Below are 126,139 nucleotides of genomic sequence, written 5' to 3'. Positions count from 1 at the left end.
AGAAAATCCATGCAAGGAAGGTCGTAAACTCAACGCTGAACTTTTCAAATGTAGAAAACACATTCATAATTTTTTATGGAATTTCTTCACCCTAATTTTAGTTGTTTTTTCTTCTTGATACACTATCAAGCACACTGGTAAAGAGATTGAATGTTAATATTCACAAAGATGCAAGATCTTTAAATAGATGAAATCATTGTGATGTTTATTACTCTAATGCTGAAACACCAAATCAGTGGTGTAGGCTTGCACTGAACAGCACCGATTTTTAATGAAAAGTATAGGTGGTGCAGCGGTAGAGTTGCTGCCTGACAGCACCAGACTTTGGTTCGATCCTGACTATGGGTGCTGTCTGTACGGAGATTTTGTACGTTCGCCCCGTGACCGCGTGAGTTTTCACCGGGTGCTCCCACACTTCAAAGACGTACAGGTTTGTAGGCTAATTGGTTTAGTAAATTGTCCCTAGTGTGTGTAGGATAGTGTTAGACCAAAGACCGGGCAATCGGATGTTTTCAAATACAACATCATCCCAACAAGTAAAGACTGTTATAGGTATTCACTGTGCCTAAAGACAATTCGCGAATGGAATCATCTCCACCATGACATTCGCACTGCACCCGACATTAAGACCTTCAAGACCAAGTTGGAAACAATCGATATTAAGAAGTTGACCTTTAAGGCCCACTTTAATATTTAATTGCGACTTGACACATGACTCTCCTAACGTATGCTGCAACCAGTGATGGTGATTATACGTCAAGATACAGATACAGATAGTGTGTGGGGATCGCTGGTCGGCACAGACTCAGTGGGCCAAAGAGCCTGTTTTCCTGCTGTATTTCTAAACAAAACTAGAGCTTTTATTGAATTATGAACTCCGAAACAACGTCAAGACATTAACTGTTTACTGTCATCTGCACAATCTCAATGAGGCACAGGTCCAATGAAAAATGTTGCTGCACCACAGCATCACAGCCAGACTCAGACAACACAAAAGCAAATTATACATAAACTACACACAGGTGCTGCAAGACAGTGAACTGCAATAGACAGTGCAGAAGAAACCCAAGACATTAATGCAAAACACAATTAGAAACCAAATCTGTGCAAGAGGTGGTCCAGTGGTCCATCGCTGAGGTAGGAATGAAATTGTGCTGGTTGGTGGTTGTAGGAAAGTAGTTGTTCGTGAACCTGATGGTGTGGGACTTTAGGCTTCTGTACCTCCTGCACAGCGAGAAGAGGGCACGGCCCGGATGTGGGGGATCTTTGATGATAGATGTTGGTCGCCTGCTTGAAACCCTACCTCATGTAGATGCTGTCAATGGTAGGGATGGCTGTGCCCGTGACCAAACCGGGCTGTCCACCGCTCTCTGCAGCCTCTTGCATTCCTCTGTTGTAATTGCCATACCAGGGCATGACACAACCTGACAGGATACTTTCTGCGGTGAATCTGTGGAGTTTGTTTGCGTATTCAGGTCCATGTTTAATCTCTTTAAACCTCTCAGAAAGTCGATGCACCTTTTTCATGGTCACATCCCTGTGTTGGGCCAAGGACAGGTCATCCGAGATGTGAACACCCAGCATTTTGAAGCTAACTCTCTATAGTTGGCAGGTCTGATAATGGTCACTGACCATTACCTTATCACCGACTGATCTCATAGAGGTGTACAAAATCATGAGAGGAATAGATTAGGTAAACGCCGAGTCTCTTACCCAGAGTAGGGGAAATCAAATCCTAGAGGATATTGGTTTAAGGTGAAAGGGGGAGGGGAAAACAAGAGATTTAATAGGAACCTGAGGGTAACTTTTTTTTAACACAAAGAATGGTGGGTGCGTGGAGAAGGTAGTTGAAGCAGATACTATCATAATGTTTAAGCGACATTTAGACAGGTACATGCACAAGTGCGGAAGTGGCGGCGCCTAACGGCAGCGGCTCGCTAGCAGTCTGTTCGTCTTTTTTCCTTTTTTTTTTTGTTGTGTGTCGGTGTTGGGCTGGTTTTTGTATTTTTTTTTGGTTGTGTATGTGTGGGAGGGGGTGGTGGTGTGGGGGGGGGGACTTTTCTCTTCCTCACGGCGCGGGGTGCGGCTCGGCTGCGGGGCCTAACATCGCCCGGTGCGGCTTGGCCGCTGGACTTTACATCGCCCGGTGCGGCTTGGCCGCTGGACTTAACAGTGCCCGGTGCGGCTCGGCCGCGGGACTTTACATCGCCCGGTGCGGCTCGGCCGCGGGACTTTACATCGCTGGTGCGGCTCGGCCGCTGGACTTAACAGTGCCCGGTGCAGCTCGGCTGCGGGGCCTAACATCGCCCGGTGCGGCTCGGCCGCGGGGCTTTGCATCGCTGGTGCGGCTCGACCACGGGACTTTGCATCGCCCGGTGCGGCTCGGCCGCGGGACTTAGCTGCGCACGGCTCGGCCGCGGGGCCTTTCATCGCCCGGCTCGGCCGCGAGACGTTTCAGCGCCCGGTGCGATTCGGCCGCGGGGACTTCCATCCCCTTGCGGGGACTGTGCGGGGCGGTCGGGGACGAGCTGTCTGTCCGTGGGCGTGGGGAAGAGAGTGGAAGTTTTGTTGCCTCCATCACAGTGAGGGGGTGTTTGGAGTCACTGTGATGGACGTTTGTGTTGGGGTCATGTGTCTTGTGTTCTTTTTTTTTCTATGACTCCTGTGTAGTTTCGTTCGGTACTTCGGTACCGACCGACAAATAAAGCTCTGTTATAGGATATGGGCTAATCCCAGGTAGGTGGGACTAGTGTAGATAGGATATGTTGGGCTGAAGGGCCTGTTTCCACACTGTGTGACTATGGCCCACCAATGAAAACAGGCATGTCACTTTTCCGAAGTTGATCAGATCCTTGGTTATGCTGACAATGAGTGAGCAGTTGTTTTAGCACCGCTCAACAAAGGTGGCGTCTATGGCAAATTTACAGATGGTTTCGGAGTTGTACTTAACATGGCCATGGGTGTAAAAAAAGTAGAGTTGAGGACGAATCAGGCAGCCTTAAACTATACCAATGTTGATGGTCGATGAGGAGATGCTGTAACTGATTGTACTGGTTGAGTTGTGCCATGTGGAACTGAGGATCCAGTTGCAAAGGGAGGTGCAGAGACTTGGGCCTTGGAGTTTGGTGGGATGATTGTGTTGATGAATCACAGGCTCATCAGCGACTATGGATGGGTCGTGTGTGTGTGTCATTGTCCTCCATTTTAAAGCTTGCATAAAAGCACTGAGCTCATCCAGAAGCAATGCATCGTTGCCTCTGAAACCACTCAGTTTCACCAAGCCCTGCCACAGCACTCTAGTGTTTGCCTGTAACTCCAGCTTAGTCCAGAATTGTCTTTGCGTTCGCAATAGCCTTTGGAGGTTATCAAATATAGAAAGGTACGGCACAAGAACATGCCCGTCAGCCCGTGTCTGTGCCAAACATGATGCCAAGACCATCTACATGCACATAATCCATATACCTCCATTTGCATATTCACATGCCTATCCAAATGTGTTATGAATGGCAATAATGTATCTGCCTCCTCCACTGTGCCTGGCAGTGCATTTCAGCCCCCTCCCCCTGTAAAAAACAACTTGCCCTGCATATTTCCTTTAATCTGCGCCCTTCTCACCTAAGCTATGCGCCCTAGTATTTCATTTTTCCATTCTGGGACAAAGATTCTGTCTACCCCATTTTTAGTTCTTATAATTTTATATACTTCTGTCAGGTCTCCCCACCACCTCCAGCCTTCCAGAGAAAATCATATATTAATGATTTGGATGATGGAATTATATATTAATGATTTGGATGATGGAATTAGAAGTAACACTAGCAAGTTTGCAGATGACACAAAGCTGGGTGGCAGTGTGAACTGCAAAGAGGATGTTAGGAGGAGGTTGCAGGGTGACTTGGGCAGGTTGAGTGAGTGGGCAGATGCGTGGCAGATGCAGTATAATGTAGATAAATGTGAGGTTTTCCACTTTGGCAGAAAAAACAAGGAGGCAGATTATTATCTCAATGGTGTCAGGTTAGGTAAGGGGGAAGTGCAGCGAGACCTGGGTGTCCTTGTACACCAGTCACTGAAAGTAAGCATGCAGGTTACTTTCACGTTTACAGGCAGTGAAGAAAGCTAATGGCACGTTGGCCTTCATAACGAGAGGAGTTGAGTATAGGGGCAAGGTCCTTCTGCAGTTGTAGAGGGCCCTGGTGAGACCACATCTAGAGTATTGTGTGCAGTTTTGTCAAATTTGTGGAATTCTCTGCCTCAGAAGGCAGTGGAGGCCAATTTTAAAGAGTTAGATAGAGCTCAAGTGGCTAGTGGAATCAAGGGATATGGGGAGAAGGCAGGCGCAGGTTACTGGTTGTGGATGATCAGCCGTGATCACAATGTATGGCGGTGCTGGCTCGAAGGGCCAAATGGCCTCCTCCTGCACCTATTTTCTGTTCTATGAAATCTGTCCAGCCTCTCCCAGTAGCTAATATGCCCTAAAGCAGGTTGTACCTGGATAGCTGTGAAATTCTAGATCGCAAGCCCTAAACACTACACATCTAGCCTTCTGCAATCAATTTCTAAAGCAACAAGAAATATTTTTTCAGAATTTAAAATGGAGCTTGGTTCCTCTCACTGCTACCATCTGTTTTCATTTCAGCCAATGAAAGTAGACCCAACAAATGAACAGTTAATATGTAGGTCAGTATCATTTTTAATAAAAAAGGATAATTACCAAATTCTAAACTTTACAAAGTAATTTATCATTTAAACTCCCAGAATTAATTAAAAGACACATTTTCATTTTGCACTAAAAATAAAGCAAGTTTGAATAAATGTTTGCACTAAAATAAAGCAACGTTCCGCTAGGCAGTGCCTGTAATTGATGTACAAATGATTGTCCACTTTCTGCTCCTCAAATTTAGCTAATCAACAGGATGGCATTCTGGGATAAACACAAAGATCATCCTTTTGTCATCCATAGGTCATCCTTTTGTCAAACTCAACATCAATATAATTTTAAATTTTGACATGCTCTAAGATTTATGCTTTTTTAAATTCCATTACACCAGATAATGACAGTGATGTGAGTGAACAGAATGCATCTCACAGAATAACAGAACAAATTCAATGCTTTGCCTGAGAGCACTCAGATAATGAAAGGGAGATTTCTTGCAATGACTATTATCTTAATGGATCACGCTGGTTGAAACAAGTCTTTCCCCAACCACTACTTTCAACAATTCTTAACCACTTAATGCACATTTCTCAGCATAAATACGAGGAAGGCTATCAGGTAAAACTAATAGAATATTCAGAAAACTGTTGGCATTTCTGAGGGTTTAGAGTGAAGAGAGGGGTTGCCCATCAAGCATTCTGTTTATACTGGGTGGTGCAGAGCTTGCTTGCATTTCAGTGGAGCAGCTGTGCACCACAATTATGATCTGTACCTCACAGTGCTGCATTTGTGATCCCCCGAGTTTCCCACCCTTTGCAGGCTTGGACTGTGGAATGCAGAATTGAAGCTATTTCACAGCCATTAAACTGGGGAAAAGACTGGAGTAACTCAGCAGGTCAAGCAGCGTCTCTGGAGAACAATTTTTTCAGTTCAGTTTAATTTATTGTCACGTATACCGAGGTACAGTGAAAAGCTTTCGCTGCGTGCTACCCAGTCAGTGGATAGACACGATTACAGTCGAGCCATTTTATGGGAATATCTTAGCTAGAGTGAAAAATGTAACTGTAAGAATAAAGATTTAAGAGTGTGGAGCGAGTGTAATATGTGATTGTAGACCAGCTTCTGTGACTAGCATGCTTATAGTCGGCTGGGTTGGGTGCCATCTTGGTGACATTTCACGTCAGGACCCTTCTTCAGATTCAAGAAGAGTTTGTACATTCTCCCTGTGACCTGGATATTCTCCAGGTGCTCCGGTTTCTTCACACATTCCGAAGAGATGCAAGTTTGTGGGTTAATTGACTTCTGTAAATTGTCCCTAGTTTGTAGGAGAGAACAGATGCATGTGTGATTGCTGGTCAGTGTAGACTCCGTGGGCCAAAGGGCCTGATACCACACTGTATCTCTAAACTAAAGTAACCTAAAAACATCTACCTTGAATCAATGTCACTTGCAGCAGACTCATTTCTGGGTTAAAGCATCACAGCAATTTGAACTGCAGTGCATTACAGAGTGTGCCTGAAGTGTCATGTGGAGAGAGGTGGAACGCTAGCCATGATCTGTACTCTGGAAAATGAAACAGATAACAGTAGAGTCATAGTCCATCAGCATGGACATGGAAACTGACCCTCTGGACCAACTCATCCATATCAACCGAGATGCCCCACCTAAGCTAGTCCCATTAGCCCACGATCCCTCGACCTTTGATTCATGTACCTGTCCAAATGTCTTTTAGATGCAGTTATTGTACCTGCCTCTACCACTTCCTCTGGCAGCTCCATCAACAGACTCATCACACTATTAAACACCTGCTCCTTTTGTTCTCTAAATTATTCCACTCTCACCTTACATCTGTGATCTCTAGTTCCCAACTCCCCTACCCTGGGAAGAAGACTGACCATCTACCTTATCCATGCCCACCATGATTTGACATAACTCTGCCTCAGGACTCCAGGAAAAAAAACACAGCCCATCTAGTCTCTCTCCATACCTCTCCAGTCCAGGTAACAACCTCACAAATCTTTACTGCAGCCTTCCGAAAGCTAGGTAACCAGAACTGCACACAAAACCCCATGTGTGGTCTCACTCACATCTTGCACAGCTGTCTTGACATGAAATGTCACCTACCCATGTTCTCCAAAGATGTTACACCCACACCCTGAAAATTCTATACCCTGGCACAATGCGAAGCTAATGTCCTTCTTTCAACCATGTTGCTGTAACATTACCAATATTATATTCCCATACATTGATCAATACCGCGGTCATCGGCTTTACTTGTCCAACTCAATGTATTGGATGCAACTTAGCCCACCGGAAATTGGAGGAACAGCACCTCATATTTCCCCTGGGCAGCTTGCAGCCCAGCGGTATGAACATTGACTTCTCCAACTTTAGATAGTTCCTCTGTCCCTCTCTTCCCGTCCCCCTTCCCAGATCTCCCACTGTCTTCCTGTCTCCACCTATATCCTTCCTTTGTCCCGCCCCCCTAACATCAGTCTGAAGAAGGGTCTCGACCCGAAACGTCACCCATTCCTTCTCTCCTGAGATGCTGCCTGACCTGCTGAGTTACTCCAGCATTTTGTGAATAAATTCCTTCCATGTTGCTCATCCTTCTTTATAATGTATATGGGACTAAGTTTTCCTTTTACACTTGACTGCATCTACCCCTCACCCTGATATATTTGTGGGCGGCACAGTGGCGCAGCAGTAGAGTTGCTGCCTTACAGCGAATGCAGCACCGGAGACCTGGGTTCGATCCCGACTGCAAGTGCTGTCTGTATGGAGTTTGTACGTTCTCCCCGTGACCTGCGTGGGTTTTCTCCGAGATCTTCGGTTTCCTCCCACACTCCAAAGGCATACAGGTTTGTAGGTTAATTGGCTTGGTAAATGTAAAAATTGTCCCTAGTGTGTGTAGGATAGCGTTAATGTGCAGGAATCGCAGGGCGGTGCGGACCTGATGGGCCGAAAGGGCCTGTTTCCGCGCTGTATCTCTAATCTAATCTAAAATATGTTCTCATATTGATCCAATCAGGTCTACTAGCATTCATGTCTATATTAAAACATGAGTAGTCAGCCCCAAAGATTTTGAAAACATATATTACATTCAAAGATAACACTTCCTAATCCACCTGCATGGTACAAGGCATGGAACTTCTGCAAAATATAATAGAGGAAAAAACCCATTATCAGTGTTGCATTCAGACTTCTAGATAGTGCGCCTTTTATGAATGGGAGCAATTCATTTGAGAAATTGAACACGCACTAAGATGCTTTGCAATCAGAGCAAAGACAGTGATCACAAATAACTTTAATTTTAAAAGTATTACGGTAAAGGAGGCACAGGGAAAATAATAAGTCTTCCACTAAATTAATCATCCTTTATTCTAGCACCAGAAGCAATACAAGGGTGTAGTCAGATCAAACTTCAAGGAGCTGATGTAGAGGCAGTATTAGGATAGTTGTGTACATCTTTTCAGCGATCCAACTCAAAAGACAAATCTCAAACCAAGTTATTAATCCGCTGAACTTGTACTCAGAGACCATTCACAGTCAAACCCAAAAAATATCAGCAGGAGTTTCTCAGATTCTGGACTTTTACAAAATGTATCCATCTTCTGAAATGGTTGGTCAGAGCATGCTAAAGTTTATGTGGGTACACTTTGCAGGCACATGACCTGATACAACTAGGTGCACCCAGCTGCCGTGAGATCAGGAAAATATTACCACAGTTCTGTAAATTATACCTATAAGTTTGTCAGTTAAAAGTGAAATGTGAGAATTAAATACTCATCTTTACATATACACAAGTTATGCTGTGAAAGCATATTTGTTTACAAACATATAAAAATACTTGTTAACTAGTTTGATAAGAAAATAATGTATAAAAGTATATAGCAAAACATTTAATCATCTTCATCAGTGGAAGAATCAATTCCATCTCTTTATATTACATGAGGAAAAACAACTACACTTTAGCACTTTGAATCCCTTATCCCGAAATACAATCACATCAAAGGAAGACAAATAGAAGACTTGGAACTCAACAATGATGCGAAATTAGTCTTTAAAAAATCTCAAATGTTTATTCCCAGTGAGATCTCAGGTGTTTGGCCTCATTGATTCCCAAAAAAGTCTCCAGACTGTTTAAAATAAATACAGTAGACTGACTGGATTTGGCCACTGGAACAAACTGCAGCATTACACGAAACTCGGACTCTCACCAATAAAGTGTTATTTAAGGCTTATTTCTCTGTATTTTATCCAGGGCAAAGAAATGACCAGTTCAACCCTTCCTTGTTGCCCTTCACTTATAATCATTTGATACTTGTTTTTCTTGGAAATCAAGGATCCTTATGTACAATATGTGGTTAGCGCATAATCATAGCATTAAAAGTTAAATGGCACTGTGGACAAGACATGTAAGCATGGGTTTAAACATCTCAAGGCAAATTAGCTCAAATCAATTGTCTACATTCTGAATTTTCTTTCCTAACAAATAATAGAAATCTCATTCCTGAAACAAGTGGAACTCTGACGTTTAAGTAGCAGCCTTAGTGTTTATATTCTTTCAACTTTACCACCCGTCTTGGGACAAGAGAGGTGACAAATACTTCTCCCTCACCCCCTCCCCAATCAAGTGGGCATCACAGCCAGCATTTTATTAGACTAAGGCAAACTGCGACCAAATAGTAAGCATGCAGTAAAGAGGCAATATTGATTGACACAAATGTTTCTGAAGGCATGAATGGGGGCAGGTGGCTTGGCAGCTGTTGAGTGGACAAGCCAGCATCTTAAATTATAACACAGTGGCAGCCACTACCGTCTTTTTCATTCCGCGATGGCTCAGGAGAAGGAGGGCATTCCTGCTCTTGAAATCTTCTGCATAAGAAGAAAAATAAACAAGTTATTTTCCATTTAAGTGCTGAAATGCTAATGAAGAGCTGCTCAGAATAGGTGGATTGCATCGTGCCTGAGCCAGGATCTTTAAAAACCATCCAATTTGTTCTTGCTGCTGCCATATACCCTTGCAAACACCAACAAGACACATCAAATTTATGATTCAATCAGCAGCACTATTTCAGGATGTACAGTCCAGATTGCAGCTTAATGCGTAGAAATGTACTCACTTCCTTTCTAATACATCTGACAACTACCTTGAAACTGCATCACCGGCTTATCAATCTTTCTACCAGTGGAAACGCATTATTCTTACTTCATCAAAGCTTTTCCTGACATCAAAGATGCCTGTTAAATCTCCTCATCATCTTTCTTGTTTCCCTTAAATCTCACTGTGCTAGCCTCAGTTTCACCAAATAAAATGAGTAAAACTCCATTCAGTAGTGCCATTCTGGTAAACCTCCAATTGAACGTCTTCAAGAACAATATCCTTTTCAATCTGCGGGGTTGAAAAGTATTTTAACTTGATTTTGTAGATTATATCTTTTTTATCGATGATACGCAGGATCATGCATTACAGCATTACCAACTTGGCCTGCAATCTTCAAAGATTTGTGCACAACTGTATCTATAAATAGCTTCATTGTGCTTATATTATAATTCTTAACTCCAAAACTCACCTTCACTTGTTCATGGGGTGTATAACAGATGGTCATTATATTGTGGACTAATGCAACAGGCTATTTTAGATCTGGTATCATGCAATTGAAAAGGGACAACCGATATCACAGTTAAAGGACGTTAAACAAAGAAGGAATACGATATGACGGAATTTTTTTAAATTTAAATCAAAACCAGAATCTTATATCTGAACAGTTCTCGCTCAAATTTGTGGAAGGATTCCAATTTTAATTGGCATTTATTCCAGCAAGTTTCCTTGCTTCTCGACTCTCCCTACTAAGGCACGGCAGTCACCCCACATAATATGTCAATTGATTCCTACCTTATAACTCGAACTAGCTCATGAAAAGCCTGTTCTACATTCAAGCGGATTTTAGCTGAAGCCTCCATGTATGTTACTTTCAGCTGCCTCGCAAGCTGTAGCCCTTCCTCAGTTGTTAGCTGCAGGGAAGGAGAAAAAAACATTAAATACACAAATACAAATCTGACTTACCATAACATGTACCTTTACAACATAGCACAGATAAATGGTTGATTGTGGGGTGCATTGGGGAACAAAGGTAGATATTAAAAGATTGGAAACGGACTCGTAGAATCGGTGGTCAGATAAAAGATTATGCTTGTGCTTAACATCAATAGTTCCTGACATTGGTGGGCACACCAGGCACAAGCTTGAAATGACTGCCCATCCCAAAGTGGCCAGAGCTGATGATGGTCGTCAGTACCTACACCCTTCTGTTGAATAATGTGTTCCAGGAACTAGACCCAGGAATATTCCCAAGTCAGAGGGTAAGGATGGAAGGATACTTGTAAGTGGAGGTGTTCGCATGCACCTGGTGCTCTTCTAGCAGGCAGTGGAGGTCACAGGTTAGGAGATGCTTCCAATGTTATGGGTTTGGAAGTTTCAAGACAAGCAGATACCATTCCATTACTGCTCACTATTTTCACGAGAAGGCTGAGATGCGACTCCATCCACCAGAACATTTACCCATTGACATTTTACCAGGAATGCACATGCCACACTTCATACAGGGAAACAAAAAATCAAAGCAGCTGCACATCTGACATCAGAAATTCAGCTCTCTCATCTGCATTAGATGCAAGGCTGTAATGGAGGTCCACTGCCAAATAATGCTGTTAGAATCCAAACTAAAAATCAGTGAGCAAGGACAATTTCATCACACCTTCCATCTCTTTAATGATGATAATGATTGTCATCTTGTAGCCCTCAATATATTATGTGACCGCACTCAATTTAAATGAAAATACAGGAATAAAAAGTAGTTTGTATACACTCAGTATTTATTTTGATCATAAACTGTCAAATGCTTATACTTTAAATAAGCAGCAGTTCCACTAACAAATTGCAAGCACATGTCTTTATTCTTAAAATAGGATGTGATGTGGGCTGTGGCTGTGGGCTGATCAGGACACATGCCACATCAAACACCTGTCCCATGGACAAAAGGGAGCAGCTGTGTGGACTTCCAGAGGAAAACTTAGAGGATGTCTCTACGTTTAATGAACAGCACTGGATGAAATAAAGTTGTATTCCATCTATTGGCCTTGGAAATTTAAATAATTTCAGATCTCTAAATTGAGCCACAAGGTTAGAAATAGAGTCACTTATACAGCACAGAAACAGACTCTTTAGTCGAAATTATCCATGCCGTTTATCCAAATGTCATTTGAGCTGTATTTGGCTCGAATCCCTCTAAAGCTTTTCGATCCATGTATCTGCCTAACTGTCTTTCAAATGTTGTGATTGTACCCACCTCCACAGCTTCCTCTATCAGCACGTTCCATGTACCCAGCACCCTCTATATTGAAACGTTGCCCTCTACTGCATTTTAAATCTTTCCCCCAACCTTACAACCATGCCCTCTAGTTTTAGGTGCTACTACGTTTGGGAAAAAGTCTGACCATCCGCCTTCTGTAGTCTCCTCATAACTTTACATATCCAAACTCCATATCAATGAACGCAAATAACATTATACCCACCCAGTGACAGCCCAACCAAATGACAACAAGAATGTCTATTTATACAACATCTTCATAGTAAAATACTGCAAGATGTTTCACATAAGCATCGTTAATATAGCCAAGTAGCCTCCAGTAATTTATAAAGACTACAGAGTATCCAGGGATATGCAGTGCAACTTTGGATTCCCTAAACTTCCAAGGCCCCTTGTCTTGTAGGGAGAACAGTCACCCAAAGGACAACCTTGCTTTAAAAAATATATATCATCAATGCCATGACAAAAATAAAGTCCAATCATAATGTTTAAATCAATGGTGGCATTTGGCCCACTGTAGACACCTGCTAATTTATACGATGAAATCAAATCACATTACATTATCTCTCTTCAGTCATCATTGTTAAATGCATGTGGGGAACTTCGGCTGGTTATATTTACATCCTCATTCCCTGCTCCACTGAAGTCAAGGGCTATGCTTCCAAACCCCTGCATTCATCCAAAAGATGCTAAAGTCAAAAAGGAACAGTCCTTCCTCCCTCCTCTTCATCCACGTGTCACCCATTGGAATTGAAATATACATGGTCAATTGCCACAAGTGACCAACTAATCCCCATGCCCTCAATTGCCTCTGTCATCAGATGTCCAGCACAAGACTTTATTTCTTCCCGCGAGATTCATTATTTTCAGGATATTACATAAATGATGGATAGCACACAAAACACTTCATTCAGTGCATCTAGGTGCAAATGTCATTAAAAAACCTATCCCAATAATTATTTGCTATTTAACAAGATTTCTGCAACCACTGCACCCACAATGTTGAGAGCAGGAACTTCTAACACTCTGTGCTCTCACAAGTCACAGGGGGCAGCACTAAATCTCATTGAAACATAGAAAAAATATGTGGAGTAGACCATTCGGCCCTTTGAGCCAGCACCGCCATTCAATATGATCAGGACTGATCATCTAAAATCAGCATCCCATTCCTGCTTTTCCCCCCATATCCCTTGATTCCTTTAGCCCTAAGAGCTCAATCTAACTCTCTCTTGAAAGCATGCAGTGAATTGGCCTCCAATGCCTTCTATGGCAGAGAATTTCTCTCTGGGTGAAGACGTTTTTCCTTATCTCAGTCCTAAATGGCCTAACCCTTATTCTTAAACTGTGACCCCTGGTTCAGGACTCCCCCAACATCAGGAACATTTTTCCTGCATCAAGCCTGTCCAATCCTTTAAGAATTTTATATGTTTTTATAAGATCCCCTGTCATCTTTCTAAAATCTCACCTGGCCTTCATTCGCAGGATCAGTGTCATTCTTTACATCTTTTTGATAACTCTGGTGGTGGCACAAAGGTGGTACTTGTGAGAAGATATTGCAGGGACAGTAAATAAGAAGGGAACATGGCTGATGGAATCACTGCTGAGATCACTGGTGGGCGACAAGACTTCCTGCATCGCAATAGGTGGGCAAGTAAAATAATTGAATGGCACCAATAGCTCACTGTCAGTTTCAGGAATCGACAAAGTTCCAGTGGGGTGGCACAGTGGTAGAGTTGGCGCCTCACAGCGCCAGACACCCGGGTTCAATCTTGACTATGGCGCAGTCTGTAAGGAGTTTGTACATTCTCCGTGACCACGTGGATTTCCTCCGGGTGCTCCGGTTCCATCCCACATTCCAAATGCGCGCAGGTTTCTATGTTAATTGGCCTCTGTAAGTTGCCCCATGTGTGTAGGATAGAACTAGTGTACAGGTGATCATTGGTCAGCATGGACATGGTGGGGCTCTAAGCCCGTTTCCACACTGTATCTCAAAACCAAAAAAACTCTAAACTGTGCAAATGTATGGGGAATATCCTCAATATTTAAAATAATTTGGGTGATCGATGGCCAAAATTTTCATGTACCTGCAACTCATTGAAACAATACAATGAATCACAATCTATGTGCATTTGGATATTTGGACCTTCCTTTTAATTCTGCCATTAAACTAGATTAAAGCAACAAGCACTCTTCTTTTACAAGATGCCTTCTGTTTGAGAACATAGCTTGCAGGACAAGTGATTGTACAAAGTTACATCAGACTGCAGCAGCTTAGATCGGAAATCCATGAAGTAATCATGCTCAGAGCTAATCAGCTGACTTGCAGTTTTCTGTTCACCCTGATTACAGTCAACAGGAATGCCGCCAGTCCCAGCATTTCTAATAATGCTTGTCACAAAAGGGACAAGCCGTATAATGATTCAACATGACAGCTTACCCATGAGAACAAATTGCATTAAAGCACACACACGAGTATTTCTGCTGTTCAGCAAACTTGCATCACATCAAAAAAAGTCCCTGACAAATGAGCTAAGGCACTATTAATATTCAAAAGCACAAATTTCTCTGTGTCGATTTTTTGCCTTGACAGCATAATAACAAGGTTTACTCGGTGTCCTGAGAACACTCCGGCGTGGAGCACAAGATGCAAAGCTTGTAAAAAGGACGCATAATTCACCCATTCACAGTAATCTCCAGCAACAAAACTTAAAAAACCTAAATAACAGACCAAAGTTTATAAAATTAGTTAAAAATTAACATAATGCTAAACAACGTGACCAGATGTATACAAACTCTAATGAAACTATTGAAGTCTTGCCACCGTTCTCCATACAAGAATTCCCAGTATTGTTCATGATTTCAATGAAGGTACAAGAGCTTCATTGCTTTTTTGGTAAGTGTTTACGTTAATCTTTTCGTATACCCAACTTGTCTTGTTCAACCACAACCTATTGCACAAACCTTTTCAGTAAAAACCAAAACATTATCCTTCTGCAAATTAGACTTTTAATAAAACTAAAATATTTGAGCTACTGAGCTTTGGATTCGTAAAGCAATACAGCACAGAAACAGGCCCCCCAGCCCAACTCACCCATGCCAACCAAGATGCTCCATCTAAGCTAGTCCCATTTGTCCACGTTTGGCCCGTATCCCTCAAAACCTTCCTGTCCAGCTTCATTTAATTATAGTTAACAGCCACAATTTAAGATTTTTCTTTCAGCACTATACAGAACATCAGGGAGGCACCGTACCAAAGCATCAGCTAAACAGAGCCCCATAAACACATGCAATTACAACGCAAAAACTCATCCGTGGCAAATCATTCTATGAACACATCATCCATGATACTTGTATCGTTTGAGAATGTTGTCAAGGTTAGAAAGCAATGTTTATGTTAAAATGTGTTTTGTGTCTTGTTTCTTTTTATTGGTTATGACTGTATGGCAAATCAAATTCCTCGTATGCTGCAAAACATACTTGGCTAATAAAGTATGATTATGAAAGGAATATAACATCTTAATTATTTTAATCTGTGTTAAATACGTGTTAAAACCAACTGGTTTTCCAGGGTCTGGGTACAGCCCTGTCGAGGGAAGTGCCCTGTGAGAAAAATGCGAGTCTTTGGCAGCAAGTCTTCGAGGAGGCTGAGGTGAGGAGGATACGCTTCTTTTTGAACTTGATTTATTATTTTTGACACTGAAGTAATGGCAGACAAGTTGGTGTAGTGTGTTTCCTGGAGATGTGGGAAGGTAGGGATACCGCTGGAGCTTCTGGGAGCTACACCTGCAAGAATTGTGTCCAGGTGCAACTCCTGAATGGACGTGTTGTGGAGTTGGAGAAGCAGCTGGATGACCTCAGGGCCATCCGGGAATACGAGGGTTTCCTGGACAGGACCTACTGTGAGGCTGTCACGCCAAGGATCCAGGTCGAGCGAAGGTGGGGTTCCCGTGACAAAGGGGGGTAAACATGGACTAAAGGAGACCCCGGTGGCTGTGCCTAATGCAAACAGGTACACCCACTTGGGAGCCGTCAGGGCAGAAGACGCTTCCAGTCCGAGCGGCGGACAGGTCAGTGGCTCCAATCCTGGCAAGGAGACTTGACCGGGGAGACCGGATCACTAGTGCTTCTAGTGGCCAGAGATCCTAGGGTGACGGAGGAACTGAAGGAAATTCACATTAGGCAGGAAATGGTGTTGGGTAGACTGATGGGACTGAAAGCTGATAAATCCCCAGGGCCTGATGGTCTGCATCCCAGGGTACTTAAGGAGGTGGCTCTAGAAATCGTGGATGCATTGGTGATCATTTTCCAATGTTCTACAGATTCAGGATCAGTTCCTGTGGATTGACGGGTAGCTAATGTTATCCCACTTTTTAAGAAAGGAGGGAGAGAGAAAACAGCAAATTATAGACCAGTTAGCCTGACATCAGTGGTGGGGAAGATGCTGGAGTCAATTATAAAAGACGAAATTGCAGAGCATTTGGATAGCAGTAACAGAATCGTTCCGAGTCAGCATGGATTTACGCAGGGGAAATCATGCTTGACTAATCTTCTGGAATTTTTGAGGATGTAACTAGGAAAATGGACAGGGAGAGCCGGTGGATGTAGTGTACCTTGACTTTCAGAAAGCCTTCGACAAGGTCGCACATAGATTAGTAGGCAAAATAAGAGCACATCGTATTGGGGGTAGGGTACTGACATGGATAGAAAATTGGTTGGCAGACAGAAAGCAAAGAGTGGGGATAAATGGGTCCCTTTCAGAATGGCAGGCAGTGACTAGTGGGGTACCGCAAGGGTCGGTGCTGGGACCGCAGCTATTTACAATATACATTAATGACTTGGATGAAGGGATTAAAAGTAATATTAGCAATTTTGCAGATGACACAAAGCAAGGTGGCAGTGTGAACTGTGAGGAAGATGCTATGAGGTTGCAGCGTGACTTGGACAGGTTGTGTGAGTGGGCAGATGCATGCATGGCGGATGCAATTTAATGTGGATAAATGTGGGGTTAGGAAAAGGGGACGTACAACGAGATCTGGGTGTCCTAGTGCATCAGTCACTGAAAGGAATCATGCAGGTACAGCAGGCAGTGAAGAAAGCCAATGGAATGTTGGCCTTCATAACAAGAGAACTTGAGTAGAGGAGCAAAGAGGTCCTTCTGCAGTTGTACAGGGCCCTAGTGAGACCGCACCTGGAGTACTGTGTGCAGTTTTGGTCTCCAAATTTGAGGAAGGATATTATTGCTATTGAGGGCGTGCAGCGTAGGTTCACTAGGTTAATTCCCGGAATGGCGGGACTGTCGTATGTTGAAAGACTGGAGCGACTCGGCTTGTGTACACTGGAATTTAGAAGGATGAGAGGGGATCTTATTGAAACATACAAGATTATTAAGGGATTGGACACGTTAGAAGTAGGAAACATGTTCCCAATGGGGAGTCCAGAACAAGGGGCCACAGTTTAAGAATAAGGGCTAGGCCATTTAGAACAGAGATGAGGAAAAACTTTTTCAGTCAGAGAGTTGTAAATCTGTGGAATTCTCTGCCTCAGAAGGCAGTGGAGGCCAATTCTCTGGATGCTTTCAAGAGAGAGCTAGATAGAGCTCTTAAAGATAGCGGAGTCAGGGGGGTATGGGAAGAAGGCAGGAATGGGGTACTGATTGTGAATGATCAGCCATGATCACATTGAATGGCCTCCTCCTGCACCTATTGTCTATTGTCACAATGGCAGATTACCAGTCCTAAAAAGAAATGAGTGAACCTGATGAGTTTTTACAATGACTGAACGGTTTAATTATTTAAAAAGTTGATGTCAACCAGTCATTGTCAACGCTAAATATCTACATCTGTACTCAAAACTAAAATAGGAAAAATGTCAATTTTAGAAAAGCTAGTGTCATTGACAACTGTCATTGACATAGTTTGTTAATTAGTTAAATTTGTTTCCCCTTTGTAAATATTTTAATGATCAGCTTTACATCAAATAGCTTTTTGAATTTTCAGAATTGATATCACAATATTTCTATCAGCAAATTGGTGCAGGTTAACTCAATGTTTTGGGGACTTTGGAACCAAATTAAGTTAGTGGTGTAAAATAAGACGAGGAAAGCAAAACTTAATCTGACAAAAACAAACTGCTAATATTGAATAAATTTCATATAGGAAAGCATTTCGCATTTTAACCAGAGTAGGTTTCAATCCTCCTGACATTTCTGTATCTATCAGGAAGCTGCACATCAGTCAAAACTCAAAAATCAATAACCCCGGGAGTGATCTTTTATTTTTGTTGTCTTTGCTGAACAGCAAGGTCAGTTCCTGGTGCTCACCTGCCTTTGATGTTCCAAGTCAGCTTTGTTACCCACAAGGATCATAGGGAATTCATCACGATCCTTCACTCGAAGGATCTGTCTTTGGAACTTGTAAATTTCTTCAAAACTGTAAAGATAAAAGTGGCACATCTTTAACACAATTGACAAGAGTCGTTCATCAAACAGCACTATTTTCTTCAGAAAAAAGAACTTCAGAAAAATTAATTTGGTTCACACCAGCCCCACTTTCAACCTGACCTCAGAAAATTATCAAAGGGTTTTCAAAAGCTTTTGCCGGATTTGTACCACGTTTCATCTTGTATAGTTCACATTTGACCTTCTTCCATCATTTGTTCGAACACAAAAAATTTTAATGTTTACTTCCTATATTATAGTCTCCATTTTGTCTAACTCCAATTGATAACACCAGCAAGACCCGAAGGCAAATAGCCTTCAAAACATATTTAAAAAACCATTGATTGTTGATTGTTAACTTCCGGAAAGTAATGGAATACTATTCCAGATTTCATATTATCTAAAAAACAAATTTAATTGAGAATTAACCCAAACAAGGAAAATTGAAGAAATGCAAGAATAAATCATTTCTCAGACTTGTTAATACCCAGTTTGAAAAGAAACTGGAATAAAGGAACTGGAAACTCAGATTATCCATAGGTCTGTACAGGCAGTACATCTGTTAGGATTTGACACTTTCAATGAGTGGATCCTTAATGGAAACCTTTCACCGTCCGGCGTGGCCTGAAATAGGCCGCGGGATTTTCTCCGCCCGGCGGGGGCTTCAATGTCAGGAGCCGCGACCGCCCCGACGTGGCAACTCCAACAGCCTGACCACGGGAGAAGAGGGACTGGAGGAGACTCACTGTGATGGATGTTTCTTTTGTTTGGTGTTAGTGTATGATTGTATGTGTTATTGCATTTTTATTGATTATTCTTATTGGTCTTATTGTTGAACTGCGGGTAATGTTTCATTTCACTACACATTTATGTGTATGTGACAAATAAACGACTATTGACTATTGACTAAATGTGTGGGCAGGAGCATCAGTTAGATTGAGGTAAATTTATGAAATTGTGGGAGGATTCATTGCACACTTTGAAACAAATAATTAGAATCTTCTTAACAATGCTCATTTTTGTTCATTTAATTTAATTGCAGCTTCATGTGATTACATCAATAAGAAGCTACTGGATTTGTCCACATTCAAGCATAAGTGAAAAAGAAATCTCAGGACTCAAGGCAACAGACTACCACAGGCACTAGCTCAACACCTCTCATCCTGGGTCTCAAGGTCTCCACAGCTGGTTCAAGGGAGGCACATTGGGGGCGAGAAATTGTTGGGTGCAAGGTCAGGGGAAGAGTGCTAAATGGTAGCCATTTTCAATTCATAGTCAATGTAAAAAGCAATCAATCAAAAATGCAAACCCAAGTTATCTAACCAGTTCCAAGTACAGAGCTCATCAAATATCAAAGTAGAGAGTTCCCTGGTTAATGCATTCAGCTCCACATGCCAACTATAATCAGGAAAGGAACAAGTAGAACAAGTAGAACAAGTCTCCAACGGACCCCCTCCACTTTTACCCCCCAGTATGGCCTACTACCCCCACTAGAACTTTTTATTTCAAACTGCCGGCGTGACATCGGCCGCCTCAAATTTTCCACTCCCCTGACTAACTCCAACCTCTCCCCTCCTGAACGTGTAGCCCTCAACTCACTCCGCAACAACCCGGACTTAATAATTAAACCCGCTGAAAGGGAGGGGCTGTGGTAGTCTGGCGTGCTGACCTCTACCGCACCGAGGCCAGACGACAACTATCAGACACCTCTTCCTACCTATCCCTGGACCATGACCCCACCGATAAACACCAGACCTTCATCAGCAGCACCATCACCGACCTCACCAACTCCGGCGAACTACCCCTCAGTGCCTCCAATCTCATAGTTCCCCAGCCCCGCACGGCCCGATTCTACCTCCTACCCAAAATCCACAAACACAACTGTCCCGGCAGACCCATTGTCTCTGCCTGCTCATGCCCCACCGAACTTATCTCTACCTACCTCGACTCCATCCTATCCCCCCTGGTCAAATCCCTCCCCACCTAAGTCCAAGACACCTCACACGCTCTCCACCTCCTGGATAACTTCCGGTTCCCAGGCCCCCACTCCCTCATTTTCACCATGGATGTCCAATCACTCTACACTTCCATCCCCCACAAGGATGGTCTCGAAGCCCTCCGTTTCTTCCTCGACCGTAGAACCAGCCAATCCCCATCGACCAACACTCTCCTCCGCCTAGCAGAGCTGGTTCTTACCCTCAACAACTTCTCCTTTGACTCCTCCCACTTCCTCCAAACCAGAGGCGTAGCTATGGGCACTCGCATGGGCCCTAGCTACGCCTGCCTCTTTGTCGGGTACGTCGAACAATCCCTGTTCCAGACGTACACTGGCCCCATCCCCGAACTCTACCTCCGCTACATCGACGACTGCATTGGTGCTACCTCTTGCACCCATGCAGAACTCACTGACTTTATACACTTCACCTCCAATTTCCATCCTGCCCTTAAATATACCTGGACTATCTCTGACATCTCCCTCCCGTTTCTGGACCTCACCATCTCCATCACAGGAGAAAAACTAGTGACGGACATTTATTACAAGCCCACCGACTCGCACAGCTATCTGGACTACACTTCTTCCCACCCGGTCCCCTGCAAAAAGTCTATCCCCTACTCCCAATTCCTCCGTCTACGCCGCATCTGCGCCCGGGATGAGGTGTTTCAGACTAGGGCTTCCGAGATGTCCTCGTTTTTCAGAAAACGAGGCTTCCCCTCCTCCATTATAGATGAGGCTCTCACTAGGGTCTCTTCTACATCCCGCAGCTCCGCTCTTGCTCCCCATCCCTCCACTCGCAACAAGGACAGGATCCCCCTCGTTCTCACCTTCCACCCCACCAGCCAGCGGATCCAACATATCATCCACCAACATTTCCGTCACCTACAACAGGACCCCACCACTGACCATATCTTCCCATCCCCTCCCCTCTCTGCATTCCGCAGAGACCGTTCCCTCCGCAACTCCCTGGTCCACTCGTCCCTTCCTACCCAAACCACCCTAACCCCGGGCACTTTCCCTTGCAACCGCACGAGATGCAACACCTGTCCCTTTACCTCCCCCCTCAACTCCATCAAAGGACCCAAACATTCTTTCCAGGTGAGACAGAGGTTCACCTGCACCTCCTCCAACCTCATCTATTGCATCCGCTGCTCTAGATGTCAACTTATCTATATCGGCGAAACCAAGCGCAGGCTCGGCGATCGCTTCGCTGAACACCTGCGCTCGGTCCGCATTAACGCAACTGATCTCCCGGTGGCCCAGCACTTTAACTCCCCCTCCCATTCCCAGTCTGACCTCTCTGTCATGGGCCTCCTCCAGTGCCATAGTGAGGCCCGCCAGAAATTGGAGGAGCAGCACCTCATATTTCGCCTGGGCAGTTTGCGGCCCGGTGGTATGAACGTCGACTTCTCCAACTTCAGATAGCTCCTCTGTCCCTCCCTTCCCCTCCTCCTTCCCAGATCTCCCTCTATCTTCCTGTCTCCACCTATATCCTTCCTTTGTCCCACCCCCGACATCAGTCTGAAGAAGGGTCTCGACCCAAAACGTCACCCATTCCTTCTCTCCCGAGATGCTGCCTGACCTGCTGAGTTACTCCAGCATTTTGTGAATAAGTAGAACACACCAAGCTTACTTGATCATATTTAAATTAAGATAAAAATTAATTTGCCAAATTCATCTCACATTTCCATTATGCCCTGTTTCATACATTGTAAAGGTGACCTCTAAGATCCAGGTAGTAGCTCGCTCAGTCAGCACACATCTTTTGCCAAACAGAAGAAAAGTCTGAACTTCTCACATCTATGCAGGGTCATTCACTCGACCTATTTTTCCAGGAACTGGGATAAAATGTACTCCTGAAACTGCAACAGTTCATTTGAAATCACAGAATCTACAGATAGTTACCAGGAGGCCATTTTAAAATTACAAACACCCTTTTGAAAATGACACTCAAGTTACAAGCAATCAAATGCCTTAATAAAGTATGTTTTTTTAAAAGCTTAAAACAGCTGACAAGCAGGTGATAGGCGATAATGACCATTGTTTCACTGGGAATGCAAGGGCAGAGAATTCCTTGAGTTTCCAGGGCTGAATGCTAGCTGATATTTACAATCAGATTAAATAGAAAATGTTTCTCTGTTGCTTTAAGCCTGGATTGAAAGATTTCACCACAAAAAGTCAGGGACCTGGAGAAGCTCTTGTCAAAGGAAAGGCTGACTATTACTTGGAAGTGGAAGAAGAGAGAGAGTTTGAAGATATAATGGGTTTTTTTTGCCTTTTTTCTCAAATATCCTGAAAGGTTGGTAATTTCTCTTTCCACAGACACAGCTTGATCTGGTGTGTATTCCCAGCATTTTTTTTATTTATTTTGTGTTTAAAGCATCTACAGTTTATGATTTTCATCATTTGGAATTAATTGGCTTTACAATAACTTTCAGAACACCGCAGCATGAATGGACCCACACACACATTGACCATAGATTTGTGATTTCAACAATTTCACCCATTTTCTCTCCAACATCAATCAGCAAGAGATAGTAATTTGAGATTTAAATTTGAGTACCTTCACCATGCTGCAAGTGAGCATCACTAGTTAGCAGGGCAAAGATCGTCTGTTCATTCTACTATCTGAAGCATCAAGTAAAACAAACAATAACTTGAAGCAACTTTAATTTGGCACAATATCACCATAGAATATAACATAGGACCCTCTTAAACTATTGAAAAATTTGACAGTGGCCCAATAAATATACCTACAACAAAATACTGAATTTTAGTCCAAGGAAATTAAGTGATTTTTCTCCCATGCTATGTTTTTAAACATACCTTCCTCTATCTGTAACAGAGAAGACCAGCAGAAAACCCTCCCCTGTCCTCATGTATTGCTCTCGCATGGCTCCAAACTCTTCTTGTCCTGCAGTATCCAAAACTAGATGACACAAGGAAAATTCACAAGAGTGATTAAAAAGGAAACTTCACAAGAGTGATTAAAAAGCATGCAGCAGACAAAATGCACGAGTTGCAATGATGGATCATTGGCTTGATAAATGATTCCACATCATCACTCCACAGATGCCGATTAACTCACTGAATATTTCCAACATTGGTTTCTTTCCTAATTTCCAGAATCTGCAGCTTTTTACTTTTTGAATGAACTGTAATTATCATTAGTTACCGCATTTCAACTGTCAAGACAAGGTTTCCTGTCAAGACAGGTTTCCTTAATCTTGACCTTAATCAGAAATTGTATGCATTGGGAATGTCTAAGAAAGCAAGTTCTATTATTTTTTTCTAAATGGTAGAAATTTATGCTATTTTTCATGAATGTCAAATTAGTAAAAGGAATTGAGCCAAGATGAATTAAAAGTAGCTAATTCTTTGGTACAATAAACACTGGAAGTTAAAGGCATGAATCAAATTCCTAATCATAAAATTGGCATCAGTAAACTGTATGGTTAAGTTTGATTTCAACCAGGTGTAGACAAGTGAAACTGCAGATGCTGGAATCTTGAGCAAAACTGTTGCTGGAGGACAGTGCTGGAGGAACTCAGTGGTCAGGTCTGTCCATTCCCTCCACAGATGCTGTCTGTCCCACTGAATTCCTCCAGCACTGTGTTGATTGCAGCCTCGGTCATCTCAGTTACCGGGCCAGATCATTCTGGACACAGCCCAATTTTTGCCAAAGGTAGGGGATTGATTAAGCTTCACCACCACAACTAGTAGGTGCTCAAGGGGGCTCTGAGGTATGATAGGCAGTGGGGCAACAGACTCAGAGTTCAACCCTGACTATGGGTGCTGTTTGTACGGAGTTTGTACGTTCTCCAAGTAACCTGCATGGGTTTTCTTCGGGTTCTCTGGTTTCCTCTCACACTCCAAAGACATACAGGTTTGTAGGTTAATTGGCTTGGTGTAATTGTAACTTGTCCCTGGTGTGTGTAGAATAGCGTTAGTGTGCGGGGATCGCCGGTGGGCCGAAGGGTTTGTTTCCATGCTGTATCTCTAAACTAAACTTTCGTTGCCTTTCAGCTCTGGCACCTTAATTTCATCTCGATCTCCAAAGGAATTTGAAAGTTCCCCCCAAATGCTTTGGTTTCTTCTCTGATCAGTAGGGCAATAATAACTGCAAATATTCCAAAGCTTGTAGAATCTGGGGAAAATTGATGAGAATATGGGGAGAATTTGTTGTTGGGGAAATTAGAGGCAAAAACACATTTCTCTGTGAGTTGGTGTTGAGTCAATGGGCCATAATAGCCTTCTCCTTTGACATAAAAATATTTTTCTAAAGTTCATAGACATTGTAATAAAGGAATTTAATATCACATCAGTCAATGGCTTTTAATTCCAGATAAATATCTCAGTTGGTCAGAAATTTAAATTTTATTCAAATAAACAACAAAAAACTTGAAAAATTAAATATACATAGATGAACAAATAATTGAAACATTATGTACAGCATTATTTCCCCAACTATTTATGTCCCGTTCTGGTTATTCCATAAAGAGCAATCCAGCTAATTCCGGCCCACCAACCACTCCCCATGACCTTGAAAAATCTTTAGTATATTCACCAGCTCTTCCCTGATTGTTCCTACATCAGCCCTCAGCATAAACATTGTGAAGACCCTCTTCAATAAGTCAATGCACCACAGCTTCTCAATCTCTTACCTTGCCAGATCGTATCTCTGGTCGCTCTGCAGCCTAACATCATGGAGCTGGCGGCCTTGCTCGAGACTGACTTTGAGCCCCACCGTGGGGCTGTGGACTTACCATCAGAGCCTGCGATCCCATGCCTGGCATCAATGCTCCAACTGCAGCCTGCAGATTCCAACATCGAGGAGCTTGCAGTCTCGGGTAGAGACTGATGTCAGGAAGCTCCAAAGTCGCAGACGGTTCGACTAGCCCCGACACGGGGTCCAATCGCCCGGCATGAGGGAGCTGAGATCCCCTCGATGTGGGAGCTTGATCGCCCCGACACGGAAGGCCCGACCGCCGGCTATGGGAGCCAAGATCGTCCCATCAATGGAAGGCTCGAGACCCCCGACCGCGGGAGAACAAAGGGAAGAGATTGAACTTTTTTTTTTTCGCCTTCCATCACAGTGAGGAATGTGGAGGGGTCACTGTGGTGGATGTTTATGTTAAAATGTATTGGTATGACAAATTAAATTCCTTGTATGTTGCAAAACATACTTGGCTAATAAAGTATGATGATTATGATTATGAACTGACCTCAATGTCCTGAGGCAAAACAGAAATGTCCTTCAGCATATCTTAAATTAATTCAAGGTGTATTCAACTGTTGTTGACAGAGGCATAGGAAACTGCCTGCTACCAGTCAGCACAGTTTGGCCTACTGATATTTACATTGTATTCCATTGCAAAAGCTTTGCAGAGATCATCAAACAGTGTGAAACTGCTAATTGCAATATTCAAAGAGAAGAACAGGTTAATATCCAAAAGATGTTACAAGGTCATGGGGAGAGGTTGGTGGAATGGAACGAGCTGGATTGCTCCCATATGGAGCTTGTAACCAGACTGTCAATTTAGAGACAACCACAGTCCTATACGTCTATTTAAATGCAAGAAATGGAGGGATATGGACCACATTCAGGCTGATGAGATTAATTTAACCTGGCATCATGTTTGGCGCAGACACTGTGGGCCGAAGGGCCTGTTCCTGTGCTGCACTGTTCTATGTTTGTGTAAATTAGAGCCTGGATGCACTGAAGGACAGCAACTCCAGGTCATTCCAATTAAAGTGATATGAATGATCAACCAAGGCAGGTCTTAAAAGTGATAACTTGAGGATGCTCTTTACATCAACTGCCCAAAGGATTAAACTCTGATAATAGGATACTTACTATCCAATCTTGCTGCCCTGTCATCAATAACGCACTGCTTGGTGTAGGAATCTTCAATGGTTGGATCATAATCCGTAACAAAGTAAGACTGTGAAAGAAGAATTTAGAAAGTGTGTTTATTTTCATCATTCAGAATTCCAACAACCACCATCCTTCACCCCACTCCACACGTCCGTTTTACTTTTTGTACATTTTAATTTATATGATAGAGGTTTGAAGTTTTTGCATCACTCTCAACTATGGCATGAGACTGCATATTTGGTTGATCATGCCTTTTATTTTCATTCTCCACAGTCATGTAATATTGACAACACAGTCATCAATGACTATTTTCCAACTATCCTCAAACATCACGTTGCTTATTCCAAGCATCCACGTGCTTCATCCTCCTATCAATGTGATGTGGTCCCTGAAGTTTTTGATGTCTTTTCAAATTTGGTACACTTAAAATGACAACATATTCTGACCACTACATTGTGGTACAGTTTACAAAGCATCTTGATTAATGTGCCATACATCCCTAATCAAAGTACAAAGTTCCAAAGCCATTTTTTAAAATAGCTCGATCCAGTCATATCTATACTTAACTTGGGTGATTACACTTTCACTTCCTTTCCTGCAGGAACAAGTCCAAGCCCTCAGTTATAATCCCCAACACTTACTCCTTCAGATTGCTGGAAGCCAAACTGATAACTACATATTACTTTTCCTTTTAAGCAATATATCTGCACAATCTGGGAGAAATTTAGTCAGCGTGATTGAAAATTAATGGATGTTTTCATTAATTTAGTACAATTAATTCAATGAATTTGCAAGTAAGATGTTTATCATTTTAGCCTGAATGCATTTTCGAAAAGCCAAAATGCCACAGGATTTTTGCAATGTACCATCTGAATGGTATTCAATTTCTTCCCTCAAACTGACTGCAATAAATTTACAGGTCGATTCAAAGAGCTCTCACAAACCTTGTCTCGATCACATTCCTATGATGAGAAAAACTGTACATTTTTGTTTACTTTTTTAGTCGAGTTTTCAACGTTTTTCCCAATACTGCAGTCAAGTTAAAGACAACCAATATTCCACAGCAAAATGGATGGCAACTGTCTCCTGAATTCCAACCGAGTAACAACTCACAACAAATGAATCACAGGAAGGAAACCACACCTTCAGCAATGCCAGCATCACAAATTGTTATGAAGTCATTAAGTTAAACGCTAGTTTTCAACTTAAATCTTTCATGAGATAGATAAGGTCTTTGGGAAAGTGACAAATGAACTACATTATTGATCAGAGTGCAGAAGATTTATTTTATACTTTGACCTAAACAGCCTTACTCTGACCTATATATTCCCAATCTCAAGTAGCTGAAAGGCAACAACCTGTTGCAAAAGCTGCCTTTAAAAGCTGCATCATAACGATGAGGAAAGCACAGCGACAATTTTGCCAAACATGTCCCACCATCGAAGAAAGGATATAAAGCTTACTTTGACTAATTATGTTAATTCAGTTAATGCAGCCCACCAGACAGTCCTCTCCCCTTTCAAACAGCAATGGTTAGATCAAATGAGAAAGAAAAATAATAAAAATGTTTACAATCTGAAATGCCTTAATATCTCTACACATACTGCTTAACCACCCAAGTATTTCCAACATTGTTTTTATTTAGCTTAATTATACAGGGAGTTCAATATATTCACAATGTCTCTTCAAAATTGTGAAGCAAATTTCAAATTCTATCAATTTCAGTTGTAGTATCAAGCTATGTGAGATGAACATTGAAGTAAAATAAATCTCACGTTCAATGCTCGCAGTCAAGCTCTCAATGCAGCACCACACGTATTAAACACAGAAAATGTCCCTGAAACTGTGACTGTACATCCATTGAACATTGGCATGAACAATGAATTCTCCAATTTCCCTTCTCATCACGCAGTTTCCCCACTTCCTTGCCATTCCCCCCAGTCAGTCAGTTCCTTTCTCCTCCTCCTCCATGTACTCATCTTCCAGCCTTCCCTGCTCAGAGACCTTATTCTTCTTCCTTAGTCATCCCTCCTCACCTAAATCCACCTATCACTTGCCATTTCTTGTCCCACTGTTCCCCCCACCTCTCCACAACTTCCAGTTATCTCCCTCTACTCCATTAGTCTGTGGAAAGTCCTGGCCTGAAACATCATGTCCTTTCCCCTCCACAGATGCTGTCTGACCAGCTAGGTTCCTCCAGAAATACAAACAGCACATTCTATCCAATTTAATTTCTCAAAAGCTGAAAACAAAGTCCAGCCAAGAACTCAAACAAACAAATGCTGATTATTTTCAGCAATTCTTTTCTCCCAACCTGGTAATATCATACATCAATCTCGTACCTCGACGGAGATGCAATTTTTTTCCGTATCATATCTCCGTCATAACTCAAACTTAACTCAAACATATTAAGAAGAATTTTTCGTTTCTTCCTGTAACAGACCACTGTTTCATAACCCTAAGTACTTGGCTAAATATTGGAATTTCTGCAATGTGATTGCAAATTGGAAGTGTAACTGCAAATGCTTTAGAACAACCTCATGCCACCAAAGGCATGTTATTAAACTAACCACATCCTGGTACAGTGCTTGCAATGCATCGACTGCACAAACAAAATGGAGAAATATCCAAACTGAAGAGAAAAAAGTTTATGAAAACTCTCAGAAACAGCTAATAAACAAAACATTTGTCACTTTCCTCTTTACTGAAACTTCCAAAATAATTTTGCCTCACAAAAGAAAAGCAAAATGAAAACATCTGTGCAATTTTTTAAGCAAATCTAAACCACAATGTGATCAGAGAGTGAATGCAGCTATGCATCTATCTTCAACAGAAGCACAAATACACAAAGAAATGGAAAGGAATCACTCAAATCTCATTTTCAGATTCCTGTTCATGGAAAACAATTTTCTGCAGTTAGACATATAAAATGGCCACTCTTGGTTCACATTTCAACATTTAAAGAACATCCAAATCAGGGCATTATGCCTTCCAAAGTAGTGAATATTTTTAAGATAGCACTGTGTCAGCGGAAGACAGGGATTAATTGATCTCTACAAATCCACCATAAACTGAAACCATAATTTCTTTTTGGCAACTCGGCCAACATGGAACCAGGTGGTGGTGGTTAGGGGTGCGAAGGGGCTTAGTGGGACAGGGTGGGGATGCAGGGGCAATTAGAATGGATATCCCTCTCAATGTCCATATTTTATTCAGGCACTTACTTTCAAGCAACAAAACATGTAAAACTGACATGGAGACAAGACGCTGGAATCATGAGCAAAAAGCGAATTACTATGATTCTTTGTCAGTCTAAAGGGTCCCGACTCAAACATCTCCATAGATACATTTGACCCGCTGAGTTTCACCTGTACTTTGTGTTTTGCTTTATAACTGACATATTTGTGTAGAGCAAAGCCGATTGAAAAATGCATCAAACAGGATCAAGAAAAGTTAGTTTTGCCCAAGAATCACTTCTGTGGATTGTAGCCATGCATCTTAGCACTGCACTGGGAGAAAAGGCAACCACCAAGGAGTGAAACTGCAGGGATGCTGACTGTACAGAATAAAATGCCAAATTTAGAGTTTTGCAGCCAACATTGGCAAATATGGAAATTTCATATACCAACTTGATTGAAACCAATTTCATATACCAACTTGATTAGGGTTTTCGTCATGGCAATCAACCACACAATTAATCATGGAGCAAAATTTGTGGCCCCTGGCATCAGGTCACACTGTAACAAAAGCTGCTCCAGGTTGCAACCTTCATTGAGTCTGTACTCTGCTTTGCAAACTATTCAGTTGAATATCCACCAAGGCATTAAGAATTATTTGTCAGTGCTGCAAAGCAACCAAGGTAATGGAGAAAAGTAGGCATCTTGGAAACGTTCACCTAATCAAAGTCATAACAAAGTGTAAAATTTCTCAAATACTTAAAAATATTGAGGAGGAGAATATTGACCAATATATTAAAACAGTACCATTTCAAAGGTTTTTCTATGGGTTCTTAGATTACACAAAAATGTAGAAAAACAAAAACAAAATTCAGAATAGAAGATAGGGGGATGAACAAAGTACATAAGGAAATTAACTATGTTTCCTTTGGCTAAATAGCAGAGTGCAAACATTTCAATGGAAAATCCAGGGCAAGAACGCAGAAGGATAAAGGAGAGAAGCAGAAATGGGTATTAATTGTAGGAATGTGACAGCATATTTGCACAAATTTCTTTTCAGTGCCAGGAGATTGATTAATTAAGACTTAACATACCACGACAAAACCAAAATCACCTGCACTCACATGGACACACTCAAACATTTTCTGGCAAATTAAGTGAGAACTCACTTTCAGCTTAAGTTAATCAAATTGGTTTTTTTTTAACCTTTTGGTACCAATAAATGACTTATATATCAGTAATTTCTTACAAGCAATTTCAATAGGGATGCATTGCATGCTTTCCCATGTAAACCCAAAAGGACATGCAATCACGAACAACAAAACATGCACTTTTAGTTTAAAAAATAAATTATTGACAAGATTCCCATTCACACATTTGCTGTGCCAAGTTACAAAAAAATCCTCACAATAGATCAATTCACAGCTTAAAGAACGGCATCTACCACTACGCTATAATGTCGTAGCTGTTTTATATCAAAAAACAAGATCACAAGAGAATGATCCAAACATAACAAACTCACATCCAAATACATGGCTAAATACTGTAGCAAATGTCCATTTCAGCTGGTTAAATAACCCCTGCACAGAGCAGATGCAACCGTTTAAGTAGTTTATAAACTGGAAGCACTAAAATGAGCATTAAATGCATATTTCTTTACATTGATACCAGAATGTCACAATAATGATCGATAAGGAAACAAGACTGGAAGGGGGAAGTGGGCAAATTAGAATTAAGTAGAGTGAAAAATTAGTTTAAACCGTTTATCCACTTCCACAAGTGTGAGCAACTATTCATACCCTTTATCACTCAAATGAGCTGACTTTAGTAGTTGTCTTAAACTTGTAATGTCTCTAAGTTCATGTGATCGAATGTTTGTGCATTGTACCACATCAAGTCTGTTAATAATGTTGTCTTCATAAAAGATCTCGAAAATGGTTGTGAAATTAAGGTCTTTTAAGGGGTTGGTGCTGAAGCCGCAACTCTTCACATCGTATATTAATTATTTGGATGCGGGGATTGAAGGCTTTGTGACCATGTTTGCAGATGATAGGCAGATAGGTGGAGGGGCAGGTAATGTGGAGAAAGCAGGGACTCTGCAAAAGGACTTGGACAGGTTGGGAGAGTGGGCTGAGAAGTGGTAGATGGAGCACTGCGTAGCAAAGTGTGGAGTCATGCATTTTGGTAATAGGAGTAAAGCCGTAGACTATTTTCTAAATGGGGAGAGAATCCAGAAATTGGAAATACAAAGGGACTTGGGAGGATTCCCAAAAAGTTCATTTGCAAGTTGAATCAGTAGTAAGGGAGGCAAATGCAATTTATTTTGAGAGTAGAACAAAAAGATGGATGTAATGCTAAAGCTTTATAAAGCACATTTGGAGTATTGTGAGTGATTTTGGGCCCCATATCTGAGGAAGGATGTGCTGGTGCTGGGGAGGGTCCAAAGGAGTTTTACGAGAATGATCCCCAGAATGAGCGGGTTAACATATGATGAGCGTTTGATGGCACTGGGCCTCTAATCCCTGGAGTTTAAAATGATGAGGGTGGAACCTCATTGAAGCTTACTGAATAGCAAAAGGCTTGGATAGAGTGGATATGGAGAGGATGTTTCCACTAGTGGGAGAGTTCAGGACCAGAAGTCAGCCTCAGAATTAAAGGATGTTCCTTTAGGAAGGAGATAAGGAGGAATTTCTTTAGTCAGATGGTGATGAATGTGTGGAATTAATTGCCACAGAAGGCTGTGGAGGCCAAGTCAATGGATATTTTTAGATAGATTCTTGATTAGTATGGGTGTCAGGGGGTATGGTGAGAATGTCGTTATGGGGAAGAACAGTTCAACCATGATTGAATGAGTAGACTTGATGAGCCAAATGTCCTAATTCTGCTCCGATCACTTATGAACATGAACTTTTATATCATTCCTTATTTGGTTAATTTGTCCCATCTTTTCGCTCACCAATTCAACTCACCAATAGAGAGGGGTGCTGTTGCCCTCTCCCTACAAATTTCTCTTTTACTCCACAACTCATTTTAGTGCCCATCTCCTTTCCTCCAACAGTTTTATTTTCCCGACTGTTTATAATCCATCTCCAATTGCCTTTGAGCAGTGTTTTCCCTGACCATTTGGGAGGGAAATGAATAAATGCTAGCGAGAAGAGATTCAGCAGGATGTTGTCTGAAATGGAGGTGTAGTTGAAAGAAGAGATTAGGTAGGCAGAGTTTGTTTTCCCTGGAGCCAAAGAAGCTGAGGAGTAACCTGACGGAGGTATATAAAATTAACAGGCATAGATGGGGAAGATGGCCATATAATCTTTTTCTCCCCCCAAGAAAGTATCAAAAGCAAAAATGCAGAGGTTTAATACGAGAGAAAGGAGAATTAAGAGATCTGAGGTGTATGTTTATTGCAAGGAGAGTGGTTATATCTGGAGCTCACTCCGAGGAAGTGGGAGCGAGATACAAGTACGACATTTAAGAGGCATTTAGGAAGGCACTTAAATAGGCAATGCATAAAAGACTACATTCTTCATGCAGGTAAATAGAATAATTGTAGTGGGCAAACGTTTGACATTACACGATGGGTCAAAGGCCCCACTTCTGCGCAATGCACCTCAATGATTCTATTAATTACTGTTTTTTAAATCAAAACGGTGGGCTCAAATAAGGCTGCCAGCAAGATCTTGCAAGAGAATGTCATTGGCACAATTAAAAAATCGATATAGGGCAGGAAATTTCATTTTAATAAGATTGGCAGCAATAAAAAAATAGTCCAGGTAGAATGCATTCAGTTACCGAGGAAAATATAGATGGAAATATTTTTTGCTGTAATCTTTCAATCTGTTTCAGATAGGTGCTTTGTGCTGAGAACTGCAAGCCTGAGTGGTTTTTTTCCCCCACATGATCTGGAACATAATTGACTGAAATTTAGGACAAAAAGGTTAATAAATGACTAAATTCAGATCTTGTCTGACATGCTTGAGTGCATTACGTACATAGCTTAGGTGAGGGCTAATATCAAATGTGTACAGCCAAAAAAAAATCACTTAACGTACCATACAATAGACTTGTTAGAAAAATTTATGTCCACATAATTAGTCAGTGACACCGCAGATCAAATGACCAATGAGCAAAGGCAGAGCTAAGGTGAAATGATCCATTTTAAGATTGTGAGTCAGTGCACAGAAGTATCCTGTGCCAAGGCATTATAAACACTCACTTGCTCTTATCCACATTAATGACCAAATTTGAACAGAAAAGTAAATAATTTTCAATGTCTGCCAAGAACATTTAAAAAAAAGATCTAACCAGTTGCGACTGCACAGATTTTAGAAGAATGCATAAAAATGGTGAAATGGGTGACATGGCAGAAGGAATTTAAATGCAGAGAAGCATGAATAATCGAATAGCTACACAGGATATCGCCAATGATCCAAGCACCAAAGAGAATGGCCTAATTAGGGACGGTCAGCATGGCTTGTTGCGTGATAAGCTAAACCGTCTTTCTTTTTTCCTCCTTGTGCTTCTGTGACCTATTCATAAAGACGATTCAATTAAATACTCTTGCTATCCACATTCCGATCCTACCTTCCCATCTGGGCAAGTAGAGGTGTTCCAAATTTCTTATACTTGTTAGTGACTGGGTATAATTGATACATCATGTTCCAGTCCTCAACTTTAAGAGAAAGACACCAAAGTCTGTTGACTCCCTTTGGGGTGCAACTCTGGAGTTCAAATAGGCCTCGGTAAGATGGCAGTGTCTTAATCTGGCCGTAAACATCTTCTTCCAGAAAATCTTTAGATTCTTATTCCCTGCCTCCCAACTCCCCCGTGTGTAACCTTGTTGTTTTCAAATAAATGTACACCTCACACTTAGCCATGTGAAAATTAATTTTCTAATTGCATCCATTAAGCAGGTTTAATATTTTCTTTCTGCTAACAACCCAAATAACCCATCCCCACCATCTGTAAATTCAGTAGCTATGTGTCAGGTTTGAATTCTACAATAAATTGCAGACAGTGGAGCTACTCAACAGAAACCATAAAGCTCCATCAAAGCAACTGGATTATGGACTTTAGAAACGGAGGCAGAATACACGAGCAAGAGAAATATGCAGAACATTTATAAATCAGTTATGCTTCAGCAACAGTGATCAATCCTGGGAACGAAACCTTAAAAAGAGCTACAAAATTGCAGAGCAGATTTATGAGAAAGATATCAAGATTGGTAGGTAAACCAGGCAGACTATTATTCTTCAAGGAAGAAAGTGTAAGCAAAGATTTTATTACGATGTTTGAAATGTAGGTATTTTGACACGTGGGGAACAAGAACAAGATTAAATTGGAGGAACAGCACCTCATATTTGGGTAGCTTACACCCCAGTGGTATGAATATTGACTTCTCTAATTTCAAGTAACCCTTGCTTTCCCTCTCTCCATCCCTCCCCCATCCTAGTTCTACGACCAAACTGACTTTAAACACCATGATTAACTTTTATCACTAAGCTTCATTATCACCTTCTCCTAGCCAACAATGATCTATTCTACAATTTCCTTGAACTGCATCTCCTTTGAGGTCTCATTTTCACCTTTTCTTATCTCTGTGTCTCCCTCTCCCCTGACTCGGTCTGTAGAAGGATCTCGACTTGAAACTTCACCCATTCCTTCTATCCAGAGATGCTATGTGTCCCGCTTAGTTACTCCAACAGTTTGTGTCTATCTTTGGTGTACCAGCATCTGCTGTTCCTTCCTACACACGTGGTCTGAGCAAGAAGGACACTGACCAGGTGGTGCTGATTTGTGTTCATTGGAAAGGGGAAACAGGCACCATGAGGCTTGGAAACAATCATGTCACGAGTTATGATGATCTGAAATAAAGTTAACAAAGCCGGTAGAAGCAGATAGACCAATTTACAAATGGAAAATGGACATGTACTCACAAAATAATAATTTTGTAGATCCACAGGACAAAATGGGATTAACAGAGTGGTTTTATGCTAAAATCATACAACATCCAACAAGGAAAACAAATAATCTCTCTTGTCATGGAAGATGTCAGCTTTATTAGAAAGGACAAATGTGTTCTTTATGGTGCAGCAGCAATAGTTCACTTCCACTTCAAATTTAGTATGTTGTACTTGGTGCTCACAATGTGGTCTCCTTTCTATTAAAAGCACAGATGAGGTGACATCCCTGCAGATTTCATTGTTGCCTGTCAGATGGACAAAATGTTGACATATTCACTATGAAGTACACTACCATTACTTATTTCACAATCTGTAACATGCACCTTGCTAAAATATGTACAAAATTATCTTCCCAGAAGTTACAATAATGTTTGTTTGGTTTCACTTTCCAGCTTCTTTCCCATCAATGCAATTTTATGAACTATTAAATACTAAAATAACATTTACTTTTTTGATGTGCTACTTCATATTCCAAACACACAAAAAGTTGGAGTAACTCAGCGGGACAGGCAGCATCTCTAAAGAAGAATGGGTGACTTTTCGGGTCGAGACCCTTCTTCCCAAACAGTTGTTTTTGGGAGGCAGGGGACAAGGAGAATAAAAAGTAGTATATTAAGAGCAACATTTCACCAGTTGGATGGATGCATTTGTCTTCCCTTACTACATGACTGAAAGAGGTCTAGAGAGTTTGAAGAAGGTGACAACCCATAACATCGCCTGTTCAGTCCCTCGAGAGATGCTGCCTGACCCACTGACTTCCACTAGCAATCTGTTTTGTGTAGAGAATGGAGGTAATGCAACAGAAGACATACTTTTCAAACGGTGCAAAAGAGGCCGTTGGGTCAGAAATATGGCCTCTATTCAAGTTTGAAGCTGTGACACAAAACTATGGCCATGGAATGAAATTTAATTACAGAAGAAATTGGGTTTGTGACAGAGGTTGAAGGAATCTCCTGTTTTTCATGAGGAAGGAAATTTTGGAATACTTCAGGATTGCTAGACAATGGAGATGGAGAAACAGCAAGGTGGTAATGGATATTAACAGTGTTTATATGGTTTCTTGTGTCTTTTGATGTGGGTATGTGGAATCTGGAATGGGCAAAGGAGAGATGTTTGGTGGGCTTCACAGGTAATGGTGCAGGATAGTTCGTGAGTATGAATCTTGGAGATTACATCATGGTCCCAAGTACAACAGATGATGGGGAGAGTTCCTTCCCAGCTGGCAGAACAGTTGCAATAAAGTTTGCTGCTGCTCTGTTTGGCAATGCAATATATTGCCAGCAAATCTATCTGCTTTTTTAATGAAGAATTCAGTTGTTTCAACATCAGCTGCACATTTTCTAACCTGAATTGTTACGTTTCCTACCCTGTACTTTTGGGGTAGATGTTTTATTGTTTCTTACAAAAAGGAGTGCATTCAAAAGCACGTAGTATAGGTTTTGGACACATGGTGATGTTTATTCCTTTTGACACTTCAATCCTTGATCAATAGCATATGGCTTTCAGTGTGTTTTGTGGTTTTAACAAAGCTGGGCACATTTTACAAATCCACTTGTTTTGTTTAAATTGTGGTATCCTGCACTTGCTGGTGCAGAGACAAACACCGGGGTTCAATTAATTGTGGCAAGTTGCAAAATGGCCTTGTGTTTACAGAATGCTGGATGTTGCTAACTAGTCTTGTACTTCAATAGAGTGAGATTTTTTAAAGCTATTGTTCCTGTTTGTAATAATCTGATTTTGTGTTTTTATAACATGGAACTGTAGTAGTTTTGCTGTTGTGATACCGAACTTGATAAGAATGTATTGAAGTTCCTTATTTTGTAGCGGCTTCATCTTTAAGTATGCAGACACAAGGAACTGCAGATGCTGGAATCTTGAGCAAAAAATGTCTGGAGAAACTCAGCTCGCCAGGTAGCATCTATGGAGGGAAATGGACATACAACATTTCAGGCCAGGATCATGTATCAGTCCAAAAAAGGGTCCTGACCCAAAATGTCATCTGGCTGATCCAGAGTTCCTGGCAATTCACTCTAGAGTAAACATGTTCATTTTTCAAAAATGATTTGTGATAAAACTTGTGTTCAACTGCAGCCAATTGGGTTAAAATGTAGTGGTAGTAATGAATTGAAATCAATTAATATTTTTATAAATAATCATCCAAATTAACATTGTTCAATTAATAAGCATAAAGCCAGTAAAAATTGAGTGCATATCTGCAAATTATCTCCAACATTAAAAGACTATTGCATTATTACATAAAGAAATCAAATCACTTCAACTCCAAATATAAATAAATAACTTTATCCAATTTGTAATTTATTTGCTAAGCTTCTCAAAATACTTCAATTTGGAAAAATTGAACTAATCTCAGAAGAAAATCAAGCACAACCATCTGGCACTCTTGAAGAGCTTCACCCACAGATTGCACCAAATATACAGTACAATGACATGAGCAGAGACTGCCATCAGGGGAAGTACCTTCTTTTGCAGGTTGCATGGCCTATTCAAGATCAGGCTTGCAAGAGGGAAATGTTGTAATCAAAAATGGAAAACCATTTCAAAGTCAACGATAACATAATTAAATAAGATGCTCCCTAAAAATTGTGGTATTTTTAAACAAGGCTGGATAAATGGAGTTGAGATACAAATTATGTTCATATTGAACAGAAACATCTCTTCCACCAATTAGTTTTGGATGAGAAACTCTGAATTTTAAATGTACATCAAGATATTTCAACAGCAACCATTTCCGACAACTAGGAAGGGCTCCCATGTCTAATATTCCAACTATTGCACAAACAAGTGTTTCCAAAATGTTGTTAGGTTGCCACCAATTTTATATTTTCAAGTATGGAACTTCCTTGAGTCTCTCTTGCTCCATCAATGCAATTTGAGGGGTTCAATGGAAATTCAATTTCTGCCAAGAAACCAATTTTCCAAAGTTACAACTACTGCACAGACATTGGCACGATGAGCGTTTGGCAGCACTGGGCCTGTACTCGCTGAAGTTTAGAAGAATGAGGGGGGACCTCATTGAATAGTGAAAGGCTCAGATAGAGTGGATGGGAGAGGATTTTTCCACTAGTGAGAGAGTCTAGGACTAGAGGTCATAGCCATAGAATTAAAGGATGTTTCTTTAGGAAGGAAACGAGGGGGAATTTCTTTAATCAGAGGGTGGTGAACCTGGAATTCTTTGCCACAGAAGGCTGTGGAGGCCAAGTCAATGGATATTTCTAAGGCAGAGATAGATAGATAGATTCTTGATTAGTACGGGTGTCAGGGGTTATGGGGAGAAGGCAGGAGAATGGCATAGGGAGGGGAAAATAGATCAGCCATGATTGAATGGCAGAGTAGACTTGATGGGCCGAATGGCCTAATTCTTCTCCTATCACATGACCTTATGACATTCTTAAGAAATTTCTACACTAGTAGAATTCATCTACCACTCATCTTCATAAAAATATTACACTGAATTATAACTAAGTTATAGTCTTGGTTAAAAGAAAGCCAACTCGTAGAATCACTTTCAGTGTTAAGCCTCCTTCCTGGTAGACCGCCATTGAACTTGCATCAACTTAAATAATTTCAAGTAAATTACCAGCATGAGTGGAAAAGTCCACCAACTCCTTGAAAGCAGATTTAAGGGCAACATTTATCTATAGTGTGTAACAAAGTGGCAGAGCATGTTCCTCTTAGAGTGAGCAGATTCCAAACCATGAATTAAAGTCATCACATAGCTTGCAGAATTAGTGAGCAAACAATTTAGCTATAAACCAATTGATATTTTGATATTCTTGCACTTGGGAGTACCAAAAGTGATGGATCAGACTGAATTTTAAACAACACAAACTAACACAAAGAACATTCTGGAATTGAACAAAGAATAAAAACAACAAAATGTAAGGTCTAAAATTATATTATGAAGAACGGGATAAGTTTCATGAGTCAGTTGGCTAAATAAAGTATTTTTTATTTTATTCTACGAGTGGGGTACAAAACTAAATCCCAATTCTGTTGAGAAGTGGAACAATCAATCCAGTAAAAAGTGCATGACTTCTTGTGATTTAGCCTTCATGAGCAGTCAGATATCTGAAGAAGGGTCTTGACCTGAAACGCCACCCATTCCTTCTCTCTAGAGATGTTACTCCAGCATTTTGTGTCTACCTAGTGAGATATCATAGATATCTGTTTTTTAAACTGCCATTTTATGCTCTGAAATATACCGAAATACAAATGTTATTCATATGCATTAAGTAGGCCGTTTCTGACTGAATGCAGCTTTAATATGCTGTCCCAACAACAGGAAAAGACCCCCCTCTGAACCACCTAAATGACAATAAACAATTATGATACCCTGTGAACCACAATATATACATTTCCCAACACCCCAAGCATATGATCTACGAGAAGTGAAAAACAATATTCTTCAAAGTGTTCCTTTCTGCAGGGACTGGGTGACTGCCCTTCATCCATGACTTGCAGCAGAGTCCACAGGTACACAGCACTGAAGAGTCCAATTGTTGCTGATGGCTAGTTGCTGCACCTCCTGATCACTTTACACCACCATCTGTACTTTAGGTCACAGGTTTTCAACTAAGGTGTAGGAAGGAACTGCAGATGCTAGTTTAAACTGAAGATGGACCCAAAAAGCTGGAGTAACTCAGTGGCTCAGGCAGCATCTCTGGGGAAAAGGCATAAGTCGAGACCAATCGTTAGACTGAGACTTGGGGGAAAGGGGAACAAGAGATACAGACGATGATATAGAGATATAGAACAGATGAATTAATGAGTTTTTAAAAAGTCACGATGATCAAAGAAACAGTCCACTGTTGGCCAACTCGTTCTCACCTAGCCCACAGCTAACAATGGACAGTTTCCTTGATCATCGTTACTTTTTTGCATGTCTTTTATTCATTTGTTTTATATCTGTCCATATTACCGTCTATATCTCTCGTTTCCTTTTCCCTGACTCTCAGTCTGAAGAAGGGTCTTGACCCAAAATGTCACCTCTTCCTTTTCTCCAGAGATGCTGCCCGACCCACTGAGTCACTCCAGCATTTTGTGACTATCTTAAGTTTTCAAGTGAAGTTTGCATTTCCTTCTCTTAATAATCATTTATTTTATGAAGCTTGTTCAGTATCCACCACTGAAGTCCACAAGAACAACCAACTTGTCTCCCTTTAAGAACTAAATATGCTCTCCCAAGAGCTGCTCACGAGGCCCTCTACCATCCAACTGCACTGCACAGCTTCTCCCCAAATAGCAAAAGCCAACAAAACATTCTGGAAAAAGGTTAACTTTCCCAATCCTAGCACTCTCTCAAAGGCAAACAATAACACAATGTAAGCACGTTGCCTCCAGTTGAGGAAGAGTATTCCAAGGTTAATACCTCAATTTTCAATCTTTTACCTTACTCAGTAGTCGGTGGGAGAGAGGATGATGGCAAAATTAACATCGCTGCTGGACAACAACTCCCACCCCATGCAGGACACTGTCACTGCACTGAGTAGCTCCTTCAGTGACAGACTCCTTCACCCCAAGTGTGTAAAGGAGAGATATAGGAGGTCCTTCCTTCCCGCTGCTGTGAGACTGCATAACCAGCACTGCTCCCAGCAGACGAGTCAACAATAACAGTTAAGGAATACACAGTAAATTGATGACAATTTATCCTTGTCTTTACTTTTATTTATAATGAATGATCTCTTGCTATCCACATTCTTTGCTGCTGTAACACTGTAAATTTCCCCGGTGGGGGACAAATAAAGGAATATATTATTATTATTAACAGTACATCAATGTAATAGAACTGAAACAATGACTGTCCATGTATCAAATGAAGAGGCAGACATAGTTTGGGCCCATTCAGGCTCCCATGGCTAAGCCTATGCCTTAGGAAAAGTGAATGGAATTAAAGGAGTTGTTCAATGTCAAATAACCTCAATGCTGTTTCAACAATATGTCCACTGACCCAGCTAGAATTAGATCCCTATCTCAGCTGACAGAGAATAGTAGCTGCGTCAAATGATCCAGTCTAGATAAACCTTTGATAACCAACCAAACCTTGCTTTTCCAGTTTGATATTACTCACCTGCTCTATTTAAATGGCAGAATATCAGCCTAAATCTGCACCTCTCTGTAACACATCAAGGTAGCTGTCGTCTGTACCAGTATGCCTTGTGCACCAAGAAATTTACAATGAGCATGTTATCAATTAAAAAAAATATTCAGTGGATGTATTCACAATCTTTTCATCCCAACCAGAGTAAACCAGTTTCACACTTCCTGGATCATGAAGTAACAAGGTCTCGACACCAATTACTCTTATTTCCATGATCTAATTCAAATATATTTCTAAAGGAAATGTTTCTGAAATCCTGTTGCATAAAATTCATAGCACCTGTAAGGTAGATAAACCGTCCATGGTGCTTCAGATGAACATTGGGTACAATTGAAACAATGCTGTGTATATATGACAAAATCAACCATGAAAGGATTAAGCTGCATTCGGAAAGGTGAAGAGGAAGAAGCAGCTGAGGGATAATTGCCTGGGTTTGCAATGGGATGCCAAATAAAAATGGAAGCAGGTGAGGGGATTTTACACAACGTTGCCCAATTCACATCACAGTCTCATGTTTGAAAGCATAATGAAATGGTATATATGAAAACGCATTCTTGTCTTCTTCCCACATTCAGAAGACAGTGACCGCGACTTTTAAAATAGTCTGTCAGTATCTCCCTTTTGACATCGCAGGTGTACCCTACAAAATACAGCATGAGCATTATACAGCATATTAGGCGCAAAAAGACTAAGCTGGGGGAATTTAAATCAAAATAACTTATTTCTCAATGGGACATCCTGCACTTTAGAAATCAGTGGTTTTCTTACATAAGTGCAAAAAACCAACAGGAGATAATAATTCCACTGTCAGAGTGAATTTCTGGCACCAATTCAAAGTTCCCCTCAGCTTCATAACATATATATATCTATATTCAATCATTCTCAAGGGGGCAAAATCCTGGTACTCTAAACTAAACTACCAGCATTACTATTCTTCCAAACACTTCACAAGGTCAGAAACAAATAAGCTGTGTTATGGCATTTGCTTGCTTCAAGAGCAAGGTTAATTATGCTTGCCCGTTCATAATCTGAGCTAATTTGGACATTCATAAAAATAATGAGCTAAATACAATGATGTAGCGGCTCCCAAGGGTCGGGCCATACTACTACCGACCCCTCGGCACGGGAATGGACCAGTCCCGGGAGGCGGTCCTGGAGGCAGGTATACAAGGACAAGGTTTGGGCGCCAAGCCATTCCGGCAGACTAGACCCGTCTGAGACCCACGATACAATAAAATATACCTTCCCGAAATACCTGGCTCCTTGCCTTTATCGACGCGCTACAATGATAGCTTAATTAACGTAATTACTTTCTGCATTAATATGCGTGCAACTTGCCACACAAAGTTATGCCTGTAAGTAACAGGCAGTAACAGTTCAAAGTAATAAACAAGAAAGTAAAAATTTAGATATTCTGCATACCAGATTAACTTTAAATAAAATTGTGGCACATATCTCCATTTTGTGGATTAAAAATAGGTACTATACAAAAGGTGGGGCATGTTTTGAGTGGCTTTGTTCTTTCAAGCAGAATCCAACCACTGGGTCATTGAATTAAAGCAATTATACATTATGTTTTTGAGAAAGGTAAATCTTTTCAATCATAATTAAAACAAGCGAACAAGCTAAATGACAAAAGCAATCCTTTATCACCACAGTCAATACCAAGACGGGTCTATTTAAACCCACTCCACCATTCCATAAGATCCTCAATCTTCTACCAGTGTCATTTTACTGCATTGCCCTTTAGCCCTAGATTCACAAAACAACCAGAAATCAGTTTTGAATTAACTCAACGCCTTTCTGCATGCTTCTCACCAGATTACTGTAATTTTGTCTTCCTTTTTATCTTTTGTTCCTCTATTGAGTTCTCAAATGTCCCTATTGCTCAATTCCTGGCAATTGCATAAGCCCCTTTTGATATAATACAATCTTCAATTTTCCCAATCAGTCACAAAAAGATCATATTTCCTGTTAGATTTTCATGCTTTAAAATGAATGTATTACCTCTTGCGTGCACCTCCAAACCACTGATTAGCACTGTGGTTATATAGTATTGACAATAGCATTTGGTGGACAACAAAAGTTCCCATTGTTTTCTGCCTTTTGCGGGTTTCAGCTCCACCCAAACAGATTTCAATTCTTCATCATAGTTTCATCCAAGGTGATCTGCCTCAACCCCATTAACAGCATTTACCACTTTCCTTTCATCCACCCTTTCCCAATGTCAAGTGTATGTAAATATTCAGCTCAGGGTTATTAAATGACTCATTTTAATCAATCTCACTGATTGGTTACAAAATCTAAATTCATAAGTTCTAGGAGCAGAATTAGGCCATTCAGCCCATCAAGACTACTCTGCCATTCAATCATGGCTGAACAATCTGTCCCTCTCAACCCCATTCTTCTGCCTTCTCCCCATAACCCTTGACACCCTTACTAATCAAGAATCTGTCAATCTCTGCCTTAAAAATATTCATTTACTTGGTCTCCATGCCCTCTGGCGATGAATTCCACAGACATAACCGTCTGACTAAAGAAATTCCTTCTCATCTCCTTTCTGAAGGTACGCCCTTTTATTCTAAGGTTCTGGCCTCTGGTCCTCGGCTCTCCCACTAATGGAAACATCCTCTCCACATTCACTTTATCCAGGCCTTTCACTATTTAGCAAGTTTCAATGAGGTCCCCCCCCCTCATCCTTCTAAACTCTAGCGAGTACAGGCCCAGAGTCTTCAAATGCTCATCATATTAACCTAATCATTCCTGGGATAATTCTCGTCAAAGTCCTCTAGACTCTCTCCAATGCCAGCACATTCTTCCTCAGATATGGGGCCCAAAATGGCTCACAATACTTCAAATGCGGTCTGACCAGTGCCTCATATGGGTCTCTACCCGAAATGTCACCTATTCCTTTTCGCCAGAGATGCTGTCTGACCCACTGTTATTTCAGCTTTTTGTGCCTATCCTCAGCATTACATCCCTGTTTTTGTATTGCAGTCCTCTCTAAATAAATAATTTTCTTTCCCCTTCCTTACTACCGATTCAAATTGCAAATTAACTTTTTGAGAATCCTGCACCAGCACTCCCAAGTCCCATTGTACCTACGATTTCTAAATTCTCTCCCCATTTAGAAAATAGTCTACACATTTATTCCCACTACCAAAATGCATCTCCACATTTTGCTACGCTGTATTCCGTCTGCCACTTCTCAGCCCACTCTCTCAACCTGTCCAAGTCCTTCTGCAGAGTCCCTACTTTCTCTACACTACCTGCCCTTCCAGCTATCTTCATATCATCTGAAAAATTGGCCACAAAGCCTTTAATTCCCTCATCCAAATCATTTATACACAACGTGAAGAGCACTAACCCCTGGGAACACCGCTAGTCACTAGCAGCCAAGCAGAAAAAGCCCCCTTTATTCCCACTCTTTGCCTTCTGCCATTCAGCCAACCTGCTATCCATGCTAGTATCTTCCTTCTGATGTCATGGGTTCTCATCTTATTTAGCAGCCTCACGTGCAGCACCTTATCAAAGGCCTTCTGAAAATCCAGGTAAACTATATCTACCCACTCTCCTTTGTCTAAGACACAAAGTGCTAGAGTAACTCAGTGAGACAGGCAGCATCCCTGGAGAGAAAGAATGGGTGACGATTCGGATCAAGACCCTTCTTCAAACCTTCTCCTTGGTCTATCCTGCTATTTACTTCCTCAAAGAATTCCAACAAGGTCAACAGGCAAGATAGACACAAAATGCTGGAGTAACTCAGCGGGACAGGCAGCATCTCTGGAGAGAAGGAATGAGTGTCGTTTCGGGTCAAGATCCTCCTTTAGGCCAATGTCAGGGGAGTGGGCGGTACGGAGATGAAATGTAGTCGGAGACAGTAAGACTGGTAGAACTGGGGAGGGAATGGAGAGAGGGTTGGAGGTGAGAAAGAGAAAGCAAGGGCTACTTGAAGTGATAAAATGTAGTCGGGGGATAAAATGTACTTCATCAGGCAAGGTTTCACAAAAGCATGTTGACTTCAGCCTATTTTATCATGTGCTTCTAAGTACTCAGAAACCTTGTCTTTTATAATGGACATCTGTCCAGATAATGGTCTCTAAGTGTCAGATTAAGAGTCAGATTCTGGCTATTTCAATGGCTAATACCAAAATTCTGACTACTCCACACCTATTGTTCTTCAATAGCACTTAATAAAAGCTACCATGGTCCACGGCACTCAATAGAAAAAAAATCATAACTAAAGCGTTGAGTTACTCCAGCAGTGTGTCTATCTTTAGAAAAAAAATCCAGCGTGGATTTCAAAGTATTAGCACTCACTGAGATTATGAAACTGGACAAAAAAAAATTTCACAAAGTACTACCAATCGAAATTTTGAAGAAAGTGCTTTGTGATTAATTCTTCTTCTCCACACCAACAACTAATAGATGGTCTCAAGTAAAATATAGTTTGTGATGATACCTCCCATAAAGCATGCCAACAAATTATGGTTGACGATTTCAATTACACTTACCGCACTCATAAGTTACTTTTTCCACGCTTCCTCAAGTTTTTAATTATTAATTTCCATTTTAACTTTTTCTTCTTTCAATTACATAATTTTGTCCCCATTTCACTTGTGCATGAATTTCATCAAACTAAATATTCAAATGTATGGTTCCCGGTTTTACTCCACACATCAGTGAGGATTCTATGATCTGTTAGTTAACAGACATGCTATAACACGCTCTGCTCACAAGCATCCCAGATTTTGCCCAAGTTGTCGTACTGAGATGGATTTTCAAAATCCTCAAAGTGATAGCACACAAACCTACTCAACATTTCCAAGAAGCTTCGAGAATAACGACCAGCGAATACGGTTCTTTGCCCCTGTCTGCAAAATGTCTCCAAATCATTAAGGTTATGAATGACATGATGACAAACAACAGATCTAAAAATTAAGGGACAGAAATATACAATTGAGATTGAACTAATTCATTAAAGAATGCAAAACCTCTCAGAACAATGCGAATGGCCTCATTTTATTAGTTAGCACCAAAGTTGGAGTCGAAACCGATACAAACGCACAGATTACTTTCCCCGTAAGCCTTGCTCTGATCTTGACCAAGATTATACCTGATCGGACTGCAACAAATCTGTCGTGTACGTTGGCCGGGTTATCTATCACACCCGTGCTTATCAAGAAGCGATCAACTTGTGCCTTAAAACAAAATCAAAAATTCTGCTTTCCGCCCTAGAGGGACAAAGTTCCAAAGACTCGAGATAAAGACCACAAGACAACCCGCATATTCCAGGTATTAGTCTAGTAACCATTTGCCAAATTACTTCTAATGCATTAACATTCATCTTTAAATCAAATGACTAATATTGATAACGCTGTTAGCTTTCCTCATATCTCGCTGCACCTGCATAACAGCTTCCAGTAAATCACGCCTGTAGAAAGTGTACATTCACCAATTACACGATGTACAGCTTGTGACTTCAAGACAACTCCAATGACCCTGTCAAATTTAATTTCCCTTGCACAAAATGATTCAACCTCAATTAGCTTGAATTTGCCCCACCATTAGGTCTTTAATATTGTCCTAATGGCAGGTGTCATGCTAACTGGTCTGCAGTTTCCTGCAGTCTCCCTCCATTTCTGACCAAAGGAACTAGGCAATAGCTGAAGTCAAGCATGAAGGGTCCCAACCCAAAACGTCGTCTATCCATTCCCTCCACAGACGCTGCCTGAGCTGCTGAGTTCCTCCAGCGCTTTGCTCGAGATTCTTGCATCTGCAGTTCCTTATATCAACAACGGTCACCAATTGAGTTTATGTTTAATAATAATCCTGCCCTCTCCCAGCAGATTGAATGAGGACATTCAGAGGGACAATGAGTTTTGCAGCCTTCAAGATAAACTCCTCAATCTCCTTTTTCAGAATATAACGAAACCTCAGAAGCTAGAGATATTAAGACTTCTGCTGTCCGTAACATTTTACAGTACTATTGGGTTCGCTGGCTCTGTGTAACATTCTTAATATGTTCCCATCCATCAACCACAGTGGGTGGCACACGGTGGTAGAGTTGCAGCCTTACAGCGCTAGAGACCCGGGTTCGATCCTGACTACAGGTGTGGTCTGCACGGATTTTGTACGTTCTCCCCGTAACCTGCATGGGTTTTCTCCAGGATCTCCAGTTTCCTCCCATACTCCAAAGATGTACAGGTTTGTAGGTAAATTGGCTTAGAAAAATTGTAAATTGTGCTTAGTGTGTACGAATCGATGGTCGGCATGGACTCGTTGGGCTGAGTGGCCCCTTTCCGTGCTGTATTTCTAAACTAAACAAAGAGCCCAAACTATTATCAGAGGAATTAAACACAAACAGTATAATAATACTAAAAAATTCAATGCAGAACGGCGAGTTAAATGACACCGAGGAAGAACAATGTGTGTTTGTCAGGGACAGGGTTTAACGTGACAGCTGGAAGGTGGCCAACAGTTGTAAACATAACCGTTGAAATGCCGCAGCTGTTTAAAACTTAAAATAGGTTACAAGTCAATGAATTAAAACATCGAAACAAATATATTTTTCTTGCTACCTTAAATATGAAAGGACTAAGGTGATGTGCTTGCTCGAGACTTAAACAAGCTTCTAGAATAAATATATATTTCCTACGAGTGATGGTAGGTAATTCCCTATAGGCAGTTTCAGAGCCTGGAAAAGCAGATCCAGGAGTACAATATCCATCAGATGTAGTGAGTAATGGTGAGTCATGGTTATCTTCAAATTCCAAATTTCTCACATACGTTATATGAGAGCAAAATACAAGCCTTCCGAGGTTAGAATATAAGGAATCACACAGGGCTGCAAGTTTAATGTCCATTCCGGATAAAACAGCAGCTGTTTACTGCAGAAACTTCTCTAACCTCTTGTTATAGCGATGGAAATCCACGCCGAGCCCAGTTTAAAGCCATTTGACAATAACACTTGGAGAATTGTACCGAGAGCAGAATGATGGCAGTGTGGACACCAACAGGGCTCGGCCATGAAGTCTCACAAATCAATGCAACTGCGAGGAGGGGAAGTGGGAAGGAGTGAGAGAGTAAGATTTGATCTTATCTGCCCAGGACTTGTGGATTCCTGGCCGGGAACCTGACTCACGGAGCTGAGTTGCTCCAACATTTTGGGTCTGTGTGTGGACTGTCCAGCGACCGATGACCCCAGGGACAGATCCAACGACGGGTGCAGGGCCACCGAGGACAGACTGACAGGGACAGGGTCTGAAGGAGGGTCTCGACACGAAACGTCACCCATTCCCTTTGCAGAATGCTGCCTGCCCCGCTGAGTTATACGGACCGGGGACACACACACACGAACCGGGGGGTGGAAGAGACACACGGTCACGGAGGGGACACTCACTCACTCACACACACACGGACGGGCGGGGCGGGGCGGGGGCACAGTGGTAGAGCTGCTGCCTTACAGCGCTAGACACCCGGGTGGTGGAAGAGACACACGGTCATGGAGGGGACACTCACTCACTCACACACACACGGACGGGCGGGGCGGGGCGGGGGCACAGTGGTAGAGCTGCTGCCTTACAGCGCTAGACACCCGGGTGGTGGAAGAGACACACGGTCATGGAGGGGACACACACGCGGGCGGGCGGGCGGGGGGGCGGGGTAACGGACACACACGGACACTGGGGGACCGGGGAGGGAGCTGCAGGGCGCGGCCCCGGGACTAGGCCGCAGCCCCGGGCTGGCGTGGTGCAGCGGCCTACCTGGATGAACTGTATGGTGAGGGCGCTCTTGCCCACGCCGCCGCCGCCCACCACCACCAGCTTGTACTTCTCCTGCACCGCGCCCTCCCTGGCGGCCGCCATGGCAACGGGGCCTGGGCCCGGCCCGAGCCTCGGCCTCCCGCCCGGGGCCGCCTACTGCCGGCGGGAAACGGACACGGGCCCCGCTCACACCTCAGCTCAGCGCTCCGCAGCGGAGGGCCCACACGCTGCCGGGAGAGGGTGTGGGTGCGGGTGCGGACTGGCGGACAGACTGAGGGAAAGCTGCGGTCAGGCGCCGCCGATCATGAGAAGGGCGGGAGGACGCCCCGCGGAGAATGGAGGCGGCGCACGCTAATGCATGCAGATCAGCTGCTGAATATTCATGAACGGCGCAGGGGACGCACGCTAATACATGCAAATAACCTGCCGAATATTCATGTCCCGCACGTGCATAATATATGCAAATAAGCCGCTGAATATTCACGCTTGTGGCCCGCCCTAACGACGCATGCTAATACATGCAGATTTGCTGCTGAATATTCACATTTCCACACCAGAGAATGAGGTCAAGAGTGTTTAATTGCCATGTGTACCGACCAGGGGGACAACGAAATGCTGCAGATGCTGATTTATAGCGAAGATAGGCACAAAATGCTGGAGTAAGTCAGGCAACATCTCTGGAGAGAAGGAACCGGTGACGTTTCTGGTCGAGACCTTTCTTCATCTCCCTCACAGCAGTTTAGCAGCCCCTATACACAATATCCATCAATAATATGAATGAATGAATAAGTTTATTGGCCAAGTATGCATATACAAGGAATGTGCCTTGGTGCTCCGCTCGCAAATGACAACATAAACATACAGTTAACAATTAAGAATAAAACATAAATACATCAAAATAATAAGGATACACCATTACGGTCTAAACATGTGGGTGAAAATAAACCAGATCAAAAAAGAGACTACAGACTTTGGTTATTGAGTAGAACTATCACTCGTGGGGGGGGGGGGGGGGGAAGCTGTTTTTATGTCTGGCTGTGGCTGCTTTGACAGTCCGGAGTCGCCTTCCAGAGGGAAGTGCTACGAAGAGTTTGTGGCCAGGGTGAGAGGGGTCAGAGATGATCTTGCCCGCTCGATTCCTGGCCCTTGCAGTGTACAGTTCGTCAATGGGGGGAAGGTTGCAGCCAACAACCTTCTCAGCTGATCGAACGATCCGTTGCAGCCTCCAGATGTCATGCTTGGTGGCTGAGCCAAACCAGACCATGATGGAGAAGGTGAGGACGGACTCAATGATAGCAGTATAGAATTGGTCCATCATTGCCTGTGGGAGATTGTGTTTCTTCAGTTGCCGCAGGAAGTACATCCTCTGTTGGGCCTTTTTGACTGTGGAGACGATGGTGGCCCCCCATTTAAGGTCCCTGGAGATGATGGTTCCAAGGAACTTAAATGACTCCACAGATGTGACTATGGTGTTGTTGATGGTGAGTGGGGGGAGGGAGGGCGATCTCTTCGAAAGTCTACAATTAGTTCCACTGTCTTGAGAGCATTGAGCTCCAGGTTGTTGCGATGGCACCAGGACGCCAGCTGTGTGTCACTTCCCATCTGTAGGCAGATTCCTCCCCATCCTGGATCAGTCCAATCAGGGTAGTGTCATCCGCAAACTTGAGGAGCTTGACATATTATATAACAAACACAAAACCTAATGAATTAAGAATCCCAGTCGCAGTGCAAACACAAGCCCCAGGTTCGCAGTGGAACCAAAGACAGTCCATAGTCCACAGAAGTTAGCGCTCACAGTGTAGGTGCACACACGTTGCATCTCTCTATTCACCACTGGTGGATGGCTCGAAAGGAGGAACAGAAATGTTTTTCGCTCAGCTCCACGCAAAAGCTGTGTGTGTAACAAAAAAGAAACCTGCCTTTGGTTTTACACCTGCAGATGGGTGTTTGTTCGCATTTCAACATAATATCAACCAGATTCTCCTCCTTTGTGTTTTTCCCCCAATGAGTCGTACAGAGTTACAGAGCATACAGCATGGAAATGGCCCTTCAGCCCAACTTGTCCATGTCGACTAAAAAAAGATAGGTCCTGGTAATCGAAAAGTTTTTAAAAAATCAATCCAGGAAGAAATGTTGCTCATTTCACATCAGGAAGAATTAATGTAATTGGAAAAAACACTAGACTACAAACGTCAAGTGAAAAAAATGAGGAACTCGAAACTAAAATATATCACTTTGCACCGAGCGAGGGGTCTGTCACTCCGTTACTTTATGAACAATCTTTAACTTTAACTTTCTAATGTTGCAATGTTAATTAATATATCATGCACCGGTAATGAACTGACATGGAGTGCCCAGTGTTCTGGACACTCCGTGTCAGTTCATTGAAGCTACCGGCTTTAATTCTGGGGAATAACAAGGGGAAAACATATTATCAGTGCCGAAAGTTGCTTTGCAAGTCTACATTAAATTCACCTTTTAAACAAAATGCCAGTGTTTCGCGAATGAGTTAAAATATTATCTGCCAGTGCATTAATTTTACCTGAAGGCTAGCAAAAATCCCGGACATTTTTCTCTGTCTGGGATTACCCCTGTGATTGGGACTATGTGAAATAGTTCCGCAGTCTTGCTCGCATGAAAGCGAGTGATCTGCGGCATCAGAATTGCCACCAATTCATTCCTCTGAGAGTCACTTATATCCGACTTCATATTCATATATGTATCGTTATCGCGTCTCAACAGAGGGAGTTATGATAATGTCCTGTTTAATATTAATGTCACATTAGCTGCAGTCACGTGTCCGCAGAGAGGAACAAGATGATTCAAACTTTCCATTCCTCCACAATAACGTGATGATTAGAATTCGTGAATAATTCAACCAGTCTTTCATCGTCACGCCGAATACTTTTTTTAACAGCCCGTACGAGTCACAGCTATTTAGTGAAAGATTTATCCAACAGACCTTGTATTTGCACAACTCTATAAAGTCAGTGGATCTGTGTTCAGCTTCAAGTACGTTTTAAACATGAGTCATTGTCATTGCCATTGTCTAAATGTTAGACACAAACAGCTGCAGTAACTCAGCAGGTGGAGAAAAGGAATAGACGTTTCAGGTTGAGACCCTTCTTCAGACTGAGAGTCAGGGGAAAGGGAAACGAGAGATATAGACGGTGATGTAGAGAGGGATAGAACAACTGAATGAAGCATATGCAAAAAAAAGTAACGATGATAAAGGAAAAAGGCCATTGTTAGCTGTGGGCTAGGTGAAAACGAGTTACAGAAAATGAGACTCAACAAGACGACTTTGAAACTAGGACAACGACTTGGGTGGGAGAGGGACGGAGAGAAAGGGGATGCAAGGGTTACTTGAAGTTAGAGAAATCAAACTTTAAACCGTAGGACTGGAACCTACTGTTGTTTTCTATAAATCACAGTTCGCTCGTTATAACAGAAATCTAAAGGTTCACTTGGAAATAATATTTGAATGGAAAAGAAATGTAATGTTGGAAATATTCGGCAGGTCAGAGAGGGTTAGTGGTTGGGTCGAAGACTGAAATGTGAAGAAGGTCCCGGCCTTATCCATGTTCTCCAGAGACGCTGCCTGGCCCGCTGAGTTACTCCAGCTCTTTATGATTTGCTCTAGATTCCAGCGCCTGAAGTTCCTTGTGTTTCGAGTTTGTTAGCTGACAGCTCAGGGTGTTTGGAATCCGAGTGTTGGATGAGTCTGTGATGAAATGCTGAACTTGCCAGCACTTGCAGGAATGGTAACAGTTCGCTGTGAACATCTGCCTTTCACCGGATCTACAATTCAGCCGCTGTCTTCACCTTGAAACTCATTCGACACAGCGTGTTGTATCTGCCTGTCCCTCTGAATGTCTGAACACAGAACTAACCATGATATACCGACACTCTCATTCTCATTTCACATCTCATTATACCCAACGCTTCGTGGTTTAGGTGACAACTACTTAATTTTTTCCTTTTCCACCAAATCACACAACAGCCCCACAAAACACTACAGGCAACCGCTTAGGTTCATGAGCGCCACCATCCAGCCGATCGTGGTAACGCTCCTTCTGTGCCAGTTCCCAGAAGCTCAATTAACTTGTTCAAACGAAGTCGGTGACTTCAAAAAACGGATTCCACCTTCTCGTCTGAACACGGTCACAGTTCCATATATGAATTCTCTCCCCCATCGGGTGCATCCTAGACTCTAATCCTGGCAGCAAACCACATAACATGATGGACATGAATTAAGATTCAAGATTCGTTGTGTCCCACAGTTTTCGATCCTCCACCAAAGTGAACAATTACTCCCTTAGTGACTTTCAACACCTCCATCAGATTTCTCCAATCCCACATTCCAAGGACAATAACCCTCACATCTCCAGTTTATCCACCAAAAGAGCAATCATTTTATTCTAGCACCTCTTCTGAAATATTTACATATTTCCAAAATGTAACATCCAGACCCAGACACCATTAGGCTACTTAATAAACCCTCATCATGGTTTACTTGTTCTTATCCTTTGTGCCCTTATTGATAAAGCACAAGATCCCATACACCTTTAACCCCTTCCTCATCCACATGCCACTGTCAATGATCTATACAGTGGAAAGACACAAAACGCTGCAGTAACTCAGCAGCTAAGAAAGCATCTCTGGAGAAAAGGAACAGGTGACGTTTCAGGTTGAGACCCTTCTTCAGACGTATCTATTTTTGGTTTAAACCAGCATTTGTAGTTCCTTCCTACACATCAGTGGACATATCCTCCTGCATCTCCCTGTTCTTGCATCGCTTTTAGAAGCGAGCATCCTGGGCCTGTTCTCATTCTAATTCTTCTTACAAACACCTCGCATTTCTCAGCTGCCACTTATTCACACATTCCACCAGCCTATCCAGGTCTCCTTGAACGACACAATATGCTGGAGTAACTCAGTGGGTCAGGCAGTGTCAAAAAAGACGTAAAACAGTCACCTATCCATGTACTCCAGAGATGCTGCCTGACACGCTGAGTTACTCCAGCATTTTGTGTCCTTTTGTGTAAGCCAGTATCTGTAGTTCCTTGTTCCTACATTATGTCTCCTTGAATTTGTTTATTTTCCTCCACTGTGCCACCAGTGCCTCCATTTATCAAAGTAGGAGCCGCTCCACCAATGCTTGACTTCATCCCAACCAGGACAAAGAACTTTCCCTCACTAAATATCCAGTGCACCGTTGTGCAGTGTGAACCTTCATTGCACGCACTAAACCAATTTACCCAAGCTTCACCAGCAGCCCCTTCCAATCCTATAACCTCGTCACCTTCTCAAGAGCACAAAAAGTGCTGTCATTGAAGCCAGTCTCCAGTAGAAATTCGCATGGATCTGCTTACATGTCTACAACTTGCCTCTGCCCAGGAACAGGTGGCAGTGAAGCACCGCCACTGGATTTACAATGGCAGCAGGACATCTATTGGAGCCTAATGGGACTCAGCCTCTACCACAGAGCAGCAGAGAAAATTACCTGTGAAACCTTTGTCATGTTAAACCTGCCAGAACAATAGTGGTACAAATCCAGTGGAAATTGTCATCTGAAAGTGAACAGACTGCGAAGGGACTGGACAACCCAATTTAGGAGAAATATAGTAAATAAATTAATGAAACATGTGAGAGATAGGTTTCTCAATCAATTTGGTGAAATATGGGGGGTATCTATTTTAGAACAATAGACAACAGGTGCAGGAGGAGGCCATTCGGCCCTTCGAGCCAGCACCACCATTCAATGTGATCATGGCTGATCATTCTCAATCAGTACCCCGTTCCTGCCTTCTCCCCATACCCCCTTACTCCGCTATCCTTTAGAGCTCTATCCAGCTCTCTCTTGAAAGCATCCAACGAACTGGCCTCCACTGCCTTCTGAGGCAGAGAATTCCACACCTTCACCACTCTCTGACTGAAAAAGTTTTTCCTCATCTCAGTTCTAAATAGCCTACCCCTTATTCTTAAACTGTGGCCCCTTGTTCTAGACTCCCCCAAAATTAGGAACATGTTTCCTGCCTCTAACGTGTCCAACCCCTTAATAATCTTATACGTTTCGATAAGATGTACGCAATGAAAAGTATTAATAATCTGCTGATTATTAGTCCTTCTGGCAAGGATAGAATTAAATGAATCAATACTGGTAGCGATTTAGTAATCTTCTGTTGAAGCACAGCAAACTAAATGGTGGGAGGTATGAAGTGGCTGTGGTAGGTTCGGAAGTTTCATTACATTTTCTAAAACAAAGGTTAACACTTAAAGAATGCAAAGTTTTGCAGCAAAACCTAATAGGAAAGGATCTCTGTGTAGCTAACGAGAGAATTGAGTAGGTTTAATGGGAAGGTTTATCATGTTGCCAAAAATATCAGGCATTGAGAAACTTCTGAATCTTACAATGGATAAATCATTGTGGAAATCAAAATCAGAATGGGAGAGCACTCTGGTGAGGAACAACTATTCTGCAAATCGATAAATAAATAGGGGAAAATAACTAAAGTTTTTTAAAAAACAGACGAGGTCAAATACTCAGGCATCATCTATGGAGTAAAAAAAAACAAAGCTAATATTAAGGGTTTAACCTTGCTTAGAGCTAACTTGCTTTGTTGCAAACTTGACATGCTATGTCTAGTTACGTGAAATGGTTGAAAATTGTTGCATCATCTGTGGAGTAAAAAAAAACAATGCTAATATTAAGGGTTTAATCTTGCTTAGAGCTAACTTGTTTTGTTGCAAACTTGACATGCTATGTCTAGTTACGTGAAATGGTTGAAAATTGTTGCATCCTGAAGCCTATGCCATGTTGAGTTATCAGCTGATATATGACTTCTTGAGCTTGTACAAGACTTCATTGGCATAACATAAGAACATAAATATAAGGAGCCAGAGATGAATAGGGACGGAGAATTAAAATGTACAGTCAATTGGAAAATCATATGCAGAACATAGGAGTTCTGTGAAGCCGACACCCAAATTACTGTTTGAAATCTCCAGTGTAGAATTTAGTTTAGTTTAGAGATACAGCGCGGAAACAGGCCTTTCGGCCCATCAAGTCCGCGCAGACCAGTGATCCTTGTACATTAACACTATCCACACACCAGTGATAATTTGCAATTTTTACCAAAGCCAATTAACCTACAAACCTGTAGGTTTTTGGAGTGTTGGAGGAAATTGGAGCATCCGGAGAAAACCCACGCAGTCACGGATAGAATAGACAATAGACAATAGACAATAGGTGCAGGAGTAGGCCATTCAGCCCTTCGAGCCAGCACCGCCATTCAATGCGATCATGGCTGATCACTATCAATCAGTACCCCGTTCCTGCTTTCTCCCCATACCCCCTCACTCCGCTATCCTTAAGAGCTCTATCCAGCTCTCTCTTGAAAGCATCCAACGAACTAGCCTCCACTGCCTTCTGAGGCAGAGAATTCCACACCTTCACCACCCTCTGACTGAAAAAGTTCTTCCTCATCTCCGTTCTAAATGGCCTACCCCTTATTCTCAAACTGTGGCCCCTTGTTCTGGACTCCCCCAACATTGGGAACATGTTATCTGCCTCTAATGTGTCCAATCCCCTAATTATCTTATATGTTTCAATAAGATCCCCCCTCATCCTTCTAAATTCCAGTGTATACAAGCCCAATCGCTCCAGCCTTTCAACATACGACAGTCCCGCCATTCCGGGAATTAATCTAGTGAACCTACGCTGCACGCCCTCCATAGCAAGAATGTACAAACTCCGTACAGACAGCACCCATAGTCAGGATTAAACCTGGGTCTCTGGCGCTGTAAGGCAGCAACTCTACCGTTGTGCCACCGTGCTGCCCTAGAGGAAACCACATTATGAGCATTAGATGATGAGTATTAAATTGAAAATGATATGTGATATATACACACATGTATATGTGAGTATGTGTGTATATATACTTGTTTATTATATTGTTTACAGTGTACTATGTTTACATATTCTGTTGTGCTGCTACGTAATTTCATTGGGTTTTTTTTCTTGGACTTATAACAAAACACTCTTGATTCTTGAATGACACCGAGAAGTGTTTGTATCCATTTATGATAAGAAGAGAAGGGGTAAAAAAAGGTAGGTGTTGCATCTCCTGTGATTGCATGATGAGATGCCTGGGGAAGTAGTTCTTGTAGATTGCCATTGCATTAAGGGGAAGCGTGTAACTAGAGATAGAATAGGCCCCCTTAGAAACCAAGTGGCCATCGATGTGTCAAGCCGAGGACTGGCTAATTTAAGGGCTGCAAAGAAAACCCTGGGAACTATAGGCCAGTGAGCCTAATGTCTTCTGTCATGTTTTTACATGTTGCATCGTTCATACAACATGCAAAGTATTGGCAACCCCTCAATTCTAGATTGCTGGTAACCTCAATTGCACCGTTTTAATCACCAACACACAGCAGATGGGATTTGTCAGAATTAATTAATGCCTATTGTAATTGGACTGTACATCCTACCCAGAGTTAGGTTTTCACAACTAACATGGGTGTGAGCAATTTTCTCTCTTGACTATTTTGCTAATCATATTCTTAACAACAGATATGAATGAAACGTGAGGAGGATACCATTGTTTTAAGCCAGAGCTGGTTATAGGCACAAGGTGATGGCGGAAAAGTTGGTGCGGTGTGTTTCCTGCAGGATGTGGGAAGACAGGGACGTCGCGGGAGCTTCTGGGAGCTACACCTGCAAGAACTGTGTCCAGGTGCAGCTCCTGAAGGGACGTGTGGTGGAGTTGGAGAGGCAGTTGGATGACCTCAGGGCCATCCGGGAATGCGAGAGTTTCCTCGACAGGACCTATTGTGAGGCTGTCACGCCAAGGGTCCAGGTCGAGCGAAGGTGGGAGACTGTTTCCGGGGGGAGTGGACGTGGACTACAGGAGACCCCAGTGGCTGTGCCTATTGCAAATAGGTATACCCTCTTGGGAACTGTCGGGGCAGAAGACGTTTCCAGTCCGAGTGGCGGACCTGTTGGCAAGGATACACGACAGGGGAGACCGAAGTCTGGAAGAGCCATAGTGGTCGGTGACTCCATAGTCCGAGGGACGGATAGAAGATTCTGTGGCAGCAGGAGGGACTTGAGGATGGTCTGTTGCCTCCCTGGTGCCAGGGTTCAACACATCACAGACCGGCTTCAGAAAATCCTAGCGAGGGAAGGCGATCAACCTGAAGTCGTTGTGCACGTGGGCACGAATGACGTCGGGCGGAAGAGGAAGGAGGTGCTACAGCGGGAGTTTAGAGAGTTGGGAAAAACGCTGAGAAGTAGGACGTCGAAGGTAGTTATCTCTGGACTGCTACCGGTACCTCGTGCTGGTGAGGCCAGGAACAGAGAGATAGAGGGTATGAATTTATGGCTGAGGGACTGGTGCAGAGAGCAGGGATTTAGATTTCTGGACCACTGGGATCTCTTCTGGGCTAGGGGTGACTTGTACAAAAGGGACGGGTTGCATCTTAACAGCAGGGGGACAAACATTCTGGCAGGCAGGTTTGCTAGTGTGACACCTGTGGCTTTAAACTAAGTAGTGGGGGGGAGGGGTTAACAAATTGTGAATATGAAGATGAGGTAAAAGGGAATACAGGAGATATTGCAAAAGACTCTCGGAAGAATGGGAACAGAAGTTCTAGAGCGGAAAAGAAATTAAGGGCAGGGCCAATTGTGAACGATGTGAGAGGGGAGGTAAATACAGAAGTTAAAGTGTTGTACTTAAATGCGCGTAGTATAAAAAATAAAGTGGATGAGCTTGAGGCTCAGTTAGTCATGGGCAAGTATGATGTTGTAGGGATCACTGAGACATGGCTACAAGAGGACCAGGGCTGGGAACTGAATATTCAGGGGTACACAACGTATAGAAAAGACAGACAGGTGGGCAGAGGGGGTGGGGTTGCTCTGATGGTAAGGAATGATATTCATTCCCTTGCAAGGGGTGACATAGAATCAGGAGATGTTGAATCAGTATGGATAGAAATGAGAAATTGTAAGGGTAAAAAGACCCTAATGGGAGTTATCTATAGGCCCCCAAACAGTAGCCTCGACTTAGGGTGCAAGTTAAATCAGGAGATAAAATTGGCGTGTCAAAAATGTAATGCTACGGTGGTTATGGGAGATTTCAACATGCAGGTAGACTGGGAAAATCAGGTTGGAAATGGACCCCAGGAAAGAGAGTTTGTAGAGTGCCTTCGAGATGGATTCTTAGAACAGCTTGTACTGGAGCCTACCAGGGAGAAGGCAATTCTGGATTTAGTGTTGTGTAATGATCCTGATCTGATAAGGGGACTAGAGGTAAAAGAGCCATTAGGAGGCAGTGATCACAACATGATAAGTTTTACTCTGCAAATGGAAAGGCAGAAGGGAAAATCGGAAGTGTCGGTATTACAGTATAGCAAAGGGGATTACAGAGGCATGAGGCGGGAGCTGGCCAAAATTGATTGGAAGGAGGCCCTAGCAGGGAAGACGGTAGAACAGCAATGGCAGGTATTCCTGGGAATAATGCAGAGGTTGCAGGATCAATTTATTCCAAAGAGGTGGAAAGACTCTAAGGGGAGTAAGAGACACCTGTGGCTGACAAGGGAAGTCAGGGACAGCATAAAAATTAAGGAGAGGAAGTATAACATAGCAAAGAAGAGTGGGAAGACAGAGGATTGGGACTCTTTTAAAGAGCAACAAAAGTTAACTAAAAAGGCAATACGGGGAGAAAAGATGAGGTACGAGGGTAAACTAGCCAATAATATAAAGGAGGATAGCAAAAGTTTTTTTAGGTACGTGAAGAGGAAAAAAATAGTCAAGGCAAATGTGGGTCCCTTGAAGACAGAAGCAGGGGAATTTATTATGGGGAACAAAGAAATGGCAGACGAGTTAAACCGTTACTTTGGATCTGTCTTCACTGAGGAAGATACACACAATCTCCCAAATGTTCTAGGGGCTGGAGAACCTAGGGTGATGGAGGAACTGAAGGAAATCCACATTAGGCAGGAAATGGTTTTGGGTAGACTGATGGGACTGAAGGCTGATAAATCCCCAGGGCCTGATGGTCTGCATCCCAGAGTACTTAAGGAGGTGGCTCTAGAAATAGTGGAAGCATTGGAGATCATTTTTCAATGTTCTATAGATTCAGGATCAGTTCCTGTGGATTGGAGAATAGCAAATGTTATCCCACTTTTTAAGAAAGGAGGGAGAGAGAAAACGGGTAATTATAGACCAGTTAGTCTGACATCAGTGGTGGGGAAAATGCTGGAGTCAATTATAAAAGACGAAATTGCTGAGCATTTGGATAGCAGTAACGGGATCGTTCCGAGTCAGCATGGATTTACGAAGGGGAAATCATGCTTGACAAATCTACTGGAATTTTTTGAGGATGTAACTAGGAAAATTGACAAGGGAGAGTCAGTGGATGTGGTGTACCTCGACTTTCAGAAAGCCTTCGACAAGGTCCCACATAGGAGATTAGTGGGCAAAATTAGGGCACATGGTATTGGGGGTAGGGTACTGACATGGATAGAAAATTGGTTAACAGACAGAAAGCAAAGAGTGGGGATAAATGGGTCCCTTTCGGAATGGCAGGCAGTGACCAGTGGGGTACCGCAAGGTTCGGTGCTGGGACCCCAGCTATTTACGATATACATTAATGACTTAGACGAAGGGATTAAAAGTACCATTAGCAAATTTGCAGATGATACTAAGTTGGGGGGTAGTGTGAATTGTGAGGAAGATGCAATAAGGCTGCAGGGTGACCTGGACAGGTTGTGTGAGTGGGCGGATACATGGCAGATGCAGTTTAATGTAGATAAGTGTGAGGTTATTCACTTTGGAAGTAAGAATAGAAAGGCAGATTATTATCTGAATGGTGTCAAGTTAGGAGGAGGGGGAGTTCAACGAGATCTGGGTGTCCTAGTGCATCAGTCAATGAAAGGAAGCATGCAGGTTCAGCAGGCAGTGAAGAAAGCCAATGGAATGTTGGCCTTCGTAACAAGAGGAGTTGAGTATAGGAGCAAAGAGGTCCTTCTACAGTTGTACCGGGCCCTGGTGAGACCGCACCTGGAGTACTGTGTGCAGTTTTGGTCTCCAAATTTGAGGAAGGATATTCTTTCTATGGAGGGCGTGCAGCGTAGGTTCACTAGATTAATTCCCGGAATGGCGGGACTGTCGTATGTTGAAAGGCTGGAGCGATTGGGCTTGTATACACTGGAATTTAGAAGGATGAGGGGGGGATCTTATTGAAACATATAAGATAATTAGGGGATTGGACACATTAGAGGCAGATAACATGTTCCCAATGTTGGGGGAGTCCAGAACAAGGGGCCACAGTTTGAGAATAAGGGGTAGGCCATTTAGAACGGAGATGAGGAAGAACCTTTTCAGTCAGAGGGTGGTGAAGGTGTGGAATTCTCTGCCTCAGAAGGCAGTGGAGGCCAGTTCGTTGGATGCTTTCAAGAGAGAGCTGGATAGAGCTCTTAAGGATAGCGGAGTGAGGGGGTATGGGGAGAAGGCAGGAACGGGGTACTGATTGATAGTGATCAGCCATGATCGCATTGAATGGCGGTGCTGGCTCGAAGGGCTGAATGGCCTACTCCTGCACCTATTGTCTATTGTCTATTGTCTATTGAAACATTTCTTAACATTTCTTAACATTCCCAAAACCAGATGAGCAGCGAACATTTCCAGAATTTATCTTTATTATAATTGATAAACTTTAGTGTAAAAGAGATGTCTGCAGCAAGGCCCAGAAGACAAGATGAAAGGATTCTACAGTCTTTGAATTGTATGAAAGAAGCTTCATTGCATGGAAAGGTGAACAATCACAAGTGCCCTCAGCAGACTGAACATCTATGATCTTGTATTAGATACATTGGATATCGATGGATTAAACTAACATTAATTTAAGCTGAAAGGATGTTTGACAAAGCCGCTATGCTTTCACTTTCTTCTGGGACAGGTTGATCTTGTCACCCAAACTGAGAGCCATTCCCTGCAACAAAGAACAGCCAGAGTGAGCAGAAGTTTATATCAGTTACATTTTAAATCCAAACCTTGCTTCTGCTTTGGCATGCACTAGAATGATAGAATTTCACTGCCGAATCGGACATAACGTACCTGACTCTTTGCCCGAATGCGTATGTGCCCAGTCACAGGAGCATCCAGTCCCAGGTGAACTGGTCGCTCTATGCTAACGTTTGCAAGTGCATCTTCTCCAAATATGGAACGTGCATAGAGGTTGGCAGCCATAAAGCCGCAGTAACCAGACAGTGCCTGAAATTGAAAAACAATTTATACTATTAGACAATCGCCTGTCTCATAAACAATACTGATGCAAGAAACTCCCTAAACAGAAGAACAGTCTGAAGGGTAAATGCAACCCCATATTTATGCCAAACATGCAGGGATATAAGTGAATAAATTGGTTCCAAGTAACTGTTTGAGTTGCACTAACATGGTGAGAACTATATTCTGCACTCAGTATCTTTCCCTTGCTTAATGCTTTCTACTTGAGTTTGACTTGATTGTATTTATGTATGGTATTATCTGATCTGTTTGGACAGCATGGAAAACAAAGCTTTTCACTGTATCTTGGTACACGTGACAATAATAAACATAAACCTAAGATGACACACACTCGAGAATTTGTAAACAAAGTCTTAAAATCCCCCCAAACCTTACGGCATACATAAAGAACTCTTGGATAGGGTGCTTCCACTGACTCCGCTATCCTTAAGAGCTCTATCTAGCTCTCTCTTGAATGCATCCAGAGAATTGGCCTCCACTGCCTTCTGAGGCAGAGAATTCCACAGATTTACAACTCTCTGACTGAAAAAGTTTTTCCTCATCTCCGTTCTAAATAGCCTACCCCTTATTCTTAAACTGTGGCCCCTGGTTCTGGACTCCCCCAACATTGGGAACATGTTTCCTACGGTTCTGTTGCCTGCACATCTGCTCTCCCTCAGCCCCTCCATCCCACAATGTGATGAAGATTCTCCTCAAATCTCCTTCCGTCCATCAGTCTCCACATTCCAGTCCCGTCCTATCTGTAATGGGTAATCCAGTGTGCATATGTGCTGCCCAGATTTCAAAGTAAAATCGTGGACAAAAGACATTTCAAGGCAAGAATTGATCTTTAAAGTTAAAGTGCTGGGCCACCGGGAGATCAGTTGCGTTAATTTGGCTAAGATCAAGTGTAGTATCCCTTCTTGGTTTTCGGCTGCTCTGTTAGACGTCTCCTGACCCTGGCAGGGGAGATACCTTGATCACTCAGGAGGTTTTCCCAAGTGTAGTATCTGTTCTGGCACAATCTAATGTTCTTATAAGAACAGGGTAAGTATAAGAGCAGTATTTGCATTAGATCATCGACGAGGAGCGGAGGTCAGGAGCACGTGTCTGGTTTAGGGGTGGATCCATGCTGGTTGGGTAACCAACCTAACACCCTTATCCAGGTGGGATGGCAGCAGCAAGTGGAGCTGGAGGGCAGGGTATCCGGAATACCCTGCGAGTATCGGTGAAGGACCTCAAGGAGGGGAACCCTCTCTCAAGGGATCTCTTCATCAAGAAGGTGCTGCTGGAGGCCTGTGGATTCAAGGCCGGGGACATCTTCTGCCTCCAGGACTTCCCAGGTAACGGATACTTCGACGTTACCTTCCAAAACCCGGCGGGATGGCAGAAGTTGCTGCAGGACTTCCGGGAGAAGGGGGATGAAGCCCCGCTGTCGCTCCTGAAGGTGCAGCCGCTCTTCACCCTCCCCACCCAGAGGGAACGGATGATCACGGTGCACATGTTTAACCCACATGTGCCCGTCGTGGATGTCCTCACCTTCCTTGCGCGCTACGTCGAAGGGGCCGGGAACTGCGTGGATATAAAGGACGTGTTCGGGATCTGGACGAGCAAGAGGCAGGTAAAGGTGAAGCTGAGGGTGGACGGGAAGGGATTCATTGTCCACCCTCGCTCGGTGTTTGCTATCGGAGGGAACCGGGGCTACATGACGTACGTGGGGCAGCCCAGGGTGTGCAGGAAATGCAACAAACCTGGGCACGTGGCGGCAGAATGCAGGACAGTCGCCTGCAGAAACTGCAAGTTAGAAGGCCACGAGACAAGGGATTGTAAAGAGAGTAAGAGCTGCAACCTGTGTGGGGAGGCAGGCCACCTTTACAGGGCCTGCCCTAAAAGAGCAAGCACTTATGCACAGGCGATAAGAGGGGCCGCTGCCAGCACCCCCAGGGTGGACGAGACGCCTCCTACCACGGAAAAAGCCCAAAAAGGAAAGGAGAGCAGGGGCGAGGACAACGCGACCACCAGGAGCCCCCAACCGCAGGACAGAGCCCCCCAGGCCCCTGCCCACGAGGGTGAGTCGATGGAAGAGGGGGAACAGGAAGAGGAGGAATGGAAGGTGGTACAGTCGAGGAAAACATTGAAGGCTGTGCGCACGGAGAAAAAGGCGGAGGGGGCAAGCAAGTCCCAAAAAAGAGTCCTCTCCCAGGACGAGGCCAGCAGCCTCTCCGCATCGGAGGATGAGACGACCGGGAGGAGCCGACAACGGAGGCAGAGGCAGAGGAAGGAAACGGGGGAGGAGGAAGGTAAGAGAAAGAACGTGTCTGTTGCCCCCCAGCCCCAGGAGACTGGGAGCAGTGCCAATGGGCCCCAGCCCCAGGAGACTGGGAGCAGTGCCAATGGGCCCCAGCCCCAGGAGACCGTGAGCGGCACAACGGCCAATGGGCCCCTGCTCCGGGAGACCGGGAGCGGCACAATGGCCAATGGGCCCCAGCTCCGGGAGACCGGGAGCAGTGCAGTGGCCAATGGGCCCCAGCTCCGGGAGACCGGGAGCAGTGCAGTGGCCAATGGGCCCCAGCTCCAGGACACTGGGAGCAGCGCAGGGGCTTCGCCAGAAAATACACCCTGTGCTGAGGAAGCCACCAACCTGTACCACTACCTGTGCGACAAAAATGTGCAGGAACTGAGCCAGATGATTGGCATGCGGGAGGATCGCCTGGGACAATAAAGGACAATGGAGCTGAAACTGGCATCCTTAAACGTGCGCAGTGTGAAGAGCACTGTGCGATGTGTATCCGCCTTGCAGTACCTGGCCAAGGTAAAGGCGGATGTGACTTTTTTACAGGAGTGCGGGCTGCCACACCTTCGCTGCTATCGGAGGTGGTCGCGATGGTGGCCCCACGGACTGTCGGTATGGTCGGGGGGAAATGATTGTCGTGCGTCCGGTCTGGGGATCTTGCTGCGGGGAGGGGGCTTCACCATCACTGAGGTAAGGGAGGTGGTGGGGGGTCGTCTCTTGGTGGTGGATGTAATGTACCGTGGTTCTCCGCTCCGGCTGATTAATGTGTATGCCTCACCCAGGTGGAGCGAGCGGGTGGCCGTCCTCCAGCAGCTCCCACCGCTGCTGGCCACGTCTAGACCGCTCGTTCTGGCCGGTGACTTCAACTGCATCATCGATGCGGCTGGACGATCCGGCAGTGCCAACCACAGACTGGACGGCACCTCCAAACTCCTGGTGGAAACGGTCAAAGATGCAAAGCTGCGCGACGCCTTCAGTGACCCTGCAGGCGGAGTCCAGCCACGGTTCACCTGGTCAGGACCAAACGGTTCAGCCCAGTCCCGGATAGACTTCCTCTTCACATCGAGGGCCGTCACGGTCAGACACACCGACCTCGCCCCGGTGTTCTTCTCTGACCACTGCCTCCTTCAGGCCACCTGTCACCTACAGGAGGACCGGAAGGCGGGCAGAGGGACGTGGAAGCTAAACGTGGAGCTGTTGACCCCGGAGAACGTTAAGGAGCTAAAGAGGGACTACGCATGTTGGAGAACTGTGAGGCCCCTCTTTGACTCCCAGACACTCTGGTGGGAGGCAACAAAGGAGAACATCAAGAAGTTCTTCGTCTCCAAAGGTGTTCAGAGAGCAAGACAGGGTAAGAGGGAACTGTGTCAACTCCAGACAGATTTGCAGCAGCTACTCCTTCTGCAGAGGAGAGGGGTGGATGTGAGGGAGGAACTGAGAGAGTTGAAGGGCCGGCAAGCTCGGCTCTTTACCTCTGAATCCTCCAAGATCATCTTCCGGTCCAGGGTCCGCCATGTTGAGCAGGATGAGACGTGCTCACGTTACTTCTTCCATAAGGTTCACAGGGGGAGCTCTGTGATCAAAAGCCTTAGGGAGGAGGACGGCTCGGTAACATCCTCGCAGACAGACATGCTCAAGATCTGCAGATCCTTTTATAAGGATCTGTACGATGTAAAGACCACAGACAGCACCGCCTCCCAGAACTTCCTGTCCTCCATCACGGAAGTCTTGGACGACAGCAAGCGGGAGAGTCTGGACCAACCACTGACCCTGGAGGAGCTGACTGGCTCCATCCGTTCCTTTGACTCGAGTAAAACTCCCGGAGGCGATGGCTTACCGGCAGAGTTGTACTCGGCTCTGTGGGACTGGGTGGGCCCGGACCTGCTGGAAGTGTACAACGATATACTCCTAGCAGGCAGCATGTCAGACTCTATGAGGAAGGGCAACATCACCCTGATCTACAAGCAGAAGGGGGAGATGAATGACTTAAGGAATTGGAGACCCATCACATTGTTGAATGTAGACTACAAGATCCTGTCTAAGGCCATCGCCAACCGGGTCAAGTCTGCTCTGGGACAGGTGATCCACCCGGACCAAACCTGTGCTGTACCTGGCAGGAAAATCTCTGACAGCCTGGTGCTGCTGAGAGATACCATTGCCTACGTGCAGGACAGACGGGTGGATGCCTGCCTGGTCAGCTTGGACCAGGAGAAGGCCTTCGACAGGATATCGCACACGTACATGAGGGACGTGCTCTCCAAAATGGGCTTTGGGGAGGGAATCAGGAAGTGGATACAACTGCTCTACTCTGATATCTGTAGTGCAGTACAAATTAATGGGTGGGAATCAGACAGCTTCCCCGTCAGGTCTGGAGTCAGGCAGGGTTGCCCTCTTTCCCCTGTCTTGTTCGTCTGTTGCATTGAACCCTTTGCCGAATCCATCAGGAAGGATGCGAGCATAAGAGGAGTGACACTGCCAGGCAGTGGGGGCACTCAGGTCAAGGCCTCCCTGTACATGGACGATGTCGCCGTCTTCTGCTCGGATCCAGGGTCGGTCCGCAGACTGATCAGCGTCTGCGACCAGTTTGAGTTGGCCACGGGGGCCAGGGTAAACCGCAGGAAGAGCGAGGCCATGCTCTTTGGCAACTGGCCCGACCGATCTTCCATCCCCTTCACCATCAAGCCTGACTTCCTGAAGGTGCTGGGGATCTGGTTCGGGAAGGCTGGGGCATGTAACAAAAATTGGCTGGAGTGGATAGCCAAGGTGGGGAAGAAGCTGGAGCTGTGGAAGCAGCGCTCCCTCTCCATCACGGGGAAAAACCTGGTCATCAGGTGTGAGGTGCTCTCGGGGCTGCTGTACTTGGCGCAAGTGTGGCCCGTCCCTCCCTCCTACGCCACGGGGATCACCCGGGCCGTCTTCCGTTTCATCTGGGGGTCGGCGATGGACCGGGTGCGACGAGCCACAATGCACAAGTCGGCAGACAACGGGGGTAAAGACGTGCCCAACGTCGCCCTCATTCTGATGGCCACTTTCGTGTGTGGCTGCATCAGGCGGAGCATAGAGCCAAGGCACGTGGGCACCAAATGCCACTACCTGCTGAGGTTCTACCTGTCCCCGGTGTTGCGAAGGATGGGCCTGGCGCAGATGCCACGCAATGTGCCAGTCAGCTGGACATTGCCGAACCATCTGTCGTTTGTGGACAGGTTCTTCCGGACCAACACCTTTGACCACAAGTCCATCGGGCAGTGGTCAGCACGGAACGTCCTGCAGGCACTGCAGGGGAATGACTCCATGGATCCTGTGGCGTGGTTCCCAAAACAGACAGCCCAGCTTGTCTGGCAAAATGCCTCATCGCCAGTACTCACCAACAAGCACCAAGACCTGGCTTGGCTGGCGGTGAGGGGAGCCCTCCCAGTCAGATCCTTCCTGCACCGCCGGAACCTCACTACCAGCGCACGCTGCCCTCGGGACGGCTGCTACGGAGAGGAAACGGTGGCCCACCTCTTCAAAGAGTGTGGATTTGCCAGGAGAGTCTGGAGAGGTCTGCAGGGGTCCCTGTCACGATTCATTCCGAGCAGCTCCGTCACAGAGGACTCTGTGCTCTACGGACTGTTCCCAGGGACGCATTCCGAGACTGACATCGAGTGCTGCTGGAAGGTCATCAACTCGGTGAAAGACGCCCTTTGGTCTGCCCGATCCTTGTTGACCTCCCAGCGGAGCGAGCTGTCCGTCAAGGAATGTTGCCGACTGGCCCACTGCAGACTGCAGGAGTACGTGCTGAGGGACGCTCTGAAGCTCGGTGCAGCCAACGCCAAGGCCCTGTGGGGGAGGACCACAGTCTAGGGTCCTTCCGCTGCTGGACATGGGGGGCAGGGTGTGGTGGAGAGAGACGCCCCTCCAAATAAGGGATATGTATGTAAATGTATGTAAAGGTCTAAGTAAATGCCTGTATTGAATATGTAACCTCCGGGAATGTCGGATGGGTTTGTTTTAAAAATGATGGTTTGTAAATGATATTTATAACTTGAATAAAGTATTTTTTGATAAAAAAAAAAATAAAAAAAAAAAAAATAAAAAAAAAAAATAAAAATCTTTCCACAACCACCTGGATTCACCACTGCCAATCACGGACCCATCACAGAAGACTCTAACTGCCACTTTGCCCAGTCAACCCTCCCCTCCCCGCCCCTCCCCACTGCTGCCTGCACAGTTATATATTGACAAACACCATCCAGCCATTTACAGTTACCATTTATTTTGTTCACATTTCGGCAATACCAATCAAGGGTCTAAGTGACAAAAGGCAAGTTGTGGCACTCATTCCGCACAAGAGTGATTGCAGTGACATTGTTGATGTCAGGATCATCCTCATTTCCACGTGGGTTTAGTGAGGCCAAAGCTATAGTCCCATTGAAGTGACCCTTTGCTCAAAAGCCAGCACAAGGTCCTGTTTGGAAACGTTGGAAGCCAGTGTTGTGTTAAACATTCCACTGGGTGGCAGAGTAACACAATGTCAGATCACATACAGCATGCTCAACCACCCAGACTTTCTAACACCACTGTATTCTTTGGATCCCAGTTCAAACATACAATTTCAAAGACTAGCCACCGTCTTAGAATTGACTCCCTTCATTCAACCACCCTCACACTCTGCACAAATAATGCCCACTCATTTTCATTTTAGTGGACACCACGTATATTTTGACGAATCACACTTGATTACCTGTTACAGTTAGGATGTGTGATTGGAATAGAGCAAAAGGAACCAAGAATAGTTTTAGTGGTGTTCGTGTTAAATGTGGGTTGAGAGAGCGATTGGGAGAAATTTGAAACAACTGTTCCCCTTTTGTCTTGGAGGGATGAGGAACGGTGGCATCTAATGGTCTCCCCATTTCTCCACGCATCCAACTTTCCACTTCCAATGCTTTCACTCGGTGCAGCGTGAAGTGATTCTTGCATTTAGGCACAAACAATCATGACCAAATGAGACCAATTAGCAACAACCTGGCCCCGATTTGCACGTTAGCTCTGAACGTCCCAAAAGAGATCACAATTACTCATTCAACTGTCATTTGCAATAGTCCATGGGGTCTTTCAAAACCACCTTGCTCCCACAGATCCCTTCCATTTACCTGATGTCCACCCTCCCCCCCTTCCTAAACCTAACCCTATCCACGAGTTTGTCCATGGACCCCTCACTCCATGTCTAATATGAGCCTCAGTTGTTATATACTGATGATAAGACACAAAATGCTGGAGTAACTCAGGAGATGGGCCAGGCATCATCTCGGGAGAGAAGGAATGGGTGATGTTTCGGGTCGAGACCCTTCTCCAGACCGAGAGTCAGGGGAGAGGTAGACATAGCGATATGGAAGGGTAAGGTGTGAAAATGACAGATCAAAAGGGATGCTGATCAAGGAAAATGTAGAATGGTTCACGGTTAGCCGAGGGGAAGGTGACAACGAGGTGTACAATCAGTAAAATTTAATCAGGAGGACAGTGAAACTAATCGAACTGGGATGGGGAGGGTCAGAGAGCGAGGGAACCAAGGGTTACTTGAAGTTAGAGAAATCAATATTCACACCGCTGGGTTGTAAGCTGCCCAAGAGAAATATGGTGGTGGGTCACTGTCATCACAGATGAAGTGAGTGAAAATATATCCTGCAGAAACTCATCTCTGACTATAACATGGCATTCGATGGGAAAATGGATTCATGTTAGACAATAATCGCTGTGTGTCCGAGGATTTCTTGGAACACAACCCCTCCGCAACATGGGAACAGGTCACCTGTACAGGCGAGGGGCAACTCTGGATGAGAACTGCAGGCAGCAAACTACACCAGCAAGACCAGCCTGTTAGAGCACATCAATGGACCAAACGACACAGCTTGTCCAGAGGAAGCTTCTTAATGCCAGAATACAAATATCACCAAAATAGATAGGGTAAATGCACAGTCTTTTACCCAAAGTAGGGGAATCAAGAACCAGAGGACCAGAAGTTTAAGGTGAGGGGGGAAAGCTGGAGGCCCAGATGGTATATCTGGGCGAGTACTAGTCTTGTGCCACTCAGCTTGTTCCAGTGCTCACCACAATATTCAACCTATTCTTAGCCAAGTCCGTGGTCCCTGCATGCTTCAAAAGATCCATCATCATACCTCGGTTGTCATGAAATGCTTCGAGAGACTAATCAAGAAGCACATCTGCACCCCCCTTCCTCGCAACATGGACCCACTACAGTTCACATTCCGTCCGAACAAGTCCACGGATGATGCGGTCTCCCAGGTTCTGCACACCGCTCTCTCTCATCTGGACAGCCAGGGGGGCTATGTGAGGATGCTGTTCATTGACTTTAGTTCAGCTTTCAACACAATAGTCCCCAGCAGACTGGCTGAGAAGCTGCTGGAACTGGGGTTTAGCATCCCTCTGTGTGCCTGGGTCCTGGACTTTCTCACCGCCAGGCCCCAAGTGGTCAGGATGGGGGAACACACATCTAGCTCCCTCACCCTGAACATAGGATCCCCCCAGGGCTGCATCCTTAGCCCCCTACTGTACTCCCTGTACACACATGACTGTGTGGCCAGGTTCAGCTCAAACTCCATCATCAAGTTTGCTGATGACACTGTGGTGGTGGGCCGGATCTCCGACAATGATAAGAAGGCCTACCCTACCGGGAGGTGGTGGCTGACCTGGCACTCTGGTGTCTGGACAATAGCCTCCTCTTGAATGTCACAAAAACTAAGGAGCTGTTTGTGGACTTTAGAAGGGCTCAACATCCAAGGACGTACACGCCACTGGAAATAAATGGGTCTACTGTGGATAGGGTGAGCAGTTTTAAATACTTGGGAGTCCACATCAAAGAGGATCTGACATGGGCAACGCACATTGCCGCACTGGTGGGTAAGGCAAGGCAGCGCCTTTACCACCTTAGACAGCTGAGGAAATTCAGAGTGTCTCTGAGGATCCTTCATTGCTTCTACTCTGGGGCTGTAGAGAGCATCCTGTCCGGCAACATTACAGTCTGGTTTGGAAACAGCTCTGCCCAGGACAGGATGGCCCTGCAGAGAGTAGTGCATTCGGCAGAACGCACCATGGGAACTACACTCGCCCCCCTGCAGGACCTATACATCAGGAGGTGCAGATCCAGAGCAAGCAAGATTATGAGGGACCCCTGCCACCCCAGCAACGGACTGTTCCAGCTGCTACGGTCAGGCAAACGCCTCCGCTGTCACGCTGTGAAAACGGAGAGGATGAGACGGAGTTTCTTCCCACAGGCCATCAGGACTGTTAACTTTTATAACTCCAGGGACTAAATTTGGTCTTCTCTGTATTAACTTTATTTATATGCTTTAACTGTAATTCTTGTTTGTGCACAATCCGCAGGCATTGCCACTTTCATTTCACTGAACATCGTGTATGTGCATGTGACAAATAAACTTGACTTGACAGGAACCTGAGGGGCAACTTTTTTGTACACCATGGGCGGCAGGCATATAGAAAATGCCGATGGATGAGGTAGTTCAGGCATGTAATCACAGGATTTATCCTCCCTCCTCCCCCTTACCTCCCTCCCCCCCTCCCTCTACCCCCTCCCTCCCTAGGAGATAGATTTAAACTTTAAAATGTGAATAACTTGAAAAATATAATACCGATTTCAATGAAACATCGTCCATTAGCACCAAAGGGATAACGGTGAGTAAGGTGGGCCTAAAATTGTCACGCTATCATGTACTGTTTTGGCTGTATTTCAGGAACAAACAAACAAACAAATGAGACTTTTAGTATATAGAGGGCCAAACTCGGGACTAGTGTAGATGGGGCATGTTGGTTGGTGTAGGCAGGTTGGGCCAAAGGGGCTGTTTTCACGCTGTATCACTCTACAACTACTCTTCTGACAACAATGACCATCAACTTAATGAACAGGAATAAGGTTTGTGACTTAAAAGGTATGGACATGACAATTTCAGCAGCACTCATTCAGTTTCATGGTAACTAATATTTCTGTCCTTGGGAAACTGCATGCTCAGAGTTGTTTAGGAAGGAACTGCAGATGCTGGTTTAAACCGAAGATAGACACAAAATTCTGAAACCCCAAATGCCTAATTCAGGAAGCATAAACATCTAAGTAATAAAATACAAGAGGGAAATGTGCTCAAATTATGAACGGAAGCTCACAGATCAACTGCAGAGAACTGGAGGAAGAGGACATCAGAACTGCCTGGCAAAAAGAGGAAGACCCCCGATTTATAAACATCTCCCACTCCTGTGGCAACAAGTACACGCACCTTCTCTGGAGTCAGACACCTCATGTTGGTCGATTTAAGAATATGCTGCAAATATTCATTCAGATCAGTAATGTTCGTATTAACTGTAACCTTGAGGAAATAAAATGCACAAACAATTCAATCAGTTATCCACGAAGTTGTTTTAACTGAGCAAGTGAACAATTGTTTTGGTGGATGGTTTCTCTACCTTGTTCTCCCATTCAAACTCGGCCCACATCTGCCGGAACTCTGCGTCGGTGCACATAGCGGGCTGGATGTAGTCCATGATGTCAATGTGTATGTCGCTCAACACTACACAGTTCCGGTCGCTGGCTGCCCCAGATATATCGTAAACTGCAAACACAGACCAGGCACAACTGTCAATTCAAGTCCTGAAACGGAAAAAAATCCTTTCCATGGAAGAGTCAGAGGAGTGACTCTGTTCATCAAAGACATTTTGATTTTCACTTATTTCGTTTTTAAAGTATTTTCCTCCTCATTTCCAAACAACTCCACTTTTTTACTAGGAACTTGCTGCCAGGGGTGGTAGTGGAGGCAGATACGATAGCCTTTAGATAGGCACACAGATATGCAGGGAATGGAGGAATATGGAGCATGTGCAGGCAGAGATTAGTTTAACCTAACATTAGGCTTGGCGCAGACATTGTGGGCCAAAGGACTTGTACCTGTGCCGTGCTGTTCTATATCTAACTGAAACACTGAATTTTTTGACATTACGATATCTCAAATTGAGTTTTAAGATGTGCGTTAACAGGTGTTAGTTTTATGTTACTCATTTCTGAGCAGTTCCATGCCTGGCCACAGCACAGTACATGCCATGGCGGCACGGTGGCGCAGTGGTAGAGTTGCTGCCTTACAGCGAATGCAGCGCCGGAGACTCAGGTTCGATCCTGACTACGGGTGCTGTACTGTACGGAGTTTGTACGTTCTCCCCGTGACCTGCGTGGGTTTTCTCCGAGATCTTTGGTTTCCTCCCACATTCCAAAGACGTACAGGTTTGTAGGTTAATTGGCTGGGTATAGGATAATGTTAATGTGCGGGGATCGCTGGGCGGCGCGGACCCGGTGGGCCGAAGGGCCTGTTTCTGCACTGTATCTCTAAATCTAAATCTAAAAAATGATATTTCCTACAGTGGAGACGGCGTGCTCTACGTGTGGGCGATGCCATGAAGATTCCTTCCAACAGTCTGTGCCGGTTGCTCTTGGAAGGATTACAAATGGTTCTCAAAGCCCATGTCGACGGTGAACTGGCATTGTTGATACCAACCACACCGAGCTATCTCCGCACGTCAAGCTTTGGATCAGCCAATTCTTTTCCATAGATTAAAATGAATATCAAAAGGAATCCAACATTAAGGCAGGAATCAACAAACGTTCACCCCAACACATACATTATCTCATTATTATGAACATCTGTTTCCTAATCCAGTGTTATTTTTCCTCAGACAACAACACACAAATTGTTACTGGGTAAACAAACCTTCTCACCTATATTCCCAAAAATGATGCCATTTTCTGTTGAAGCTACTTTGACGTTTGCCTTGATGTTAGCAAAATCGTGTGGAGCGAGTGTCAGAGGTGAAGGCTTCTCAACGAGTTTAAGATCGCCTGGTGAGAGAAAAAAGCAACCAGGATACACATTACCACCTCTCGTGAACTGCCACTCATACAGCAAAGTGTCTCAAAGAGTTAGATCATAAAATGAACTCTTGAACTGTGAAAACCTACCCAACGTGGCGAGTTCCAGTGTGCAGTTCTGAAGCGTGTCACTGGTCTGATTGACCACAAGAACATCAAGTACAATATCATATTGATTGACGTGTACATAGGCTTCTGCATAAACTGGATCTGAGAAACCAGTCAACTGTGTAACCTACAAAATAAAAATAAAACACAATAACCCAGCACTCCTTGAGAGCCATAGAATCGTACAGTACGGAATCAGGCCCTTTGGCCCAATTTTCTCAGAGCAACCAAGGATGCCCCATCTACACTAGTCCCACCTGTCCGCATTTGGCCCATATCGTTCAAAACCTTTCCTATCCATGTATCTGTCCCGTACCTTTCAAACGTTGCAACCATGAGCGAGCTTCCCAAGAACAATAGTTTACCTGGTTGGATGATTAAATCCATTGCATGGGAGAGTGGGTAGAGAGAGGGAGAGATAGGTGGGGAGGGACAAACCAACCAGGGAGACGTGGGGAGAATGACTTTCATGGTAAGCAGAAAGGGGCAGGGTGGGCTGACTGCTGGTGAAACTGTGTTGCACCTGGTGGAAGTGACTAATAACATGTTGGATGCGGAGGCTGGTATGCTGAAAGCATGGACTAATGGAACTTTAGTGGGGAGAAAGCAGAAGTGTGGGAAATGGATGAGATGTGGGTGAGGGTAACATCAACCAATCAATCCAGATGTCCTGGAGTGGACAGCCTCATTTGGAGAACAGATACAGCAGGGACACAGAAAGTGAGAAAGGGATGGTGTCTTAACAAGAAACAGATGGGAGAAGGTGTGGTCGAGATAGCAAGGGAGTAATGATTACAGAGAGTTTCTCGTTAAAGTGAAGGATCGAGTATCATGTCTGTACCTTGCTGAGCTTGGAAGCCAGGGGGTCGGAAGCTTCCTTTCGCTGTGTGTTACCCATTGCAGCCAACAAGCTGAGCTGGAACTGGTCCTCTTTGGAGGACATTTCATTCTTGGCCATCAGTTGCATGAAGGAGATGGGATCGTCTGCCTGCACCAACACGTTTCTCTTCTCAGACTGTTTCTAATTGGGGCAAAGAAGAAAATCATCAGGATACCTTTACACAAGCTGTAACAGTAGTCCACAGCAATCAGGACCAACACGCTGAAAGTTCACAATACACTCTCCTGAAAATTAAAATCCGATTACCAATCCAGGCCAACATAATTATGCGAGGGAAAGGCAGTATTTTGTTGTATCTGGTTGAATGGAAGAGAACAAAAACTGTGGCGAATGGAGAACAATTCTTTCCTAAACTATCTGAAGGCACTCCCTTGTTAAACTATAATTACATGCACATTCGCAACATCTATTTTTAGAGCATTTTTGTTGGACTGAAACATCTCCAGGTACTTCAGAGAGGCTTTGAACAAATATTAGTTCACAAATGTTAATTTGTGCCATGGACAATTTAATTAAATGTTCTTACTCAGAAATCTGCAACAGCACACAGCTGGAAGAGCTCTGTAATTTGACTTAAGAGATTTTTATTTATCTTTGGAGCTTTTAAAATTAGAATCACTTCACTGACAAGCACACTTGCTCCACGGGCAGCACCCACATTGTGGAAGGGTTGTGTCACAAAAACGTTTGTGTCGCGATTTTCATAAATACAAAGCCGCTTCATCTGCACATGCATCAAGAAATGGGATGAGAAAATATATATTGTATCTCCTTTTTTCACAAAACTCAACCAGAAAGTTTGATTCCAATTCTGTAAGTACCCAAATTCTGTTACCCAAATGACAGAAATACAAGATGTAGAAACAAAGAATGGCAGATGCTGGTTTATACCAAAGATAGACACAAAGTGCTGGAGTTACTCAGTGGGTCACTGGCCTGAAACGTCACCCATCCTTTTTCGCCAGAGATGTTGCCTGACCCACTGAGTTACGCCAGCACTTTGTGTCTATTCTATGTGACAGGAATACAAGGGCCCTAATAACAATAACTCTTGGACAACAGTGATCTGAATCGTGTGTACCAGACTGCACGGTAGCGCAGCGGTAGAGTTGCTGCTTTACAGCGAATGCAGCGCCGGAGACTCAGGTTCGATCCTGACTACGGGTGCTGCACTGTAAGGAGTTTGTACGTTCTCCCCGTGACCGTGGGTTTTCTCCGAGATCTTCGGTTTCCTCCCACACTCCAAAGACGTACAGGTATGTAGGTTAATTGGCTGGGTAAATGTAAAAATTGTCCCTAGTGGGTGTAGGATAGTGTTAATGTACGGGGATCACTGGGCGGCACGGACTTGGAGGGCCGAAAAGGCCTGTTTCCGGCTGTATATATATGATATGATATGATTCTCCCACTTCAAATATACTCAGAGGTTAAAAAAACAACACATCCGGATCAACTGTTACGCATCCCCAGCTTCCTTGAAAACATTACCTTCTGAGACAGTTTCTCTTCTTCTAGTTTGGCTGACAGCATTTGAGAGAGGGACTTTCTGCATTCTTTATTGAAGATATCACTCATCAGCGGGGAACACTCAGAGAGAACTTTGAGGCAGAGCGAGATCCGGTCGACGTCATCGTCAGTGATGGGTTTCTTCGGCAGAGACGATTTACCCAGGTGTAAAATGGTGGCCATGAGTAGCATTGACTCCGCAATAAAACTCTACAAAAAGAAAGGTATTTAAGAAAGCAAGAAACAGAAGGGGGAGCAGGCCAATCAATACCATGGGTAAACTTCCGCATCAAAACAACTTCTTGCTCTATTTCCATATTTCTCCATCCAGTGCTGTCAAATATTTGCCAATTTCACCTAGCAACCACAACTCCTTGTGCTTTATTCAGGTAATTCCTCTGCTCCACCACATTTGTCACCACATCCATCATGTCAGATATCTGCTGCTTTATTCATTCATCTTATCTCACCCAAGATTACCGCCCACCCCGTTTACCCCAGAATACCCCCCTCCCCGTCACTCTCCTCCAGATTATCCCCAACCGCCCCCAGATTACCCCCACTCTACTCAGATTACCCCTGGTGCATTCTCCCCCAGATAACCCCCTCCCCCTCATTACCCCCTCTCCCCCTGATTACCCACCGGTCCCCCCTGAACCAGCGCACATTACAGCAGACTGCGACAGCCTTTTGTCCCAGTCTTTTTAAAAACAAAATTTGAACTTGTGCATACTTTGAATACGAGCCCTTGCAGATGGCTAATATTTACCGCAAACCTGACAATTAACACCTAGGTTTTGAAAATAACTTTAACCAAGATAAATACTCTTCCAACTGCACGTTTAATTTCTTAAAACTTCTTTCAGGTTAAAATACTTCTAGTTGATGGAAACATTGGAAATCAGCTGTACTGTTGCTTGTTGATTTCTCAACAGAATTATCACTTACGTTTTGTTTCTTTTTATCCTGAACGAGTGCTGTATAACGCAAAGCTATCTTGGTCAATGTAGTTGCAAGGGCACCGGCCACAAAGAAATCTCCATCCAGCAGGAATCCACGGAGAGGTGGTCTTAAAGAGTACATTTAGATTTTATAGAATTAACAGAGCCCAAAAACTGAACTGTGTGGATGCAGTCATTTGCAATGGCATATATCAATGCCCTATTCAATATTATTGAGAAACCAAATATTACTAATTATATTCTCCAAGATTTACGGCTACACCACACAGTACAGACAGTAGAAACCGAGTCAAAATGTTTGGTAAATTGTACTTTTTAGTTTTAAATTAGATGATGAAGCAGAACCATCAAAGTAACTTGTGCATGCAATAAGCCATTCAGTTTGAAAGACATGAAAACTTTTATTAAAATCAATAGTCATTAAATTCATAAGGTTGTACTTTTTCCTGAACTGCTAACATGAAAATCTTTATGAAGAAGTCATGTTTAAACCTTGGGATTCAAATCAGTAAATAATTCTACATTGACAACATATGTTGCTCAAGTTGACACACTATAGTGTTTAAAACTGTTTTGAAGTGAACTGTACACAGTGGCGCAGCGGTAGAGCTGCTGCCTTACCGAGCCAGAGACCTGGATTCAATCCTGACTAAAGGGCCTGTCCCACGTATGCTTTTGTTTAAGCGACTGCCATAGTCGTAGCAGGTCACCGAAAAACCGGCGACTGGACCCCCCCTCCGACAAGCTACAATAACCTACCACCTAGTCGACGTCAAGCCACGGCAAGCTACCGACAACCGGCGACCCAATCGTCACGAGTAGGACGTCCATCTACGACCGCACCTACGGCAACCTACGACCACAGACGACAACCTACGACAACTGAAGTCAACCTACGTCCACCCGCAACAAGCTACGACCCTGTCGGTGAAAATTGAAGACAACTCACGTCATTTTGGCCACCGGTTTTGACGTCAGTACCTGTCACCAGTTGACGTAGATAGTCGCCAATGGAATTCACCAAAATCAGCACCGACGATAATCTACGTCACCTGGCATACGACAACACCTATGACAGCACCTACGTCAGGAGATGTCAAGCTACGCTCATTGGTGTCAAACCCACTGTCGCCAAAATTTTTCAACATGATAGGAGCAAAGTGAGACCGCACCTGGAGTACTGTGTGCAGTTTTGGTCTCCAAATTTGAGGAAGGATATTCTTGCTATTGAGGGCGTGCAGCGTAGGTTTACTAGGTTAATTCCCGGAATGGCGGGATTGTCGTATGTTGAAAGACTGAAGCGACTAGGCTTGTGTACACTGGAATTTGGAAGGACGAGAGGGGATCTTATTGAAACAGAAAAGATTATTAAGGGTTTGGACACGTTAGAGGCAGGAAACATGTTCCCAATGTTGGGGGAGTCCAGAACCAGGGGCCACAATTTAAGAATAAGGGGTAGGCCATTTAGAACAGAGATGAGGAAAAACTTTTTCAGTCAGAGTTGTAAATCTGTGGAATTCTCTGCCTCAGAAGGCAGTGGAGGCCAGTTCTCTGGATGCATTCAAGAGAGAGCTAGATAGAGCTCTTAAGGATAGCGGAGTCAGGGGGTGTGGGGAGAAGGCAGGAACGGGGTACTGATTGAGAATGATCAGCCATGATCATATTGAATGGTGGTGCTGGCTCGAAAGGCCAAATGGTCTACTCCTAATTGGTCGGTGTGGACTCGGTGGGCTGGAAGGGCTATTTCCGCACTGTATCTATAAACTAAACTAAACTAACTATATCTTCAGTACCTCCGCCATCAAGGAATGCAATTCATTGTGTTCAGAAACCGTATAAAGTTGGAATGCAAGTACTAAAAATTGCGGATGCTGGTGTACCAAAGGAGGGCACAAAATGCTGGAGTAACTCAGCGGGTCAGGCAGCATCTGTGGGGAACATGGATAGGTGACGTTTCACAGAGTGCTGGAGTAACTCAGTGGGTCAGGCAACATCTCTGGGGAACGTGGACAGGTGATGTTTTGGGTCAGAACCCTTCTTCAAAGTGATTGCTGAAGGGGGGGGGGGATCTGGTGAGTGGAGGGGCAGCACAATGCATGGCTGGAAAGAGCAGCTATATTCAACACCAATTCAAAAATACGACGGACGGACAAAGTCATCTTTGAATCCAAATCTAAAGCTTCCCACAAACTTGGGCAACAACTGCAGAAAGCATATCTTCATATTTCTAGATTTCATTTGTGTCCAAATCTTCAAATGATTATTTCAGTGAATGGGAGGTTGCTGGTATCAGATCAGTTAAAGCAATGAGGTATGTATCATATCATATCATATATATACAGCCGGAAACAGGCCTTTTCGGCCCACCAAGTCCGTGCCGCCCAGCGATCCCCGCACATTAACACTATCCTACACCCACTAGGGACAATTTTTACCTTTACCCAGCCAATTAACCTACATACCTGTACGTCTTTGGAGTGTGGGAGGAAACCGAAGATCTCGGAGAAAACCCACGCAGGTCACGGGGAGAACGTACAAACTCCTTACAGTGCAGCACCCGTAGTCAGGATCGAACCTGAGTCTCCGGCGTATATCTCTAACCTTTTAATATGATGACATTTATACACAATGTAAAGTAATGTGGCATTACCGATCTTCATCCTTTTTGGAAGGTCTTGCACTAAGAGCGCTCTGAGTTGCGTAGGTTCCCATCTCTGTCACGAGTTTTTGTGTTGGAACCACCTGAACATCTTCATCCATCCTCGGCTCACCGGTTTCCTTCTTTATCTCAGAATCGACAATTGGAATCTAATGCAGGGGCCAGACAGATACAAGTTACAGTTGTCAAATACCCTTGTACACTTCCACCATATTTCAATCGGGCATTCCTGCATAATCACTACAAGAAACGCATTCTCAGTTTAGCTGAAAATAATTCCTTCACCAATATTTTTATGGTAAATTTCTTCCATGTTGTCTTCTCCCTTGAAATACTTATGGAAATTACTAATTACTTTTCGTAAAGATGTGGAATGAATTAGAGTTGAACTAACAGTTATAACTACAATTTTCAATCACAATTATACTGCAATTAACTTTTCGAAAACAATTTCAAATACTTCAATCGATTTTGGTTTGCTTCCATTTCTGTTTTCAGATATCACTTAAGGGCCTGTCCCACGTAGGCGATTTTTTTGGCGACTGCCGGCGACTGTCAAAGTCGTAGCAGATCGCCAAAATTTTATTTTCCCGACGACAATGACCACGACAATGCCGAATCAGGTCGAGATTACAGCGTCTTCGGAAACATCGCAAAATTCCCACGCTGGCAATGCTTCTCCGGCGTCCTAATTTTCGCTGAAATCACTGACAAGTCGGTAAGTACTTGAGAGTTTTGAACTATAACATCTTATATGGGTTACTTAAAAACCAAGCTTCACTGTAACAAGGCATAAACTGGATTTACTTCCAGTTTACTAATAGCTGTATTAAAAAAAATTTTTTTTTAAGTGGTTAAGTGGATTTTTGTGAAAAGTGTGTGGACATTCTTTGAAAATGTACGGGAGATGCATATCTGGTTTCTGGGTTGCATATCTGGGGTGGGAGCCCACGTTAAATGTAATGGCTGATGGCCATAAACATCGTGAAAATTCCCACACTTACCTGACCGTCAAACTGTCGCCTCCAATCTACCTGTCAAATGTCCTGACGGTAAATAAATTGGTTAAACACAAGCATTTTATGGTATTTGGAAATGACTTTACTAATTTCAATATTATGTGCTTCTAACTGCATCTAAGAGAACCTAGCAAACCTGGGGACAGCATGCGACAGCGCCCGTAATAAGCAACGATACCTGGCGACAAGCCAGCTGTCGCGAGAAATTTCAAACCGGATGATTTCTCAGCGACGCGCTGAGATCCACTACGATTTTTGGAAGACTCCTCACGATCATGCCCGTGACACCCCGGCGAACTGTCGGCAACAGCCTAGTCGTCAGCAGTCGCCTTAAAATCGCCTAAGTGGGACAGACCCTTTACTATAGAGATTGAGCACGTAAGTCTTAGCAAGGCATTACTTGAATTTAGATTGAATTAAAAAATGTGAAAACAAATGTGGGTATCTGTACACCGTCTGCAAATCACTCATTCAGTCGTTTGTTAGTGGACTGGAACCCAGCGCTCCACAGGAGAGAGAAATATCCAAGTGTACCCACATACCTCACCCAATGATCGGCGAACTTCAGTCATAACACTCTGAATGTCAGCCTTAGTGCTGCAATATTCGCCCAAAATCCAGAGAGCTCCTCTGTAAATCCTGCAGCAGAAACAAAATGAACAAAGTGTTTTAAAATGAAAGATATTGGAAATCTTCAATAAAACAGAATACATCGGAAACACTCAGTAGGTCAGTCAGCATCTGATGAAAGAGAAACTGATTGAACATTTAAAGTCAGAGCCTTATGTACAATAAACTGAGAACTACAAGATGGTGCAGCTGTTTCTGTCAGGTCCAAGTTTGTGTTGTTTTAAATTCAACAGAAAACTAGAGGGGACTTTTGGACCAACAACTGAATGACAATACTTTCCAGAATGAACCAAACTGCATTTGGTTACATCAGTCCAAACATTAACTGAAAACAAAACTCACAATGCCATCAAGGCTGGAACATGAAAAGATCAAGCTGATTGTAAAGAAAAACAAGTTCTGCAAGACCCTCTCCTCCATGTCAATCTTTATTTGAACTTGTTCAATGGCCACATCAACCAGAGATTTCTTATTATTCCCAAGTTTCCAAACAAATGAATTTATTGTATAGTATAATCTATCTGTACTATTTGTGAAAATAAAAACTTTGTGTTACCCAATTACACTTGCACATTCCGTATTCAAGTTGCACCACCATCCAAAATATCAAATCTGTTACTTCTTTGAAACCGCACTGATCAATCTCCATAAAACAGATACTAGTAACTAGTAACTACTACCTACAAATTGGGACAGGATTTTGAACTCAGAATCCAAATGGCAATTGAACAGGATCCATCCACAACTAGCCCAACGTAAAACTGGAAGTGAAGGCACGTACACGAATAATTAATTCGTAGGTGTTCGAAAGAACTGCAGATGCTGGTTTAAATCGAAGGTAGACACAAAATGCTGGAGTAACTCAGCAGGACAGGCAGCATCTCTGGAGAAAAGGAATAGGCAACGTTTCGGGTCGAGCACAGTACAGCACAGTACAGAGATAGTTGCATACAGCATATAATCCTCCAACGGGATCCCACTACTGGCCACATCTTCCCATCTCCACCCCTTTCTGCTTTCCGCAGAGACCGTTCCCTCCACAACTCCCTGGTCAACTCGTCCCTTCACACCTAAACCACCCCCTCCCAGGTACTTTCCCCAGCAACGGCAGGAGATGCAACACCTGTCTCTTTAGCTCCCCCCTCGTCTCCATCCAAGGACCCCGACAGTCTTTTCAGGTGTGGCAGAGGTTCACTTGCACCTCCTCCAACCTCATCTACTGTATCTGCTGTTCCAGGTGTCAACCTCTGTACATCAGCGAGACCAAGCGCAGACTCAGTGATCGTTTCGCTGAGCACCCCCACTCAGTCCACCTTAACCTACCTGACCTCCCGGGGGCTCTGCATTTTAACTCCCCCTCCCATTCCTAATCTAATCTGTTCTGGGCCGCCTCCATTGTCAGAGTGAGGCCCAGTGCAAATTGGAGGAACAGCACCTCATATTTCACTTGGGTAGCTTACACCCCAGCACTATGAACTAACTTCAAATAGCCCTTGCTTTCCCTCTCTCTCCATCCCCTCCCCTTCCCAGTTCTCCTACCCGTCTTACTGTCTCTGACCACATTCTATTCCTGTCCCGCCCACTCCCCTGACATCAGTCTGAAGAAGGGTCTCGTCCCGAAACGTCAACCATTCCTTCTCTCCAGAGATGCTGCCTGACCCGCTGAGTTACTCCAGCATTTTGTGTCTACCAATAATTAATTCATGCCTGGTCGTATAAAAATAACCCAAAGAGCACTTTAAGTGGAAAACCAAACAGAATTACAGCATCTCATGTTCTACTTGAGTAGCTTACAACCCAAGAGGTATGGACATCGAATTCTCAAATTTTAACTAACTAACACACAGCACGGTGATGCGGCGGTAGAGTTGCTGCCTTACAGCACATCCCGTTTACAGGTGCTGTCTGTGCGGAGTTTGTACGTTCTCCCCGTGGGTTTTCTCCAAGATCTTCGATTTCCTCCCACACTCCAAAGATGTACGGGTTTGTAAGTTAATTGGCTTGGTATAATTGTAAAGTGTCCCTAGTGTGTGTAGGATAGTGTTAATGTGCGGGGATCGCTGGACAGTGAGGATGTGGTGGGCCGAAGGGCCTGTTTCCGCGCTGTATCTCTAAACTAAACTAACTAACTAACAAAACCTACCTACCCCCCCCCCCCCCCCCCCACTTCTTCAGTGCCCCACCTGCATGCGCACACATTTCTCCCCACTATCCCAGCCCCCTTTCCCCGTCCCCTTCCACGTATATCCCTCTCTCTGGCTTCACATTTCACAACATTTTGTAAGCCTGCATCTCCAGTTCTTTGTGTCCAAAATCACACTTCTGTTCAGCCATAATTTAAATAGGAGTGAACAGATGCCAATGTTTTACAAGAGTGGAAATCAAGTATAGAATCACTGCATTTATTACTGTGCAGAGATCTTCTGTGCAGTGAAAAGCTATCCTTACTTGACAGATTTGATGGCGTAGAACACCTCCAACATTTTCTCGACGATGAGTGAACGAAGGGCTTCAAACCTCTGAATGGCTTCCCGCACAAACTCCAGGACATCTGCCGCCGCGGCCTCGTTGTTATCACTGAGGAACTCCATCAGCTGTGGTGTAAGCATCCGTAATGAACACATCACCAAAACAGTATGTCAAATTACCCTGCAACTTCCAGTAATAGCATTTAGTGTTTTAAAATAGAGTTCCAGGAACAGAATTAGGCCATTCGGCCCATCGTCTACTCCACCATTCAATCGTGGCTGATCTATCTTTCCTGCTCGATCCCATTCTCTGCCTTCTCCCCATAACGCCTGACACCCGTACATAAGTTACCAACTAAGTTTAAATATCCATTGACGGCCACAGCCTTCTGTGGCAAAGAATTCCACAGATTCACTACCCTCTGACTAAAGAAATTCCCCCTCATCTCCTTTCTAAAGGTATGTCCTTTTATTCTGAAGCTACAGCCTCTGGTCCTAGACTCTCCCCCTAGTGGAAATTTCACTATTTGGAAAGTTTCAATGAGGTCCCCCCTCATTCTTCTAAACTCCTGCGAGTACAGGCACAGTGCCGTCAAACCCTCATCAAATGTTACTTATTTGTAACATGTGTTTTGAAACAGAAAGTGCCCTTTTCTCAGATATGTTTACAATCATTGTAGTTTTAAATTTTAGTTTTAGATACAGCGTGGAAACAGGCCCTTCAGCCAATAACCAAGTCCACGCTGACCAATGATGACCCCGAACACTAGTTCTATCCTACAGACCAGGGATAATTTACTGAGGGCCAATTAACCTACAAACCTTTGGAATGTGGGAGGAAACTGGAGCACCCGGCGAAAACCCATGCAGTCACAGGGAGAATGTACAAACTCCGTACAGACAGCACTTGAGGTCAAGATTGAACCCTGGTCTCTCGCGCTGTAAGGCAGCAACTCTGCCGCTGTGCCAACGCGCCAAAATCAGAATGTGTTGCCGTGGCATTTCTTATTTGAAGGGATGTAAGCTTGCTGCTTGCAGTAAACACAACTTCAAATAGCAGTGCCTCTATGTTAGTAAACGCACAGGCTGGATGGATTTCAGTCATGAAGTCCCAAAGGGACCGAGGATGATCACTGGACTGTGTTGAAGGGGCAGACCTCCGTGGTGCTGCGCCAGTACTGCTGGATTAATAAGGGTGTCAGGGATTATGTGGAGAAGGCAGGAGAACGGGGTTAGGAGGGAGATATTGATCAGCCATGATTGAATGGCGGAGTAGACTTGATGGGCCAAATGGCCTAATTCTGATCCTATCACTTACAACTTCTTGGACTGGAGAAAAGTGAAGCAAATGTCCGCTAAGTTTTTGCCCTAAACGTGTATCCTGTTGATCAGAGTGTACAATGGGTGTGGGTGAGAACAAGGCTGGGCTTGCCAGCAATGTCCTTGCTTCTGCCCATGCTACTGCCAGATCTACCTGCCAATACAACTACATCTCAACACCTCTGCCAGCACCAACACAAGGTGCAACAGGCAGAAGAGGTTTCCAGGATAAGAGTGACGGATGCTCACATACCACTGGGATAACATTTCCTGCCACGTCAGGAAACCGGATGCTGCACGAATGTAACGTTCTGACCAGAAGCTGACGGTATTTGTCAGTGTCTTCATGCTCCGACGCGTTGTTTGTTTTGATAACCTCTTTCTTTAAAACTATGACAAGCTGCAGAAAACAAACACATTTGTCAAATACGCAGCTTTGACATTAGAGGTTGGTGATCAGACAAATTACTTGAAAGCTCAAAGGCCCTACCTCTTCAACATTCCGAGATGAAACCAGATCCAGTGCCAAGTGCAGCGTTTTCTTGCGAACCTCTAAATCTGTCGTGGTTAGAACTCGCAGCACATCCATCACCAAATCCTGAGAAGGGCATTATTAAACTTAATCTTAATTAACAAGGGGAAAGAAACGACTTTATCCCCATCTCAAAATTTCCATATGAAAATCAAAAGATAAAAAGGAAAACCAAGTTTTCTAGGTGTTTAAATAATGCATTTCATAACTTTCATTTCCCACGACATCTCTATTACCCAGGGTAGGAAAATTGAAAACCAGAGGACATACGTTTAAGGTGAGGGGAAATATTTAATAGGAACCTGAGGGGCAACTTTTTCACTCAGACGGTGGTGGGTATATGGAATATGCTACCAGAGGGGGTAGTTGAGGCAGGTACTATAACAATATTTAAAAGATATTTGGACAGGTACATGGATAGGAAATCTTTGGAGGGAAATGAGGCAAATGCAGGCAGGCAGGACTAGCTTGGATGGTGCACCTTGGTCTGCATGGGCATGGATGAGTTGGGCTGAAGGACCTGTTTCCGTGCTGTATGACTATCACCACAGGACACCTTTCAGATGCTTTAAAACCACTCATGGTCTTGGGACTGATACGTTTTCACTAATGTGTTACTGGAGGCCACTTCATTACACTAAGTGGATCAATGCACTGATTTACTCTGGATCATGCTCACTGCACTTGGTAGAATAAACAAGCACAATAATCACACAGCAGAACAGGCAACATCTCTGGGGAGAAATGGGTGACGTTTCTGGTCGAGACCCTTCTTCAGATCTTTGGTGTAAACTAACATCTGCAGTTCCTTCCCAGAGTCTGAAGAAGGGTTTCAACCCAAAATGTCACCCATTCCTTCTCTCCAGAGATGCTGCCTGTCCCGCTGAGTTACTCCAGCATTTTGTCTATCTTCGGTGTAAACCAGCATCTGCAGTTCCGTCCTACACAATGATCACACATCCAGCCACAAGTTCCAGACTCATTACCTGTAGCACCCTCTCGTGGGTGGGATGCTCCCGAAGTTCAATCAGGCGATCAAGAACGATCAGTTTCACATTGTTGTCACTCTCCTTAATAATCAAGTCAATGTAGCACTGAGCAGCAGCCTAGAAAACAACCACATTTGTCTTACATTTTTTAAAGTTTTCAGACAGAAATGTCAACCATGCAAATATTTGTGTTACACTGACAAAAAATCCCCAGTCTGTGAATCAAGATAAATATCTCGCTGGGGAAGTCTTGTTGGAGATTGGAAAGAATCAATCAAGTTGCATTGCCAACCAACAGAAATATATGTTTGTCCCTAAAATCAAACAGGGCAGCATGGTGGCGCCACAGTAGAGTTGCTGCCTTACAGCGTCAGAGAACCGGGTTCGATCCCGACTACGGGTGCTGTCTGTACGGAGTTTGCACTTTCTCCCCGTGACCGCGTGGTTTTTCTCTGAGATCTTTGGTTTCCTCCCACACTCCAAAGACGTACAGGTTTGTAGGTTAATTGGCGTGGTATAAATGTAAATTGTCCCTAGTGTGTGTAGGATAGTGTTAATGTGTGGGGATCGCTGGCCAGTGCAGACTCTGTGGGCCTGTATCCATGCTGTAACTCTAAACTAAATTTAAATTGTATACTTTGTTGTGGAAACTGAAAATAAACTGATTTCTAACATTTTTATCCAAAAATGTGACCAATGCAACATCTTGAATACCAATTGTTGAAGATGAGGTTGACCTTTTACAGATGCAGCTAGGAATTAAAAGCCTTTTGTTGCAGTCATGCACTCTTCACCGTCACATTTTCCCAATAGTTATGTAATACAGTTGCTATTTTGAAATAAATTTGATTCATTTATCAGAGCTTAAAATGTAATTATTCCAAATATAGATTTCACTTTCTTTGGTGGGCAGTTAAACTTGCAACTATGATACCCAAGCTTGTATAATTCTCCAGTTAATACATCGTAAAGTCAGTACCTTGATGGCAGTCGGAGCACTGGAGAGCGTGACTAAAGTCCCTGCGGCTTCATACTTTACCGCAGGGCTGGAGGACTGGAGGAGGTTGTAGATGCAACGAATAAAGCGGGCTCTCTCTGTGGGATTGGCATGGCACACCTAACAACACAAACAGCAAATGTGCATTGAACATTCAACTTGTATTTTGTTGAGTTGAGTCTGTTCCCCACATGCTGCTTATAACCTAGCCCGCACTGCACTGCAGCTAAATGGTGAGGCCCAATATAGTTCAGTTCACAAACCTTGTCCTGTACCAGGAGCCTGTTCCACTGTGTCAATGCTTGGAACTCTGAGCCCACTGATGCTCCACCTCTGTGCTCCACAGAGGCCAGGAGTCCATTCCATGTCAGCACCGTCATAGAACTGCCAGTGGAACTCAGCGTGCAAGACTAAGACCTCCAGCTTTAAACTCAACCCCCAAAACCTACCGGTATTTCCAAGAGACTAGCTGTTGTTCCTCTCTTTTATTTCAAGAGCCATTCATTTGCACAACATCAGCTTAATTTCCAAGCAAAAATAAATTGGTCAGAATTTTCCTATTTGTGCAAACCTACAACCCCAATGAAGCTCATGTTTTGTCACTTTACCTTGTAAATCAGCTCGACTATAACCAATTGCAGAATGTCTCCAAAGGTATGAACCTGATCAATGCATGTACTCAGGTAATCCAGAGCTCGGTCCTGGGGAAACATCACAAAAGAGGGTTAAAAATCATTCATAAAACTGTACTTACTGATCTAGATCTTAGAACATTCCTGCAATCACACATACACAATATTTTAAATGCGTTTTTTTAATTATCTAAACCTTATTTCTTGCAAAATTATTTACTTTTTCCAACAGATACCATTTGATCAAAAGCAGATTCAGTGCAAAACACCCGAGATTTACAGGGGATTAACCAAGTCAGAATTTGGGACTCTATTACAAGAGTTGGCCATTTATCCTTTTAAGAATTCCTCTCCTCCCCTCCCCCCCCCCCCCCCCCCCCCCCCACCCCCCACCCACCCCCTGTCACTGACTTGCTATTTGACCACAATCTTAACTATTTACCCTTTTTGGGTCCAAATTCCTTAACATTCTTTTTGGGTCCAAATTCCTTAACAAAATACATGTTTACCAAGATTTCACATTCTGAGCTGTGCACCTTCGAAAGGATCTGCAGATGCTGGTTTACAAAGAACGACGCTAGTGCTGGAGTAAGTGAGCAGGTCAGACAACATCCTGGAGAACATGGACACGTGGTGACATTTCGGGTCAATAGACAATAGGTGCAGGAGGAGGCCATTCGGCCCTTCGAGCCAGCACCGCCATTCAATGTGATCATGACTGATCATTCTCAATCAGTACCCCGTTCCTGCCTTCTCCCCATACCCCCTGACTCCGCTATCCTTTAGAGCTCTATCTAGCTCTCTCTTGCATGCATTCAGAGAATTGGCCTCCACTGCCTTCTGAGGCAGAGAATTCCACAGATTCGCAACTCTCTGACTGAAAAAGTTTTTCCTCATCTCAGTTCTAAATGACCTACCCCTTATTCTTAAACTGTGGCCCCTTGTTCTGGACTCCCCCAACATTGGGAACATGTTTCCTGCCTCTAACGTGTCCAACCCCTTAATAATCTTATACGTTTCGATAAGATCTCCTCCCATCCTTCTAAATTCCAGTGTATACAAGCCTAGTCGCTCCAGTCTTTCAACATATGATAGTCCCACCATTCCGGGAATTAACCTATAATCCTACGCTGCACGCCCTCAATAGCAAGAATATCCTTCCTCAAATTTGGAGACCAAAACTGCACACAGTACTCCAGGTGCGGTCTCACTAGGGCCCTGTACAACTGCAGAAGGACCTCTTTGCTCCTATACTCAACTCCTCTTGTTATGAAGGCCAACATTCCATTGGCTTTCTTCACTGCCTGCTGTACCTGCATGCTTCCTTTCAGTGACTGATGCACTAGGACACCCAGATCTCGTTGTACGTCCCCTGTTCCTAACTTGACACCATTCAGATAATACTCTGCCTTCCAATTCTTACCACCAGTGGATAACCTCACACTTATCCACATTAAACTGCATCTGCCATGGATCCGCCAACTCACACAACCTGTCCAAGTCACCCTGCAACCTCATAGCATCTTCCTCACAGTTCACACTACCACCCAGCTTTGTATCATCTGCAAATTTGCTAATGGTACTTTTAATCCCTTCATCCAAGTCAAGACTCTTCTTCAGAGGTAAGGCTTCTCCTGACCCAAAATGTCACCTACCCATGTTCTCCAGGGAGGCTGCCTGACCCGCTGAGTTGTTCCAACACTTTGTGTCCTTCCTTTGAATGTTTCCCTGTTCTCTCCCTCTTGTCTGACATCCTTAAATATGTTCAATTGAGAAAAGTTGAAAAGGGTACTGGGAAATTCACTGGGTACATCTGGGACTTTGACCGACTTTATTGTGCTTTGTTATAATTTGTCAAAGACAAATACTTTACCTGATCGGCATGAATAAGCATCATGAACGCGTTCCGTTTACAACTGGCATCTTTTTCATTCACCAGGAAATCGTGAATCAACTCGGGAGCATCGGGAATCAGGTTTTCAAAGTTCCTGCAAAAATTAATAAAAAATGATATCCAACATTGAAATGCACAGGAGACCTGGCTTTTCCAGATAAGAATGCACGTTATCTGTAACCTCCTTTTGCTCTGGTATTTTATTTCATTCTTCACATGTTTAAATTATAATGCTATATTTTTAATTGTGTACTGTGTATCGTGTTGTTACTTGTGAACAAAGCACCAAGGCAAATTCCTTGTATGTATACATACTTGGCTAATAACATTTATTCAATTTATGTTAACCTTCAACATTTAGTGAGGCTTACTTAGCAAAAATAAAACCAAGGTGATTGATCCTATGATGAAAAATTGTCATTGTTACTTTGTTAAACCCTGTGTTCCCTTATCAAAGCAAAACATTCCTTTTTGTGCATCTTTTCTCTACTAATAAATTGAATTTCACGGTTTCAAACTGTGAACGTCTATCGTAAATCTGACAAAGTTATTATGCTAGTATATTACATTTCAGGACAGTGTAACATTAACATGTCTTTGTTTCAGCTGCTTACCCTATGATATATAGTATCCTGAAAGGGTAATATTTCAGTTGAGAAGAGGAGAATGAAAATGAGTGGGAAAAAAAAGGTGGTGTGGAAAGACCAGTTAAAATGAAGTCCATTTCCCCTGGAATACTGAAGAACAAAATTGTTTGAAATTAACAATAGTTTCAAAAAGACTAAAAGGGGAATGGTTTTCATTGGCCAGAGCATCAATATCAGTGACCTTTGTTTAATGAACTGCGACCTGGAACACATTGCCTCAAAAGGTGGAAGAAATGCATTTTGGATTACCTTTATTGTCATTTTTTGAAAGGAATATGGTTAAGGAAAAGAAATGCCGTGTGAAGGAGCAAGAGCAGAGGATTGGGACTAATTGGTTTGCTGTGGAATTCATTGCCACAGACGGCCATGCAGGCCTAGACATTGGGTATTTTAAAAACAGAGATCAACAAGTTCTTCACTGGAAAGGGTGTCAAAGGTTACAGGGAGAAGGCTAGAGATTGGGGTTGAGAGGGAAAGGTAGATCAGTCATGATTGAATGGTGGAGTAGATTCGATGGGTGGAATGGCCTGATTCTGCTCCAACGACTTATGAACTACCAAAGACAAACACCTTTGACCAAACGGCCATTTTGGCCCCAAGCTGCACTCTCTGATGTTACCTGTATATGGTATAGATGGCCAACACAGCGTTTCTGCGTACATAACTGTGCCGATGTTCCAGGCAGGAGCGAATAGCTGGCATCAGAGGCTCCAAAAGCTCTGGTTCTTTCAGCTTGCATAAAAAGCGCAGAGTGGACCCTCGAATAAACTCATTTGGGTGCTGCAGGTCCTGATGAAGTTCAAACAAGAGCTTATTAGTATTTGTTACACCCGAGGTAACCCTGTTACCCACGGGGTTCACAGTTTCCACAAAGCTCCAGATTGTCACCCAAGATGGGAGGAATCAGCGTAAAAGGTCAAAGAACTTCAAGCACAAACTACATTCACCACATGTCGTTCCAAATACCTATGACGGTCTTTTAAAGCCATACCAGCCCCCAGCTCAAGTTAATTGCTAAGACGTTTCTACTAAATGCATACCTTCAAAGAGACATTTTTTTTTTAGTTTTAAGCGACGGGCAATTTATATACAGATTAAACAAACAAATACAATTTATTTAAATTTTAATGAGATTTTCTGAAGTTGTACTAAGGTGGGACAGATACAGGCTAAAAAAATCTACAATGATTTCAAATGTATTCCTGGATCTGCACGATCTTACAAATCTTGAATAGCACAAGTAACATTTTAAATGTACAATTTTATAAGCAGATCTAAAATGTTACCAGATTGCACAGGTAAATGGAAAATGTTACATTTGTTATATGTAAATTGACCTGATGCAGAAAAGCAAGCAGTCTTCAGCAGAATTTGCACAAGGGCTGTCTATTTCACCCAATGCACAATTTTTTATTTCAATACAATAACTTTAGCTTTCTAAATATGTATGAATAAAGCAGAAAGATTAAGAAATAATCAGTCAATGGACAATTCTGAGCATTTTGCAACAGAGTTGCAAAGGAACATCTCCCAGAGTAGCCTCAAGAAACAACTCTTGTAAAGATTTCAGAGTTCAGTAAATCCAATTCACCACTGCAGTGATTCTAGTCCAAAACTACTTCTCATTGAATCTGCATTTGAAATTTGATTGTTTAATTGCCAGTTTCATCTTGTATTTTAAATTTAGTAAATGTTTAAAGCACGACTTAAAATAAACAATATTTAGCAACTACAACTCCATCAATAGCTCATTTTGATTTACTGGATAACATAATAATTTGGAAACAACTCGATATTAATAAAATTAAATTCCACAAAAGCAAACTCTTTCTCAAATTTACATTTAGAAGATCAAAGATTACAGTGTTTTCAAACAGCGCCACAGAAAGGTCCTACAAATGCTGGCAAACTGTTTGATTGCATTCTCGCCATACTCTTGACCCGAAACGTCACCTATTCCTTTTCGCCAGAGATGCTGTCTGATCCGCTGTGTTACTCCAGCTTTTTGTGTCTATCTTCTTGTAATAGTACGTCTTATAGCTGTTTTTTATGAAAATATAACCTATGTTGCATGTAAATGTAGATATTGCAGAAAAACTGGTTTGAACAGTGCAGAGATCAAATCTATGATTCAATTGTCAAATCTATGATTCATCTGTTAACGGTCTTCCTTTACCTTTCTGTACGCATCACACACAAGTATCATCTCCTGCAGCAACTTGCCGTCGGCTGTAGTTTTAGGGACAATCTCCCAAAAGACAAGCAGCAGCTTTTTGATGGTGTGATCCTGCTGCGGCAACACAAACCGAATGATGGTCATGAGTAGTCCCGGGAGCTTCTCTCCATTCAGAATCATGATGATCACTTTCTTCAATGCATCGGTTTTGGTCTTCACGTCTCCCTTTTCTGGAGGATGGCGGGGCAAGCGGGAGGAGAGAGAGTTAGATTCAAAAAGGCAGAAAATACCGTTTAATTTCACAGACCATTAACATTTGAAAGATATTTGGATAGTTTCATGCAGAAGAAAGATTTAGAGGGATAGCAGCCAAAAGTAGACAAGTGGGACTAGTGTAGGTGGGACATCTTGATCGGCATGGGCAAGTTGCGCTGAAGGGTCTGTTTCCATGCTGCATGACTCCATGCAATTCTTCACCTATTAGTTCACAATGTCTGTGCTGCCTTGCAAAGAAATTCCCACAAGAAATGTCCACTTATTCCTTCCTGTATTCCTACAACATATCCTTTGATGTTCTTCCAAACCAAGGCTGCTTCCATTCTTTCTCACATTCTAGATCATAACAATTCACTGTTCAAAATCTTAACCCACACTAGCCTGAATTTAATTGCACAATAGGATGTTGGCAACCGGTTGCTTTGGCAAAACTCACTGCCTGCCTCAAACTGCCTTAAATGTGGTGGTGAAGATTTTCTGAGTGTATTTAAAAGCCACCAGTTTGAGATCATATCAAGGCCAGACACAGCATGTCTGCACGGCAAAATATGGCAGAAATCTTTCCCAGGGGGATGGTGGCTAATGAGATGTATTACCAATTGCTTCATTCCCTTTCCTGGACCCTGCTAGATGCAGGAAAAATGTTCCCAATGTTGGGAGATTCCAGAGCCAGGGGCCACAGTCTTAGAATAAAGGGGAGGCCATTTAAAACAGAGGTGAGAAAAAACTTTTTCGCCCAGAGTTGTGAATTTGTGGAATTCTCTGCCAAATCACTGGATGGATTTAAGAGAGAGTTAGAAAGAGCTCCAAGGGCTTGTGGAATCAAGGGATATGGGGAGAAGACAGGCACGGGTTATTGATTGGGGACGATCAGCCATGATCACAATGAATGGCGGTGCTCGAAGGGCCGAATGGCCTCCTCCTTCACCTATTCTCTATGTTTCTATGACCCAGCACACTGATGCAATTATAAATAAAGCACATCAACGCCACTACTTCCTGAGAGGATTACGGAGTTTTGGTAGGTCAGAGAGGATTCTCTTGAACTTCTACAGGTGTACGGTAGAGAGCATATTGACTGGTTGCATCACGGCCAGGAGCGAAAAAGACAAAAAAAGTTGTGAACACTGCCCGGTCCATCACCGGCTCTGACAACCCCACCATCGAAGGGATTTACCGGAGTCACCGCCTCAAAAAGGCAGCCAGCATCATCAGACACCCACACCACCCTGGCCACACATTAATTTCACCCCTGCCATCAGTAAGATACAGGAGCCCGAAAACTGTAACGTGCAGGTTCAGGAACAGCATCTTCCCGACAGCCATTCAGCTATTAAACACTACAAATAAGCTCTGAACTTCATAGACTATTATTGTTATTATTGCACTATTATTGTTTGTTTTCTGTGTGTACGCATGTGTATATTTCTGTATTTGTGAGTTTGTGTTGAAAACACCCACTGAGCTTTTTTTTCTCTCTCGTTTATGAAATTGTTTCAGTGTACTATATTTACATATTCTGTTGTGCTGCTGCAAGAAAGAATTTCATTGTTCTATCTGGGGCACATGACAATAAAACACTCCTGACTAATTCCAGATTTATGTCTTTGAATTTAAATTCTCTGGGCATTCTACTGGAGTTTGAACTCAAGACTACAACTCAACTGTCCAGATTTAAAAAGAAAAAGAAAATAACTTACCCATTTAGCAACCATAAATCAGCCATAAAATTAAAAACTTAAAACTGTTCAAAGGACAACATTCTCAAAATAATGTTGGTACACAAAAGGATAAGATGCTCAGTTGACATTTTCTTGCTGCCTTAAAAAGTAACACTCTACAGGCTTTCACTTCCGTGACTTTCAACATCTTTTTGTTTATAGTTCTAATCGAAATGTATAAGATTATTAAGGGGTTGGACACGTTAGAGGCAGGAAACATGTTCCCAATGTTGGGGGAGTCCAGAACAAGGTGCCACAGTTTAAGAATAAGGGGAAGACCATTTAGAACTCAGATGAGGAAAAACTTTTTCAGTCAGAGAGTTGCGAATCTGTGGAATTCTCTGCCTCAGAAGGCAGTGGAGGCCAATTCTCTGAATGCATTCAAGAGAGAGCTAGATAGAGCTCAAGGATAGCGGAGTCAGGGGGCATGGGGAGAAGGCAGGAACGGGGTACTGATTGAGAATGATTAGCCATGATCACATTGAATGGCAGTGCTGGCTCGAAGGGCAGAATGTCCTCCTCCTGCACCTATTGTCTATTGTCTAATCTGCCCTGAAGAAACATTTCAGCCATGTAAAAATACAGGTGCTCCTTAACTTACGATGGGGTTACGTTCCGATAAACCCATCGTAAATGATCAGCCATGATCACATTGAATGGCGGTGCTGGCTCGAAGGGCCGAATGGCCTCCTCCTGCACCTATTGTCTATTGTAAATTGAAAATATCGTAAGTCGAAAATGCATTTAATACACCTAACCTACCAAACACCATAGGCGTGGCAGCTCCCAATGGTAGCTGACTGGGAGCTGTGGCTCACTGCCGTTGCCCAGCATCACGAGAGAGTATCGTACCCCATAAGACACTGCCAGTCTGAGCAGCGGACAGGTCTGCCAGTCTGGGAAAAGCCCGGGAAAAGATCAAATTTCAAAATTCGAAGTACGGTTTCTACTGAATGTGTATCGCTTTTGCACAATCGTAAAGTCGAAATATCGTACGTCGAAGCATCGTAAGTCGAGGAGCATCTGTATCCTTAGCCCCATTCAACCCTCTTTCCCCACCCGTCCAATGCATTACAGTAACAAGGTACAGGTCGAGCACCGATTTTCCAGCACTCTTGGTTCCAGAGCCTTGCCATATTAGCCATTTGGCCGGCCCAACAGAGGCCACAGCCTTGGGGGTGGGGGGTGGAGAGAGAAATACCGGCCCTGGCCAGAGTTCTAGAGCCCTCAGCTGCAGGGTGAGAATTCAACCCACTGATCAGTGCAGAAGTCTCGCTGAGGTCAGGATCAGCCACCTCACCCGGCCTAGGCACCACATTTTCAGGGGGAATTCCTGGGGGGGGGGGGGGGGGGGTTAAGTGCGCTTTTGTAATTTTGTCCAGAATAAAGGATGTAATGGACCACCAGCTGCCAGAAAAATCTATTGCTGGACCTGTATATTAATGTTCAAAGTGATAATGTCCTTCTGCTGAGGGAACGCCCTGGTGTGGCATCACTTACAGACAAAGTCCAATAGATACCACTTTGCAGGCAACTCCAGAAAGGATTTATATATACTGTAGTCACACTGGAACTTTTTTAATTAATCTCCTTGTGGAATAGATCAAGATAATGTGTACTTCCATCAATGCTGACAGAATAATAAAATGGGCAAATTAACAAATACTGCACACTTCTTTCAGTGTTGTGTACACTTCGATATTCAATGGTAGAAGAAACTTACCCAAGTCTACTTTCAGACTGTTTTCATTAGGAGGCTCAGCGTCCAAGGAGACGTTTATCAGAGTATAGCAGACATTTTCAGCAGCCGTCATGATGGCAGCGTTTGGAAGTTATCCTAAGAAGGCAGTTAATCTGCGTGTGTGGAAAAAAAATACAGATTGTGAACCTATTCTCTAAAAATCTGTATGTTTTAAAAGTACCACCTGCCAAGCCCATCAATTGCTAATAGTGTTTTTCTGACCCATCGCACAGATTCCAAGAATGGCACATCACATAATCCAGTTGGTTTTTAATTGCAGCACAGTAGAACGATAAACTTTCCAGTGACCCTGAAGGGCATGGGTAACAGAGGATAGAAAGCTTCAAGGGAGCAGAGGTACAAAACCAGCCGAGTTTAAAGAGAGTGCGGAAACCAGGGCCCCCGTTAAGTGGATGGAGAATACAGGGATCCGGGCCAAAGATGGTGGATGGGGAATACAGGGAACCAAGGCCCCATTTAGTCATAGCATGGAAACAGGCCCTTCGGCCCAACTTGCCCACACTGGCCAACATGTCCCAGCTACACTAGTCCCACCTGCCCACATTTGGCCCTCCAAACCTGTCCTATCCATGTAACTGTCTAACTGTTTCTTAAACATTGGTATAGTCCCAGCCTCAACTACCTCCTCTGGCATCTTGTTCCATACCCCCACCAGCCTTTGTGGGAAAAAGGTTACCCCTCAGATTCCTATTAAATCTTTTCCCCTTCACCTTAAACCTATGCCCTCTTGTCCTGGATTCGCCTACTCTGGGCAAGAGACTGTGCATCTACCCAATCAATTCTCATGATTTTATACACCTCTATAAGATCACCCCTCATCCTCCTGGGCTCCAAGGAATAGAGTCCCAGACTACTCAACCTCTCCCTATAGCCCAAACCCTCCAATCCTGGCAACATCCTTGTAAATCTTCTCTGTACCCCTTCCAGCTTGACAACATCTTTCCTATAACATGGTGCCCAGAACACAATACTCTAAATGCAGCCTCACCAACGTCTTATACAACTGCAGCATAACCTCCCAACTTCTATACAATACAATACAATATATCTTTATTGTCATTGTACAGGGGTACAACGAGATTGGGAATGCGCCTCCCATATGATGCAATAATTTAATTAGCTAGTCAGTATTAATTTAAACAACAACAACCCAACAAAACAGATTGTAACAGTTTTAAGACAGAATAAAGTGCAAGTAGATCTGTGCCGGATCACTGTGCGATGTGACCATCCGGCTCAGCAGGACCGGTTCATAGCAGCTATGGCCCTGGGGATGAAGCTGTTCCTGAGTCTGGAGGTGCGGGCGTAGAAGGCCTTGTATCGTCTGCCCGATGAAAGGAGTTCGAACAGACTGTTGCAGGTGTGTGAAGAGTCTTTGTGGATGCTGGTGGCTTTTCTGAGGCATCGTGTGTTGTAGATGCCCTCCAAGGCTGGTAGCTGTGTTTCGATGGTCCTCTGAGTTCTATGGACTACCCGCTGAAGAGCTTTCCTTTCTGCCTCCGTGCAGCTGAGGTACCACACAGGGATGCCATGTGTTAAGATGCTCTCTATAGTGCAGCAGTAGAATGTCGTCAGCAGCTGTTGGGGTAGACCAGACTTCAGTGTTCTTAGGTGGAACAGTCATTGCTGTGCCTTCTTGACCAAAGCAGCAGTGTTATTGGACCATGTTAGGTCCTCCGAAATGTGAGTGCCCAGAAACTTGAAGCTGGCCACTCTCTCCACACGGTCCCCATTGATAAAGATCGGGGCGTATTCCCCATTGTGTGACCTACGGAAGTTGATGATCAGCTCCTTGGTCTTGGTGGTATTTAGGGACAGGTTGTTATCAGAGCACCAGTCCGCCAGGTTCTGCACCTCCGCTCTGTATTTTGTTTCATCACCGTTGGTGATCAGCCCAATCACCGTTGTGTCGAATGCAGGAACACAGTCGTGTGTGAAGAGGGAGTAGAGCATGGGGCTCAGAACACAGCCCTGTGGTGTGCCAGTACTCAGGGTGATAGTGGAGGACAGGTGTGGGCCCATTCTCACTGCCTGTGGTCGCTCCAGCAGGAAGTCCAGGATCCAGTCGCATAACGACGAGCTGAGGCCTAGCTGGTGGAGTTTGGTGATGAGCTTGGTGGGGATGACCGTGTTGAAGGCAGAATTATAGTCAATGAATAGCATCCTCACGTATGTGCCCTGTCTCTCCAGGTGAGTCAGGACAGTGTGAAGAGCCAGAGAGATGGCGTCCTCTGTGGATCTATTTGCCCTGTATGCAATACTCAATACTCTGACTGAGGAAGGTTAAATATCTTTTTGACCACCCTATCTACTAATGAACCCTGCACTTTAAGGAACCCTGCACCTGCACTCCTAGATCCTTCTGCTCTACAACACTCCACAGAACCCTACCATTCACTGTGTAGGTCCTGCCCAAGATAGACTTCGCAAAATGCAACACCTCACATTTCTCTGTATTAAATTCCATCAACCATTCCTCGGCCCACCTGGCCAGTCGATCAAGAACCTGCTGCAATTTTTCACAACTACCTTCACTATCTGCAAAACCACCCACTTTTGTATCATTAGCAAACTTGCTAATCTTGCCCTGTATGTTCTCATCCAAATCATTGATATAAATGACAGTAACAGACCCAGCAAGGAACCCGTAGGGACACCACTACTCACAGGCCTCCAGTCCGAGAAGCAACCTTCCACCATCACCTTTTGCTTCCTTCCATGAAACCAATTTTCTATCCATTCAACTATCTGTCCTTGGATCCCATGTGATCTAACCTTCCAGAGCAGCCTACCATGCAGAACCTTGTCAAATGCTTTAGTGGATGGGGAATACAGAGACAGGGGCCCCAGTTAGTGGATGGGGAATATAGAGACAGGGGCCGCAGTTAGTAGATGGGGAATACAGGGACCGGGGCCGTAGTTAGTAGATGGCTATCTGCTTCAGTGTTACCTGGGTGCCTCGATGCCACACTTGGTAAAATGCTGCGTAGCCAAAAGAAATTAACAGTTTTAAACTTAAAGTGTCACTGGTCCACGACCCTATGGAGTTTGGCAAGTGCAAGATTAATGGGTTAAATGAACATGTTGCAAGTTATGAGATGGCAGCGGTTGTTGTGTTGGCTCTAGTTAATGTAGAGTGAACGAGGTCGATCACTCCCATTGGAACGACTGGTGCTGACAAAGGTGTGCAGAATTGATCCACAATAACACAGAGCCACGGAACTGGAGAAACTGGATCCTTGAGCAAAACACAAAGTGCTCGAGGAACTCAGCAAGTCAGGCAGCATCTGTGGAAGGAAATGGATAGGCCTGTCCATGATTACCACAGACTATCCTGACCCACTGAGTTCCTCCAGCACTTCGGGTTTTTTCTCTACAAGGAGTGGCTTCAGAGTATGAAGATAAGACACAAAAACCTGGAGTAACTCAGCGGGTCAGGCTGTATCTGTGGAGAAAAGGAACAGGTGACGTTTCGGGCCGAGACCCTTCTTCAGACTGTCTGAGCTTGTCCATATCTCAGCTGCCTTCTGCTCCTCATCTGGGACAGTCAGTCGCCTGGGCTCGTCTATTTAACGGCCGGCCGGCCGGGCAGCAGTGTCTGGGCAAAGGACGGGCTCACAACAGAAACCTGCCTCCATTTGCAAACCCACATCAGGGGCAGGAACAGGGGCAGGGGCAGGGGCAGGGGCAGGGGCAGGGGCAGGGGCAGGGGCAGGGGCAGGGGCAGGGGCAGGGGCAGGGGCAGGGGCAGGGGCAGGGGCAGGGGCAGGGGCAGGGGCAGGGGCAGGGGCAGGGGCAGGGGCAGGGGCAGGGGCAGGGGCAGGGGCAGGGGCAGGGGCAGGGGCAGGGGCAGGGGCAGGGGCAGGGGCAGCGCTGACTAACCAAGTTGTCAATCTGCAGCCCGGGCTTAGTTAGACCCCCATCACGCACCGGTTACACGGCCCGGCCCGGCCTACAGCCGCCGCCGCCGCCGGCCGCCCAGCGCCGAGGCCCCGCCGGGTTCAGGGCGCGCTACCCGGGGCCGCCGCACCAGGGCCGGGGCCGGGGCAGCGCTCACCGCCAGCTCCCGGTGTCCGACCCTCCCTCCCTCCCTCCCTCACTCACTCCCCGCGGCGCTCCCTCACTCCCCGCGGCGCTCCCTCACTCCCCCCTTCGCTCACTCCCCCCCCCCCCCCCCGGGGCGCTCCCTCACTCCCCCCTTCCCTTCCTCACTCCCCCCTTCCCTCCCTCACTCCCCCCTTCCCTTCCTCACTACACCGCGCCGCTCCCTCACTCCCCCCTTCCCTCCCTCACTCCCCCCTTCCCTCCCTCACTCCCCCCTTCCCTTCCTCACTACACCGCGCCGTTCCCTCACTCCCCCCTTCGCTCACTCCCCCCCCCCCCCCCCCGGGGCGCTCCCTCACTCCCCGCGCCGTTCCCTCACTCCCCCCTTCGCTCACTCCCCCCCCCCCCCCCCGGGGCGCTCCCTCACTCCCCCCTTCCCTTCCTCACTCCCCCCTTCCCTCCCTCACTCCCCCCTTCCCTTCCTCACTACACCGCGCCGTTCCCTCACTCCCCCCTTCGCTCACTCCCCCCCCCCCCCCCCCGGGGCGCTTCCTCACTACACCGCGGCGCTCCCTCACTCCCAGGGCGCCCCCTCCCTCACTCCCCCCCTCATTCACTCACTCGGCCCGGAGCCGCTCGCCCTCCTCCGGCTGACGTGGACACGGACGGTGGCCGTCGGGACGCGCGCACCAAGCGCGTTGTTACCGGCCACGTCACTGCTGCCAACTCAGCGCTGCACTACACACACACACACACACACACACACACACACACAATGAGTAGTCATAGAAAGATAGACAATAGGTGCAGGAGGAGGCCATTCAGCCCTTCGAGCCAGCACCGCCATTCAATGTGATCATGGCTGATCATTCTCAATCAGTACCCCGTTCCTGCCTTCTCCCCATACCCCCTGACTCCGCTATCCTTAGATCTATCCAGCTCTCTCTTGAATGCATTCACAGAATTGGCCTCCACTGCCTTCTGAGGCAGAGAATTCCACAGATTCACAACTCTCTGACTGAAAAAGGTTTTCCTCATCTCCGTTCTAAATGGCCTACCCCTTATTCTTAAACTGTGGCCCCTTGTTCTGGACTCCCCCAACATTGGGAACATGTTTCCTGCCTCTAATGTGTCCAACCCCTTAATAATCTTATACGTTTCGATAAGATCTCCTCTCATCCTTCTAAATTCCAGTGTATACAAGCCTATTCGCTCCAGTCTTTCAACATATGACAGTCACGCCATTCCAGGAATTAACCTAGTATTCTCAGACTGCGACCTCTGGTTCTGGACTCCCCCAACATAGGGAACATTTTTCCTGTATCTAGCTTGTCCAGTCCTTTTATAATTTTATATGTTTCTATAAGATCCCCTCTCATCCTTCTAAACTCCAGTGAATACAAGCCCAGTCTTTTCAATCTTTCCTCATATGTCAATCCCGCCATCCCAGGGATCAATCTCGTGAACCTACGCTGCACTACCTCAATTACAAGGATGTCCTTCCTCAAATTAGGAGACCAAAACTGTACACAATACTCCAGATGTGGTCTTACCAGCGCCCTATACAACTGCAGAAGAACCTCTTTACTCCTATACTGAAATCCTTTTGTTATGAAGGCCAACATTCTATTAGCTTTCTTCACTGCCTGCTGTACCTGCACGCCAACTTTCAGTGACTGGTGTACAAGGACACCCAGGTCTCGCTGCACCTCCCCCTTACCTAACCTAACTCCATTGAGATAATAATCTGCCTCCTTGTTTCTGCCGCCAAAGTCGATAACCTCACATTTATCAATATAATACTGCATCTGCCCACTCACTCAACCTGTCCAGGTCACCCTGCAACCTCCTAACATCCGCTTCACAGTTTACACTGCCGCCAAGCTTTGTGCCAGCCGCAAATTTGCTAGTGTTGCGCTTCTAATTCCCTCTTCCAAATCATTAATATATATGGTAAACAGTTGTGGCCCCAACAGCTAGCCTTGTGGCACTCCACTCGCCACTGCCTGCCATTTTGAAAAGGACCCGTTTACTCCTACTCTTTGCTTCCCTACCCCCAATACCATGTGCTCTAATTTTAGTCACCAATCTCCTGTGCGGGACCTTATCAAAGGCTTTCTGAAAGTCTAGATACACTACATCCACTGGCTCCCCTTCATCCATTTTACTTGTCAAGTCCTCAAAAAATTCCAGAAGATTAGTCAAGCATGATTTCCCTTTCATAAATCCATGCTGACTTGGACTTATCCTTTTACTGCTATCCAAATGCACCGTTATTACCTCTTTACTAATTGACTCCAGCATCTTTCCCACCACCGAAGTCAGGCTAACTGGTCTGTAATTCTCCATTTTCTCTCTCGCTCCTTTCTTGAAATGTGGGATAACATTCGTTATCCTCCAATCCACAGGAACTGATCCTGAATCTATTGAACATTGGAAAATTATCACCAATGCGTCCACTATTTCTAGAGCCACCTCCCTGAGGACTCTGGGATGCAGGCCATCAGGCCCAGGGGATTTATCATCCTTCAGTCCCATTAGTCTACCCAATACTATTTCTCACCTCATGAAAATTTCTTTCAGTTCCTCTACCCCCCTAGATCCTCTGTCCTCCAGTACATCTGGGAGATTGTTTGTGTCTTCCTTAGTGAAGACAGATCTGAAGTACCTGTTCAACTCTTCTCCCATTTCCTTGTTACCCATAATAATTTCACCCGTGTCTGTCTTCAAGGGACCCACATTTGACTTTGCTACTCTTTTTCTCTTAACATATCTAAAGAAGCTTTTACTGTCCTTCTTTATATTCTTGGCCAGCTTCCCTCATACTTCATCTTTTCAGCCCGTATTGCCCGTTTTGTTACCTTCCTATGAAAGTTTTGTTGTCCTATGAAAGTTTCCCAATCCTCTGGCTTCCGGCTACTCTTTGCTGTGTTATACATCTTTTCTTTTAGTTTTATTCCATCCCTAACTTCCCTTGTCAGCCACGGTTGCCTCCTACTCCCCGTAGAATCTTTCTTCCTTTTTGGAATGAAATGATCCTGCGTCTTCCGGATAATGCCCAGAAATTCCTGCCATTGCTGTTCCACCGTCAAATCCTGCTAGTGTAAGAAAATAACTACAGATGCTGGTACAAATCAAAGGTATTTATTCACAAAATGCTGGAGTAACTCAGCAGGTCAGGTAGCATCTCAGCAGAGAAGGAATGGGCGACGTTTCGGGTCGAGACCCTTCTTCAGACTGACGAAGGGTCTCGACCCGAATCATCGCCCATTCCTTCTCTCCTGAGGATCCTGCTAGGATCCCTTTCCAGTCTACCTTGGCCAGCTCCTCTCTCATGCCTTCATAGTCCCCTTTGTTCAACTGCAACACTGACACTTCCGATTTAACCTTCTCCTTCTCAAATTGCAGATTAAAACTAATCATATTATGATCACTACCTCCAAGCGGTTCCTTTACCTCGAGTTCTCTTTATCAAATCTCTTGCCATCCCATAACCTCTGACACCTGTACAAATCACGATTCTATCTATCTCTGCTTTACAAATAGCCACTGACTTGGCCTCCATAGCCTTCTGTGGCAAAGGATTTCACAGATTCACTACCCTTTACTCGCTAGGTTCACACGCCCTTCACTTGTGCTAACAGTGCCACACAACAGGCCCTTAGGTCCATAATATCTTTGCTGAATATTAACCAAGATTGTGATCCCAAGATAAACTAATCTTTAGAACATAGAACAGCACAGGAACAGGCCCTTTAGCCCGCAATGTCTGGACCAAATATGCTGCCAAGATACACTAATCTTGTTTGTCTGCACATGATCCATATCTATCCATACATTTCATATTAATGTGTCTATCAAACACCGTGTGTGGCATTTTTCTCCTGATAATGTCTCTCCCTAGCTGGTAATGTTAGCCTCCAGCAACCAAAGTAGCTACAATTTACAGAGAGCCTGAACCAAATGGTATTTAGGGTGTTTCTGCACATGTGTCCAACCTCACATGAACTAATTGCTTCTCATGATCGCTTATCACGCATATTGAAAGTCCATTTAAAGTGACTTAATTAATCCATTAGTAAACAAAATAAAGATATTGGTTCTACCATGGGCAGCAGAGAATTTACTTTGTAAATGTGTTCTGCCTGGCTATTTTTAATAACTTGTATTTTAGTTCAAATTATACCCTCTCCTTCATATTTCACAGTTCGGTTAACAGGATTTAATGCTGTTTTACTTTATCAAAATAATTTCATAACCATTAAATCATTTAAAGCCGCACTTCTAGCCTTAGACACAAAATGCTGGAGTACCTCAGCGGGACAGGCAGCATCTCCGGAGAGAAGGAATGGGTGACGGTTCAGGTCGAGGCCCTTCGACTGAAGAAAGGTGTCGACCCGAAACATCACCCATTCCTTCTCTCCAGAGATGCTGCCTGTCCCGCTGAGTTACTCCAGTATTGTGTTTATCTTCGGTTGCAACCAGCATCTACAGTTCCTTCCGACATCTCCAGCCTTAGCCTGAACTGGATATAAAGCAAATAATTTTAAAAATGTCTTTTGCACCAATGGAAATTCAAATAATGTTGTGGCTACAGTGTTGTCCTGGTAACATCTTTGTATATCTCAAGTTCAAATTATAAGATAGTGAGGTCGTCGTCGTGGCGATCCCTCAAGGACGAGGATGATGGTCTATGTTCCATTGTTTTGATGAACTCTCAGGTGGTTTATGAGTCCAATCCTGGTTTTGAAAGTTCTTCGGCATTCAGGGCAGGTAATTCCAGATGTCAGTTCGGGCTTTGGTTGTTGCTGCCTCTCTTTCCGTTTACTTCTCTTTTCGTCTCATTCTGCGCATCTGTTGGCTTTGAAGGTCGCTGTTCCTTTTTGGATGATGGTTCGCCAGAGTTTCCTGTTCTTGGCATTGGTTTCACAATTGTCGAGGTTGATTTCACATTTCTTCATGCTGGCTTTTAAGGCATCTTTGAATCTCTTCTTTTGTCTGCCTCTTTTACGTTTGCCTTCTTTAAGCTGTGAGTAGAAGGTTTGCATTGGTAGACACCGTGACTGCTCCATCTTAGTTGGTTCTTGATGACGAAGGCTTCGATGCTTGATGTTTTTGCTTCATTCAGCACGCTGACGTTGGTTCTTCTGTCTTCCCAGCTGATATTTAAGCTGCTTCGAAGACATCGTTGATGGAACTTTTCAAGTGTTTTCAGATGGCGTCGGTATGTTGTCCAGGTTTCTGATGCATCCAGGAGCTTTGGAATCACCACTGCTTTGTACACGAACATATTGGTGTCTATTCGGATGTCACGATTTTGAAAGACTCTCGTTCGAAGACGTCCAAAAGCTGTTCCAGCACACTTAGGACGATGTTGAATCTCATCATCAAAGTCGACATTGGAGGAGAGGTGACTTCCAAGGTGCGGAAAGTGATCCACATTTTCCAGGTTGTTTCACCAAGTTGAAATGACGGTTTTGTCTCAGTTGGTGACGATTGGTAGATAACCTGAGCCTTCTTGGAGTTGATGGTTAGTTCAAGTGTCGTGTATGCACTATTGAAGGAAGTCAGGATCTGTTGCAGATGATTCTGAGAGAGCTGCAACACCATTGTCGTCATCGTATTTGAACGCGATGAGGGAGCTCATAGATGTCTTAGTCTTGGACTTGAGACGGGCAAGATTGAAAAGTCTGCCATCTGTTCTGTAGACGATTTTGATCCCTGAGGATAGGTCGTCCTTGATGATGTGGATGGTTGTTGCAATGAAGATGGTGAGCAGTGTTGGGGCAATCGCACATCCCTGTATCACTCCTGATCTGACTTGAAATGGCTCACACCTGCTGTTGCTGGCCATGACTGTGGCAAACATGTCATCGTGGAGGAGTCTCAGGATTTAAATGTACTTTTCAGGACATCCATAGGTGGATAGGACGTCCCATTGGAGTTCCCTTGATACCGAGTCAAAGGCCATAGTGAGGTCGATGAATGCCATGTACAAAGGTTGAAGTTGTTCACGACATTTTTCTTGTAGTTGACGCATTGTGAAGATCATGTCGGCTGTTCCACATGATAGTCTAATGTGTCTCCGGAAGGATCTTCTCGGCTAAGGGCTTGTGTCGGTTGTTCATGATGCAGGCGAGGACCTTGCCTGCTGTTGCTAACAGGGAAATTCCACGATAGTTTCCGCAGTCAGATCGATGGTCTTTCCTTTTGTCGATAGTAACGATTGCTGAGTCTCTAACGTCTCCTGGTATGTCTTCATTTATCCAGATCTTGATGAGAAGTGATGCAGTTGTTAATGGAGCAGGTTACCTCCAGTTTTGTAGACCTTGACTGGCATTCCGCCGAGTCCAGCTGCTTTGTTATTTTTCAAGGTTTTGATGGCTTCCTTGACTCGTCCCTTCCTACCCAAACCACCCCATCCCCGGGCACTTTCCCCTGCAACTGCAGGAGATGCAACACCTGTCCCTTTACCTCCCCCCTCAACTCCATCCAAGGACCCAAACAGTCCTTCCAGGTGAGACAGAGGTTCACCTGCACCCCCTCCAATCTCATCTATTGTGTCCATTGCTCTAGATGTCAACTTCTTTACATCGGCGAAACCAAACGAAGACTCGGCGATCATTTCGCTCAACACCTTTGCTCAGTCTGCCTTAACCAACCTGATCTCCCGGTGGCTGAGCACTTCAACTCCCCCTCCCACTCCCAGTCTGACCTTTCTGTCATGGGCCTCCTCCAGTGCCATAGTGAGGCCCGCCAGAAATTGGAGGAACAGCACCTCATATTTCGCTTGGGCAGCTTGCAGCCCAGCGGTATGAACATTGACTTCTCCAACTTTAGATAGTTCCTCTGTCCCTCTCTTCCCCTCCCTTCCCAGTTCTCCATCTATCTTCCTGTCTCCACCTATATCCTTCCTTTTTCCCGCCCTCTGACATCAGTCTGAAGAAGGGTCTCGACCCGAAACGTCACCCATTCCTTCTCTCCTGAGATGCTGCCTGACCTGCTGAGTTACTCCAGCATTTTGTGAATAAATACCTTCGATTTGTACCAGCATCTGCAGTTATTTTCTTACACGACGAATATATGGTGTTTTTCTAGATGTTTGGGTCACTGGAATATAATCACTGTTATTTCTATTTTGTCTTTCTAAAATAGAGTTGTGCAAGTTTCTGTTCCAAATTAATGACTCCAAATAAAGACTACTTGAAGATTACAGTAAACATAATCACCTTTGTTGTAAATAAGTCAGCTCTGTGTCACCTCCAACTCCCTCTGCTGGTTACTTGCTGCAAAGCCAGCTCAACATATCACACTCCATTTCCATCAATTAAACTTCCATGAACAAAAGAGAATAGTTTACAACTGGAGAAATCCAGCAGGTCAGGCACCATCTGTGGAGGGAATGGACGGACGAGGTTTTGTGTTGGGACCCTTCTTCAAACTGAGTGGAATATGGTGGAGAAAGCTCCATTCCTTTCGATTAAACCAATGCACAAGAGTAGAGAGTTTACAGTTGTATATTGTGGCATCAGTGATAGACACCATGGTTTGACAGCGATACCGACTATGGGTGCTGTCTGTACGGAGTTTGTACGTTCCCCCCGTGACCTGCGTGGGTTTTCTCCGAAATCTTCCATTTCACACTCCAAAGACATGGTTCGTAGGTTAATTGACTTGGTAAATGTGAAAATTGTCCCTAATGGTTGAAGGGTAGTGTTAATGTGCGGGGATCAGCCGAAGGGCCTGTTTCCGCGCTGTATCTCTAAACTAAACTAAGGACCACTGTCCCCCACCAAAGCCCATATACAATGAGTATAGACAATAGACAAGAGACAAGAGACAATAGACAATAGGTGCAGGAGGAGGCCATTCAGCCCTTCGAGCCAGCAACGCCATTCAATGTGATCATGGCTGATCATCCACAATCAGTACCCCATTCCTGCCTTCTCCCCATATCCTTTGGCTCCGCTATCTTTAAGAGCTCTATCTAACTCTCTCTTGAAAGCATCCAGAGAATTAGCCTCCACTGCCTTCTGAGGCAGAGAACTCCACAGACTCACAACTCTCTGAGTGAATTTTTTTTCCTCATCCCCGTTCTAAGCGGCCTACCCCCCATTCCTAAACTTTGGCCCCTGGTTCTGGACTCCCCCAACATCGGGAACATGTTTCCAGCCTCTAGCGTGTCCAATCCCTTAATAATCTTATACATTTCAATAAAATCCCCTCTCATCCTTCTAAATTCCAGTGTGTACAAACCCAGTTGCTCCATTCTTTCAACATATGACAGTCCCGCCATCCCGGGAATTAACCTGGTGAACCTACGCTGCACTCCCTCAATAGCAAGAATGTCCTTCCTCAAAGGTAGAGTAGGAAGGGACTGACATTGGCAATCTCAGGCTTGCCCCAGGAGCTTAGTCTTGGTCTTCTAAGGAGGAGGCATGGCGATCTCAGGCTTCTTCCTGTAGTTTACCCTTGCCTCAAAAGGAGTGGCTGACAGTACAGGTTTGTTCCTGGCACCTCAGTCTGAGGCATAGACAGGCGACACTGGCAGTCTCTGGCAGCCATTCTGAGCCTCTTTGTACATGGGCACAGTTGCTCATCATCAGTGGGCAGGAAGAGGTTCTGGCATCTCAGGCTTGTCCCTAGCCACTCAGACCTAGCCTCAGGTAGAGGCTCTGTCTGTCTAGGGCTTCTTTCCAGCAGTCCAGTCTTGACCACTGGTGCTGGTGGTCTCAGGTTTGTCCCAGTGGCTCAATCATCCTCGTACCTGCAAGAGGAAACACAACTAGGAGGGAGGCAAAACCACTCCATCCCCTTTGCTTGCTCTCTTCTTTCTGCCTTCTTGGTTCTTCTCCTTTCTCTCCTGCCCCCTCTCTCTCATCCTCTCCCTTCTTGCAGTTTCCTCCTCTGGCTCGCAAGCCTGGGTTTTACAGGGAATAAGGTTGACAAGGTTCAAGTGGACAACCAATAGCACCTAGTTGGACTCAACTGTTACTGTTGATGCTGGGGATTGGCCTCTCCTGGCCAGTCAGCCAGTTAAAGGGATCGGAGTGACCATGTGAAAGGGCACTGTCACAACATCAATACAGACATAACATGTACCAATGCCTGGGCTTACAATACTGCACACTTATGGAACTAGTTCCTAACTAACAAAACACACACAGATTTGCCAACTTAAAGCCTAAATCTCTTCGGCACATTTCTTTGCCAAAATCAGGCTGCAGTGAAACCAGCTGAGTTCCCTCAGCTAAGTAAGCTAAGTACCTCCTCCCTCGATTCCGTCCAAGGACCCCAACAGTCTTTTCAAGTGAGGCAGATGTTCACTTGCACCTCCTCCAACCCCATCTACTGTATCTGTCGTTCCAGGTGTGGACTCCTATATCGGCAAGGCCATGCGCAGGCTCGGCGATCATTTCGCTGAACGGCTCCGCTCAGTCTGCCTAAACTTACCTGTCCATCCAGTTGCAAAACACTTTAACAAGATGGAATTATCTCCATGGCATGAAGGTACAGTTTAGCAAAGCAATTCAGCAGAACTTGAATCTCTCACACAACAGGAACTCTGACTCCTGTACTTAACAAGAGGCAAATATGTGATAGGTGCAAGGAGACACATCATAAGCTTTCTTCTGCTGGTGGACTGCCACGTAACACCAAGGTGTCAATATCCAGCTGCAAGCTGACCGATTTTCTTGGAGACACATGTAACTGCAGAAGTAGTATTCATGCATAGAACTTAAAATGACAAAATGCTGGAGTAGCTTACTGGGTCAGGCAATATATAGTGAGAACATGGAGAGTTTTAGGTTGGGACCTTTCTTCAGACTGATTGAGATGGTGGAGAATGCTGGTAAGAGGTGGGGATGGGACTGGCAGGTGATAGGAGGTAGATGGACATGTTGTTATGGTCCATCTGGAGGTAAAATTTAGCTCCACTCCTTTGAAACCCATACTCTGCTTCCTCTGGTTGAGATGCTGCCTGACCTGCTGAGTTACTCCAGCATTTTGTGAATAAATCCTCTGGTTGAGTGTTGTATTTGTTTTCTTCACGAGCAGTGTTTTCATGCACTTTTTGCATATCCCCTGCACGTGACCTATTTTTCCACGATTGTGGCACTTTCTTAATAAAAACCACAGGAAATTTGTTGGTGGTATCCATCACAGCAATGGATGATGGTCTGTGGCAATTATACTGCAGAGGGGGAAAAGGCTTTGTTTTCCCCATTATTTCGGTCCTGGGGATTTTAACCTGCTGAAAGGTTTGGTTGCACCAAGGAAATTGGGGATTTGTCTGACACAGATCTCTCACTGAGCATTTGAAGCCCGAGTTAATTCTTACTGCAGATCATTTTGCATTTCATTGTCAGCCACCAAACGTGGAGGGAAGTGCTTCTGACCACAAGATTACATTGAACTGTCTAGCAAGTGCCTGCAAACTGCATTGTAGTTGTGCTCATAGATGATGGCCTCCAAGATATGATCATCTTTGGTCTCTGAAGGTAGTCACAAAAGGATTTGACGAAAGTCAGCCTGTAATTTTATGTGTCGGAAGGAACTACAGATGGTGGTTTCAAATGAAGGTAGACACAAAAAGCTGGAGTAACTCAGCGGGTCAGGCAGCATCTCTGGAGAAACGGTACAGGTGATTTTTTTAATTGAATTTGCAGCTTACCTTGAAGAATAACAAGGAACAAGTGCAGAATCCTGACCCGATCAGAGGTGATGCTTACAGTGTCTGCACAGCACCAGAAGACAACGTGCATGCTTCCCCACCTCATCAGCAAACAGAGTCTGCGGGAGGTTGCTGCATGACTCCAAGTAATTTATCATTGTGGTGCAAACCACCAACAAGTTTCCTACATGTTTTGTTCAAAGAGGAGGCACGATTGTGGAAAAAGAGGTCAGAGAGAGTGATAAAATGCTCTGCTCACACTGAGCCTGTGAAGTCCATCAAGGGACACACTGCATCACAGGAAGAACAACACAAAGACACAAGGAACTGCAGATGCTGGTTTAAAACAAAAACAGTGTTGGAGTAACTCAACTGGGTCAGGCAACATCTCTGGAGGTCATGGACGGATGATGTTTCCGGTCGGGACCCTCCTTCAGAATATGTGTTATTAATTGTCAACAGAGTGGAGACGCTGTTTACCTCAGGTAGACCCAGGCAGAGAAATGAGTGAGCATGCAGCTGAACAATGAGGGAGTAGCTTCACATGGTGGTATACATTGCTGGCCATTCTTTACTCCTGGGTCTCAAACTCCTGACTCAACGACACAGGTGTACCTTACGTTCCAGAACAGTGGTTGTCTATGGCAGTGTTTCGCTGACACCTTCTCGAGGGCATTGAGGGATGGGCAATATAAGCTGGTCTTGCCAGAACTGGCCTGTGCCCAAAAAATGAATTAAAAACAAAATATTCGTTGGCATCCAGCACTTCTGAGATCTGGAGCAAACTGTCCAGACTTTGTCAGTGTTCTCTTCAAGTGACAAATTGTACATTTGTTCAATTACTCTGCCAGCCTTAATTACCCAAACGTATTCAAATGTGTAAATGCATAACATTTACATTTTACTTCTCAGTATACTATAAACTGTTTTAAAGCATGCATGTGCATTAAACATTGAAAAAAGGAGAAAATATTAAAATGTCCTGCTACTAACAGGAAAGTTTTAGCACCTCCTTCAATCTCTGCATGGACACCCATGCGGAACAAATTCTCATCTTCACAGTTTTGAAAGCACCATGACCTTTGTGCATGAGTAGACAACCTAATTTATGTGTGTTATGTGCTAATTTCTTTACTCCCTACTTAAAGTTAGAACCGACTAATTTAAGAGTTACTAATTTGCAGTATGACGCAGTTTAAGTAAACAGCCGACGCACTGTAAATCTGTAAAGTTCTACGTTAAATACCAAAATTAAGTTTAAATTCTACCCCATTCAACCACAAGGTAGGTGCCAACAAATTCACACTGTTTTATTTGAACTTTTCTATTTCTTTCCATAGATTTTGTTTAAAGCCTTACTAAGAGACCATGAAGCATACATGCAATCATCAAGTTTCAACTATTCAAGATAATCTGCCATAATCCAAGTATCAATTTGATTCATGGCCGCCATTTTGTGAGTGCTTCATGGTCTTCTGATTTAGCAATTGCCACCTAAATTATGTGTCACCTACTTTTGAAGAGATCTCTCCGATAATCTATTTGCTGTTCTTGTTTTTATTGTAACGTATCTCACATTTCAATCAAATGTGACTCTGCACCTTCCCAGACAAGCACGGGGTGTTTTGTTTTAAACCAGTGGAACATGCATTGCTTCGTTCAGTTTGGGAATGGTTTTAAATAGAACCCATTTGTTTCCAAAATGTGATTTCATGCTGAATGATTGGTCACTCTTTTGCGTGCTTTTCTTAATGGACTATTGACTCATCTTGAGAACAATGGAAACAAAGACCTTTTGTTTATTTTGCACCTTTGTGGACCTTTGGATATTCAGTCATTTATGCAGCTTTTGGATAGGAGGCAATGATCCTTTGGGAAATATTCCAAACCATTTCCTTCCATATGAAAGTACATGCACAATGCATTCCTAAATTTATACGATATAATCACATCTTACGTACCAAAAGACAGCACCACCAAACAGTCTGACCATTGGAATTACAAAACTGCGTTTATTGCCAACAGTGCATTGTCCAATGATGCAGGTCAGAAGACTCAAAATACAGCCAAGTTAATGCTCAACACATTTGAACTTGTGTACTGTGTACTGCCTCAGTGTAATCTACTATTCTTACAGAATTGTGCCTATTGATAGTAAGCTTTTTACTGAACTGTATGTAAAAATGAAATGTCACTGTACCCAGGTACAAGTGACGATAAGGTACCATTGAACCATTGATTAATAGTATTTTGTATCACAATCAAAGTTAATTTCATCAGAAAATCAAGGATCATCCGTACTGCAATGAAATGGGGATACTTAAATATAAATTATGTACATTTAATCAATCTTCGTCACTTATATCAGTTGGGCTTCAAGCGATTATTAGATTACCTGATCATCTTCACTCTGGCTGGCCTTTGTGTTATCGGAAATCATTTATTTGTGAGGTCGCAAAGGTTTACACTTTCAAAACCTATACTATTAATTAGTTATCTACATTTAAACAATAACGAATATCACAATAATATTAATTTAGACCTTTCTCAGGAGCATACGGATTTTACAAAATGATTTGCTTTTAATCATGGTAAGGGTCATCACTGCAAGGCACCAGCAAAGACTGTCAGAGGTGGTGAAACACAAATTAAATGGAAAAAGCAGCAGGTCTTTCTCACTTAAAATACAAAGTGTTGCAGTAACTCAGCGGGTCAGGCAGCATCTCTGGCAGCCATGGAGAGGCAACGTTTTAGGTTGGGAACCTTCTTCAGCACATTCGAACTGATCACATTACAAATTAGGTCACACATCATGGATGACATGGAGATTCAGAACTTACAGTGCCCTCCATAATGTTTGGGACAAAGACCCATCATTTATTTATTTGCCTCTGGACTCCACAATTTGAGATTTGTAATAGAAAAAAATCACATGTGGTTAAAGTGCACATTGTCAGATTTTAGTAAAGGCCATTTTTATACATTTTGGTTTCGCCATGTAGAAATTACAGCAGTGTTTATACATAGTCCCTCCATTTCAGGGCACCATAATGTTTGGGACACAGCAATGTCATGTACATGAAAGTAGTCATGTTTAGTATTTTGTTGCATATCCTTTGCATGCAATGACTGCTTGAGGCCTGTGATTCATGGACATCACCAGTTGCTGGGTGTCGTCTCTGGTGATGCTCTGCCGGGCCTGTATTGCAGCCATCTTTAGCTTATGCTTGTTTTGGGGGCTAGTCCCCTTCAGTTTTCTCTTCAGCATATAAAAGGCATGCTCAATTGGGTTCAGATCACGTGATTGACTTGGCAACTCAAGAATTGACCATTCTTTAACTCTGCTGCTTTAGCAGTATGTTTGGGATCATTGCCTTGCTGTAAAATGAACCGCCGGCCAATGAGTTTTGAGGCATTTGTTTGAACTTGAGAAGATAGGATGTGTCTGTACACTTCAGAATTCATTATGGTGCTCCCATCAGCAGTTGTATCGTCAATGAAGATAAGTGAGCCAGTACCTTCAGCAGCCATACATGCCCAGGCCATAACATCCCCACCACCGTGTTTCACAGATAAGGTGGTATGCTTTGGATCTTGGGCAGTTCCTTCTCTCCTCCATACTTTGCCCTTGCCATCACTCTGATATAAGTTAATCTGCATCTCATCTGTCCACAAGACCTTTTTCCAGAACTGTGGTTGCTCTTTTAAATACTTCTTGGCAAACTGTAACCTGGCCATCCTATTTTTGCGGCTAACCAGTGGTTTGCATCTTAGACAATAGACAATAGGTGCAGGAGTAGGCCATTCAGCCCTTCGAGCCAGCACCGCCATTCAATGCGATCATGGCTGATCACTCTCAATCAGTACCCCGTTCCTGCCTTCTCCCCATACCCCCTCACTCCGCTATCCTTAAGAGCTCTATCCAGCTCTCTCTTGAAAGCATCCAACGAACTGGCCTCCACTGCCTTCTGAGGCAGAGAATTCCACACCTTCACCACTCTCTGACTGAAAAAGTTCTTCCTCATCTCCGTTCTAAATGGCCTACCCCTTATTCTTAAACTGTGGCCCCTTGTTCTGGACTCCCCCAACATTGGGAACATGTTTCCTGCCTCTAATGTGTCCAATCCCCTAATTATCTTATATGTTTCAATAAGATCCCCCCTCATCCTTCTAAATTCCAGTGTATACAAGCCCAATCGCTCCAGCCTTTCAACATACGACAGTCCCGCCATTCCGGGAATTAACCTAGTGAACCTACGCTGCACGCCCTCCACAGCAAGAATATCCTTCCTCAAATTTGGAGACCAAAACTGCACACAGTACTCCAGGTGCGGTCTCACCAGGGCCCGGTACAACTGTAGAAGGACCTCTTTGCTCCTATACTCAACTCCTCTTGTTATGAAGGCCAACATTCCATTGGCTTTCTTCACTGCGTGCTGTACCTGCATGCTTCCTTTCATTGACTGATGCACTAGGACACCCAGATCTCGTTGAACTCCCCCTCCTCCTAACTTGACACCATTCAGATAATAATCTGCCTTTCTATTCGTACTTCCAAAGTGAATAACCTCACACTTATCTACATTAAACTGCATCTGCCATGTATCCGCCCACTCACACAACCTGTCCAAGTCACCCTGCAGCCTTATTGCATCTTCCTCACAATTCACACTACACCCCAGCTTAGTATCATCTGCAAATTTGCTAATGGTACTTTTAATCCCTTCGTCTAAGTCATTAATGTATATCGTAAATAGCTGGGGTCCCAGCACCGAACCTTGCGGTACCCCACTGGTCACTGCCTGCCATTCCGAAAGGGACCCATTTATCCCCACTCTTTGCTTTCTGTCTGTCAACCAATTTTCTATCCATGTCAGTACCCGACCCCCAATACCATGTGCCCTAATTTTGCCCACTAATCTCCTATGTGGGACCTTGTCGAAGGCTTTCTGAAAGTCGAGGTACACCACATCCACTGACTCTCCCCTGTCAATTTTCCTAGTTACATCCTCAAAAAATTCCAGTAGATTTGTCAAGCATGATTTCCCCTTCGTAAATCCATGCTGACTCGGAATGATCCTGTTACTGCTATCCAAATGCTCAGCAATTTCGTCTTTTATAATTGACTCCAGCATCTTCCCCACCACTGATGTCAGACTAACTGGTCTATAATTACCCGTTTTCTCTCTCTCGCCTTTCTTAAAAAGTGGGATAACATTTGCTATCCTCCAATCCACAGGAACTGATCCTGAATCTATAGAACATTGAAAAATGATCTCCAATGCTTCCACTATTTCTAGAGCCAGCTCCTTAAGTACCCTGGGATGCAGACCATCAGGCCCTGGGGATTTATCAGCCTTCAGTCCCATCAGTCTACCCAAAACCATTTCCTGCCTAATGTGGATTTCCTTCAGTTCCTCCATCACCCTAGGTTCTCCGGCCCCTAGAACATTTGGGAGATTGTGTGTATCTTCCTCAGTGAAGACAGATCCAAAGTAACGGTTTAACTCGTCTGCCATTTCTTTGTTCCCCATAATAAATTCCCCTGCTTCTGTCTTCAAGGGACCCACATTTGCCTTGACTATTTTTTTCCTCTTCACGTACCTAAAAAAACTTTTGCTATCCTCCTTTATATTATTGGCTAGTTTACCCTCGTACCTCATCTTTTCTCCCCGTATTGCCTTTTTAGTTAACTTTTGTTGCTCTTTAAAAGAGTCCCAATCCTCTGTCTTCCCACTCTTCTTTGCTATGTTATACTTCCTCTCCTTAATTTTTATGCTGTCCCTGACTTCCCTTGTCAGCCACAGGTGTCTCTTACTCCCCTTAGAGTCTTTCCACCTCTTTGGAATAAATTGATCCTGCAACCTCTGCATTATTCCCAGGAATACCTGCCATTGCTGTTCTACCGTCTTCCCTGCTAGGGCCTCCTTCCAATCAATTTTGGCCAGCTCCCGCCTCATGCCTCTGTAATCCCCTTTGCTATACTGTAATACCGACACTTCCGATTTTCCCTTCTGCCTTTCCATTTGCAGAGTAAAACTTATCATGTTGTGATCACTGCCTCCTAATGGCTCTTTTACCTCTAGTCCCCTTATCAGATCAGGATCATTACACAACACTAAATCCAGAATTGCCTTCTCCCTGGTAGGCTCCAGTACAAGCTGTTCTAAGAATCCATCTCGAAGGCACTCTACAAACTCTCTTTCCTGGGGTCCATTTCCAACCTGATTTTCCCAGTCTACCTGCATGTTGAAATCTCCCATAACCACCGTAGCATTACATTTTTGACACGCCAATTTTATCTCCTGATTTAACTTGCACCCTAAGTCGAGGCTACTGTTTGGGGGCCTATAGATAACTCCCATTAGGGTCTTTTTACCCTTACAATTTCTCATTTCTATCCATACTGATTCAACATCTCCTGATTCTATGTCACCCCTTGCAAGGGAATGAATATCATTCCTTACCATCAGAGCAACCCCACCCCCTCTGCCCACCTGTCTGTCTTTTCTATACGTTGTGTACCCCTGAATATTCAGTTCCCAGCCCTGGTCCCCTTGCAGCCATGTCTCAGTGATCCCTACATCATACTTGCCCATGACTAACTGAGCCTCAAGCTCATCCACTTTATTTTTTATACTACGCGCATTTAAGTACAACACTTTAACTTCTGTATTTACCTCCCATCTCACATCGGTCACAATTGGCCCTGCCCTTAATTTCTTTTCCCCTCTAGAACTTCTGTTCCCATTCTTCTGAGAGACTTTTGCAATATCTCCTGTATTCCCTTTTTTTACCTCATCTTCATATTCACAATTTGTTAACCCCTCCCCCCCACTACTTAGTTTAAAGCCACAGGTGTCACACTAGCAAACCTGCCTGCCAGAATGTTTGTCCCCCTGCTGTTAAGATGTAACCCGTCCCTTTTGTACAAGTCACCCCTAGCCTCTGTATATCTGTTCATGAAGTCTTCTGCGGACAGTGGTCATTGACAAATCTACACCTGACTTCTGAAGAGTATTTCTGATCTGTCGGACAGGTGTTTGGGAATTTTCTTTATTATAGAGAGAATTCTTCTGTCATCAGCTGTGGAGGTCTTCCTTGGCCTGCCAGTCCCTTTGCGGTTAGCAAGTTCACCAGTGCTTTCTTTCTTAATGATGTTCCAAACTGTTGATTTTGGTAAGCCTAAGGTTTGGCTGATGTCTCTAACAGTTTTATTCTCGTTTCTCAGTCTCATAATGGCTTCTTTGACTTTCATTGGCACAACTTTGGTCCCCATGTTGAGCAATAAGAGTTTCCAACAGTGATGGAAAGACTAGGTGCTGAGGGAGGCATTTAAACACACCTGAGCAATTACAAATGCCTGTGAAGCCATGTGTCCCAAACATTATGGTGCCCTGAAATGGGGGGACTATGTATAAACACAGCTGTAATTTCTACATGGTGAAACCAAAATGTATAAAAATGGCCTTTATTAAAATCTGACAATGTGCACTTTAACCACATGTGATTTTTTCTATTACAGATCTCAAATTGTGGAGCACAGAGGCAAATAAATAAATGATGGGTCTTTGTCCCAAACATTATGGAGGGCACTGTATTTGCACAAAAGCTCATACACCCAACCTTAATTGCACAAATAGAAACAAGGAACTGCAGTTGCGGGTTTATAGAAAAAGACACAAAGCACTGGAGTAATTCAGCATCTCTGGAGAACATGGATAGGTAACCATGTCTGGTTGGGACCCTTCTTCAGACTGATTGTGGTGGAAGGACGGGGAAAAAAATGGTAGAGAGGAGCAGGACAAAGGCTAGTGATTGGTGGATGTAGGTGATGGGGGATGTAGATGATATGCAGATAGTTGGACAAAGATGAAAATACAGGTGTGAGACAAAAGGATTGAAGAGTTGTGAACTGTGAAGCTAGAGGACAGAATGCAGGTGGAAGGGGAAGGGAGAAATAGGCACAAGTCATTATTTTTATAATGCAAGAGCTTATCTCATTACCACTGAGTAACACTACCAGACAAACATAGAACATAGCCCGACTTTATAGATATATGTATTTGTTTTGGCAGCAATTGTATTTTCAGTTGTGGATTAATACTCAATCATTATTAATCTTATAGATTCTTGCTGTACGTTGATATTTGATTCTACATTGCATATAACCTTCCAGTCTTAGCTCGTTCACTTGGAGCGTTTAAGACACATGTTGGTCCCTAGCACTAGGATGGTAACAATGATGGAAGCTATCTCAGAGGAGAAACAAGAATCCTCAGTGTGACACGAGAAATGCTAAAGCGAGATTTAACAGAGATCTTAAACGTGTTTTTACAGATAATAGGGAAGATGGTTTACTCGGGGTGCAATCCGCAATGAGAGATGATCGCTTTTAATTCATCACTGAAAGTAACAAAAATGGGTTATGGAAAATTCCATTAAAGACAGTTGCTAGAGTATGAAGCAATTCCATTAATATAAGCTACTTCAGGTTTTAAGAGTTGGAGGCAATATATAGTGCTGTGGAGCAAAATAGTGGCCCCAAATTTGATTTTGTTAGCTCCAGAACAAGTTGGTCAGAACAATGGCACAGATAAATAATATATTCCTGTTCAGTGTTGTTCAACAGTGAGCCAAACCTGGTATTGTCCAAAGATACAACTTTCATCTTAGCGCACCGACTGATAGTCAAGGATTAAAATGCAATGCAGTCTGACATGACCTTGAAACGCAAAAGTCAATTCTGCCCACATTATTCCTATCCCACTTGAAATCAGCTAACTCAAAGAAAAGTGCATTATTCAACTGAATTGTCATTAAGCATTCTTGCTATTAGAACCGCTCAACTCTCACGCATACTTGAGGTCTTGGAAGTAAATGAAAGGTAACTTCAATGGCATTAATTGTGCAACCAAACATCAGATATTAAGCCCCAAATAATAAGCTTGCAAATTTTGGTGATTTGTGAGTTTATTGGTTTTACAGATGGTTTACATTGATAGGTAACAAAATCTTTATCGGAAAAAAACAATTACAATATTGTTTATCTCCATTTTATTGAAATATAAGTTTCTCAAAAGCATTGCCTTTTCAGTGCTGCAAATACAATTACAGAGACCAATATAGATCAGTGGATTAATGTTCCATTGGTTCTTCTGCTTTTTCAGTAGAAGGGGCATCTTCAGATGGAGCTACCTATAAGACATTTTTTAAATATTAGAAAAATAAAAAAGTCTGCACCAAGTTGCAAACTTGAAATTATACATTTCAGCAGTAGAAAATAAAATTTAAAGTAATGATCAAGTTCACCACTAAATATTAGAGTAAAATTGATCACTTTGAAATTTAAAGTTATAAATTAACATAACATAGACCTTGTGGAACTTGTGGAAAGTTCAAATATGTTTGAGCCGACAATATGTGACACACTGTTGATGTCTGAAGGCTGGCTTCAATGAACGGACCAAGAATTCTTATCCATTTCAAGAAAATTCTGTAGGCCCATATAATTGAACACAAAATAGTCCTGAAACTAACACGTGTTTTGTGATGAGATGCAGTGTTATATTAGCTAAAAGAAACTCCAGCAATATTCCATGCAAAATATTTGGTTTCTGCTAAACTCTAACCATATATCATTGTAAAAATGTTGGGAAGTTGCAAAAGGTGTAAAACTTATCTGTGTTGCAGTTTGTGAAGGAAGCAGGTTTGTGCAGGCATCTGCCACTAACTGACCAAAGACAGTACTGCTAAGCAAAACAGTTTAATGGATGCCTATAAATGAGTTCTTAGTGTGTATCATTGCCATCATTTTCTGTGCATACCTTTCTCTGAGGTCTTTCTTCTAAACCTTCCAAAAATGGTGCAACGTCATCATCATCGTAAATTGTGAAATCAATGTCCTTACCCACAATTCCAATCGAGACGTTCTGAAGGAAAGTAAATGTTCAATATTTAGGTAATGCAGCACAACTTTAACAATCATCTTGAGCAAAATCCAACACCAAATGAAAATTGCAGAGTTTTTCAATTCAATTCAGTGTTCATAAATTCGCACCTATAAATATTTTACATGCTTTAGTGCAAAAAGTTAGTTCAGAAGTGTAATAAATTGAATTGAATTGAATACATTTTATTAGCCAAGTATGTATACATACAAGGAATTTGCCTTGGTGCTTTACTTGCAAGGATAACAACACGATAAACAGTAGACAATTAAAAATAAAACATTACAACTTAAACATGTGAAAAATAAAATACCAGAGCAAAAGGAGGCTACAGACTTTTGGCTATTGAGTAGAGCTACTGTTCATGGAAAAAAGCTGTTTTTATGTCTGGCTGTGGCTGCTTTGACAGTCCGGAGTCGCCTTCCAGAGGGAAGGACTTCAGAATTTGTGGCCAGTGTGAGAGGGGTCAGAGATGATCTTGCCCGCTCGCTTCCTGGCCCTTGCAGTGTACAGTTCGTCAATGAGGGGAAGGTTGCAGCCAACAACCTTCTCGGCTGATCGAACGATCCGTTGCGGCCTCCGGATGTCGTGCTTGGTGGCTGAGCCAAACCAGACCATGATGGAGAAGGTGAGGACAGACTCTATGATGGCAATATAAAACTGGACCATCATTGCCTGTGGCAGATTGTGTTTCTTCAGTTGCCGCTGGGAGTACATCCTCTATTGGGCCTTTTTGACTGTGGAGTCGATGGTGACCCCCCATTTAAGGTCCCTGGAGATGATGGTTCCAAGGAACTAAAATGACTCCACAGATGTGAGTGTGGTGTTGTTGATAGTGAGTGGGGGGAGGGAAGGGGGAGCTCTCCCAAAGTCTACAATCAATTCCACTGTCGAGAGCATTGAGCTCCAGGTTGTTGCGATGGCACCAGGATGCCAGCTGTGTCACTGATATAAAACAATCATGTTCAACTAAAAACTGCAGAAAGAAATCCATGTTACTCTCAAGGGCAGATTGTATTTTGTCATGAACACTGATGTACACTTTTACAGGCAACATCTCAGGAGAAAAGGCGTTGCTGATAAGGTCATTCCTTTCTTTGGAAAGGTTTTTGCAGATGACCAAAATGAAGCACAGTACAAGGTGTTGTTTCCCCACGGCAAGAGGGAAAACAATAATTGCCGCTCTGCACAAGCCTGGTGCTCAAAGTGAAAAAAAGTGTATGAAAGTCAAGGCTTTCATTGTTATATATTGACCTTGCCATTCTATTCCAGTGCTTTCAGTGGAGCATAAATCAAAGCTCCTTGTATACTAATGTGGAATTGCACGGCACTCTATTACAGCATGTTGCAATAAATAAAAGTAATACCTTTGTAGCAAGATTCTGATCAGCAGGGAGTGTTTCCCTCAAGGCTTGCAGACCATGTTTAACCAATTCGTTCAAGTTACCTGGTGAGTATGTGAGAAAGAAGAAAGGACAGTGGTGAATAAAAACACAAACGCCTCAGAAAAAAACAACTTTTTTTTTTCCCCCACACTTACAGTCCTGGAATGCTTCCATGTTTCTCTCTAGGTAGGTTCGAGCAGACTGTGAACGAGCACCAATTGACATGGCCTTACAATCGAAGTAGTTAGCAGACGGGCATGTCTGGAAAATGTGAGGGCCGATTTCCTTGAAGCAAAAAGTAAAGGTTTGTTCAATCACACAAGTTAATAAAGTAGGAACTTTCCGATGCACCGTGACGGTTTCAGCTGTTTCCCCACACACGACAATATTTTAAATAAAAAGATCTCTTTCACTCAGCAACATAATCAAGTCTCACTCAGACCCAAAATCAATCAAATTGCTTCACATATACACCGTTGCTTAATTACAAGGAGGATAGTTATTATTGTCACTTACATCATAACCAGCAATGAGCAATCCCACACCATAAGGTCTCCGTCCATATCGCTGGGTTGGAATTTGAGTTTCTGAATAATTAAGGAATTGCTCAGACAATGTATTTCACATTAATTCAGAGACACTGATTTCAACTTACACCAGCAGTACCTTTAAAGTTCAACAGAACTTAAGTCCAGCTATTGATGTAACAAAGAAAAGTTGTTTAAACAGACTAAATGGACGTAAAGGCTTGATTTTATTTCAAGGATACTGCTTCCAATCAGGCTTACAAGACGGGACACGGGCAGTGGTCTGTCAAACACAAACCTGGAATCCAAACATTCCTGACGCATGAAGTTGCTGCAGTAAATGAGGGATTAAAATATTACAATTTACGAATACAGATGAAGAAATAAACAAAGAAAAGAAGCACTAGTAAGAACAACAATTTGCAATTGTTTGAAAGACAGCCATGCAGTGACTGGACATTGTTTTACATTCTTTATCCCCTCATCTCCCACATTCTCAATTTCACTGTGGTGAATCTCCACTTTTTGCCACTGCACAAAGTAAAAGTCACCAAAGATTCTTGAGAAAAACAAGAAAGCAGTCAAATTGATAAATTTCGCTGAGCAAAAAAAAAATTGAGATACGAGGATAAAAAGACAGGCCACAAATCAATGTAGATCTTAAAATACATCAAGTTTGATCAAATAATAGGCGAGACCCTCTACTTTCTTATTCACAACATTTCTCCGAGTCTATTCTAAACAAAAGATAGATAGCTAATCCTTTTGCAGTATGATAACATAATTAATTGTCTGATGAGAAATTATTTGTAGTTTAAGACTGCAAAGTGAACAAAATAATGGCATGAAGCAAGATAATTTTTAGAATATGTTGTTCCACTTTTAATGTTCATGATTTAATTGCAAGCTCTATTGGAGGGTCTTTCACCTGAAATGTTATCAGTTTATTTTTCTACAGCAGCTCCCTGGCAGAGTTTACAGCATTTTTTAATTCATTTTTAAATCTAGCTTAATTTTGATCATGGAACTTGAAATAATTGCTTTGCGCCCCATTTCAGGAAGAGCGACAAACCGTATTTTAACACATTTATGATTAATATTGTATCTTTTAACATCATGACAAAATAATGATTGCAACTCCACAAACTACAAACACTCCGGCCAAATGCACAACACTCACCATAGTAGCCGAGCATCAGCTGTGAGACCAGCAATGGAGATGCCAATATGATTGTCAACATGGAGCACCTTCTTTTGGTGAGCAGCCAATTCTGACTGAGCTCTCTGCAAAGCAAATGGTGATTGCAAGGTAATTTCATGCAGACTTATATGATAAAAGGAAAGAGAAATGATTGGAGAGATTTGAGAAACACTGGTGGTTAGCAAGGAATGATGCAGAGAACTATGGATGCAGACTGTTACAAATCCAAAAATTCTTGGAACATGAAAAAGTTCCCTTCCCTCCCAGAGAATCCAGAGTTATTATTATGCTGTTATTCTATAGC

At 43.8% G+C, this 126,139-nt stretch overlaps 3 protein-coding genes across 7 annotated transcripts in view; all 3 read right to left on the bottom strand.

Moving 5' to 3' along the window:
• Nucleotides 1-4,752: 4,752 nt before the first annotated feature.
• rras2 (RAS related 2) lies at nucleotides 4,753-49,691 on the bottom strand. The gene is made up of 6 exons (XM_078414982.1): nucleotides 49,355-49,691; nucleotides 26,314-26,401; nucleotides 23,283-23,385; nucleotides 18,344-18,452; nucleotides 10,551-10,669; nucleotides 4,753-9,529 (listed from the first exon to the last, which is right to left on the bottom strand). The coding sequence occupies exons 1-6, from the start codon at nucleotides 49,454-49,456 to the stop codon at nucleotides 9,442-9,444; spliced, it is 609 nt and encodes a 202-aa protein (XP_078271108.1). The 5' UTR covers nucleotides 49,457-49,691; the 3' UTR covers nucleotides 4,753-9,441.
• Nucleotides 49,692-62,038: 12,347 nt separating this feature from the next.
• Nucleotides 62,039-102,821, bottom strand: copb1 (COPI coat complex subunit beta 1). Of its 5 annotated transcripts, XM_078414979.1 has the most exons (23): nucleotides 101,936-102,128; nucleotides 101,004-101,035; nucleotides 98,015-98,145; nucleotides 94,295-94,524; nucleotides 92,738-92,907; nucleotides 91,451-91,565; nucleotides 89,554-89,646; nucleotides 88,928-89,065; nucleotides 87,946-88,065; nucleotides 86,918-87,025; nucleotides 86,681-86,827; nucleotides 85,088-85,233; nucleotides 82,552-82,648; nucleotides 80,982-81,139; nucleotides 78,318-78,438; nucleotides 77,352-77,579; nucleotides 75,804-75,983; nucleotides 74,945-75,089; nucleotides 74,705-74,824; nucleotides 73,405-73,550; nucleotides 73,218-73,307; nucleotides 62,475-62,630; nucleotides 62,039-62,349 (listed from the first exon to the last, which is right to left on the bottom strand). In XM_078414979.1, the coding sequence occupies exons 3-23, from the start codon at nucleotides 98,103-98,105 to the stop codon at nucleotides 62,290-62,292; spliced, it is 2,859 nt and encodes a 952-aa protein (XP_078271105.1). In that variant the 5' UTR covers nucleotides 98,106-98,145; nucleotides 101,004-101,035; nucleotides 101,936-102,128; the 3' UTR covers nucleotides 62,039-62,289. The 5 variants fall into 5 exon arrangements, with proteins under 5 accessions (XP_078271105.1, XP_078271104.1, XP_078271103.1 ...); XM_078414978.1 differs by lacking the exons at nucleotides 101,004-101,035; nucleotides 101,936-102,128 and adding an exon at nucleotides 102,719-102,821; XM_078414977.1 differs by lacking the exon at nucleotides 101,004-101,035.
• Nucleotides 102,822-121,735: 18,914 nt separating this feature from the next.
• Nucleotides 121,736-126,139, bottom strand: part of psma1 (proteasome 20S subunit alpha 1) — a 10,230-nt gene continuing 5,826 nt past the window's right edge. Inside the window, exons 4-10 of the mRNA XM_078414710.1 lie at nucleotides 125,815-125,918; nucleotides 124,877-124,965; nucleotides 124,624-124,694; nucleotides 124,263-124,392; nucleotides 124,090-124,169; nucleotides 122,600-122,704; nucleotides 121,736-121,970 (exon numbers count right to left, since the gene is read on the bottom strand). Coding sequence (XP_078270836.1) covers nucleotides 121,911-121,970; nucleotides 122,600-122,704; nucleotides 124,090-124,169; nucleotides 124,263-124,392; nucleotides 124,624-124,694; nucleotides 124,877-124,965; nucleotides 125,815-125,918 — 639 coding nt within the window. The 3' untranslated portion in view covers nucleotides 121,736-121,910. The remainder of the gene's footprint in view (nucleotides 121,971-122,599; nucleotides 122,705-124,089; nucleotides 124,170-124,262; nucleotides 124,393-124,623; nucleotides 124,695-124,876; nucleotides 124,966-125,814; nucleotides 125,919-126,139) is intronic.

The sequence above is a fragment of the Rhinoraja longicauda genome, chromosome 18, assembly GCF_053455715.1.
Source record: "Rhinoraja longicauda isolate Sanriku21f chromosome 18, sRhiLon1.1, whole genome shotgun sequence".
NCBI lineage: Eukaryota > Metazoa > Chordata > Chondrichthyes > Rajiformes > Arhynchobatidae > Rhinoraja > Rhinoraja longicauda.
The sequence above is the reverse complement of the archived record's forward strand: the minus strand, read 5'-3'. Positions and strand labels throughout refer to the sequence as shown.

Coding starts and splice junctions, on each gene's coding strand:
- rras2 (XM_078414982.1), bottom strand. CDS start 49,456: ATGGCGGCCGCCAGGGAGGGCGCGGTGCAGGAGAAGTACAAGCTGGTG. Junction 26,402..49,354: donor TCACCATACAGTTCATCCAG/GTAGGCCGCTGC, acceptor CTTCTTTCACAG/TCTTACTTTGTTACGGATTA. Junction 18,453..23,282: donor TCTGTTACAGATAGAGGAAG/GTATGTTTAAAA, acceptor TTATCTTTACAG/TTTTGAAGAAATTTACAAGT.
- copb1 (XM_078414978.1), bottom strand. CDS start 98,105: ATGACGGCTGCTGAAAATGTCTGCTATACTCTGATAAACGTCTCCTTG. Junction 92,908..94,294: donor TGTGTGATGCGTACAGAAAG/GTAAAGGAAGAC, acceptor GAACTTCATCAG/GACCTGCAGCACCCAAATGA. Junction 74,825..74,944: donor ACTGGAACTCGCCACGTTGG/GTAGGTTTTCAC, acceptor TTCTCTCACCAG/GCGATCTTAAACTCGTTGAG.